At 33.3% G+C, this 144,179-nt stretch overlaps 4 protein-coding genes across 4 annotated transcripts; 2 read left to right on the top strand and 2 right to left on the bottom strand.

The window, feature by feature from the left end:
- The first annotated feature begins 27,077 nt into the window (after positions 1 to 27,077).
- LOC123670191 (chromatin-remodeling complex ATPase chain Iswi) lies at positions 27,078 to 34,855 on the top strand. Its single transcript, XM_045603699.1, has 17 exons — positions 27,078 to 27,327; positions 27,412 to 27,635; positions 27,818 to 28,075; positions 28,233 to 28,356; positions 28,567 to 28,854; positions 28,937 to 29,150; positions 29,310 to 29,581; positions 30,385 to 30,612; positions 30,886 to 31,131; positions 31,248 to 31,353; positions 31,499 to 31,638; positions 31,988 to 32,094; positions 32,336 to 32,469; positions 32,793 to 32,908; positions 33,213 to 33,433; positions 34,013 to 34,153; positions 34,395 to 34,855. Exons 1-17 carry the CDS (start codon positions 27,277 to 27,279, stop codon positions 34,594 to 34,596), a joined length of 3,072 nt encoding a protein of 1,023 aa, XP_045459655.1. The 5' UTR covers positions 27,078 to 27,276; the 3' UTR covers positions 34,597 to 34,855.
- LOC123670189 (CCR4-NOT transcription complex subunit 7-like) lies at positions 34,847 to 39,605 on the bottom strand. The gene is made up of 8 exons (XM_045603698.1): positions 39,580 to 39,605; positions 39,293 to 39,403; positions 39,086 to 39,195; positions 38,723 to 38,836; positions 38,525 to 38,643; positions 36,558 to 36,715; positions 36,342 to 36,482; positions 34,847 to 35,295 (listed from the first exon to the last, which is right to left on the bottom strand). Exons 1-8 carry the CDS (start codon positions 39,595 to 39,597, stop codon positions 35,179 to 35,181), a joined length of 888 nt encoding a protein of 295 aa, XP_045459654.1. The 5' UTR covers positions 39,598 to 39,605; the 3' UTR covers positions 34,847 to 35,178.
- Positions 39,606 to 47,701: 8,096 nt separating this feature from the next.
- On the bottom strand, positions 47,702 to 52,494 carry LOC123670386 (CCR4-NOT transcription complex subunit 7-like). The gene is made up of 7 exons (XM_045603882.1): positions 52,468 to 52,494; positions 51,679 to 51,788; positions 51,417 to 51,530; positions 50,438 to 50,556; positions 49,698 to 49,855; positions 48,721 to 48,861; positions 47,702 to 48,429 (listed from the first exon to the last, which is right to left on the bottom strand). The coding sequence occupies exons 1-7, from the start codon at positions 52,492 to 52,494 to the stop codon at positions 48,313 to 48,315; spliced, it is 786 nt and encodes a 261-aa protein (XP_045459838.1). The 3' UTR covers positions 47,702 to 48,312.
- A 3,773-nt stretch (positions 52,495 to 56,267) lies between these two features.
- LOC123670384 (serine/threonine-protein phosphatase rdgC) lies at positions 56,268 to 137,801 on the top strand. The gene is made up of 15 exons (XM_045603881.1): positions 56,268 to 56,521; positions 89,624 to 89,995; positions 92,485 to 92,612; positions 104,252 to 104,342; positions 106,146 to 106,291; positions 107,560 to 107,724; positions 117,626 to 117,792; positions 118,191 to 118,227; positions 120,061 to 120,210; positions 123,054 to 123,131; positions 132,630 to 132,815; positions 133,120 to 133,375; positions 135,237 to 135,385; positions 137,276 to 137,378; positions 137,584 to 137,801. Exons 2-15 carry the CDS (start codon positions 89,770 to 89,772, stop codon positions 137,799 to 137,801), a joined length of 2,100 nt encoding a protein of 699 aa, XP_045459837.1. The 5' UTR covers positions 56,268 to 56,521; positions 89,624 to 89,769.
- Positions 137,802 to 144,179: the final 6,378 nt, after the last annotated feature.

The following is a 144,179-nucleotide window of genomic DNA, read 5'->3' as shown; positions in this document are numbered from 1 at the left end:
CAAATGACAGCGGCCCACTCTTTGAACTCCCATGGAATCGTTCTTATTATTCAATCGGATGCGTTATATATTGCCGAACAAGTTATTTCGAACTACCCTGCATGAATATATATTATTAAAACTATTTGTGTTATTTTGTGCTTTTGTTATTTTATTATGGTATTGCGGATGGATTTAATTTATTTACTAGTATGTACAATAATAATTTTTCGTGATGGATTAATGATGAATATCTTTATTTGTGTAATAACAACTAGTGTATTTTACTTTTGTAATTTTCTTGAGACATGCAATTTGTTATTTTGTCACTTTATTTTGTTGTTGTTTGGGGCAGTGTAGATGGCTAATGACAGTAATTTAACTATCTATTATCAAAATGTGAGAGGACTGAGAAGTAAAACAGATGTTTTTTTGCGTAATATAAGATTAAACAATTATGATATTGTTGCATTGACGGAAACTTGGCTCTTGGATGGGATATCGGATAGTGAACTTTTTGACGAACGGTATGTTGTGTGGCGCCGTGACAGAAATTACTCAAGAACTCATCAAACACGGGGTGGTGGGGTACTACTAGCGGCGCGGCGGGATTTATTAGTTACTTTTAAGCCGCAATGGCAATCTAGTGCTGAGGATTTATGGTTTACAATTCACATTACCAAAAGTTTTAGGGTTCAGTCGAAACGGAATAATACGTTTAATTTAAATATGTGTGCTATTTATTTGTGTGAAGAAAAATTGGGTAATAATTTTGCTACGCAATTATCTGCTTTTTCCGATAAACTCATCTCGATCATTGACGGTAATCCTTCAGACAAATATATAGTACTAGGGGATTTCAATATGAGTATTATTGACTGGGGTACAATTGGACGCGGGCCTGTAGTCACACAACTTTCCAGTCAAAGCGCTATTGATTTTGTTAATACTATACAATATTGTGGTCTAGATCAGTTCAATTTTATTAACAATAACTATAATCGAATATTAGACCTAGTATTTTCCAACGATTTACTGGTAGTACAAGCGTGTCTTGATCCTCTAGTGCCTGAAGATCCTCATCATAAAGCCTTGGAAATTACTGCGACTTTTGCTGATGTCATTCCGCTCACACCCTCTAGACAGTCTATTTATTTGTATCGGCGTGCTAATTATGACACAATACGTTCATGCTTGATGGAAACTGATTGGTTTGAGGTTCTCGGCCGAGGTTCTGTTGATGACGCGGTTACTGCCTTCTACGATATAATTTATGGATTAAGGGATAAATTTGTGCCTATTAAACTTGCCACCAAAATGAAATACCCTCCATGGTATACCACCCCATTAATAAAAATTCTCAAAGAAAAATCGAAATTTCATCGTAAGTTTAAAACCTATGGCAACAAATCTGATGAACAAACTTATAAACTACTTCGTGATCGAGCGAAAAAAGTGGAAGTGGAGTCTTATCGTAATTATCTATCTCATATTGAGAACTCCATTGCATCTAATCCTAAAGCATTTTGGACTTTCAATAAAAGCATGCGGACCAGTTCTTCTATACCCTCTAATATGTCCTATCAAGGTAGGTCCTGTTGTGATGGTCAAGGAATCAGCAATCTTTTTTCTGATTATTTTAGCTCAACCTTTTTAACTCGTAATTCCTGTTCTAATCTTTCCATCGAGGATGACATTATCGATTATACTCTTGACACTCCTAGTGATATAGCCTCTTTAGACGTCAATGAACTTGAAATTCTCAAATTCCTCAAAGGCCTTGATCTCAATAAAACTGCAGGACCTGATGATCTGCCTGCAATTTTTATAGTTAACTGTGCTAATGAACTTTGTGTTCCTGTTTCCATCCTTTTTAGAAGATCTCTTCGTGAAGGTGTTATGCCATCTAAATGGAAGCTCGCCTATGTAACCCCGATACACAAGAAAGGTCCTAAAAACTGCATTGAAAACTATAGACCGATCTCTAAGCTTTGTCACTTAGCAAAAGTATTGGAGCGCATAGTTCATAACCAGGTTTCTAGCAGTTTAAAATCTTATTTTACACCTCATCAACATGGGTTTCTAAGGAATAGATCGACAGCGACTAATCTAGCTGTTTTTACTGATTTTATTTCACATCAGATGGACCAGGGTAATCAAGTTGATGTCATTTACACTGACTACGCAAAAGCCTTTGACCGCCTAGATCATAAAATGCTTTTGATGAAGCTCCAGAAAATTGGTATCAGGGGTGATCTGTTTCGATGGTTCACTTCATACATTCAAAATAGATCCCAAGCGGTAGTGTTAAAGGGTTACATGTCTTCTTGGATCAGAATCCCCTCGGGAGTACCTCAGGGATCTTTGTTGGGCCCACTGTTATTCACGATATTTATCAACGATATTGAACAATGCTTTTCTCATTCTCACGCCCTGCTTTTCGCAGATGATATGAAAATTTTTCGAGTAGTTAATAATGAGAATGATGCTAAAAAACTTCAAGATGATTTGTTGAGTTTAGATAGTTACTGTTTTATTAATAAACTTCACCTTAATGTATCTAAATGCTTTTTCATTAGCTTTACTCGTAAAATCCAGCCTTTTAGATCTAATTATTTTATTGGTAATCAAAAGCTAACTTTGAATTATAATACAAGTGATTTAGGCGTAGTCATTGATAGTAAACTGGTTTTCGACAAACATATAACCAATATTGTAAACAAAGCATCTAGAGCTCTGGGCTTTGTAATTCGTATGTCTAAGTCCTTCAAGAGAATGAAAACAGTAAAAGTTATTTATTGTGCTTATGTCCGGAGTCATCTTGAGTACGCAAGTGTCATTTGGAATCCTAGATATGACATATATATTAATTCAATTGAACAAATTCAGAAAAGGTTTACGCGATTTTTAAATTTCAAATTCCGCATTCCCAATATGACATATAACGAGCGTTGTTCGAAATTTCACCTGTTGCCTCTCTTCTTAAGACGCAGTGTTTTAGATATTACTTTCCTTCTCAAAATAGTAAGAGCTGTAATCGACTGCCCTGATCTGCTGCATAGAGTGTTGTTCAGGATACCGTCACGTGCATCTCGTAACAATACTTATAAGCCGTTTATTATTCCATCCTCAGGTACAAACTACCGACAGAATAGTGTACTTATTAGAGCTTGTCGGGCATGTAATAATATTAATGTTGATATCGACTTATTCCATGGGAGTATCAGTACCATAAAAATGGCGATTGTTAAATCTATGATGGAATCTGTGCACACTGGTAACTAACTATTCTTATTTAGCATTATATAGATTTTTTTAGTTTCTATATGTGATAGCTTGTTATTAGCTTTTTTTTTTTATTCATATTCTGTATGAGGTATAGTTATAATAAGCTGTAAGCTATCCAAATAAAATAAAATAAAAAATTAAAAAAATAGGGGTGGAGTAGCCTTAACATTTGGGGGATGAAAAATTGATGTTGTTCGACTCTCACGTGCAAGAAACAGCTGACACTGAGGTCTACGCTCCACGCCCGCAGCACACAGCGTTTTCTCTCGAGCTTTGTTTTTGTCACAAACGATGAAACGACCGAACCCTAACACAACAACATTTCACCATCGCGATGTAGAATACCGTAAAACCTTACAAGATTGCCCAGCTTATCTGAGTTTGCCCAGCAAGGTACTTTTCACTAATATTTAAAAAACCGGCAACATTTTTTGTTGCTGTGCTTAATTTTTGAACTATGGAAGAAAATTGAATATGTCTCCTGCAATACTAAGTAACTGATTTTTCCTTACGTCACTTCAGTTGGCTATTAAACTGTGTTGAAGTTAGTGGTATATTTTGCAGCCCAAAATTCGTGTGAAAAACTTTCTTTAAAACTCGATTTGTAATAATCCCAGGTGGGCAAGTTTTTGACCATTGTTAGTTTGTGATATATATACAGGAAAGATCGAATACCCGATACGAAATCTCTCTTAAATTCAAAAATATGATGGTGCGCAATGTCAAATTAGTTTTTCTAAAGTAGTTGTTACAACTTTGCCCACCAAAATATTATCGTTAAGGTTGTCACCTCAATGTTAAAATTGGATTCGAGATGAGTAGATACTTATTTTTTTGACATTAATTTCGAAATTACATACCTAAATAGTGATTTTATAATCCTTTGTTTTCATTAATTTTGTAATTCAATTTTGTAATCAACATATGAGCTAAAAATGAAAATTTCGTTGAAAAAGTACATTGAATGTATTTGCAACATAATTAGGGTGATTTTGGATAAGGGTATTTGTTAATTTTGCTGAATTTATTTATTTTTAAATTTATCTCAGGTTGCATAGTACTAAGCCTAAAAACACAAGAAAAAAAAAGAATATTAGGATAGAAATACCGAAATTATTCAGAGGAAATGTTAGATTTAGCGGTTCTTCTTCTTCTTCTTGTATAATGGCTTCCGTGAGGATTTGCCAATGTCAGAGTGAGTCTATGATTTTATGTTTAGGGTAAATGCTCTGCTAAGAATAATGGTGTCATGAGAGTACAAGTGTTAAATATTTATACGGTATTAAAGTGGCAGATTTTCACTGTTGAATTACCTAAAACAAACACAAACACAAATTGTTAATTTATTAGATAGACATCACATTACAATTTAATGTTGTTAGTTGATATATACGAACATAAAATATCAATAAAAGGGGTATGTACATACGATAAAATAGATTTGAAATTACAAGGACGGGGAATAGATGGAGGAAGTAGGTCATAGAGAGAAGAATAATTCTTTGGGCAACAGAAAAAGATATGCTCTGGGGTACCTTCGTCGATCCCACATTCACAAAGGGAGTTGTCCCTGATCCTGATCTTTGCAAGAAATACAGGAGTACATGAGTGTCCAAGTCTAAGGCGACATATTGTTGAACAGACAAATTTGCAAGCTTGACGGTATTGGAAAAACCAAGGTCTAGGAGGGATGGAGTCTTGAATTTCAGCATAATATCTGCCACAGGATCTGCTTGACTGAGACCAAAGGTTATTCCATTTAGTCATCATGTGGGACTTTGCAAATGGGATGAGATCCTGGCAATGTACTCTAAATTGACTAAGGATACCAGATATTGTAGCTTCTTTAGCAAAAGCATCTGCACTTTCATTACCTACAATCCCACTATGTCCAGGAATCCATGCAAGCACAACCCGAATGTTCTGTGAGTGGCATTTAAAAAGTAACTGTCTTATTTTCAGGATGTAAGAAAATTTGTTTTTTGACCGAAATGGGTTTGACACAATAGCTTGAAGAACACTTCTGGAGTCTGACAGTATAATAGACTTATCTAAATGATGTGATTCTATAAAAGAAAGTGCTTCTAAAATAGCTATTGACTCCCCTGTAAAAACTGAAGACATGGCAGGTAATTTAAAGTTTAAAATCACATTTACTTTAGGGATCCAGACGGATACACCAACGCAGCTATGAACAGAAAATTTTGATGCATCCGTAAAAATAAGTATCCAGTCCTTAAACTGTTCGTTTATTATTTGATTAAATTGAATGTTAGCAATAGGTGAGCCTTTTTCAATAGAAAAGTTAAGGATGATGTCAGGTGGGAATATAAGAGATTCAAAAGGAGTATCAAAAAGGGGATTAAGTCGGCATTGATAGATAGGGCAAGGGAGACTAGTCAGTTTTTGGTAACTAATTAAGAGGCATGGGGGATCTTTGTGCAACCAATAATTAGAGGAAGAGAAGAGTCGGGAAAGAGTATGGAGTTTACTAATAAGTGGGTGATAGTGAGATTGAAAGACTTTAAAAAAGAATCTATCAGATAGGTATTGTCTACGAAGATGAAGAGGAGGGTCAACACATTCAACTTGGAGAGCATTAACTGGGGAGGATCGCATGGCGCCTATAATGATTCGTAGTGATTTGGACTGGATCTTGTCTAATGACTTTAAAGATAATTTATTACAGGGTTCTAAGAGAAAAGATCCATAGTCTAAATGACTACGGACGAGGGAATTATAAAGTAGCTTCTGGGAATAAGGATGGGAGCCCCACCATACTCCTGAAAGGGACGATTTAGCGGTTGACATGGTAGAAAATAACAGGATGTCAAATCGGGAGGCAGAAAAGAGGTTCGGGATCCCTCGATGAACGGTATTAAATAAAGTTAAGAAAATTCACTTAAAATCACTTGGAGAACAAACCAATCTCACTGACGAAGAGAAAGAAAATTGACAAACGTGTTGTTAGCTCCAGCAGATTATGGCAGCCCCATGACTAAAATGGATGAAAAAATGTTAGAATATTTGGATACTTATCAGTTTAACCGATCAAATAAAGTTAAGAAAATTCACTTAAAATCACTTGGAGAACAAACCACACTCACTGACGAAGAGAAAGAAAATTGACAAACGTGTTGTTAGCTCCAGCAGATTATGGCAGCCCCATGACTAAAATGGATGAAAAAATGTTAGAATATTTGGATACTGATCAGTTAAACTGATCAGTTCAACTTACCGTGAATGGCCACCTTTAGATTTTCTGTAAGTATTACTAATATTACTATACTCTGTGAGTTAGATATAAGTGTATAATCTATGGTACTCACTGTCAATTATTGACAAATCTGAAAGTAACCTTAAAAGTTTTTTAATTTCTTTGAACACATTTGAACATGATATGCTATTGTAAATAAAACTAAAAGAAAATATCAAAAATGATTGCTAAAACTTATCGTTACTTACTTTTTTCAAAATGTTATAATTGCTTAATACAAACAACTCCTTCCCTTACTCATAAAGTTTTCAGTAAAAAATTTCATAACACCAAAACCATATATGTAAAAATGTATATGGAGAATGAAAATAAATATGCATATAACGTTATGCAAAACCATGGATATCAAATTGCATTTAGTGTTAATGGAAAACATTCACAGTCCTTGACGAAGGATCACTTTTCAAATATTATGGAAAGGAATTGGTCAAAAGAAAGTCCACATGACATATTTAAAATGTTTTCAAGTTTAAGTGAATACTGCGGTCAAAATAATATTTGCATATCTGGCGAACAGTTTGATAGTTATATAGATGCTTTAACAGACAGTATACAATTTGCTACAGATGAAGAACTAAAATCAATATTTTATGCTCTTGCAAAATGGCCTGAAACTGAATCGATAAGAATAAGAAATTACATAGAGGTATGGGCTTCTCTGGATGATGAATGTTTAAAAAGAATCAACAATTGGTCATATGATGAAATGTTAGCATTTATTTCTTTATTTTACATGTTGAATGTGACAAGAGTAAGTGATTTTACACGAAAATGCCTCTTAAAGTTAACAGCAAAGGCTAAAAAGCTAACAAAGTCTCAAGTAGTTCAAACTTTATTTTTTATAGGGGTTGTAAGAAAATCGCCACCTGACATTCACAATCTAGAAGTTTATGTAGAAGATAACTTTTTACAGTTCACTGTTGATGAATTGGCAATAATTGCTATGGGTCTTTTCAAAAGTAAAACTCCAATAAGAAGTACAACATTACTATCGAGAATTATTGATAACATTATAAATAATTCTTCGCAAATACATGAAGTTTCACTTGCATCTCTATTAAAGATCATAAGATACTCCATGAAAAAGAGTGAGTTTAGTAAAATATATGAACTACTTGATAGTTTGCATCATCAGATTTCTAGACTTTCAATAATGTGTAATGTTCAAATGGCATTAGTGGGAACTTCAACTTTGACGTTACATGAGGAATGTCTCACAAAAATAGCTAATACTACTCTCAAATCAATATCTACAACCAGATTAAAAGACCTTGAAAGACTTGTTTTGACCTATGGAACTTTAAATTTTTTACCAAAAACAGAAATTTGTTTTTTTTCAAAAATATTAGAGGAGTTAAGGAAACCAGAAAGAGCAGATGAAATAAAAGAACATGGCAGATCATTCTCCTGTTGCGTTGCTTACCTTAGCCTACTAGATATACATCCATTTGATTTAATGAACAAAATTCTAAGTCCAGATTTCTTGTTATATACATACGGTAAACATTGTTATCAATATGGAAGAGAGATTTTGACTATTCATAATAAAGCTAAAATTTTTGCAAATGGAGAAGTTGTTAATTTCCTGAAAGATAATCAAGTAGTCATTTTATCAAAAAAATACACAGATTATGTACCTGATGAAAACTATAAAAAACAGTATAATGTATCAGAAAGGATGTTTTTAGATGTTATAAAATTTGTACGTGAAATACGAGGTGGTAAACAGTTTGCAACTGGTCATCACATACTAAGTCACTACCAAAGAGGAGGTACTTTTTAGAAAGAATTAAAGATCTTGAAGTTTTTCGTTGCTAAGTTATGCTTTATCTTTTTTATGTTTTTTTTTTTCAGATATAATTATGTGCAATGACAATCAAGGAAATCCCTTACCAGTTGATAAAGCTTTTACCAATACAAACTTTGCTTTTGTTACTAAGCCCCCTAATGATAATATTTGGGTGGTATTAATTATTGCTGGTAGGAACACTATAGTTCAGAAATTAAATACACCAACTGGTCATTTAAATGCAAAAGTTAAGGAATTGAATGTATTAGGATATCATGCAGCTATTGTAAGTCATTCAATATATTGATTCTATTTTTGTTATCTATAAGGAATATTGAGGTCGAGATATTTTTATATCCATTAACATATACAAGATAAATGCAAGCGAGAGGTATTCAATTAAACCGAGTGCACTATATACCATTTTTAAGCTTTAAGCATATAAATCAGGCAAAGAAGCAGTTGTTCAAGTAGAAAATTGATTTTCAATTTGATTTTATCTGTTTATCATGTTTTTTATTTAGTTAGTTCATAGACATAGACCTCCCCAAGTTCGCGACAGACATCCCAGTTTTCCGCAATCCTCATCCAGCTACACTGGCAATCTTACGTAGATTGTCGCTGCAGCGAGCCGGAGGTCGTACCATACTGCGTTTACCAAGACACGGTCTCCACTCCAGGGCACGTCTGCTTCATCGGCCATCGGTCCTGTGACACAGGTGACCAGCCCACTGACACTTCAACTTGTTAATTCTGTGGGCTGTCGGTTACTTTCGTTGTCTCATGGATAGTCTCATTGTTGATCCTATCTTTGAGAGAAATCCCAAGTATAACCCGTTCCATTTCACGTTGAGCGACTTTAAACTTGTGGACCAGTCCCTTCGTCAATGTCCACGTCTCGGCTTCGTATGTTAAAACAGGCAGGACACAAAGCTCGAAGACTTTTGTCATCAAGCACTGTGGAATCATGGAATGAACAACGAAGCCTGCCGCCCAGCCCAACTGAATCCTTCAATCGGCCTCAATTCGTTTAGGCCACCCAGTATATGGCCTAGCTCATGCAACGTCTCCGCAAAGATGGCGATATCGTCAGCAGAACGAAGGTTCGGCATGTATTATTTATTTATTCTTAATGTACACCGAGATACAGACACATATAGAGAATACAAGATACAATACAAGATGTTCAAAGGTGATCTTATCGTTAAAGAGCAATTTCTCCCAGACAACCTTTGGGCACAGGACACGATACAGTAACAGCTGTTAGAAGTGCACATATTAAGGAGGAAAAAAATCAATTCTTACTAAATAATGTTTAACAAATTGTTTACATATTTAATAATAAAAATACGAGGCATTATTAGACATACGTAGATATAAACTACGATATGATAGATGTACTCGCCGTTGACTTTGATGCCTCGTCGTCGTCCCCCCCCCCCGCATTCCAACAACTTAAAGACATCCTCCAGCGCTCAGGTAAACAGTTTCGTCGACATTACATCGCCCTGTCTTACCTTGCGACAAAGGCAAACTCGGGACTCGTTCACTGCTCCCGGATATGGACGGTCATCGTCGCCGTGTCATCACATCTCAGTACTTCGAAATATCGGCAGTCGATATGACATCTTTGCAGAGAATCGAGAACAGCCCAGGTCTCGACAGAGTCAAAGGCTTTCTTGTAACAACTTTTTTTTTTTCTTTCTTTTTCGGCTTTCTTGTAGTCCACAAATGTCATACACATACTCTTCAGTCTTTTGTATAATCTGCCGAAAATATGGATGTGGTCTACTGTTCTATAGCCGTTTCGAAACCTAGCCTGCTCCGGTGGTTGGAATTCGTCGAGTTAGTGGCGAGATCTCAGAAGTAAGATTGGTGTGTCATTCTGCAAGAAAGACTTATCGCCTCACTATAGAACAGTACCACCACGCTGCTGGACCACGCCTCCGGTGTGGAATCCCGTGCTTGACGACGTTAAAGAGTCTCGCCAAGACTTTTAGGACAGGTCGCCCTGCGGCCTTAAGGAGCTCAGTCGTAACTCCGTCATCCCTCGGGACCCACCCGTTTTTAAGCTGCTCTAGCGCCGCACTAATCTCGTTGAATTCAGTACTTGGGATGTTTTCCGAAAAATGGCGCAACAATGGTGCCCGTGGATCTTCGATGTCCCAAGTCTGCTGCGTGTTAGAAAATTGCTTGCTGGGTTAGAGAGTCACCCACAATTCCTAACACGAGACAACAAGAGAGAGAGTAAAAAAAATCCTACAGAAACTTAATCTTCTTTTTCAACAACTCACAAAATCAACTTACACTTCAGCAAAGCTTAAACCTATAAGAACTACAATGACTCACCCACAACAAATCGCACACAGATCCCAAGACGGCGAGAGAATCCAACCCAAAAAGAGAAAAGAGCAAAGAGCAAAAGGGCCCGCAAACACTCGCCCTGAGGCTTATATACAGCCAACCCAGCGCGTCGCGACACTACTACCCCCTAAGGACAACCGCGACATAATACAATACGAGGGTATTCCAAAATTAAATCAGTCGCCTAGAAAAAGTAAATAGCAACGCTAATGCATAACTGTGCTATTATACATCAGCAGGAACGAAACTACGTGCTAATAAAAATATATGCTACAATACCCCCCCCGACAGAGAAGAATTTTGCATCTCTGGCAAAATTCTAAAAAAAACTAATGTAAGGAGAGAATCTGGTAAGCTCAGGAAGGGATTATAAAATTTAACTCCATACTAAGATAAAATAAAATTTTTTGATAGATTAATCATAAGAGATAATCGAATTACAAAAACACCACATATAATTTTGAATTCACTGCAACACTGTCTTACGACCCAATCATACGTCACTAACATACAACATCCTGAAATTCAACTATCAACGTGCATTAACCGACCTAGACAATTAACGCCCTGACACTCAGAGTGACGGTCTATAAATGAGCACCACTCAGCAGCTACTTAAAATTTTTAATTTAACAATTTTTTTTTCTTTTTAATCCATATTTAATACCGTATTCCCGATGTAGGCTTTAGAATGTGCATAACACAATTAGAATCGAATATATATTCAATAGAATAAAATAATATGTGGAATCGCCACCCGTTCCAGAATTAAGTTGTAACACAACAACAACAACTTATGGCGTAGGCTTTAAACAAAATAATATGAGTGGGTAGATACGTTAGAGATGCACCCAACACACACAAATTAAGTTATTGCTCAGTGGAATAACTCAACAAAAATAAACACCAAAAGTACATTAGAGATGTACCCAACTCACAACTATCATAAGTCATGTACTTGTATAAGCACAAAATAAAAAAATGAGATCATCACCCGTCTCAAAAATGGAATACGTAATATAGATTTAAAACAAAAAGAAAACAAATATCAATTACCCTTACTACCAGAACTTCCTGTTAACTTCAAATCTTTAATATGCCAAACTCCAAGATCTTTACCATTCATATCCTGTAATACGTATACAAGAGGAGATCTTTTACCAACAATTCGACATTTGATAAATTTAGGCGCTAATTTCTTAGAAAAGTATTTATCTTTATCACTCAAGAAGTAAGTTCTCTTATAAACAAGATCACCAACATTAAATTCCGCAGTCCTACGACGCAAATTATAACTTGAAGTATTTTTTAAATGAGCGGCATACAACCGAAATTGAACTTTATCGAAAATACTCGCCAACTGACCTAAGTTCTCCGCATAACAGTCACGAGGAGTAAAAATCATATTTTCTATACTATCAGAGTCCAAATAATGCGAACCACACGACACTAACTCCCTACCGAAAACTAAAAAAGACGGAGTGAAACCCGTAGTTTCATTCACCGCGCTGTTAATTGCAAATTGAATTTGAGGTAAGTACCTATCCCACGATCTATGATCCTCATCGACAAAGGATGCAATACATGTTAAAATAGTACGATTATATCTCTCAACCGGATTAACCTGTGGAGTATAACGTGGAGTAAAATGAACATTAGGAACATTATAACTTTTAAAAAATTTGATACACTCATTACTAATGAATTGCGTACCATTATCCAATATTACCGACTGTGGAATACCATGAACTAAGAAAACATTATCCTCAATTAACTTAATTATTACTTTGGAAGTTGCGCGCTTCATAGGGAAAATTAAACAAAATTTTGAAAAACAACAAGTTACAACCAATATATAATTATTTTGTTTTCTACTAATAGGCAATGGACCCATAATGTCAATTGAAATAACCTGCCAAGGACGGACACAATTCTTAGGACGACCCATGACACCTAATGTCAAATGATTTTGAGCTTTATATTCTAGACACTTAGAACAATTATTGACATAATTTAAAACATCTTTATACATTTTCGGCCAAAAGTACTTTAAATTTAATCTTTTAAGAGTTTTAAACATACCCAAATGACCAGCAGTGGGAACATCATGATTAATTGATATTATTTCCGAACGATGTTCCATAGGAATCACCTCCTTCCAATCAAACTCCGATGTTAAATCATTTTTATTTTTAGACAATCTAAATAATTTATCATTTTTAATACAATAATTTTGAAACGATGCTGGCTTATTAGCGCAGCCATTAAAAATATTAAGAAACCATTTATCATTACCTTTATAATTTGAAATTGAAAATATACTACTCACGGGAACCGAACGACTCAACGCGTCAGGAATGACATTATCACAACCCTTACGATGTTTAATCTCAAAGTTAAACTCTGATAACCTAGTACTCCACCGAGCCAAACGACCCGACGGGTTTGACAATGATAAAAACCACTTAAGAGCACTATGATCCGTGTAAACTGTAAATTTTTTACCATTATCGAGATAACAACGCCAATGTTCGACCGCTGCCAAAACCGCCAATGTTTCCCGTTCCGTAATACCATAATTTTGTTCCGGCTTGGTAAATGACCTACTCATATATGCGACAGGATGTTCTTTCCCTTCAAAGGTCTGAGAGAGCATCGCACCAATCCCATAACTACTCGCATCCGTGTGAACTTCAAAAGGTTCGTTATAATTAGGACACCTGAGAACAGGAGCAGAGACCAAACACTCCTTAAGCTTCCTAAAAGAACAATCCGCCTCCTCCGTCCATTTAAATGGAGGTGCACCCTTACGAGTAGAAGTTAATTTATTTAACGGTGCCGCCAAGGTACTGAAATTCTTAATGAAACGACGATACCACGACGCTGTCCCTAAAAAACGTTTTAAGCCCTTAACATTGGTTGGAGTGGGAAAATTAACTATTGCAGAAACCTTATCCGGGTCCGTACGCAACCCGTGTTTATCGATTACATACCCCAAATATTTCAACTGACTCCTAAAAAAACGACATTTATCAAAATTAATAGTAAGATTACATTCTTTTAAAATTTCCAATATTTGTAATAAAATAGAAACATGTTCATTGAAATCCGCGGTTGCAATTATTAAATCATCAACATAACAACAAACTTTAACCCCGAAACGGTTTCCAAACAACTTATCTACTAATCTCTGTTGAGTGGCAGGTGCGTTAGTTAAACCGAACGCCATACGTTTAAACCTGAATGTACCACGTGACGGAATATAAAAAGCAGTTTTATCCCTATCAGATTCCTGAATCTGAGTTTGAAAGAAGGCACTACAAAAATCGATTGTTGACAAATAATGAGCATCCCTAAGATTATCTAAAATTTCTGATATATAAGGTAAACTATATGCATCCTTTTTGGTTACCGCATTCAGTTTCCGACTATCCAAACATAACCGATAGCTACCCGTATCCTTTCCCTTAGGAACCAAAAGTACCGGAGAACTCCACTCACTCTGACAGGGTTCGATGACATCCAACTCAAGCATCTTATCAACCTCCTCCGAAAGAATACGTTGTTTCTCAGGAGACATCCGATAATATCGTTGCTTAATGGGAACAGCATCCCCCGTATCAATTCTATGAGCAACCACGGTAGTCAAGCCTAAACCTTTACGCTCAAAAGAAACAGAATGAAACTGATTAATAATGCTATCAACAATTGAACGCTGATCGCTATTTAAATGTTCATAACCCGTAATGACGTCATCCGAATTATTACACAAAATAGATTCTTGTTTAAAACTAACTGAATTAATATATTTCGGACAAATTTTGAATATTTTCCAAAAGTCAATGCCTAAAATGATATCTGAATTAATTTCCGGAAAAACAAAAAATTTTATAAAATGAAGTTGATCTTCGAACGCAACCGGTAAACACAAGTAACCAAGAGAAAACAACTTGTTCCCGTTAGCCACAACCGCAGAAATAATGTTATCTTTAAAAAGAATATAACCTCGTTGTAAGAAATCCTTATAAAAATTACCCCCCAAAATTGATATAGACGCACCAGTGTCTAAGAGACCCGACAACTTAATGTCATCTATATGTATAACGGCATAAGGCCTATTTTCAATACCATTATCATTACACAGAACCGAGTTTAATTTATACGATAAAAAATAAATTGAAATTGTTTTAAGCCAAGAATCCCAATCAGATTTTGAAAAATTAACATTATTACTAGTTTTAACTCGGTTCCAACTTACTCGTTTTTTGAATCTTTAACCCCATTATTATATTTCGATTTACATTTAACACAATCGGGACGCTTAACATTAGGCTCTCCGCAACCAAAACAAAACACAACATTCCGATCCTTAAAACAATCGGCATAAGAGTGAGAAAACGATTTACAACGTTGACAATAAACAGTACGGTTCGCCGCGCGATCACCGATGGAATTAATGCTCGGCTGAATTTTACTATTGCTATTATTACTAGGCACAGAATGTTTACGCTGAGTCGGCAATGATGTATGAGAATTATTGTAAGACGAGTTAGTAGGAGACGAAAATTGACGAGAGAATTTATGCGCTGAAGGAACAAAACGATCAGAATTAAAACGATTATTTTTATACCCCTGATTATTAAAATTATTCGAATAATTAAATTTTTTAAATGAACTTTTAAAAACGTTTTTAACGCCAGTATTATAAGCTAAATCAGGTGCAACTAAATCATCCGAGACATTCTGTGGTTCGTGAAAATCTAAAAGTCTACTTTGAACATTCTCATAATTACGACACACATTCCTAAGCTGATCAATTGACGTTATATCTGATGACGCTAACATCCCTGCGTAACAAGGTCTAACGTTGTGTAATAAAATTTCTAATTTAAATTTTTCCTCAGGAGGAGTAGTCAATCTGTTAAACATTTCATCCATAACAGCCAAATAAATTACAATAGACTCATTCACCCCCTGAGTTCTATTTTGAATTTCCCTTAATAATTTGTAATCAAAATCTGGTTTATCGAAGTCCCTACGCAAATATTCTAAAACTACTTTCCACTCTGAAACCCCAGCACACACACTCCTATACCATTTTAAAGCATCGCCAACAAACAGCTGTACCGCAAAAGATAAAACTTTGTCATCCGCAATGCGATGAATAGTACAATGTTCCGTAACCCGGCGTATAAAAGAGCGAACACAAGATTTACCGTCGAATTTAATTTTACTTAAATCTCCTAAACTGTTATGATCACAATGAACCGTTACATTCAAGGGATTACTAGATGATAACGAAGAAACTGTAAGAAATGGAGGTGTATTAGACGATTTTAATTTATTAACTACCCCACAATAATTATTAAATTGATCAATACACAAATCGTAAATGTCCCTATTCTTCTTAACCTCATCCTCATCCAATCTGCCAATCCTATGATACAAATGAGCCAACAAATTCTCTGCCCTCAATAAACTATTAAAATTCGGATTAGAATTAATAATTGATTTCACTTTTATCAAGGTGTCACTAATACCGCCCAAATCGGTTATAATATCCAACGGACTGACCAAAATCTCCTCTGACGGTAACAATTCCGACAATTGTAATATTTGTTTACGTAAAGCTAAAACCGTGGCAGCTGGCTCCTCATTCCGAACAACCACCTCATATTCTAACTCAGCCTTAGGCAGGGATACGAATTTTATTAAGTGAGTCATCGTAGCACAATAATAAAATTTAAACGAAACAAAAAGTACAAATAAAAGTTCGATTTAAATTAATGTTAAAAAGTAACAAAGAAAGTACAAAGTAAGCAAAAATATTCGTTAATAGAGGGTAGTCAAAAAAAATTTAGTTACGGCAAAAATTATTGAGCAAGAAATAATTAATACAAAAAGTAGGTAACTGAAATTTTTTATCAAGGAACGATTAACAATGCAAAAACCGTGACTACGTTCGTACAAATCTTTTAAATTCAAATAAAAACTTTTAAATATTAACTTTAAATTTTAAACATACCAATATAAATACACAACCTAAACGAAACAGTAATCAAATTTAATTAATAAAAATGAAAAGTAATAATTTAACACAATTCACAAAACACAAAACACACAAAGACACAAGGACAAGACCCTTTATATACCCAGAGAAAACCACTTGCCAGGAATAAGAAAAAAAAAAAAAAATTTGAGTGCCAATGCGATACCCTACAAAATAAAATAATTAAAATAATTCACCGACAAACAAATAATTTTAAATATTAGAGAATTTACGCTGGGCGCCAGTGCTGCGTGTTAGAAAATTGCTTGCTGGGTTAGAGAGTCACCCACAATTCCTAACACGAGACAACAAGAGAGAGAGTAAAAAAAATCCTACAGAAACTTAATCTTCTTTTTCAACAACTCACAAAATCAACTTACACTTCAGCAAAGCTTAAACCTATAAGAACTACAATGACTCACCCACAACAAATCGCACACAGATCCCAAGACGGCGAGAGAATCCAACCCAAAAAGAGAAAAGAGCAAAGAGCAAAAGGGCCCGCAAACACTCGCCCTGAGGCTTATATACAGCCAACCCAGCGCGTCGCGACACTACTACCCCCTAAGGACAACCGCGACATAATACAATACGAGGGTATTCCAAAATTAAATCAGTCGCCTAGAAAAAGTAAATAGCAACGCTAATGCATAACTGTGCTATTATACATCAGCAGGAACGAAACTACGTGCTAATAAAAATATATGCTACAAGTCTCAGGCTTCTGTGTGCTCGACGAATACAGTTGTCCATACAATTTCTCGACCTCTTCTCGGATTTGAGAGAGAGAGATCAAACGGTTCTGTCATCCTCTGATTTGAGTTTTGCAAGAAGGCTTTTCCCCAATGGTTTTTGAAAATCTTTGACACCCTATATCGCTCTATAAGAGTTGTAATATCACTCGTATTAGAGTGGCGGAGGTCACTGCGTACAAGTTTCTGTATCCTCTTAGAAAGATCCTTCTGTTCTGGTGAAACTGCTTGAGTAGCGAGCAACTCGCACTTACGCTGAATCAGATCCAAGGCTTCGGGAAAAAGTTTCAACTGCTTCGTTCATTTTGTCAGCGGGAAATTTCTGCGACCCACTGTACACACCGGGTCGTTGCTAGTGAGAGTGGACTAGAAAGCCGACGCCACCTTGAGAAAACTCAAGAAAAAGCTCTCTTCAGACTTCAGACAACCCTGATATGCTCCACTTAATATGACTCAATTTTACTTCAAGTTCGGTGAGGTGATGGTCCAGCCTTAGAGTGCGTCCATTATACGTAGCCAGGTGTAGTGTAGAGTGGCAGCCTTTTTTTAAAAACCATCCACGTGTGAGCAGACCTCCGCCTAAGTGGGGCAAAATGGGGTCGCGTTAGCAAGCACCACCTCGCCCCGGCGGCCAGCTCGAATGAAAACATCCGGGCCCCGGCACCCAGAGAGGGGCGGCACCCACAAGAAAACCCCTCCCGACGACGCGTGGGGTCTCAAGCCAGCCGAATGTCCCCCGACCCTCCAGCCGGCCACCCCGCGTAAGGGACGCTCAACCGGACTAGTCTACCGTCTGCAGAATGGGGACACATGTCCAGGAGCGTCCCCCCTCCAAGCCAGGCAGGCCTGACCTCCAACGCCCGGTTGTACGGCGTTGAGGGTCAGGCCCGCCCGGCCTTCAACGCCGGGTCGAACCGAGCAACCGAGCAAAGCTCCAGGGAGCCCAGTGCGACCCGGCAACTACCCCACGGGTCCGCCGGACTGCATCGATAACCGAGCTAAAAGCTCCAGGGAGCCAGCACAGCCCAGCCCTCACGCAACTTGTCTGCCGGATTGCACCAGCAACTGAGCAAGCTCCAGGGAGCCAGTACAACCCGGCCAGCACACCACGCCTTAGCGCTACCGGGCGGGCGAGCCAAACCAGAGTGGCAGTCTATCGTAACTCAATGATTCCTAGATTTAATAAAAAATTTAATTCCTTGATTGTTTTCTATTTACTGGTATAATTTATTGCCTCTGGCTTGTATCCTATATTATAACATATATTCATTTTGCAACTTATTTCAGTTTCAGTTTTTATTACTAAATTTTGTTCCTTCTAATTTTTTCTACTTATGAACATAGATCAAGTAAAAAAAGGTAGATAATGCGCGGCCTTTGTTGTTACTGAAGCCACAAAACTCGGCTCCTTCAAGTAAACACACGCGCTCACGCACACATATGCATCAAACTACGCTCATTTTCGTTAGTATCTCACGGGGCGTCGTACAGTAACTTTGCCTTCAAAATGCCGTTCTTATGTAATTAAATGGTGCAAAAACAATACCAAAGTGAATAAAAAGTCTGAAGAAATATCGTTTCACACGTAAGTACATACAAAACTTTATATTTCTTGTTATTCCAAAATAATATTGAGGTTATTCGAAACTTATAATTTCAATGTCCCGAAATGACGTACCGAGGGAGTGTTACCAGTAATTTTTATTTCCATTAGCCCAAAATGCGGGTAAGTAAATTGTAGGCAATCATAGAAAAATAATAAAGTAGAAAGTGGACAACATTATTGTTTTTTTTTTTATTGTGTGATTTTTATGTTTTTCCTAAATTGAAGTCAAGTTAAATATGAATTTTTAACTCGTTTGTTTCTGTTTAAATTTGTGAATTAACTACTCATATTTTACTACTAAATATCATGGTTTTAGGTTTCCAACGAATATTTTAATAGGAGATAGATAGAATAGGTAGCTGCTGTGCGACTGAGCTGAAATGAACTACAACGACAGCCATCCTCATCTAGTGTGGTTTGTTCAAACCATTTTGATAAAGCTGACATGTACGGTACAAAACGTGGACTTCGCAGAGTACCATCACGTATATACTACTACTTACTACTAGGTATTTACTGTTGAATTTTTTGTTCTAGGACCTACCGGATGAGTCTAAAATTAGTCGTTAACCAAGATTCAATTTTTGATACACCTAGAAAACATAAACTAAGAGAAAAGTGAAAAAAATGGGAACTTTATTTAAAAAAAAATGTAAAAAAATTAAATCATTACAGCAAAGAGTTAGACGTCTTTAAAACAGGAACTTGCCCTTCAGAGGAATCATCAATTACTTAAAAACGCAATTTTCATTGACACAGATTTATATAATTCATTAAATCAAAACATGGCTGCAATAGATTTATTTAACAATTTGAAGCAAAAAACGAGTAAATATATTTAAAACTATAAACAGATTTTTATTTTCGCATACCCATTTTACCTATATTAAATTAATTGTGTTTAATCCCATTTAATAAAAATTTCAGGGACTTTTTTTAAAAAGTGTCAACACTTCACTTACTCACACATATTTAAAAAAGTGGCTTCACTTTTTTGTTCTACGTGCGTTATCTATTCTTTTTACTTGATCTATGCTTATGAAATACTTTTTTGCTTGAAACATTGTGAGCATACTAATCGAAATATTTTATTTATTTACTATATTACAATGTCTAATTCAGATTGTATGTTTTAGGTGAGCTGGCATATTTATAACAAACTAGAAAAAAATTACCAAAAAATTGAGTATTTAAATAATTTAATTAATGAGACCATTAATAATAAATTCTGAACAGAAATAAATAGGTATATATTAAATTAAATGTGTACACCTCCGAAAAAAATGTTTGATTTATAACCTTTGCGTAAAAAATTCTACAAAATTAATAATATATAAATTACATTAATAATTTTAGTTCGACACGTGAGAATTGTGTTTGCGAGCAAACGAAAAAAAAACGGACTTCAACTGTATCGAAAAGTAATACAACTAACGTACGTAGTATTAAAAAAATACGATAGACGTATTAAGTATGTTAACGTACGTAGGTAGACGAAACAATAGACAAGTAAATATGCAAAAGATAATTATGCAATGCATCATTAGAGACAACTTAAAAAGTACTTGTCTGATCGAAATCAAATTTAAATGGAACTACATGACAAGCAGCAGCATAAGATTAAAAAAGAATCGTCAAAAGCGGTACACCCTGTAAAAAGTAATGAGATTACAACGTAGGTCGACGAAAAAATAGTCAAATGAATACGCATTATTTTAAATTTGCCGCGTTTTTTCAACACTTCGCAATGTTATTATAGGATGGGCCATTTAAAGTGGAAGCAATTGTTTGTTAAAAAAAAATAAAAAAGTATATATATATTTTTTGTTGTTCATTTGTAAAATAATTTTATTTTGATCGAAGGAGATTTGTTATAATGACTTTATAAAAATGATATCGCGCAAATGGCCACCTCTGGCCTTGGCAACCAAATGTGTCCTTTTTTCGGCGTTTTCAATCACGTTAGCCAGTGTTTCGGCGGATATGGCAGCAATTTCTTGACGAATATTGTTCTTGAGGGCAGCTAGAGTCCTTGGCTGGTTAGCGTATACCTTGGATTTCAAATAATCCCCCAAAAAAATTCTGGTGGTGTCAAGCAGGTGATCTCGGTAGCCAGACAAAATCGCCTTTTTTCGATATCAGTGGCCCAGCCGGCCTAGCATGCATACAACGAGATATCTCTTGACGAGAGAGATAATGTCTACATCGAGTATTTTCTCGATTACCCTAACATGCGCACTACGAGAGACAAAATTCTCTTCCGAAGACTTCGCCTTGTCGAGTAGAGAAACATTATCAACCATAATCACAACTGAATATCATTCTTATTTCTTATGTCGTAAAGTTGAATTTACAAGGTTATTGACCAATCGTGTGCTGTGTGGCTACGGGTGCTGTGTGGCTACGGCACTAAAGAATTTAGCCACCCCCTCTCTTCCCGTGGGTGTCGTAAAAGGCGACTAAGGGATAACAAGGTTCCACAACCACCTTGGAACTTAAGAAGCCGACCGATGGCGGGATAACCATCCAACTGCTGGCTTTGAAATACATAGGCCGAAGACGGGCAGCAGCGTCTTCGGTGCGACAAAGCCAGTACTGCGGTCACCAACCCGCCTGCCCAGCGTGGTGACTATGGGCAAAACACATGAGTTCACGTTATTTTTGGCGTAAACTTGTGGAGGCCTATGTCCAGCAGTGGACTGTATAGGCTGTAATGATGACCAATCGTGCCAAACCGGGATGAGCCAACGTTTGTATAATTTCAAACGAGTGACACATGTTTTATTTAACAATGTTCTCGGCCTTTTGGCTAAGATAAAAAGTGTATATCTAATTTAAAAATCTAATATGGAAAATAAAACGGCGTAAGTAAATGAATTTAATTATATATGTAAAACAATATGCTCGTGTTGTGCTTTATATCTTGTCGCACATTAGATAATTGTAATTCTATCACGCATTGTTTTTTTTTTTTAAATTTTTAAAATTTTTTGAATTTTTTTTTTTGATTATTGATTTTACTTTTATTCTATTTAATTTTATTTTTACTTATTGATTTTTTTTTATATAATTTTGTTTTGTTTTTTATTCTGAATGTTGTCTTGTCTTGTTGTACTAACCCAATATGGACTTATACTTTGGTCTGAAATAAAGTATTATTATTATTATTTAGAATAAGAAGCAACAGGGCGCAAATACGTTTTTTGTGTCATTATATGGCACACTTCACTCGACTTTTCGCATTTCCCGCTCTTCGTATACCGAAATTATATAATTATGATAGGGAAACGCCATGGTATACAAAAAATAGGCACCCGGTTTTATTTATTTTTTATTTATCGTCTTTCTCGTCGATAATATTGAAAACGAGAAGTTTCTCTTCCTAAAACGACAAAATTCGACAAAATTACGATGTCATGTTAGCTTCCGTAGAGATAAATATCACAGATCACTAAAATTTAATGATTATCTCTTCTATTGACGTAACGAGAAGAGTATCGCGTGCACGCATGTTAGCTACTGTAGACATAGAGAGATAATACGAGAAAAGGGGTAGACAAAATTTTGTCGTGGCGCGCATGCTAGGCCTGTACCAGTATATAAGTGTATAATCTATGTCAGTGGCCCAAAGAAAAATGGTCGCAATAAATTGATTGTTACTCGAGCTGTGTGGCATGTGGCGCCGTCCTGTTGGAAACAATAATCGTCCATGTCATTTTCACGAATAATTGGCATCAGAAAATCCGTTATCATGGCCCAATAATGCTCACCATTGACGGTGCCGTATGTTGTTAGTCTCTTCAATACTGGCTAGTACGGCTTCGATATTTTCATCGGAACGTCTTGTTCTTTGTCTGGATAGGTGTCAGGCATTATTCCCTTCATACATGCTCTTTGGTTTAGGGTACTCTTGACCAGGCCTTTTTTCAAGACGTTACTTATTTGGTCTCGGAACGTCCGCCTTTTTTTAGCGTGGTGAAAATCCTCATGGACACCCTTCGGCGCGGGGGCCCCGGAGGGGATTCAGATTCTTACGGATTAAAAACCGCCACGTGTATCCGCCTAGGCACCTATGTGGCGGGGTCGCAGGTACTCTGTAGCATGCTTCTGCAAACCCCACCGGCGGTGCAAAGCACCTCGGAAGGCGCGCTCGAATACGAAGCGCGCCCTCCCCGACTTGGGACCGTGTAATGTGGACGACGAAACCCCCGACCCATCGCCCGATGGCCCCCGCGGGCTGGAGTAAAACCCCCGCCTGCCCTCCGTACCCTACGCCACCGCGCCCCAAGGGCGTCACCTCCTCGCGCGGCCCTGGCGCCCCAGGCCTAGCCCGGGGCGGACAGTGCCAAGCGGAGTCGACAAAGGCCAGGGTGACCACGGCCCCCACACACAGGCTGACCGTGGCCTCGGCGCGAGAGCGCGCTTTCGCAAGCCTTAGGGCGTACCCATTACGTTATCCATCCCGTCCTCCGCGTGTGGGAAGGAAGAACCGATCCCCCACGACACCGCGCCGTCACAGCACCACACACTCCGCCGCACCTCCGTACCAACACACCTGCGGGTAAAGCTTTAGATTAGGTAAAACCGAATTTCGGGACTGTGGGGGGATGGGGGGGGGAGAGGGTGGGGAACGCTACCCCTGGTACCACTGTCACACCTCGGAACCCCATGGTTATGGAGATATCCATGGTTAAAGTTTTGAGGTTAGAAGAAGAATTTCGAAAGTTAGAGGGAACGCTTGGCTCCGGCGCTGCGGGAAGTGCAGCCCTTATTTTTCGAATTTCTAAACCTATATTCTAGCACGCAATGTTACTAATTTTATTAGAATATTATGTCTGACGCGTTATTTTGTTTAAAAATGTCGATTTGTCAGTCGTTAAGCGTCAGTTCGTATCGTTTGTTGATCTTGCAATCGAGATCGTTTTTACGTAAATTTGTTCGAAAATAAAATGTGAAAGTTGGTGAATGGAGCATATGAGTGCACTTCCCGCTGCACCGGAGTTAAGGTGGAGTCAGACACGGAGCTCTAAGGTATTGTAATATCTCTGAATCACGTAAAGTTAACCCCAAAACTTCAAACACGATATCTTCGAAACCACGGGGTTTACGCGAAACGCACACTACGGGGGGCTAAAAAACCCACCCTCCCCACCACCCTTTACCCTCCCACCCCCATTTCACCCCATAAATTGGAGGCCACTTAACTAACGTGACCAATTCTTCTTCTAACCTCAAAACTTTAACCATCGATATCTCCATAACCATGGGGTTCTGAGGTGTGATAGTGGTACCAGGGGTAGTGTTCCCCACCCTCCCCTCCCCCATCCCCCCACGGTCCCGAAATTCGGTTTTACCTAATCTAGATCTTAGCCCACCTGCGTTCACAGGTCCACTCTGATGACCAGAGCGGTACCCGGAGCGCATCGCCTGGTTTTGGTCCGCGGGGGTCCGAAGATCCCTACCGCCTGCAGTCGTTAAACCGCAGGCGGCGTTCCCCTATCCGCCAAACGGAGGACGTGCCCAAGTATAAGTCCAGCAACTCCTCCCCTTGGGGCCTAGGCCCCAGACCTAAGTCTGAGGTCCAGGCCACAAGAGCCTGGGTCGGAACGTCCGCCTTAGTCTATACCCTTTCCAACTTTTCCATTCAAACTCGTCTTATACACTTTTTTCGTCAATCGTTCTTCACTCATTCTCTCGACATGGACAAACTATCTGAGCATACCTTTCTCAATTTTTGTCACTACATCTTCTTTCAGACCACAACGTTTCCTTATCTCACTATTTCTTATCTTGTCACTCAGTTTAATTCCTATCATACTTCTTAATGCTCTCATCTCAACTGCATTTATTCTGTTTCATGTTTCATTTTCATGTTTCTTCTGCCATACCCAACTTTTACTTCCATTCATGAGTGTCGGAACCAACACCCCCTCGTGCACAGCCAAATGAGCCTTGTTAGACACGTTTCGACTGCTTATAAAGGAGTGCAAAACTCCATTCACCCTGTTTCCTGCATTCACTCTTGTTTCAATATCACTCTTACACTTTCCATCTCTTGTAAACTTGGAACCCAGATACACAAACTCATTCACCTGTTCAATTTGTTAATCTCCAATCACGATATTGCAGGCTGTCACTGCCTCATCTCTTTCAAACACCATCACTTTCGTCTTTTTTACATTCATCTTCATCCCCTTTCTTACAAAAGGTCCACTCATAGCAGTTACCATCTCCTGCAACTCCTCGGCCGAAGACGCAAGTAATACTTGATCATAAGCATAGAGAAAACATTTGACGAGTAACTCATTCATTCTCAACCCACTTTCATTCTCTTTTAAATTTGTCAAACAATTGTCCATGAACAGATTAAACAGCCACGGTGACGCTACACATCTCTGTCTAACACTGTTTTCGATATTAAACCATTCAGTGTATGTCCCGTTTATCCTCACACAAGCACTAGAATCCCTATATCCTTTAGTCACGGGATACTCATCCCAATTACCTGTCCAGTAGTTATGGTATAGTATACGGGTATGTGACCCTGGCTTCCCTAGCTATTACTGTCCTGTCCCTTACCCTCTTGGCGGTAATATCCTACATTTCCTATTCCCCACGCTTACTTACCAATCTTCCTTTTCACACCACCTATCCTTCCCTTTGCCTATTCCTACCCTCTCCGCCAATCCAACGTCTGCCGCGCGGATGAATGCGTGGCTAGCGGCAAGCCTAGCGTGCCACTCGGCCCTGGGACCGGGCGACCCAGAATTAGGCCAGCCTTACCCTGGCATGCGGGGCTCTGCTGGGGTGGACAAACCTTTCCTTCGGTATTTCGTAGGAATGCAATGGAAAAAAAATTAACTAACCAAAATGGCGGCGATGTGGTTCGCCATCCATCACGTCCCGTTTCTCGCGGGGGTGAAAAGTGGCCCATGGAGAGCCGCTTCGACTGCGATACATCGAACAAATATATCGATATTTTTAAAATATCGTAAGTAATTATTTGTATTTAAATAGTCTATAATATTAAATAGGGATCAGGTTAATTATGAGTAAAAACACTTTAGAGAGAAGAAACAAATCAACTTTATTTATAAATCACACGAAAAAGAATCCAATGAAAGATTTATAAATCCCAATACTTTTTGTATAAACCTTGCAAAAACAAAATTTTATTTACTCTTTTGGCTTGCAATCTTCTTCTATGCTGTGTAAGAACCTGTGCGGCTTTTGGGAAAAGTCGTTCAGGTGGAACTGAGCTAGCCACCATAGTTAAATATTTAATTAGCACATTGTATAACGTTGGGAACTGTGTTTTATAGTCTGCCCACACTTCTAATGGGTTTTCGTTAAATCTACTGACTGCAGCCCTCAAATAAAGTGATAACTCATCTGAAAGACTTTCATTAGTTTTATTTATTTTCCAATTCCGCTGGACCAGTTTATGGTGATTACTCCAGAGATCCGATGATAAACTAATTTTGTCTGAATTATCAGAGTCAGATTCCACACTAGATTCATCTTGCCGATTTTTTAAATCATCTCTTTAATGTTACTGGCGGCATTTGCGCTCGCCAAAGGACCTTCAAAATGAAGTTTTTTAAATCTTGGGTCTAATATTGTAGCAATAGCTAATGGCACCTGTTCAATGGAGTCCATTCGTTTCTTATTTTCGATAAGAATGCGTTTTTGTACCTCCTTGATTAATCAATATTCCTATTATTATGCCTTAAATATTAATTTTTACGACAATATGGATGGAATGTGACACGATATTTGGTATATCGGATGAAATATATCGATATTACATTCGATACTAGATGATTTGATAATATCGGATTGAAGCGATATATCGCGTACATGTATCGATATTTTTGAAATATCGATTTATATCGCCCACTACTAGGCCATAGTCATAGATAATACGCCACAATACGCCATAGTAGCCTAGTACAGACTACAGACTGTTTTTAATGTCATCTGTGCCTATGCCTAAGAACAAGAAGTTGCTTTTCGCGCCCGGCTCAGTATCGAGTTTATGCTTCTACATAATAAGTAATATACTAATTTTTTCACTTATACATGCTGGCGTAAATGTAACAACAATAAGGGTTGTTTCAGAATCCAGTTTCATTTATCGCGTTTAGTTGACTATAATTTCTTGATCGTACAATGTCACAACCAGACGAACCGATGGATGCTGCAGATGTGGGTGATAATTCTGTAAGGAACATGGCAAATCGATGAGGAGATTTTAAACAGCTAAATAATTACAATTCATGTTCTCTGCATTTATTTGATTCACAGAATGCTTCTTCGAGCGACACGCCGTCTTCCAGAGGGAAGGAAGGTGATTTCGAAAGTAAAATCGAAACTGATCGTGCAAAGAGATTTGATTTTTTGTTGAAACAAACTGAAATTTTTTCTCACTTTATGAGTAATACTCCGAAATCAGGCAGCAGTCCTCCTAAACCTAAAGCTGGAAGACCCAAAAAGATCAAGGAACCTGAGTCTGTTGGAGGCCCTGGAGAGTAAGTCGTAGGATACGAATATTCTTATGTATAAAATAAATAAATTTTAATGACGAGCTTTATTACTTTTAAGGAAGTGTATCATTATGTTTAATATAAAGTTATAAACACTTCAACATTTCATAGTGGTATTTGTTTTCTTTATTATTAAAGTAATTTTAAATATAATCTTTTTTGCCTAGTCATCGTCATCGAAAGACAGAACAAGAAGAAGATGAAGAATTACTCGCAGAAACTAATACAAAAACAAAGACTATATTTCGTTTTGAATCGTCCCCACCATATATTAAAAATGGTGAAATGAGAGATTACCAAGTACGTGGGTTAAATTGGATGATATCATTATATGAAAATGGAATTAATGGAATTTTGGCAGACGAAATGGGTCTGGGAAAGACATTGCAAACAATATCTCTCTTGGGATACATGAAAAATTTCAAGTAAGTCATAATTAAGTTAATACTTTCACTTGACAATTTTCTGTTTTAAGACTGATTTTGGGAAGACTGATTGATTTATTTAATATGTATTTACCACAATTTTGCTAAGACAATCAAGGCAAAAAAACTAATGTAAATTAATTGAATGACATTCCAGAAATGTTCCTGGACCCCATATAGTCATTGTGCCGAAGTCTACATTAACAAATTGGATGAATGAGTTCAAGAAATGGTGTCCTTCAATCAGAGCAGTTTGTCTTATTGGTGATCAGGAAACTAGGGTAAGTCTGATAAAGCACTGTTCGTAGTCTGAAAAAATGTATGATTTGTAAGAAAAAAATTTATTGGGAGCTCATTACAGCATCTATAAATCAATATTAATAAATGCAATAGCTTTATAATTGACAACTGCAAATGTCACAAAAGAAATGATCACGAATTTTTCCATCTGCTGTATCCATCTATCTAGTAAAAGTTGTACATATTTACAGAATATATTCATTAGAGAGACCCTCATGCCAGGCAATTGGGATGTGTGCATCACATCCTACGAAATGATCATAAGAGAAAAATCTGTATTTAAAAAGTTCAATTGGAGATATATGGTCATAGATGAAGCTCACCGTATCAAAAACGAAAAGTCCAAGCTCTCGGAACTGCTACGTGAATTCAAGAGTACGAACAGACTTCTGTTAACAGGAACACCATTACAAAATAATCTTCATGAATTATGGGCCTTGTTAAATTTTCTTTTACCCGATGTTTTCAACAGTTCTGATGTAAGTTAAATAACATAACAATGAGATTTAGTAATACCATTTTTGTGAGATTATACAAAATTAATTTATGATTTATCTTTAGGATTTTGATGCCTGGTTCAACACTAATGCAGCACTTGGTGACAATCAGTTAGTATCACGTCTGCATGCAGTTTTAAGACCATTTTTACTGAGGAGACTTAAGTCTGAAGTGGAGAAAAAACTTAAACCTAAGAAAGAACTCAAAGTTTATGTAGGTTTGAGTAAGATGCAAAGAGAATGGTATACTAAGGTCTTAATGAAGGATATTGACGTAGGTGAGTTTAAATCCTGATGGATGTTTTGTTTCTGAAATAGTCTGGAAAAAACTAGAAACAAGTACGAAAAAATTTGACAACACTGTTGTTCTATGTAATACTACAAACAATTTTATTTATTAGTTATAAAACATTTTCTAATGTTTTGGAATTTTACAGTGAATGGAGCTGGTAAAGTAGAGAAGATGCGATTGCAAAACATTCTCATGCAGTTACGCAAGTGCTGTAACCATCCCTATCTGTTTGATGGGGCTGAGCCAGGCCCACCCTACACTACAGATGAACATTTGGTGTATAACTGTGGCAAATTAGCTATTTTGGACAAGCTATTGCCAAAGTTGCAACAGCAGGACTCAAGAGTTCTTATTTTCTCACAAATGACTAGAATGTTGGACATTCTAGAAGATTATTGTCTTTGGAGACAATATAAAGTAAGTTCCTGTATATTAAAACCTGACTACTCTAAGATATGGTCCTGACTTCTTATCAATAAACATTCTTGGGGCGTGTATCACGTGACACTATATGTAAGATTCAGTCTGTAACATCCCACTGCTGTCAGAGCTTAATCCACCATGCTGCTCTACTGTTCGTTGCTGGATATATTCCTAACTATGAGTAACAATTGCTATCAATTATATATTAGAACAGCCGGCGCCAGCAGCTTAACATGCTTTCTGAGGCACAGTGAAGAGATCCACAAGGACAGACAGCCAAACTGGAAGGCTGGAATTTTTGTACAAATATAAATATACATTTTGAGTGGGAATCGAACCCGCAAATCATTTCATCATCATCATCATTTCAGCTATAACAGTCCACTGCTAGACATAGGCCTCCACAAGTTCACGCCAAAAATGGTATGAACTCATGTGTGTTGCCCATAGTCACCATGCTGGGCAGGCGGGTTGGTGACCGCCGGGCTGGCTTTGTCACACCGAAGACGCTGCTGCCCATCTATTTCATTGCCAGTTGTTGTATGGTTATCCCGCCATCAGTCGGCGTTTTAAGTTGCAAGGTAGTAGTGGAACTGTGTTATCCCTTAGTCGCCTTTTACGATACTCACGGGAAGAGAGGGGGTGGCTATATTTTTCATTGCCGTAACCACACAGCAACCTGCAAATACAGGTTTTTTTTTCTTTTTTTTTATGTCAATGTGTTTAAAGGTGTAAATAGTACACTACTACACCAAAGCAGCTATATTAAATATTTTTTTAATATATTATTTTTTTAGTATTGTCGTTTAGATGGTCAGACACCTCATGAGGACAGAAATAGACAGATTGAAGAATACAATGCAGAAGGAAGTGAAAAGTTTGTATTCATGTTGTCCACAAGAGCTGGAGGTCTCGGTATTAACTTGACTTCTGCTGATGTTGTCATCATTTATGACTCCGACTGGAATCCTCAAATGGACTTGCAAGCTATGGATAGAGCTCATCGTATCGGACAAAAGAAACAAGTAAGTGATTTTTTTTAAAGTGTATGTGTATTTTAGGTTTCAGTATTTACAAAAGCTTTTAATCCATTATCTTTCTATGCATCAGACACATGGTTACACCTTTTGAAAATAAAGTGAACAAAATTACAAGAAAAATATTTTCTGAGCAACTTTTCTTAAACATAACTTAGTGACAAGAAACCATGCATATCTAAAACATTTTGTCTTTTTTATTTAATGTGATAAATTATTTTAAAAGCACAATGTAATTTGAATATTTATTATTTTATTCAGGTAAGAGTATTTCGCCTTATTACTGAGAATACTGTTGAGGAAAAAATTGTTGAACGAGCTGAAGTGAAATTGCGTTTAGACAAATTGGTTATTCAGTCTGGTCGTTTAGTGGACACTAAAAATCAACTTAATAAGGATGAAATGCTTAACATGATTAGACATGGAGCAAATCACGTATTTTCTTCTAAAGACTCGGAAATTACAGATGAAGATATCGATTCAATCTTGGCTAAAGGTGAATCAAAGGTAAGATAATTTGACTAAATTATAATTTTATTATTACATTGATTTGACATAAAGTGTACCCAAAAGAATACAATGAGTACCAAAAATATAAATACCAGTTATAAAAAAAATTTCAGACTGAAGAACTGAAACAAAAGCTGGAGAGCCTCGGAGAATCATCACTGAGAGCATTTTCAATGGATACACCTGGTGCTACAACAGACTCTGTGTACCAGTTTGAAGGTTTGAGTCCACTAAATTAAGTGGGAAAAAAAACTTTCTTGAATTTTGTCTTGAACCTTTTTCTCAATCAGTAAATTATGAAGTAAGAGGAGTACTAGTATAAATATATATTATATACTAAAGTTAACATTTTTCATCTAAACAGGTGAGGACTACAGAGAAAAACAAAAGATAATACCTATTGGTAGTTGGATAGAACCTCCTAAAAGGGAACGTAAAGCTAATTACGCAGTGGACGCGTACTTCAGAGAGGCACTGCGCGTCTCTGAACCAAAGGCGCCTAAGGTACAGGTAAATAAGTGTAAAGAGCTAAATATGGAGTCCTGCGACAAGGTGGTGGTTTTTGTATCAGTATTAGCATTGTATACTATGTATCTCATTGATTAGCTCTTTATGCTCAGACATAAAAATAAGGGCATACTATATATTGTTTATTTGCGTAACTCATATATAATATTTGTATCTTAAGCTTTTATATAATCCGATTTATTATATCAGTGTAAGTTTTATTTATTTTAATAGTAGTTTTTTAGCAATATTCATTTGCAGCATAGTGTATTTGCTTGTTAAATGTCGTTTTAACAATTTGATATAATTTTTCTATTATGCTATTATTTTTTTAAACCTCAAACAGGCACCAAGACCTCCAAAGCAGCCGATTGTTCAAGATTTTCAATTCTTCCCACCTCGACTCTTTGAGTTATTGGATCAAGAAATATACCACTATCGAAAAACACTTGGGTATTTATTTATTTGTAGAAGTATTGTTAAATAATACCACAATTTTTCCATATGAAATTATTAACATTAACCATCTTTTCTAAACTTTATTTGTTTTATTGTAATATCAGAAATTGTTTTTAGTTAAATTTTGGTTCTAAAAATAATAAGTAAATAAATAAATAATGTTTTTTTTTTCTATTAAAACAAATCATCAAAAACGCTAACTAAAATAAATTTAAAAAAATATTTGTAAAATCAGATATAAGGTTCCACGAAATCCTGAACTGGGTCCAGATGCAGCGAAGATACAAAGGGAAGAGCAACGTAAGATAGACGATGCTGAGGCTTTAACTGAAGAAGAAGTTCAAGAAAAAGAACAACTTTTGACTCAAGGTGAAAATATTTTTTTGTGATTTCACCTACATAATTATCAATTTGTTAGATTTTAGGTTCTTGAGAGTTTTAAATCATCTTAAACCTAAAATTTTCAACAAAGTAACCACTAAAAAAGTATCAAATATACTCGATATATATGCCTTGGCTTTTGTGCAGAAGTAAACATATTAATGTATGAACATATTTTAATCATTATTATCAGTTGCTCCAGTGTTAATGGGTTGTTTTACAGTAAGATCATGATAATTAGAGTAGGTGTAAAGTAGTTCTAGAACCTTTGTTTATTAAAGTAAAAAATAAATAACATATTTGATTTACAGGATTCACAAATTGGACGAAACGTGACTTTAACCAATTCATTAAAGCTAATGAGAAGTACGGCAGAGATGACATTGAAAACATCGCAAAAGACGTTGAGGGCAAAACACCAGAGGAGGTCAGTGGATACATATTTAAATCTATACTCTACAAATTATACAAAGACGCGCCTTTTTTTCTGTTTGTGATTAACATTATGAAACGTTTACACTAAAAAATGTAAATTATTGTCTAGTTATCACAAAAAAAAAAACGTAACACGCGCAAAAATAAATTTATGCGCGATTTTACCTCACTGACGGGACTGGTTGCTGCTACAACCCGCGGCTGTCGCTATTGCTAAGAATGTTAAACTACTTGTGTGAAGCTAGGACCAGTAGCTAGTTAATATAAATATATGTAATATGATATTGTTTTTAAAGGTTATGGAGTATTCAGCTGTATTTTGGGAACGATGTCATGAACTTCAAGATATAGACAGAATTATGGGTCAAATTGAAAGAGGAGAAGCGAAGATACAGAGAAGAGCCTCCATCAAGAAAGCATTGGACGCTAAAATGGCGCGTTATAGAGCACCATTCCACCAACTAAGAATCTCTTATGGAACTAATAAAGGAAAAAATTATGTAGAAGAAGAAGATAGGTAATTTCTAACGTGTTGAAAATAATAAAATTCTCACTAATTATAAACTATTTCTTTAGGGCGTTTGAGCAAGTGTAGGGCTGATCTGATACTTTGTAACATATATTTTTGGGAATACTCAGCCAAAGGAGCCCTTTACACACAAGAAACTAACCCTAACGTCTGTATGTTATTTGGGAAAGTTTGACAGTATATAGCCGACATAGCCCACAGAATTGGCACGTTGAAGTGGCAGTGGGCTGGCCATCTGTGTCGCAGGACCGATGGTCGTTGGAGTAGACGGATCCTGGAGTGGAGACCGCGTCTTGGCAAACGCGGTGTGGGACGTCCTCCGGCCCGTTGGACCGACGATCTACGTAAGATTGCCGGTGTAGGCTGGACGAGGATTGCGGAAAACCGGGATGTTTGGCGCGAACTTGGGGAGGCCTATGTCCAGCAGTGGGTTGCAATAGGCTGAGCTGACTGACTGACTGACATATACAATACAAGTAAAACAGTTGTTTTGCTCTATGATTAAATGTTATAGCATGTTGCTATACCAATGTTTTTTAATGAGTAATAATATTATTTTAATTACAGATTTTTAGTGTGTATGTTGCATAAATTGGGCTTTGACAAAGAAAACGTATATGAAGAATTAAGAGCTGCTGTACACGCGGCACCACAATTTCGATTTGATTGGTTTTTGAAGTCTCGTACGGCTGTTGAACTGCAGCGCAGGTAAAAGCCAATTCAAGATACTATTTAGTATGTATATTTTTGTAAGAAAGAATAACAAATATATCTTCTATTTTTGGCTTAGTTTAGTGGAGTCAAAATTACACTAGTCCAGTTATCTTTTTTTTAGTCAAATGTATAAATTGTTAAATGTCATGCTTCACATATTTATTAATCTATGTATAGCGATAGTTGTTTAAACTTTTACAACCCCATTCAACAAGTCAAATTTTATTTATTTCAGATGCAATACACTTATTACTTTAATCGAGAGAGAGAATCAAGAACTAGAAGAAAAAGAAAGGGCTGAAAAGAAGAAGAAAAGTGGAAATGTTAATCAAAACACTCCTGGTGGCAATAGTACAGGAAAAGGAGCCAATTCTGGAAAACGTAAAACCGATAATACTCCGGATACCGCGCAAAAGAATAAGAAAAAGAAAAAATGAGATCCGGCTACACCCAAAACCACAAGGGTCACTAGGTCGGTTGCAGCCCGAAAATAGAACTAATCTTTAACATCCCCATACCAGATGTCCACTTCTTTAATAAGGTCTCTCTAAGTCTTTGAAAAATAATATTTACCTTGAGTATAAATCTTAAATTAATCGAACTAGTTAACATTCCCTTTTTATGGTGTAATTTAATACTATGATGAATGTGTTGTTTGATCGTGGGTTAGTAAATAAAATAAACGAATGAATAAAACATTATTTTATTTATTGCACAGTATTATACATCTATAGACGTACGCCACGCAATGTTGAAAATTTAGATTAAATCAATCAATTATTCGAACTATTTCTATTTTGTTGTGAAGAAAATTGCTTAATAGAATATTATTAAAGAAATAATGTTTAATTTATTGCAGCATACAGATAACTTAATTTAATGTCATAAACGTACTATCCTGCCTTCTCAGGTACTAAACAAATCACAGTATTTGTGTTCAATAATATTAATATATAAATAATACTTAGTAAATTGAACACTCGGTGGCGCCGTTTCATTTTATGAAACTTAATATATAATTATGGAGAATTGCCATTTTCAATACATTCTTGCATATTGTTGGCATTAGGGGAGCAGGGTGCACCTAACCCATATAGGTGCCCACTGGTGCTCTCAATGTTGCCATCAAAGAAAATCTGCAAAACAAGAAATGTATTAATATGATGAAGCGGTAATGAAAGTATAAAGCTTACAGTCTCAGTTTTGAAGTCCACTCCGATCAGACATTTTTATTAATTTTTGTTTCTGGTTCTCTAGTCTTCTGATGGGAAAATACTATCGACCCAACTGCTGTGGAAGCATTGTGACACATTAAGCTCCAACCTCCAATAGCAAATAATAAATACGAATTCCTCCAACCTTTTACTTATTAGAAATGATTGTCTAGCAGCGATCATTCCAGGTACTTCAGTCAGTAAGTTGGGTAGGGCACAGCAGGGCACGACTGGGGAAGTACCTCGAACTTACAGAAGATCACAGCTAAATAATATTGCTTTCAAGTAGTATAGCATTCTTGTGATGATTAACGTTATCAGACCTTCTTGGGGGTGATTGCGGGCAGAATCGGCACGTGTTGAAGGCGTCTATAGACTACCGTAATCGCTTACCATCAGGTGAGCTGTACGCTTGTTTGCCGACCTGGTTGTTTAAAGAAAAATAAAAACGTGTGTGCCATTCATATATGGCAGAAATGAAACTTCTGAAAAGTCTTAGGAAGGTAGGCCGTTGCGATTTATTCTATTGACGATGATTAAGGTTTCGTAAAAAAAGTTAGTAAGCGCCATGCAAATCGCGTCGCTTACGCGTTTTGAGCAGTAATATATTTTATTTCACTTTCTCCTAGACATTTATGTGTTTGTTTCTTTATTGTGGCCCATTTTTTTTTGTTCAAACAATTCAAACATTCCACTGTGAAAATCATTTTTATTCATCTTTATATTTATACAATTACGACAAAAATGCCTCTCAATCATCAAAACAAGGATAGTATATCCTCATAGTATATTGTCCTCATTTTTTATATGTCATTCTGTACAAATCACAAAGAGCAATAATATGCAAAAGTCAATTTCAATGGTGATTGATAACACATAGGTGTCAAGACAACTTGCTGTATACTATAGTAGTAGTGGGTTCAATCCTCACACGTGACTTTTTTTTCATATTAAATAATAAAACTTACTTCCTTGATTTTGAAGAATGCCATACCCGTCAAGTGAGAATCAGAACCAGCTTGATGTTGTGGTCCAACTCTCCTAAGTTCCAATTGATCAGCTACCTCTTGTAATCCACCTTTGAGATTTTTGCATAATTTCATAAGATACTGCAGACATAAAGTGTAATTAAAAACTATTTTAATCTTAAAGAAATAGACCAATTTAATAAAAAAAAAACTTACTTTTACATCATATACTGTAGGAAAATATAGTCTTAAACTATCAAAAAAATCATTCTCCTCTTGTGGTAAATTCTGATCAGTGAGAAGTTTGAGTAAATATCCAAAGTCATAACCCGAATGAAAACTTAACCAGTTAATATTGTCCATTAAAACAATACCTAAAATAATAATCTGTTATATATTAAAAGTTAGCAAAAAGTAAAACAACTATAGTCTGTTTTTTAACAAACGAGTACCAACAATTTTGACTGTGTTGTTTTTGGTCCATGTAATCAACATAGAATCCGTTTCACACAAACGCTGCAGTTACATGCACACTCAGTTAACTCAGCGACTACTTGCGTGTAGCACACGTTTTAGGGAGTGGAGGAACCAGACAGATATTGTTTGTGAGTCATGGCGGACATGTTTCCTGTAGTTAAGCGTACTAAGCACCTTTTGCAATCTACAGAAAAACAAATTATATACAATTTGTTCAAATCATTTAAAAGATTCTGATTTTGCAGATCACATAATGAAATTGCCCAGACAATATCAAGTTCCATAGGAATTCATGTAACATTTTCTCACAAAGTAAACATTTGTACTTAATTAAAAATTATATTGTACATTATATTCTTATGTAGATAATTTAATGAGATAAACATTATTAAATTACAAATTATACTTTGAAATGTGGTACATAAAATTTATTTTCAAAATGAAATTTAGAAACATTAGATAAAATCCTAAACATCATAAAGGAAGATTCTAATTTCCTATAGATAATTATATCAAGATCGTACATTATACAAAGCACTAAAAAATTTGGGTTTTCCTTATAATAAAAGAGGTAACAATAGTATTTTAGTAAAAAGGCGGAATACAGATTTATTACTATATATTATTTAATTGAGAGGGTAACGCCAGTCATACAAAATCAAGTCTGTGTTGACAATACAGTGACTACATTGAGATATTTTTTAAAATAAATCTGCACATATCCTATACAATACATGTTAACATATATGTTATGGCAGTACTAATGGATTTTATTCGAGCAGTTTATTATTCATATGTCTGCAGAAAGTTCAGAAGGAAGTGATGACAATAGTTTTTAAGATTACAAGAATTATATAATAATTATTTTATTTATAAGTTTTTGTGCATAATATATTTATACTATATCCAATACTGTTTTATTGTCATTTATCTTATATAAAAATAATTTAATTTTGTCTATAGTAAATTTTAGAAGTATTTAATATGAACGGGCCTTTACAATTTCAAAATAAGAAGAAAGGCATTATGCCTAACAATGACCCATCTCATCCTGTCATACATCCTGACATACTCAGTACTTGTTTGTTAAAATCAGACTAAAGAAAGATAATAATCAATTTCTTTAGCAAGAGAAACAAATTTTGGCTGTGTTAATCCTAATTTATATGTTTCATTATGGGAAGAATAAACATTTTATTTACAAATAGGATTTAAAAGAACAAACCACTATTACAAAATAATAACAAAAAAAAAATGATCTATTTACAACTCACTCACTAATTCAAGATACTAAAAAAAAAAAAAAAAAACTATTAAATGACTTGTAAACCAGAAAGAAAAGTGGTTGGTTTTCTGAAATAAAAAACAGACAATAGTTTCTGTTGAAAAAAATAAGAATTTCAATGTCAAAAAGTTTTAAGGATACAAAATAAATTTAAGGTATGAGCAAATAAACATAATGTCAGATAAACCCAAGTTTTCAATAAAAAATATTTCATACTTATTAGTTGTTTTAGAATTCTAAATTTTTTTAGTGGCATATCCCAACTGATTTGTCTTATTTACATTACAAAGCTCCACTACTTAATATGTACGATTTTATTGATATGATATTCAAAAATATTTAGAACTCCACTACTTAATTTGCAATATATGATTTTAATCAGCAAGATAATGATTATTTTTTACGGTTAAGATTAATTTACCTGAAGACATTAAGAGCTCTGCAAACTCAATTGGTTCTATTCCATGTTCTTCATGCTCTCTAAATTGAAGTCCAGAGTTTTGTAGTAAATCTATTGAATCTTGAGCATACATATCTTCTCTGTCAATGAGAGATCTTATAAAAATATACAAATATGAAACCAGAGTTAGATTTACAATATTGTTTAAATAATACTTACTGTAAATTGAATTTAAAATTGAACTGCCAAGTTGTGCAACCCGGAGGGGTTTTTCCATTTTCATCCATAAAAGTAAGACCTAATTGTATTATCCTTAGCAGATCTACGTTACACCTAAAATAGTTAACAAAATGATGATATAGTAGGTAATATGCTCAATTTATTGTATACCTTCACTGAAGACATACTTTCCATTACTAAATATATATTTTTGTATAAAAACATCTTAAGACATGCAAATGTCTTATAAACAAAGATAAAAATAAATGATTAAAGGCAGCAATAACAATTATTGCATTTTCTAATTTAAGATATTAAAGTATTTTTTGTATTTGAAGTTTTAATGGACATCAAATATTGCACCTTAGCAGTTGATATTGATAATCAGCAGTGGTTCTAAATTCTCCTATAGGTCTTGCTACTACTCCAGGAAACTCAGTGTCCATTGCTACCCATTGGTATTTTTGGACAATCTGAAATTTATACAAATAAATAGATGTACTTTTGGAATTTAAACATTTTAGGTATAAAATTTGTTGACTACGGTTAGTTTATGACATTACTGCTTACCTGTCTAATCATATGAAATTCTTCATGTAGGTTGTGATTCCACACATTTTTGATGACATTATCATCCTTATTACATTTTATAGTAATTAAATCAAAATTAACACCCGGCATCTGTAAATTCATATCTATATATAATTAATAAAAAAAGTATTAATATAGAATATTTCTAGCTTTGTGCTGAGTAATTTAGTATTTTCTCTTTACTCTTGACCCCTTTAATAGTATTAACTGCAATACAAGTAAAAATTAAATACAAATTAATTTTTAGAAATTCTTATTTTTCCCACCTGCCTTAATCTTGTCATTATTTCTAGTATATCGGTCCTTCGGTCTTCTACCAATGTTACCAGAAATTTTTGACAAAGTGCCGTAAAATTATCGTACTTTCGGAACAATTATCGTACACTCAAAAAAATATATTTAAAATTCAAGTTTTTAAGTTTAAATTACATTGAACAAAAAAAGGTCGTCCACCCCAAAAAACATCTGAACCACTGTTTTCAAATTTCAGTCGACCAAAAAAAAGGTCGTCGTTGCTTCAAATTATCGTAAAATTTCAATAAATTTTAAATTTCAGGTAGTCAAAAAATGTCATTGCTCAAAATTCATAATTTATGGAGAAATCGTTGCTTTTCAGTATTTCGGTAGGACAGACAAAATTATCATACAAATTGCGTACGATCCTAGGGTACGGATCGTACATCGTACGTGGGCTTAAATTATCATACATGTACGATAATTATCGTACGTTTGGGATCACTGTCTTCTACACAAGTACACAGTAGGTACTTACAAGAAGTAGTGGGGGTACATCGACTTAATGGTTGTGCTTTTCATTTTCTTCATTTCATTTTTCATTTTCATTTTTTTTTTGGAACCTTGAAAGGAAAAACGAAAAAAATCTGATAATTTGTTATTGTAAAATAAAAATTATGTGGCGTCATGGGACATCAGGTAGGAACGAAGTTCCTTAGGATAGTATAGAAACAACACAATTTGAAAAAAAAATGAATTTTATACATATTTTCTAGTTCTTGATTTTATATATATATATATAAAAGTATTTAGGAAATTTAGTATTTTAAAAAGTATCAAATACCGTAAAATAAAATAAATCAAACAAAATTATAATAATAATAATTCAAACTATTAAGTGAAATAAAAAAACATATGTCTTTATTTATTTTTGTCGACAGTATAAAATTACATAAATAATTTAAAAAAAAGTTTACTAGTAATATTTTAGTTTTACAAACGTCATATAATACAGTCGTGTTACTGATATTACGTCACTTCCGTTATATATTTTTCTTACGGTTTTAGTATCACATTTTTTTCAGTTCGGTCGACCAGCCAAATGTCAAGCCTGCCGTAAGGAACTTCGTTCCAAAAATTTAGAATTAATTCCTGAGCGTTACCTCGTAAATTATGTATATAAATAGTATTTAGATTTCAAAAGGATCGGTGCAGTAGTTTTGTAGATATAAGGGGCACTGATTTTGAAAACGTAAGTTGTGGTAATGTATGTTCATAAAACTTTGATTAAAAAGGGAACATTAAAACGCGAAATGAATAGAATACGCTACGCGATGTAACTCGTACGGTCTTAACAAATTCAACATTAATTGTTCGTTCATACTGTTCTGCTCTGTAGCTCTTTTTATTTTGGAGATAACGAACGCCGTACGAATAACATCATCTCGGACAGTCGGACAGCAATCGGATAGTCGGACAGTGTTATACTCGGACTCATAGACGTATAATACAAACTCGTCGTATCTTACTAAGTAACGTAACCTTTTAGTACATCGTACATTTTTTTTTTTTGGTATCGCAGGGTAATCCATTTACGGGTGATATCCAGGACGCCCGGGTAGACAGTCCTAGACCATATGTCGGCTTCAGCACTTGAGGGTACTATACCGACCAAACCCCTGCAGGAGCCTTCAGCCGCTTTCATTGGAGGGATATTGTATATTGGGGGTCCCGGATCTGCAGGCAACAGGATCCCTCCAGCGACCGGCTGGCCTCAGCGAAAAGGCCAGACTTCTCCTACATAGGGACTGTCCGGCTCACCTCTGAATAATCCCAACGACGCCATGTCTAGCAGGACCGGGTTCCCATCCCGACCCGACACGAGCACAGGGAGGCGCATTAAGTAACACCTCCTACGCACCCCCGTTCGTCGCCTGCGGACGGAGGCCTCGTCGGTAGCCTTCTCTCTCATCCGCTCGTCGTTCTCCTTCTGGGACATTAATACTGTCTCGCAGAAGGTGACCATCGCCGTCCAGGACTCGTCGTCGCCGAGCATCGCGGTGATGACGCTAAGCAGTGACAAGTCTCCTCCTAGGACTGTCGTCAGATCGCGTCGCAGCATCGCCCATCTTGGGCACATCTCGAGGGTGTGCTGGGCAAAGTCCACTGCCGCGCCACAAGCGTGACATCCAGTTATCGGCTCCTTTTGGGCCATCCGACACAAGTATTCACCAAAGCAGCCGTAAGAACCGGTAAGAAAACCGGAACCCGGTAAGAAGCGGAAGCCGTTACGCGTATGTCATACGGCTGCTCCACCAGGTCCTCCCCCCACCTCCACATTAATGCTTCTTGCCCCATCCGGCGCACCCGTAGGATCCCGTCCAACGTGGGGGTAGCCCTCCTACCCGAGACGTATGAGTAGGTCTCGTCAAGAACTTCCGCCAAGAGCTCCCACGGGGGTTGCCGGCTAAGTGGCCGGCTAATGCACGATGCATTTGCTACCCAAGACTAATGAGCATAGAGTAAATATTAAAAGGAAAGTATGAGTTACGAAATCGTTACTGTACCGTACGTATCTTTCAATTTTATTGTTTACTAGCTCTGCCCGCGACTTCGTTCACATGGAATTTAAGAGGAAATTGCTAAAAGAGCTGGATTTGATCTGAAGTTGACAGAAATTGATTTTGTTACGCGAGTTGCCTCCACCAGTAAAGTATTAGCAAGTTATTAGCGTATTAGCAATAAACCTATGCCTATAGTTGTCCGTTTGCGATCTCGCTATAGATAGGATGACTTATTAACCTGTTTGAGAAAATTTAAAATGATTTGCCAGGACCTCGGCTTTACAAAAAATTATTTTGGGTTAAAGTTAGCTTACGGACGATAGTTTAACGTGACAACGTCATAAGAAAACATCTGGGACGCATAGACCCATAGACCAAGTAATGTAATATAGGGTACATAGACCAATCGAGTGGAAGAGAGATTGATGCGGCGCAAACGTACAATGAGCGTAACGGGACAATGAGTCGTCCTTTTTCTTGCATGCAGCTGGCGTTCATCGATTAATTAGACGTTGTCACGTAAAAAAAATAAAATTCGGGACACGTACAAGCTAGCCAGAATGGCGGCTGCGCGTATTAGCAATTTATTGTCAATATTTATCTGTGACATGGGCTAGGACGACAAATATATATTCATCAATCATTGATAAACAATTAAACACACTAAATGGAAGCCATTAATCTGAATGAATGAATGATAAACACTAAAAATGTCTCCTATAATGGCGAAATCGTCTGTACTATCAATGTACTATCTTGGCATTAGTGAAAGCCATTAATATTAAATTCTTTCTATCTTCAATCTGTAAAAATTTAAGACAAACAAATTTATACAGGTTACTATAATTAAATGTAAAAAGTATTGGATAGTGAGCAAGGAAAAGTAGGTGGTATTTGTACGATTTTTTATTTTTGTGTTACCCACACATTAGGAAATTCTAAACACTTTTTAATATCATATAAAAAATCGACCGTTCCAGCGGGGTTCGAACCTGCATCTCCGACTGACCGTGTCGGTGATCTAGCCAGGAACGATGTATCCGCTAGATCGAAACTTTTGATATGATGATTTTATATTTGGTCTAAGCGACCGTGGCGCCGTCTATAGTGACAACAAAGAAGAATGCCCATTTTTCACCTGACTATGTATAGAAATAAAATAAATCTTAAAATTCAGTTTATTTAATTGTTTATTAATTACGCTTATCACAATGTTAAAAGAAACGTAGGAAAAAAATATTTTGTAATATTTCTATAAACTTATTCTATGTCAAGGGTAGTAACATGTTTTGAACGCATCCGAACTACATTTTTCTTACGACGTTTCATTTTACACACTAATACTTGACTATTTAACTCTGTTTCTGTGTTTTAAACATTATTTTACGCTTTATTTATTTCATTTCATAAATATTTTATTTCTTCGTTGGGCTTTAAATATTTCAGATTAATAAAAACGTACATAATAATAAAAATAATAATAATCGTGCAGTATGTAATAATTGAGTTCGCACGACTGAAACGGATTTTTTTGACCAGGCATCGGCATTCGTGATTCGATACTGCGCAGTCTTTCGTTGTTGCGTTTGCGTCTCGTTTGTGTACTGTGCGATTTTGTGTGTTTTACACCTTTTTCGACCTTATTTACCGCCCCTGGACCTCGATATCTTCATCAGGACTGAAAGGTCCAAACTAGACTTTTTCACCCTTCTTAATGAAGTTCCACGCATACAAGGAATTCACAAAGGTATTTTGGGATTAGCTGCATTGTTAATGAAACTGAGGACTGGTGAATCAGATATTCGGTTATCTACATTATTAGATGTACCACGTACCACATTAGAGCGACTAATGAACAAATGCAGGGAAATCTTGGTTCAAGATTTTGTACCTATAAACCTGGGTATTGATCACATATCAAGAGAAAGGCTAATGGATCATAACCTTACAATACCAAATGGTATATACAATGAAAACTATACTAATGCTATAATGATTTGCGATGGGACATACATAAATATAAATAAAAGTTCTAATTACTCTTTCCAAAAAGATACGTATTCTTTGCACAAATATAAAATCTATTAAAACCATTTTTAATTGTGGCATGTGATGGTTACATATTAGATTGTTTCGGTCCATACAAGGCTACCACATCTGATGCTGACATAATGATTTCCCTTTTTGACAATGAAAACTCTCCTCTTAGATTATATGTTCAAGAAAATGATGTGTTTATATTGGATAAGGGTTTCAGAGATTGTATAAGAATGCTAGAAAGTTGTAATTATCGACCATATATGCCTCTCTCATATGATTCTCTATTAGAAGGCAAACACCAATTAACAACACAACAGGCCAACCGGACTCGTTGTGTAACATTATGCCGCTGGGTAGTTGAGGCAGTAAATGGACATTTAAAAAGAGATTTTAAGCTCCTGAGGCAAGACTATTTTAATAAATCTGTGCCAAATATGATGCAGAACTTTCAGATAGCTGCCAGTCTCCATAACCGATTTGGTGTTCGTTTTCGTGATAGAGATGATTCTAATGAAATAGTCGCAATAATTAGAGAGAGAATTAATTTTGAAAATAATTTAGCACTCTTGATTGAGGAATTAAATATGAATAGAAGGTTTGCTGTTTTTCAGAGTATAACAGCTGACCGAGATAATTTATTTATGTTTCCTAGATTAAGTTACAATGATTTAGTACTATTTGCTCTAGGTACTTACCAGATAAGGCAAGCCAGATCGTATTATGGGGAACATATTCGATTTCATGGATCATATATAATAGAAATATGTAGAGACACACAAGACTTTTCTCAGTATAATCTGAGAGGAAGTGGTGATATAACATTGATAAGAGGAAAAATTAAGTCCAGACACATTTCAAAAAAACAATATTATGTCTACATTTTAATAGAAAATAATGTGTCTGGCAGAGCTGGTATAGTCGAATACTATTGTAATTGTTTGGTTGGTCGACGAACCATTGGATGTTGCGCTCATGTTATGACATTAGTGTGGTACCTTGGATGGGCTAGATATGAAGAAAATATCTCTGCACCAGCAGAATTTCTGGATGATGTATATATAAGAGATTTTTATGAAAATGATGATACCTAATAAACTTTAACATTTATATAGTGTTTTATTTGTTTTTCTGGTTTTGTTAATCAGGTACATACCTACGTACAGTACGTACCGTACGTAGGCCATTAAAATATGTTGGGTAGAAGTGATCACTTTTGACAACACAAGAATCAATTTAGACTTTTTAGAGGTCTGTATAGAAATTATCTGAGCATCCTTTTTTTCTTAATAAAAATGTAGTTATGTGTACTGGAGAAACAGCAGTTAATGCTTGATATTCAATTTATAAACGTCGCATTGGCGCAACGATCACAGCCATGGATTGTGCCTGTTGCGCTGGCGGTTGCGGGTTCGATCCCCGCACATGTCAAACATTTGTATTGGACATACAGGTGTTTGCCGTAGTCTGGGTGTTCGTGCAGTCCTTGTTGGTCTCCCTGCCGTGCCTCGTGCCGCCGTCGGTCCCGGTTGTTATCATGTATACCTAATAGCGATCGTTACTCATAGTATCCGCCAACCCACATTGCAGCAGCGTAGTGGCGGGGGAAAGAGGCCTATGCCCAGTAGTAGGATATTACAGGCTGAAGCGACTCAATTTATAGTGACTATCATTGAGTCTAAGCAGTGACGTAAGGGCAGCTGGTTACAAGGAATTCACAAAGTAAAAAAGACGTTTTAGATCATACCTAGGTAAGTATTCCTATTTTATTTGTTCCTATTTTAAAAATAGGAATTTAATAACCAATTCGTATTTTAGCGTTAATAATTCAAGCATATTTTTTTTATTATCTACATAGGTATTCGGTAACGGCAAATCCTAACCTAAAAAGTAACAATAATGGGTATTTTTTGGACTTCGTAGCGTTTAAATCGTAAAAATGACTATATGACATTATTTCCTAAACTTACAGGTAGTCTTTCTCCTATACCATAAAATTATACATAAAATTTCAGTGTCAGGTTTTTAAGTGTATGGAAAGTGGGCATTGTTCTTTAACGTTTATATAATAGATAGGTCACCAACCCGCCTGCCCAGCGTGGTGACTATGGGCAAAACACATGAGTTCACGCCAAAAATGGCGTGAACTTGTTGAGGCCTTCGTCCAGCAGTGGAGTGTGATAGGCTGAAATGATGATGATGATGATGATGATGATGATAGATAGATAGATAGATAGGTAAGCTGGTAAGCGCTGCGCATGCACACAGACAGTGACGCGAAGCCAAAAAATTGTGGATATTTATAATAAAAAAATATTAATCGATAGATTTTCAATAGCTCAATTCAACTATGTTGTCCTTTAAAATTGCTCACCTTAAATCATTCAATTAAAAATCAATAAAGGCGTTGAAAAAAAAGTTAAATTTGTTTAAACTATTTATATTTATTTAACAATTAAGGAAAGTGGAGCTGTTCCAAACAGTACTTGAGCAATTATAAATGCAACATGAGCAGTTATTTAACACTTTGAGCAATTTAAAATATTGTATACATACATCAAAAGATATAGGAGTTTGAAAGTATCGATGAATTATTTTTTTTCAACGACTTTATTGATTTTTAATTAAATAATTTAAGGTGAGCAATTTTAAGGACAAGGTACTTGAATACAAGGTAGCTATTGAAAATATATCGATTAGTATTTTTTTAATTACAAATATCATTATTTTGCAGGCTGAGGTGGGGTAGGTGTTAAGTCTACTTTATAATAATAAGTTTTCTATCAAATCAAATGTTGCGTTTAGCAATGTCCTGTTTTCCTGTTTGTTATTGTAGCTCAGCATTATTTAATGAATGCTAAAACTTCTATGAGAAGTGCTATTCTGCTGTATTCTTAACAATTATTAAGTTAATAAGTAAAAAGTAAAGTTAATAGTAAAAGTTATTATAAACTATTGCTATGACATCTATCTTGATTCCAGACAGATCTACCTGGATCCCATAGATAAAACTTGTATGAAAATGTATGAAAATTTTAGAATCCCTGTTTCAAACCCACAATAGTTTACAATAACTTCACACACAATCATGGTTTTTTATTTGGAACTTTCAGCAGAACCAATATCAAACATCGTGTACTGTAACACTTAAAAATATCAATACAGGAGCCCTTCGAAATTTTATGAAACATCGTACATAAAATGCAGTTGGAGACATGCACAAAAAGAGAATGATGTGACTTCTTGATATCCTTCAATTTCATGCCTAGAACTGCATATTGTGCATTGCTGCATATATACAAGAAAATTTATAATTCAAATTTAAATATACCAACCAGCCTTTGATAGTTCATTATTAGCTGTGTTAAGGGGAGGATATAGTCTACCGCTATAGAGGCTTTTCCCTGTATATAAAAATTATTTGCATCATGTTCTTATTTAGAGCTCTAACTATCTACATATCTACTTATTTTATTACAAGTGATTTCATTCTAATTTTACGCCTTCCCTTTGTAATTACTAATTAGTAAAAAGACGAATATAAATTCTTTCGTGTGAGCAAATTTAAGATTTATTTTATTTTATTTTTCTAACTGTTACATAACTATGTCCGAGAAGGTACTGATTAAAAAGATCCTATTTTTTTTAAAAAGTATCTATTATGAGAGTAAAATATGTATACCTTAATTAAATATACTAATTACATTTCTGTCCAATGGTACAAAATAAAAGACATCAAACTATTGTATCACAAATAAAATGTAAAATAAATTGATTTTCTTAATAGCAATATAAATTACACAATTTTATTACAATCATTTAAGCTATAAAAATGTTTGTTACAGTATTCTATACATAATCAATATAATAACTGCATTGTAAAAGAAAAGGATCTATTTGACTTTTAAGTTAAAGTAATGATAATTTATTATTTTCAAAATATGTTAGTAAATGTCATACAAAAAAAAAATTAAGATTAATAAAATGATAAGCATAAAATCATTGATAAAGTTCTAATAATTATGTGCGGATATGAAGTACAGTGCCTGTCTCTATTAAACGTCAAACTGTCCATTATTTGCTCCCCAACATTGTCCTTTACTCAGAGAGATGAAATATTTGTGGTTTTTGCGTAAGATTATTCACACAAATAGACTTTTCGGATCAGGAGGAATTTCCATTCTCACCATTGTCTTGAAAGTTATTTGTATTCACTGAAAAGGGGGCACCTAAGCCATACAGATGACCACTTGAACTCTCAATATTACCATCGAAAAATACCTGAAAATAATTATTCACTTTATAATAGTATATATATATATAGCACTTCACACTCAACGGCGCCAACTAGGATTTACTCCCGTGTCGGGTGTCAAAATACGCAAACAACAATGCTCAGACCATGGCAAACATTGTATAGCCGATACAAATGTATGGCATGTGCTAAGACCAAACCCGCAACTGCCATCGCAAAAGCCACAACCCAGTACTGTGACCGTTTTCTTAATCACATTATTAATAAAATTATTACCGAAATTTTGTCATTTCTTAGATATTACAACAAAAAAATACCTCTTTGATTTTAAAAAATGCCATCCCAGTGAGATGTGAATCTGAACCTGCTTGATGTTGAGGTCCGACTCTTCGTAATTCTAGCTGATCAGCTACTTCTTGGAGACCGCCTTTCAGGTTTTTACAAAGCTTCATTAAATACTGCAACAGTTTTTAAAATTTGTTATTGTATTTTTATGGTTAAATTCTCTGGAGAAAAACAATTTTTTAATTTATTATTTTCTAATGTTACACGAGTTTAACTCATTATAATGAAACAACTTTTTCGGATTTTGTCGCGGTTTATTTTTTCTAGATGACCAATGTTTCCTCCCGTGACCAAGGTTGCTGTAATGTATCTGAAAAGTAAAGTATTCGATAAAATTCGAAAAAGTTGTTTCATTATAAATTTTTCATTATTAAATGCCTTTCGGTATTTCAACTAATCAAAGAATAATTCATTAATCTTAACATCGTCTGTTCGCAATGAACTCGAAAAGTAATGAACGTATTTCATCATATTCATTACTAGTGGACATAATGATTTCCAAGAAAGGTTAAGGTATATAATTTAGTTTTGGCGAAATTGATTGTAATGACAATCATTGTTTAAGAAGTCAGAGTAAATTAAGCAAGCGGGAGCTTTCATCTATTACACTGCCTAATCAATGAATGAAATGAATGAATTATTCATCTTTCATAGGTTTACGTCTTGCCACTGTGCCTCGGAGAGCACGTTAAGCTGTCAGTCCTGGTTGTGATCATTAATACCTGATAGCGATTGTTACTGATAGTAGGGAACATATCCGCCAAGCTCCAACTCTCCTCCTATATAGAGAAAGAGGCTTATGCCAGCAGTGGGGTGTTACAGGCTGACTGCATAAGGTTTACAATAGTAGGTCCACAATGGCATATGTCTATCTTTTAAAGATATCTGATTAAAGACTAAGTATAAAATGGGAGTTAATTAACATATATTGTGAAATTACGGTTCTTACCTTTACGTCGTAAACCGTTGGAAAATATAACCTTAGGCTTTCAAAAAAGTCATTTTCATCCTGTGGTAAATTTTGATCTGTCAATAATTTAAGGAGGTATCCAAAGTCGTAACCTGAGTGGAAACTTAGCCATTTTATGTTATCCATAAGTACTAATCCTAAAGACATAACAAAGATCCTATTTAAGTATTGCAAATCTTATTTTAAATACTAATACGTCAATTATTAAAACACTTTACAGGGTTGTGCCCTTTGGCATGGCAAAATATAGAAATTTCAATTAATAAATAGTTCATAAATTCACACGCCGCGTTAGCGCAACGTTTCGCTGGTGGTTGCGGGTTCGAACCCAGCACATGACAAACATTTGTATTGGCCATACAGATGTTGCCGTGTTCTGGATGTTTGTTCAGTTATAGTGGGTCTTCCCACTGTGCCTCGGAGAGCACGTTAAGCCGTCGGTCCCGGTTGTTATCACGTACACCTGATAGCGATCGTTACTCATAGTAGGGAATATATTCGCCAACCCACATTGGAGCAGCGTGGTGGATTAAGCTCTGATCCTTCTCCTACATGGGGAAGAGGCCTATGCCCAACAACTGGGATATTACAGGCTGAAGCGTACATAATATCACAGACATGTCATATTTAATACTTTCCGGTGAGATGTTAAAATAATGATTATTTTAAATAGAAAAATGAATTGCCAATGTGCACAACTCAAGTAATAAAATTCTTACCTGATGACATTAGGAGTTCAGCAAATTCCAAAGGTTCAATACCATCTTCTTCATGCTTTCTAAATTGTAATCCAGAATTTTGTAATAAATCAATAGAGTCTTGTGCGTACATGTCCTCTCTAAAAGATAAAACAAATATGTTACTGCTGTATATAAAAGTAGTTTTATTTATTAGCTGTTTACATACAAAAAATATTTTGTTTCAAATTTTAAAGTATATTATGTATGAGATGCATTTGCGAGTTGTCAGGAGATAATATATGCTATGCAAACTTCTTTTTGAAATCAATGATATAAAAACAATATTTGGCTAAAGAGTGGAATTGAATAACCACTTCGTCAAAACCAAATCCTGTCTCTGGACTTTTATAATTCACTTTTAGCACTTGTCATTGGCTGGCTCATTAGGCTGACGGAGCCCAAGTACCTATATATAAAACACAGTCATCTGTTTCTAAGTTAAGCAACCTAATGTCTATATTTCAGCTGGCACACAGAATACAAATACATTTTTCATTTGTTGTAAATGTTCATATAGATAATACATACCCAAAAAATTTAACCTTAAAATTTAACCATAAAAATTTACCCAATGTAATTACAGAGTACTGTGTGCAGTAAAGAATATAACCCCTCGCTTTCTGTGGGTGTCATGGCGACTAAGGGATAACACAGTTGTACTACTACGGTAAGGTAACCTTAGAACTTAAAAAGCCGACTGATGGAGGATAAGCATTTTGGCTATAGGCTTTGAAATACACAGGCCGAAGAGAGGCAGCAGTATCTTCGGTGCGAAAAGCCAACCCGACTGCCCAGTGTGGTGGTGACTATGGGCAACACACATGAGTTCACGCCATATATGACGTGAACTAGTGGAGGCATATGTTCAGCAGTGGACTGCAGTAGGCTGAAGTGATGAATTAAAGTGGTAAACTTAATTTCAAATACAAAAATATAGCAATGTGTAATCATTACTTACTGTAAATTAAATTTGAAATTAAATTGCCATGTGGTGTATCCTGGTGGGGTTTTTCCATTTTCATCCATAAATGTGAGACCCAATTGTATTATTCTCAACAAATCCACGTTACATCTGTTAATAACAATTACTTTTATGGTCCAAACTTAACTTATTTAGCATTTGAGATAGTTGCAAAATATAGAACAATATTAGAATACAAAGTACTTATTTGTTTAGTCATTTTGCAACACAAACAACTTAAATTTAGATTATATTGCACCTGAGTAATTGATACTGATAGTCAGCAGTCGATCTGAATTCTCCAATTGGTCGAGCCACTACACCAGGAAACTCTGTGTCCATTGCAACCCAATGGTACTTTTGCACAACCTGCTCACATAATGGATTAAATAGTTTGTTTCAGTTTATTAAATACAGTAATAATGTTAAGTAATTAAAAAATAATTTTGTGGTCTTTCAACATAACTCATTTTATAATATGGTATACCTGTCTGATTATTTGGAATTCTTCATGCAAATTGTGATTCCAGACATCTTTAATTCCGCAATCACCGTTTCCTGGAAGTGACGAAAGAGAACCGAAACTCGCTGCAGGCATCTACAATTATGTTAACTGATGATATAAAAGTTACAAAGTGTTTATTTCATAAAATGTAAAATTCAACTACATATCTGACCTTTTATCAATTTCGTCCTCAAAATTGAATGAATTTCTTTAGAATGCAAAATATTACTTCTTGTTTTTGGTTATTACAGTAACATAAATTACACCACTTCAGCAAAAACGCTTTATTGATAGTCAACGTTTGTAAATAAATAGAGCTTGTAAACAATACACTGAATTTTCTGAAATGATTTAGTGCTTGTATTTAGAAAGATAGTTAAGTGTAAATAAGCAATAAGAACTGCGTTATGGCAAATTTAAAATACGTAAGCCAAAAACTAAAAAAATCATTGCAACGATAAACATTCAGCTCAGTGATGGCATGCCATGATGACAAATGAAATGATAGAAGAGCATAGACGGCTTTGATCTATAGTTTTATACCAATGACAATTCTAAGTCAAGTGACATTTTGTAGTATGGTAGTTTGGTAGTATTTACATCCGTTAACTACGTGCTGTAGCTGTGTGTACGATTATGCTGACGATTTACAAAAGTGGCAGATTTTGGCAGATTTAAAACATTTCGGGAAAATGCACATGACTTAGTTAAAATTTTCAATGACATCTTTTTTAAAAATAATTACATTTGGTTTAATAAATAACTGAATCAAAATTTATTTCACCGAACTGGCAGCATCTATATCATGGCCTAATAATACGGGGATTTCCCTCTTATTCTGTTTTTAAACAAGTACGTCATATGATTATAAACTGTGATTAAAATAGGAGTATATTCATATGATAAGAATATGAACACTATTCTCCTTTATTGATTTAATTTTATTTTATGTCTTTCTCGTTTGATGAGTAATGTGTGCGGTTCTGTGTAACGAATCCTAAATTATGAAGAGAAAATACGAGCGTGCTTATCGAGCTGAGTGGAACAAGAGTTCTTGCTTTTTTCCTGAAATAACAATCAAAAAGTGGATGACGAACTTCGACAAATTAAATTTGACATAAGTGTAAGTAAGATATTTGTTAGAATCAGGTGGAAGTAGCACCATAAGCACAATTTTGAGTGTAGATAAATTTTTGGCAACGACTGGAAAAAATGCTGGACGCGAATGGGGCTACAAAATATCCAAATATTTAAAATTTCGCGAAAGCTTTATTGCCTATGTCAAATGCTTCGTGCGAGAGAATATTCTCGTAGGTAAAAGTGAACAAAACCAAAATAAGGAATATGTTCTTAAACAAACATGTTTCAGCTATAATTATCACAAAAGAGGGGATAAAGGAACACGAAGATTGTGTGTCTCCATTAAACCAAGTAAAAATATGTTTAAAAAAAACATGTCGTTTACATCTATGCATACGGAGAATGAAGATGAAAATTTGGAGGCCAATGTTTAATACACACTAAAAGTAGTATGTAGTAGATGTAATACCGCTTATTGAAATTGTAGTTTTTTTTTTGTGCTGATTAAAGAAATTACGTTTTATTCGTTGTTTTTTTTTTTTAGTTTTCATGATGGAATATTTTTTGCATTTTTGGCGTCAAGTGTGGCAGATTCTGGCAGATTTTTTAGAAGAAGAAGAAGAAGAAGAAGAAGAAGAAGAAGAAGAAGAAGAAGAAGAAGGAGAAGGAGAAGGAGAAGGAGAAGGAGAAGGAGAAGGAGAAGGAGAAGGAGAAGGAGAAGGAGAAGGAGAAGGAGAAGGAGAAGGAGAAGGAGAAGGAGAAGGAGAAGGAGAAGGAGAAGGAGAAGGAGAAGGAGAAGGAGAAGGAGAAGGAGAAGGAGAAGGAGAAGGAGAAGGAGAAGGAGAAGGAGAAGGAGAAGGAGAAGGAGAAGGAGAAGGAGAAGGAGAAGGAGAAGGAGAAGGAGAAGGAGAAGGAGAAGGAGAAGGAGAAGGAGAAGGAGAAGGAGAAGGAGAAGGAGAAGGAGAAGGAGAAGGAGAAGGAGAAGGAGAAGGAGAAGGAGAAGGAGAAGGAGAAGGAGAAGGAGAAGGAGAAGGAGAAGGAGAAGGAGAAGAAGAAGAAGAAGAAGAAGAAGAAGAAGAAGAAGAAGAAGAAGAAGGCTTCTTGCTATCGGGGCGGCCCACTTAATGCTGGTTGTGGAGGAGTTAGGTTGAGATTTTCAGCAATAATGCTGGTGACACGCGCTGAAGTATCCTCACCCTTGCCCTCAGTCACATGGAACAGTAACACTTTACGTCGGGTCCTCATGTCAATCACTCTGCTCAAAAGTTCAATTTGTTGCTTAAGTGACGTGAGAGCCAATAGAATAAAACTTTTGAAGGATTTAAAATCAGCGGCTAACGAACTAGTGGTCGCCGAAGAAGAACTTTTGTGCAAATCTTGCTGGAACTCGTTCATCTTGGTGGTAAAGAATTCCGTCATTGACATCAGGGTGTCTTTCAGCGAATCCATATTTTAAGAAGTAGGAAGTTGCAGGTGGAACTATGAGCGGTTATAAAACTGATGAAACTGGCTTAAATTTAAAAAGGATTTATTGGCTGGTAGGTGCTGTACTTTAAATTTTCAAACTAATCATTTATTGCACTATAATAAACAGAACTAATAAATTTTAAAGGAATATAATTTCTAGCAGACTTTTTTACGTGTAAGTTGTTTGGCACCTACCCGCCGAAAAAAAGTAAGTAAGTTGTATCTACTACAGAACACTGTGGTTTCCGCGATATATTATATTTCAAATTTTCTTCGTTGGATGCTATCCCACAGTATATACCCATAGTTATCGTAGTTTTTGAGCAGAATACATAACTTTTATAATAAAAACGAATTTCCTTACTTGTGTTAATTTCCGAAAGAGGATAAATTAAAAAAAAAATCTTGAACAAGTATTTCTTTAACTCATATATATAATTATTTTATTAGGGAACGATTATCGAAAAACCCTTGTAATACATATACCGTATAAAATAAATATCTTCCCTAAATTCCAAACTTCTGCTATTAGTGGATTAGGTAAGCTGGGCTTAAAATATCTTTTGGGAGATTTTCATTTAATATAAACTAATTACATTATTATAAACTGATTACTGGAACAATTTTAAGCCCAAATCGGCACTCTAAAATATCTGTATATAAATTTTAAGTTTATACTACGAGCTAGAATACCGGATATAGGAAAATCAGCACAATTCTTCTTTTTGAGAGGGGATGAAATTGAAAATGATTACTTAAACCCAGTTTATTAACAGCGTAGTCACATTTCATTCACTCTTTATTAAATATTTTAAATTTATTTCAGAAATATTTCAAAGTATTTTCTTTGTCTTCAGAAAATACTGACATCATAACGCTCAGTATTAGGTCCAAATAACATGAAACCCGGAACGTACTGAAACCTTTAAACGTACGGCTTATCATGCAAACATGCTTTATCTTATAGGCTTATTAAAAACGCTGGAACTTGCAAACGTTGTTGCGAGTACAGCTGATTGAGAAATGTATATAAAAAGTAAAAACTATCTCTGTGACAAAAAATATAAAGTTTTTTTTTTAAATTCCTGCCCTCTAATCGTGTTAAGTATACTAAACAAGACCATTTGTATGCATGTAATTCACGAATGCCTGAAGGAGAACTTCATTATTTTAAACAAAATTGGTAGTTTTACATGTTAACGTCATAAAGAAACATTGATGAAAAATTGCATACTTTTATGAATTGAATTGAATTATTATCACTGAATCATTTCGAACTGCTAGCTCTGAAGTCACGCGAGAAGAGAAATAAAAGTTTCACAATCCAGCTCTTGGGCCGATCGTGTCTCTCTATCGCTTGTTCGGCGCTCTCGCTTGCGCGCTCAGGCTCAGGCGGAACATGACATTTTTTCGGGCATGCAGCCGGTGTTTATCGATTTATAGAAGTTATCACGTCAAAAATGAGTGTGCTTTAGACCACGCGATTAAAGTAAAACTTACGTAACTCTCTCTCTTTCTGTCTTCACTAACTTATATCCCCTCTCAACTTCCATTCGCCTTGCCCGATCACACATTTCGTAACGCTCTGGTCATGCATTCCCAACTTACTGCCTCAATTGTGCTTAAAGAAGTTTTACACCAAAAATTAAATTGTGTTGTAATAATTCCAATTATTGACAAGGGTGAAATCGCAGGTAGCAGGTAGTTTAGTAGATAGTGACTAACAAAAACCACAAAATTGTTTTGTATCTAGTAAGGATGTGTTAAATGTCGGCTGTCATACGAGCTTCAGTGCAGTTGTAGTAATTGCGGGAGCTTTTGCGTAGGTGGGTGCCAGGCGTCGTTAGTCGTCCGCGGACTGTCTCGGAGTTCGGTTAGCAGGCGTTTATAAAATTTATTGCCGATTTTTCTGAGAGTTAAGTTCGTAACCTTTGAATTTTACGCATTTTTGTATGTAACTAAAAATAATTGTGCTTGATATTTGTGTTTGTTGATCGCAAATTAGACTATTATTACTATACTCTGAATTAAGTTAACCAAACGAACACCTGTAAGTATTTTTTTAATTAAAATGTATTTGATAAGAAAAGTAATTAATAAGTATGTGCTAATTTGCTCCAAAAAGGTGATCTTCATAGCTATCTAAGCAATAATGCTTAGATAGCTTTGATATTTTTAAATAAAGAAATCATCAGCTAGTATAAAATTATAAATATCAATGCATTAAAATATCTGTTATTTATTACTTACCAATAATAACACCTATTTCAGATTTTATATTTATCTTTTTCTATTAAATGAAAAACTGTTGAGTACATGGTGTAAATGATCTAAACGAATCACAAAAAAATGCATTCATTATTTTTATTTATTTGCATTCATTTTATGAAAACATTTTTAAAAATACATTCTTGTTAATAGTAATAACGAAATAGTGCTTTAATATTTTCTTAAGATATATCTGTTTGTTAAATTGGATTATATGCCAATTGCAATATTCACTGTCGTCGTAATAAACTCGTTAGGGTTTAACAGTGACTATCGTAAAAAAATATTTCGTATGTTTTAATATAAATTTAATGGCAGAGTAGACAGAATTTGGATGTTCTTTTATGTTTTTTAAGACAATTTTTATATTTACGTAATATTGCACTTAACGTTTACCACATTGTGATAATGATTAAATCTTTTCACTTATTTCTTGAAAAATCGATTCCCACTCATAACGCTGAACAACAAATATTATTTACAAGTACCAGCCTATTCCAGGCTAGCCGTTTCCAGGTTTAGTTATAGCTCTTGATCTTGGACATGTAGTTACTGGCATGACGTTTTATTTAGGAAAGAGTTCAGGTCAGGTAATTATTGTTCTGTATCTGTAAAATCAATAACCTATTTATCTGGATAAGAATAGATTGTACACAACTACAATCAACACAATAACATATTACAAATAAAAAAAAAAACAGTGTACAAAGGCGGTCTTATCGCTAGAGTAGCGATCTCTTCCAGACATCCTTTGGGCATATAGGACACAGAGAAGTGACAGTTAGTGTCACCTAGAACAATATCAACTATCGAGTACAAATACACATACATATACAGCACAATACATACATACATAACATACATACAAACATATATATATATATATATATATACACACATATATATACACGTACATATATACACATATATAAACATACGCATAAAAATACTATACCTACATATAAACGAAATACATATAATATGGATAAAAGCATAGACAAGTGAAGCAATACCTCCTACATTATGTTATGCAGAGATAAAAAAATAATTGTGACGTACCAAGTGACAAATAGTGCGCCTTGAGGTATTTTTTAAAGCAAGGTAGGGATTGGGCTTGTTTTATAGGAAGAGGTAGAGCGTTCCAAAGTTGAACAGCTTTAACTGAAAAAGAATCGGAGTAAAAAGAAGTAGTGTGAGCTGGAGTTTCGAGCATCAAAGTAGACTCAGATCTAAGAGTGCGTTCGTGTGTATTACAAAGATACTTAAAACGCTCCTTACGGTACAGAGGTGTATCAGAATGAAAAAGTATACAATATAGTAGCGAGAGTATGTGAGTATTCCTGCGAAAGCGAATCGGAAGCCACTTGAGACAATTGCGAAATTCGGAAACGTGGTCATATTTGCGAAGACCAAATATGAACCGTATGCAAAGATTTTGAAGGCGCTCAAGCTTATTTAATTGCTCCTCTTTAAGATCAAGATAGCAAGTGTCAGCATAGTCAAGAATTGGTAGAAGGAGTGACTGTGCTAACGTAATTTTGGTAGGCAAAGGGAGGAAATATTGCAGTTGTCGCAGTGATCCCATAGCTGCAAATAGTTTACGGCTCATCTCACTCAGCTGAGGTGCCCAAGAAAGATGTTTATCGAAGATAATTCCGAGGTTTTTGACTTTGTCGCTGTAACTGATAACGGCGTTGTTATAAACGACTGGTGGTATAAGTGACCAATCTATTCGACACACAAGTTTAGGACTACCGATAATAATTACTTGACATTTTGAGGGATCAATGTTTAATCCGTAGGAGTTACTCCATTTATATATGTTTTTCAGGTCATTATTTAAATTGTTTATTGATGTAGGTAAATCTGTCACCTTAGCGTGAGAACAAATTAATAATTATATTATATAATAAATAGAATAATTAGTCACTTTTGCAAAACTTTAGAAAAAAGTAATAAAGATATAAACATTAATTACAACTAACCGATGTTTTTAATGTATCTTTAAATTTTAAGTACCTGGGTTAAGCTTAGCTCGGTATTTTTAGTAAATCGTGTTTTTTGGAAATCATATCTAAATACGAATTACATATTGATAAAATATGAATAATATTTTTGATTTTACCGACATAATACTAAAAAATATGAACTGGTTATTTAAATAAAAAAATCATGAGTGCAATTAGAAAAAAAGGAAAAAATAATCGATCTGGAGTCATGGGGATTAGAACCGTGGTCTTCTCGGTCAATCCCGACCGACCGATTTTCCACCTGAGCTATTACAACTTTATTGACAATTGCGAAATTTACCTTCGGATTCTAACGATGTTTGTTCAATTTTTTCATTGCCTAAAAACAGGGATAAAACGACATTTTCTAAAAACCAATCCTAGCTATATCGATTTATCGCCCTCGAAATCTACTGCATACTAAATTTCATGAAAATTGGAGCCGTTTCCGAGATTTAGATAGAAGAAGAATTGCATGTTTAATAGTATTAGATGTATCTCCAAGTTCTAGCGAAATTTAGGTACAGAGGGATGATAGCAGTTGTCGCAAGACTGACAAGCATGGAAGTAAATATATTCTGAAGCCGAGATCATATCAAGAGTTATTAGGGGAGGATTTTTTTCAATAAAATTTTCATAATTGTACGTTGAGATTGAGCTGAACTAAAAAGACAAACTATCTTCTTCTTGTAGGAGAAGGGTTAGATCTAGATTCACCGCAGATTGTCTAATAATTTTTATACAATGAGTACCTATTGCTATTAGATATCTATGATAACGTCTAGGATCGACAGTTATACGTAGTCTTCAAGATACGAAAATCTTCGTGTCCCAAAATATGTAGATCCCGAGAAGAAATCGAACTCTTGATCGACGGAGCTATTTTATTTTATTTTAAAATTTCGAAAACTTACAGCTAAATTACAAATATATAAAAAAAAAACAATGATTAAATTACGGCCAATTACAAGTTTTCACAAATAGTAATAATGGATATATGGAATACAATTGATTTAGTATAAGATAAAACCGAAAGCAATTATTATGTAAACAACTATATACAAAGGTCAAGAACACGCCACTTTTTAAATAAATAGACTATATTTGATATGCGAAAAAATCGATACACATCACTCTTTTTAGTCCTGTCACATTCCTGTTAAAGATATCAATATCGACCCTCCGGCACATCGCATTGAACAAACGACAAGCTCTGATCATAAATGAATTCTGACTATAGATACTACGGGTGGCAGGAGTGTAAAGAAGATTATGTTTTCGTAACTGAGCTGATGGTACGCGCAGTCCAATTTTGTTCACCAGTTCGGCTGCATCCGTCGACCCATTTGCAATTTTAAATAAAAAGGAAATATGTACGCTGTTGCAAAGGGAGTAAGTGAAACTTTCGGTATCGGCTGAAATAATTCGGCAAATATGTTTTCGAACGATATTGTATATCCTCTTATGTGTGTTCTATTTAGATGTAAACGCACTCTGAACTTAAGTATTTCAGTGATTTTAAATAGGTATATAAAAATTTCAGCTTATACGAATACTTTAGATAAATCTTATGATTCTTCAAAAGAATTCTCACCAAAAACTACTACACACACCAAAAGTGTCTTTAATTCAAGTTCATATCGATTCCAAAACTGGCAAATTTGAAGATTGCAATTGGAAGATTTATTTAAAAATTATGACCATTACAGTGAAGTATAAAAATTGTTAGTTTTAAGATCGGTCTTAAATGATACAACTACTTTAGTTTCTAATACATATTATAACTGTTTGCAACTTTTATGAATTTGGGGAATTGTAATCAAGTCACGTGCGGGTAACTTGATTACTATATAGGTATAGGTATAGACACTGTGAACATGTATAGCACATGTTTAGCGTTTAAATATGAGTTTTAGTAATAAGTTTTATAAGAATTCTTAAGGGCATAACATAATCTAATAAGGAGTGAATGACGTCTTCTGCGACATAGTACTGGCAGAACAGCAGTCGGGGAAATCTTTTAATGGTATAAATTATATTCATATTTATAATATATTATGGTAATACAAGCGAGTGTTCGAAACTGATACCTTATAGATCTTATTACTAATGTATCATAAGTTGTATAGTGTTCATATATTCGATTTGGACTGTTTATTAGCAATAAATATATGTATATATTAAATTTCTTGATGAGTTCAAATTAAAGGCTTAATCAAGACCTTAGTAGTGTTATTTATTACATACAACGACGCGTTGCGTCAACCCCACCTCAGGTAACAAACTAAGGGAGACTGGGTGCGATTGAAACAATTTTACTTATATCGTCTATAATTTTGGTTTTTATAGCTCAATTGATCTAGGTTATCTTTGATAAAAGAGCATGTATCTTTTTACTATTAGTTAATGAAATTACCCTTCTAGGTTTGCTACTTTTAATATTATTATGAAATTATAAAACTAAATCCGATTTGTTTCAACCGTCCCCATACCGGGGTTGATTGAAACAGTGATTGGAGTCAAATGAAACATTCAATTAGTACAGAATATAATATTAAGACATGTTTTATTCATTGGTTATTTAAACTCTAAGAATAATTTAGGATCTCATTGCCAATAATAATCATTCTTCTATATTTAAAATGCTATTTTTAATTTTGTTGTAACTTGTGCTGCAGTAAGGACAGTTCAGTTCATTCATCTCCATTTCCGACCTTTCGGCTCGTTCTCGTTCCTAGTCTAAGATTTTGAGAAATTTTATTATCTTTCTTTTTTCTTCTTAGGTAGACCAAATATTAATCGCGCCAAGGACAGGCTCGATATGCAGAATTCTAAATCTACAAAGCTTTCGCTTTTATACCTCAAAACCAAAAAAAAACCTATTTGTGTGCATTTATATTCCTTATCTGAACGTCAGACGCATCTAAAAAAAATTAAGAACAAACAATAGTTTTACCATGTTTCCCCGCTGGTTAGTGAAATTATGCTCCGAAATTCATATTCTCATAAGAATATTTGTATTTAAAAGATGATTCATCCTCTAGAAGTAATTCGTACATTATTTTTGCCATCGAGAAAATTAAAACATAAATATGTTGTTTCAACCGTCCCAAAATAAATGTTTCAACCGTCCCCATGACCTATTTTAGCCAAAATTAATAATTGAGACAGAAATCACATCTAAAAACTAGTTACGAAAAAAGAACAATAATAATTAGAAATTTATAAAAAAAAATACTTTTCATAATAAAATAACATAATACAGCTTTCTGAAATCAGATAAAGTGCGCGGAGGTCACGTATATTTAGTTGTTGATCTTAAGATCTGTCGTCTGCTTCGTTCTTCTCTAGGACCTGTTACAATCCCACCAACGGTTTGGGAGTAATTATTTCAACCATCCCCTGTTTCAACCGTACCCAGTCTATCCTATTTTTTTTTTGTTTAATATTCATTTATAGATACTGGTGAAATTATTGAACAAGTAATATTTGAAATTGATTTCGATAGTCTAACCATTTAAAATAAATGGATGTTTTTGTACGAGTATTTAGTTAAAACATTTTGATGCATGTCCTATAAATGAGTTGGCGCCCGTCCGCCCTGGGCATGTATCTAATATAACTATGTAGCAATATCCACGTGCCTAACTATTGTCCTACACTTCAATGATCAATGCGATGATGCAACCATTAAAAACTCATTTGTATTACTGTAACTGGATATTTTGTTGACAGTAGCAATTAGGAGCAATCAATTATTAAAATTATTAATTACTCGATGCGGATAATTCGGTATTATTTTGTGTTTTCTATAAGGATGATTTTTGTTTTGTTTTGTTACAGTATTCGTTTGGAAATACCTTCCAAATGAACTACTACTTTATTATTTAACTTTCAATATATTGTTTTCTAATGTTTACGCGAATTTTACTCATTTAAATGAAACAAACTCTTTCGGATTTTATCGCGGTTTATTAACTTTTTTGATTTCCGACGTTTCGGATACTTTACAGCAACCATGGTTTCAATATATTATTATTGCAATTTTTACTAACCTAAAACTTTTATTTGTTACTTCGTTTTATTATTTGTATTGTATTGAACGCTTATCTTGAAATACATCTTTGTACGACTAATGCGAGTGCGAATTGGAGAACTGTCCGTTAAAATGATCATGGATCATACCCCTGATCTTCTAATTACAAAATGATCATATAATGTTACTGAAACGATTACTTATCAAGAAGATCACAGCAATTGCCAATGGAGTTCATATTCGTGGATAGGATCCCTTTTCATACCAAATATTTTTTTAAGCTTTTATCTGACAGGTAAAAAGATGATTAAAGTAAAATTTACGAAACGTAACTCTCTGTCTTACTATCTTCACTAACTTATATCTCTCTCTCAACTTTCGTTTACGTTGCCGAATCACACCTTTCGTAACGCTCTCGTCACGTATTCGCCAACTTAATCCCCAAGTCAAACCTGCGTAAAGAAGTTTTAGCCCAAAAACGAGTGTACTTTAGATCACGCGACTGAAGTAAAAAATCTTTAGCAATAGGCTTGCACAATAGGCTTGCACAATAGGCCTATACTGTGCCTTAGATATACAAAAGTAACTGGCTATGAGAAAAAGAGAGAAAGAAAATGTGTCCTCGCACCTCTCTCTTGCTCCGGTCGCTTCGACCGATCATACTCTTCGTAACGCTCTCGTCAGGCATTCACAAGCGTACTCCCCAAGTCAAGCATGCGTAAAGAAGTTTTACTATAGTTTTTCTTTTTACGTAAGACAGTAATAGTAATCGTGTTAGTAGTGTTCTATAGGAGTCTTTAAAAGTCCTACAGCTGGCATAAAAAGTAATTTTTCAATTTAATAATGGATTATAACGCAATTACGCTGTACCATTTTTAATTCGTGGCTTTGGCAGAATAATCTAGCGTAGATTGCGTATGATGCTCTCTTATTGTCTCTCTCTGGTTTGACCTGAGTTTCAAGAAAAGTAAGCGGCTTCATATCCATGGGTTTGTTCTATGGGTAACGTCAACTTGCAGTTGGATCTTTGGGGTATTATGTATGTTTTTAGTATAAATCACTTTATATTTTTAGAAATAAAAGTGAGAATTTTAAACTTAAAATAGTTGGAGTTTAGCAACTTAATTAAATAGTTGAAAATCTGTAGTTTATCATTTATGAGCATTCTTTTTCTCAAAGAAAATCTAGAATTCATTTTTAGTAATAAGATTTACAGTATAAATGTGCTTCAATGGATATAAATAAGTACATAGCTAATAGATACATCTGCCATTTTTATGAGTCAAATATTTAATAATTGAATGATCGGAAATACTAAATTTTCGCTCAGAGCAAACTCAACATGTGCTAATTATACGTGATGCAAAAATATCTGAGTGTCAGAGTGAATCGTATTTATATAGGTACGCAAATTTCAGAAGCATCTCGTTTGATTTATGTATTTGAGGCATGTGTGACGCACGCCTTAGTTTTATTTTCTAGTGTTCTACTGTACTTGTGAACCGTTGAAGTATCGAAAAATTCCGTTTGTACGACTTTATATATGATATGACATAAATGTTTGTGGTATTTTACAAATTTTAGCGTAGATAAATTTTATATCTTGAGAAAAATACTTAAGATTGTAATTGACTAGCGCTTTGGCACAGTTGGTAGTGTTGTATATTGCTTTCTGCTCCGCGGGTTGAGGGTTCAATTACCGCCTGAGTCTGGATGTAATATTTGTATTGTATATATATATACCTATATATATATATATATATATATATATATATATATATATATATATATATATATATTATCCATGTATATTTATAAAACATAAATATTTAGCTATATCAGCCGGCTGTTACCCATAACACAAGCATTAACTTGCTTACCTTAAGAACAGACGACTGTGTGTGAATGTTATAAAATAAAAAAATATAAAAAAAATGCATGTTTGGTATAATCAAAGTTTCCAAATAATAGATTATATTTTTACAATAATGAGGCATAATAACTGTCAACACAGTGTATGTTTTTTTTTGTACATGGATTGGCTTATTTGCGCTTTAGATTACTTGATTCTGTCTTGTATGAAGGGACAATATCACGATGATGGAGATACCTATGTCAAAACGGGATATGGAACTATCAAAGCGCTAGATCGAGTTGTTCATTTTAAGAATGTTGGAGTGAGAGAACGACATCACTTTAAAAGTTTGAGTATAACTTTAACCATAACTTAAATTATATAAAAGAAAATAAAATTAACTTATAAGGTCTTATTAACTGTTGTTTCTTATATTTACAAAGTTATTCGCTAAAAAATAAATTATGATCTAATACACATTTATAATTTTATAATGTACGTAGTTTTTATCACTCGTTGAAAAGTGAAAATAATTGGGTAGATGCCAACAGCATACTAGATGCCGTAGTTCTGCCTCATACGTATTCAAGTTCTTAATTACTGGGTGCCTCGCCAACTGAATACCGCCGGAAAACGTAATCATTGTGTTTATATAAGACGGGAGTCGATTGCATTAACCATATATCTTATTTCTAAAATTCAGAATCCAGACGAATATTGTCGTGTTTCGGGGACTGTTTATTTTGGATGTTAAAGCCATGAAAACGTTGACTCAGTGAGATTACGTTTTAAATTTAGGCGGGTGCGAGTTGCCAAATCATTTGGGGAAAATATCGGCCTGCGCGCCGCGATTGTTTGAACGAATTGTTCAATTGTTTTGCGTTATTCGCGTCTGATCGTCAGTGATTAATTTTCTTTATAGCGAGTATAATTAATATTTAGTGTTTTTTCCTTGTGTATCTTTTTTCACAACAATGACAGTTTGAAATGTTAGCTATGCTTAATATGTAATATATGTATGTAATTAGGAATACAGTGTCTTTTTTTATATTAACAAATATATATAATATTATGAAACAATCGAAATTCAAAATTCCATAAATTTTAGAGTGATCTATTTTTTAGACATCCCCGACGCATCCCCGAGAAATTTGAATGTGTGACCAAAAGGGTTCTCCTTGGGGTGCCATGTTGGGCGCGATATGGTAAAGTCACGCTAAGCCTAATCTGGCTTGTGTTGGGAAATTTAGTGTAAGACCAGTTGGGTTCTTTTTGGGCTGGCCCGTTGGACTCTGCTCATCAATGTCACGCAAAGCTCTGTTTGGCTCCATCTAGAGACCAAGGGATATCTATCACCACAACGGGGAGTAAATTCTAGTTGGTAATAATAGTGAATACCCTGTATGTACACACACTTGCTTTATCTATATATTGGTTAAATGAATAGGGGTTGTCCTATAATCACGCGAGGGGGAGAGGGCTTCAGAAACACATCACGCAATATTACAAGGAAGTGCTGTATTGAAATACACATATATTATTTATTTTTCATTGAACGGTTGGGATTTTTCAATTTAAATTCAACTCAGAGCCTAATTTTTAAATACCGGTTCTAATTTTTTTTAATATTGGGATTCCCCATAGCGGTTTTACTCAGTGCCCAGGTAGAATATACCGACCTAACGTTATTTCGCTTATGGAAGGGTTTTATAGTCTAGATTCTAAATGGGCTCTGGTACTGTTTTTCTACTGATGAAAGCCCTTTTATTTGGGTACGAGTGCTAGATGTATACACTCGGCGATCTCGAAATCCGTATCCAGTAATTTCTAATTGGACATTTAAGGACAAAGGAAATCTATATAGCCCACCTACGTTGATTACAAAGCGGTGATTCATTAACAAGAAATCCAAATTAGTAAATAATTCAAAATTAACAAAATTAGTATGATAAATGGATTTCTATTTACAACACTTTAGGCACTATAAAATATAGCACGTTAAATGTTCATATTTTTTATAAATTGCACGTGCACATTATTTTTGGAACGAAGTTCCTTAAGGCAGGCTTGACAATTGGCTAGTCGAGCGAACTGAAAAAAATGTGATACTAAAACCGTGAGAAAAATATATAACGGAAGTCACACGACTGTATAATATGACGTTTGTAAAACTAAAATATTACTAGTAAACTTTTTTTTAAATTATTTATCTAATTTTATACCGTCGACAAAAATAAATAAAGAAATGTGTTTTTTTTTTATTTCACTTAATAGTTTGAATTATTATTATTATTTTGTTTGATTTATTTTATTTTACGGTATTTGTTATTTTCTAAAATACTAAATTTCCGAAATACTTTTATGTACTTAAATAAAAACCAATCAACAAAATTAAAAAAAATCAAGAACTAGAAAATATGTATAAAATTCAATTTTTTTTTTTCAAATTGTGTTGCTTCTATACTATCCGAAGGAACTTCGTTCCTACCTGGTGTCCCATGACACCACATAATTTTTTTTTTAAATTTATTGTGACATCACAATCTGATATCTGAAAATCAAAGCAATATGAAGGAAAATATGTCTCAAAAAACTCATCTATTGCTACGTGACTGCAGTATTTCAGAGATATATTTTAAAATCATCTTTGGTATTGTGGCATGTAAAGAATAAAAACATTGGATATTATAATATTTTCATTTTTGGTTTGTCAATTCATTAGAACAACTTGTTTTAATGATTGTGTTTATATTCTGTCAAATGTAAATTTCGTCAAGCTAACACACACAAATTTATCCTTTAATTCGTATTGTCCTGGTCGACGAACAAAGATTGTGAATCGTGACCTACCTTCAGATGTAAATTATCTTAGAAGATATGATTTGCTTTAAGATAGTTTTAAACTAACAAGTGCAAAGTGCAAAAAAATTGGCATAATAATAAAACTTTGTAGGTCATAATATGTTAATGTTACATACTATTTGGCAACTAATCAGTCCTTTCATTGAACAGCACTATTCAACTCCACGTCGCTGAATCATTATAGTAATCTGGTCTTACATGTTGTCATGTCTGACAAACAATGTATTAGATTATTTAAAATGATGACACGCATAATAGGTAAGAAGATACATTATCATACTGTTTTTATTATACGTATTGTAATTACTTTTAAGTAATAAAAGATAATTGTCTAGTAAAATAAAAATAAAATGAAATATTTTAAGCTACGAGCTAGAACAGTTTATTATTTTTATTCCGGAATGTACTACGTTTCACTTTTGAAGAAGGACGAAAGCCAAAATGACACAGACGAAATCGCGCTTACAACCTGAGTTCAAATAAATAAGAAACTTGGAGTTTTCGTGTAAATGATTCCAGATAAGGCTATGGTTTTAAGGGTAAATACACACAACTTCATGTTTGCGAACGAAGTTGGCGACAGGTCTGTACACAAATATCTTGCTGTATGCACGCTGGGTATCATAATGTCTTGTTGGATGGCATTATTTCGATATTTGACGTATTTTGGATATTGTTGAATCGTTCGTTTGATCTTCGTGACAAAGCCGGTCCTGCGGTCACCAACCCGCCTGCCCAGCGTGGTGACTATGGGCAAAACACATGAGTTCACTCCATTTTTGGCGCGAACTTATGGAGGCCAATGTCCAGCAGTAGACTGTAATAGGCTGAAATGATGATGATAAATCACTATCTAGATTATCATTTTACTTATTTTAATATCTGAACCTATGTAATCGTGTTACACAGGTATGGCAGTCCTATTGTAACTTTAACAACAAATTAACACTATATAAGAAAAAAAGTTGACCAACTAAAACCTCAACAAATAATTTGTAAGAAATATAAATCAAAAACAATTCTAGCAGATTAGAAGGGTTTTATAATAATTAAAGGGTTTGATAGAATAATTTTCACTGTCCCAACAGCGAACGTACGAATGCGTTTGTATTTTAAGTTATTAAGCAATAGTTAATAATAACAGGTCTCAAGGGTAACAATCTTCACAAACATTGCACATTACTGTTTTTATCATACTTCCATTACGATGATCTCACAGCGAGACGAGAAAGCGTCTATTAACGTAAATTATAATAATAGAAACCTAAAGGGCCGTCACAGACGCAAAATATAATTGCTGTCTTTAATTATACAGACACTCTGTTACTGTTACCCTAAAAAAATCATACATAATTTTATAACTTCTTAAACGCAAGCCAATCAAGCTTTTTAGTGCTATCCAAATATAATCAGCTTTTGGTTCTAAAAGACAGACATTATTCTTAATGTCTCTTTTATGAAAGCATGCCTCGTACATCAAATTGGCAGTGTTATGCTTGTTCGTTAATATAATATTTTATAAGCAGAGATTTATTTTTTATTATCCTAGATATAACGTATCCATTTACTATAATGTAGTAAATTATTTATAAGAGCATTTGTATATTATTCAATTTAGTTATATTTTAATATATTTATGGTACCGTATGAACCTTAAAGAATGCTAAAACCAACAATGAAATCTTATTAAAAGAGACTGGTGTTTTTTTTTCAAAAAGGTTAAGAACTACAAATATTTCTGTCTAAATTTACATGTTTTTAAAACCGTAATAAACAAAAATGTGTATGAAATTTTTACACTAATATTTTTTAATAATGGGCCTATTCTTATACTCGTGATTCTAGAAATATAAAAAAAAAATAACTACTTTAATTGTAATAGTGTGCCCCTTGCTTATTAAATAATAATATTATATAATATAATAATATTATATAATAATATTGAATATTAAATAATAATATTCATAAATTTCAAGTATTAATTATTTCAGTGATTTTTAGCTGATATTGTATATCGAGACAAAGTGGAATGAGCTCGTAAATTATGTTGAAACATTCTCCTAGTTGATTGTCTGCAATTATAACTTTACTAGCTGTGCCCGCGGCTTCGCCCGCGTGTTTTCCCGGCAAACTTCCAGTGAAACTATCATCAAAATCGGCTTAGCCGTCCCGTAAACCTTCCTCTTGAAGCCCTCTCTCTATTGGTGAAACTGCATGAAAATCCGTTCAGTAGATTTTGAAGGAATCGATCTCATATACTTTTGGGGACTTTGTTTTATAATACACTAACTGTCGCCCGCGACGGTTCGTTGAATTCGTCAGAATTGTGGTATGAAATAATGTAGTATAAAATCGTATTGTAGTGTAAATATGTTTAAAATATACTGCATGCAATTTAGTTTTTAATATGGTTCTACGTAACTATATGCCACGGAATAGCATAACTCACGCTCCTCCGTGACTCCGTGATGACAGGGGTAAATAAAAAGTATTCTAGTAACGTAAAGGTTAGATATTGTATAAAATATAATTTTTTGCACTACTTATAAGTGATCAAAATAATTGTTAACACATAGGGTTGCAACGCGGTTATTTTGCTTTAAACCGACCCTGCTGTATATGTTTCATACAAACTATCAACCCCAATTAAACCCCCTTAGCGGTATATACTAAATATAACCTCCTTGCCAAATTTCATTTTTGTCCATCCTGGATGCTAGGATCATCCAGCGGTTATTGAGTTCTCGTGATGAGTGACCTTTCTCTTTTTATAGATATATATAGATTACGGTGCTTTTCACCATCTATAAAGCTTACATTTTAAATTTCAAGTCTCTTACTTCAAAAACATAGCACTTTCATACAAATTTCCAACCCCCGTTTTATCTCCTTAGGGGTAGAGTTTCGTAAAATTAGTTCTTAGCGGATGTCTACGTCCTATAAGGAATCTACCTGCCAAATTTCAAGTTTGTGGGTGTTATAGTTTCGGAGATTTCGTGATGAGTGAGTGACCTTTCGCTTTTATATATATTAAGATAGATATATGATTAATGGACGGTTGTAATATTAAATAAACTCCTTACACTTTACGGCCACAAGTAGAATAAAATTGCGTTAGGGACTAAGGTTTAGTAGCTCGTCGTTTCTTATTTATTTTATTTATTAGTATAGGTAACAAAAAACACACACTAATAGAGTTTTAAAAACAAAAAATTATATTACATTATTATTACAGGCATTATTGTGTAATGTTGTGTTACCAGCGTGTAACATTATATGCTGGTAACACAACATTACACAATCTCATACGAGTAAATTACGGCGAACAACATTAAGATGTAGAAAAAATTGTTTTCAAAAATACAACCGTTAATGTAATATTCAAATTTTCGGACCACTGCGTAAACCAGCAATAAAGTCGTTACATTATTATTTTTTGTATCCCTTTGGGGACTTCATTCATTTGATATAATTTATAATTATATCTGTCAATTCTTATAGAATCAGAATAACGTTTAGAGTATAATTATAACCAAATTTACTATATATTTTTGACCTAAAATAATGATTGAAAGTATTGAATATTATATTTTAATTTGTATTTATTACTGTGTATTAATAACAATATTTTGCTACGTAAATATTTGCTATTAAAGTACTCTTTTATATATTTGAGTCATTAAGCGAGGTACAATTGTTAATGACGGTTAAAAGTTTCATCATAAGCTTTTAAGCACACATTCAGATAAGTATGACAGGTTATTATAAAATAAGTTTTAAGTATTGTTTGCGTATTGTAGTCTCGTACGTACTAACGCGGGTTTATTAACAACATAATTTATGTAAAATGTATTTTATACTGTTATTTCATACAAACGTACACAACATCAAGTAAATCGACAGTAAGTAAACATAATCTTAATAGCATAGAATAATACAAACCTTTTCAATTAAAACAATAAAACAACTAGACAATGGAAGTAGCTTTATTTGAATTGGCCCCGAGAATAACTAATAAACGAAAATTATTATGTCCGCAATAAGGTAATCTATTTTTAAAAATGTATATATAGGTACTTAGAGAGTTAGATACATAGAGTTATATTACATAAAATAGTAATTTATTTAATATTAATTATTGAGGAAAATTGTTATGATTAATTACATTTTATAACAGTTTTATATTTAAAATACTCGTAAAGTTCAGCGGTAAACTCCGAAAAGGTGTGGATGTGAACATAAATTACAAAACTTTTCTTGAAGACAAGCAGAACAAGTTACAGGCCAGGTTTGGTCTTTATTGCTTGTAAAAGAAAGCATTAAAACTAAAAACATGTAATATAAAAACATCAAATCTTACTTTAATTTTATTTATGAATGAATACTTAAAAAAACTGTATTAATACTACAAGCTTAACAGCATGTATTCGAATTTTAGTGAATAATTAATTAGACTTATTTTATAAACTATTGAAAATTTGAATATTGTGATCTAGGAAATGAATGATTGAAATAAGCTTAACTTCTAGTAAATAGAAAATGGATAGCGAATTTGATAGCATATTTTTTTTGATCTTGAAACCGATTTCTATGAATATAGTATAAGTTATGCATAGCGGGAACATATCCGTCTACTCGCAGTGATTGAGCTCCAATCCTTTTTCTATATGGAGAAAGAGGCCTGCCCAATAGTGGGATGTTACAGGCCGAATTGTGATCGATGTACTTACATACTAGGGCGGTCCGATAAACACCCTCACCGTCCGATGGTGCCACTATCGCAAGAAATATATACTATTATGTAGAATATCCTTATACTTGGCTATCTTGAAAAATTTAGCCAGTTCGGACTTGTAAAATTTTTTAGGCCTTTGAAGGCTAAGTACTTATCGGGTCACCTTCGTTAAAATAGTTTACCATGTATAAAGCGAAAATAATCCTTTGTGCTTGAAAAATATTTTTAAATTTTAGAACGAAGTCGTTTTATATATATATATATATATCTACTGCAGGTTAAACCACAGTACACAGGTAAAATATACAGTTTTTTACTACAATGCGTAAATGTGTTACTCTATTTATATTATTTTAATCTCTCTATTATTTTAATGGATTGACATGACTGGTCACCCTCGACAAGGCCGATGTATGTCAACAAAGTTTAATCACTTCCATTCTTCTTCACAAGCTGTATATTTTTTAATGGTAATATAAAAACTTTTGTATAAAAATGTATTTAATAAACGCTTTACACTCAACGGATCCCCCAGTAGGATTTTCTCCTGTGTTGGGGGTCCGGAAATACAATACACAAACACAACGCCCAGATCACGACTAACATCCATATGGTCGATACAAATATCTGTCGTGAGCGGGAATCGAACCCGCGACCGCCAGCGCAACAGCTAGTGCTATTACCGTTGCGCTAACGCATCGTCAAATAATAGAAAGACAATTTATAGAAAACAAGATATTGTACGTCATGTTTATACGATCAATCAATAAAAATTTCTTTATTCAAATAAATTTCTAAGTACTTTTGTAATCTCATTTTACAAACTGTAGAATATTTTTTAATTAATTAATAATTATTATTATAATAAATAAATAATAATATTTTTAATTATAATTAATAAATAATAATAATAATTAATTAATTATAGATATTGGCAAGGAATAGGCAATCAAAAAACTAATCTTCAAAGTAATATCCAATCACTAAAAATCAGTCATATGTCTTACTTGTAAAACAGCCCACATATCTTTATCATTTATGTGTATAATCTAAAAGGAATAATATGCCTTGGCTTTTTTAAATACCAACCTTTAAATTTATTTGTAGGCAACTGTAAAATAGCTTGCGCTATTTTGTTATGTATGCGTGTACCTCTGCTTATCAAGAAAACTATTACATTACGAAAACATTTGCAAGTATAAAACATAAATTAATTTGTGTCTTTGCAATTTTAAATAAAATTTATTTCTCCATTGAACTCTAAAACTAAGTTTGTAAATGGTTTTATAAAACATAATTTTGAAATAAAACTTATTTACGCACGCTTGACTTGGGGAGAAAGCTGGGTAATGCGTGACGAGAACGTTACGAAAATTGTGATCGGGTGAGGCGAACGGAAATTAAGAGGTAGATATAAGTTAGTGAAGATAGAAAGAGAAAGAGTTACGTTTCGTAAGTTTTATTTCAGTCATGTAGTCTAAAGCACACTCGTTTTTTGATATTTTTAATATAATATATTTTCATGTAGGTAACTAAAACGCTACATAACAATGAAAAAACATTAATTTTTATGTTTTTATACAATATCTTGAACGCATATTTATATAGTAAAACTAAGAAGTAATCCTACATAATTACGCATTGCAGTCTTGATAATCCAAACAACGAGGCAAGGGTCGATAAAGAGTTGACTTTACATAAATGTAGGTTTTTTTTTTATATTCAAAAGGTAATGATACCAATTATATACATCATTATTAATGATTTAGACGTCGTGGTGTATTGTGGTTACAATACAAAAAGTTACATTGTAGTAATATTGAGTTTTTTGTGCTATGGAAAAAATAAAAATAGAATACATCAAAAGTGAATATGACAATTACTATTATCTATTTTTGTTTTTTTATGAATATTTGTAAATTCTGAAAATAATTTTGGTTTTTAATGTACTTTAAGCTGTAAAATTGTTAACCCTAATTAATTTATTTATTGTCAAGATGAATACAGCAACGTCTTTTTGTCTCTTATTATTTATACAGTCTACCTATGACGCCAAAAAATACCACTTCTTGGGATTGAAAAATAAAAAAAAGCGGACTTTTTCTAAAAAGTGACACAATAATTTCTATGTACGAAAACAGTCGCCTACAGAAAATTACTGTCGTAAATTTATATAAATTATTTTATAATATCATATAATATGTAAATATTTACTGCATTTATGATTGTAACTATAAAGTTCATTGAGCAAAATGTAAATCTTAGAGGCGTCTGCACTGTTGCATTCGAGCAAATCATATTTGTCAAAGTAAATACAGCTATCAAAGCTATTATTAGCTTATTCGAAGAGTAAATATTTGCATCTTTAAACGTTTCAATGTATTTGATAATATTTTTATTTCAATAAAATAAGTATTTTCTTTCTCCAGATATAGTGCAGGATCTAAAAACCTTCATAGATTTCATAGGACTTATCAATTAGTCAGTCATAATACTTGAGTCTTTTTGATATTCAAAATATCAAAGGTATAAAATAATGCATATCAGTCGCGAAGTCTATCTTATTAACTAAATTTAGTTTGAAGTAATTAAAATATATCGGTTACTAAAATCTAAATTTCAATTCTATTCGTATAGAAAAAAGATACTTATTGTACTTTGATCACATACATTAATAACAATCCTGCATAAATGACATAAAGTTAAGTTTTAGCAAACTTCAAAGGTGTGTGTTGTATAGTAAATCTTTGCGTCAGTCCTCAAAATCAGTTCTATGAAATAGAACGAATTCTTTAGAATGTTACGATTCAAATTTACGATTTATACTTTTCTTACGTAAATATGACCGATATTTATAGGGTTTACGAAATTATCACTGACCTAAACTAAATATAGCTACTACTCTCATTTAGATTGAATATATTTGAATTGTTATATTCTTTTAAAATTAGATTCACTGTGTATTTTACCTATGAGTTGACACTTCTGATGTATGTAAGAGATTTGAGGATTGTTAATGGATTACTGCATCTCTAAATTATACGTCAATATAAGTTTGATTAGATTTCTTATATTACTTTAAAATAATTTTGATTCAGAATTTTTAACACCAGTTAAATTATTATATTTGTACTAACACTAGCCCACAGCTATTTGCTACCTTTGGTCAAATTTGAAGTTCATAGAACAGAAGTTGAAGGAATTTTGTAGGAAGTGGTGAACCTTAGACCTCTTTTATGCGGCTCTAGTCGCGAAATCCATTATTAGAGGACGTTTACTAACTATTATTTATCTCTTTGTCAAATTTTAAGCTTCCAGCGCGCTATATTGAAGGACTTTCTTATAAACTTGTGAAAGCCCTTAGACCTCTTTAATCCAGCTTTATTAGAAATCCGTTCTTTTCGGACGTCTACTAATTACTATTTCTATTAATTTATTATTTCTCTGCCTAATTTCTAGATTATAGCATAAAAAATTAAGGAATTTCATACAAATGAGCCCTAAGACCATCTTGTTTCGGTCCTGTCACAAAATTCGTTTTGAGTGGTCGTCTAAAAACTATTTACTATAGGTATCTTCTGGGTAAATTTCAAGCTTGTAGTGAAAAAAAATAATTAAGGACTATCATATAAACTTACTTGAGCCCTTAGATCAGCATAATCTGGTCCTCTCACAAAATCTTTTACTAGCCGAGCTTACCAGCTGTGACATTTTTCAAGTTAATCGTATAAAAAATTAAGGACTTATTACTTACTTACTGAAATTTATATATTTTTTACATTAAATGGATAATTAAAATAGATATTCCGTATGTTTTAACCGACTTCGAAAAAAGGAGGAGATTACTCAATTCGACCGTATATAATATATATATTTTTTTAATGTATGTTCGGGGATAACTCCGTCGTTTATGAACTGATTTTAATAATTCTTTTTTTGAAGGAAACCAGGATCTGACGATGGGATCCCAGAGAAATCGAGGGAAATTCTCGAAAATCCGCATAGCTTTTTACTGGGTGTACCGATTTTAATGATTTTTAATCAATTTGAAAGCCGATGTTTATCATGTGGTCACATTTAAATTTCACCGAGATCTGATTACAACTTTTGGAGTAATCTTTGAAAATGCGTATTTACTTGACTATTTTTGCGTCTACTTACATTGTATTACTTGTCGATATAAGTGAAGTCGGTTTTTTTTTCGTTTGCCTGTAAACACAATTATTAAATGTAATAATATGCAGTTCTCAAAGTAAAAAAAAGTGACATTTTTTTCACTCCTCATCCATTACTTTAATTCTTAACTCAAATAAATAGCTAAGAAGACACTACGTAATGGAGTCTTGAAATTAATCTTGTGATGGAGATGAAGGACATTTGGGAGACTTAGCTTTAAAATAATAAGTTTGTTACTGAAAATAGTAAAAGTAAATCAAACTCAACTCAAGTAATTCAATCATTCAGTCATAATTAATGACGAAAAAAGGAACACAAACTTGTGATTTGCGCTGGAATTTTAAACGTAAATATTTATGTTTTAATTTACTGCGAACAATACAGTGTTGCAAGCAATGATTACCTATAAAAAGTAGTAAAATGGTCGTTGATTATTGTTAACCTACCATATATTTTAATATTAATTTGTATCTTCAGTTGGTAATGAATAATTTTCAAGTGTCGTCAAAGATGGATAAATAAATTGATACAGGATAGTAATTTTATTAAAATATTAAAATCAAAATCTTCAGCTTCATAAGTGGTTTTCCAAGTTTTTTTTCCTTGTACACTAAAAATTGAAGTATTTGTTTGCTGCTTGATTGTTATTGAAACAGGGTTATTCTATCATTCTTATTTGAAAAATAAATGTTTGATATCCTATTGACAAAAAATACTGAAGTAAGTTTATGGTGTGTAATAAGAAGCAAACAATGACTCAATTATTTATTATAATAAGTATTATTGTTATAACACTTACACTACACTTCAGCCTATCGCAGTCAACTGTTGGACATAGGCCTCCACACGCGCCAAAAATGGCATGAACTCATGTGTGTTGCCCATAGTCACCACGCTGGGCAGGCGTGTTGGTGACCGCAGTCACCACCGACGACGTTGCTGTCCGTCTTCAGCGTCTGTATTTCAAAGCCAGCAGTTGGATGGTTATCCCGCCATCGGTCGGCTTTTTAAGTTCCAAGGTGGTAGTGGAACTGTGCTACCCTTTATTCATCTCTTACGACACCCTCGGGAAGAGAGGAGGTGGCTGTATTATTTATTGCCGTAAACACCGTCTCTCACCTTCGTTTCGCTGACGATATCGTTATCTTTGCGGAGACGTACAGATACGGTATCGATCAATGGCACTCATCTCGAGCTTGTTCAGGATTATGTTTACCTAGGCCATACAATTCATGTGGGCCCAAACAACATCGAGAAGGAAGTAGATGGGAGAATTCTGGGCAGTATTTGGCAGGTTCGCGGAGTCTACACTGCGGGAATCCCGCAATGCTTGAAGACAAAAGCCGTCGAGCAATGCGTCCTGTTTTGACATACGGTACCGAAACCTTGACACTGACGAAGGGAATAGTCCACAGGTTCAAAGTTGCTCAACGTGCATTGGAATGGAGCTTTGCTTGGGGCCTCTCTCAAAGATAGGTTCAGAAATACGACTGTCCGTGAGAAAATAAAAGTAACCAACATAGCCTGTGGAATAAGCAAGTTGAAGTTACAGTGGACTGGTCACTCGTGTCGCGGGATCGATGGCAGAAGTGACCTGAAATGGAGACCGCGTGTTGGCAAATGCAGCGTGGGACGCTCACCGACCCGCTGGACCGATGATCTAAGTAAGATCACCGTTAGGGCTAGATGAGGACTGCGGAGAACCGGGATGCTTGGCGCGAAATTGGAGAGGTCTACGTCCAGCAGTGGACTGTGATAGGCTGATGTGTTGAATAATATCGAGAATTTTCATTTATTAATTACGTCAAAGTTTAGTAATATAAAATAGGTAAGCATTTAACATAGTTGGTTGTTTCATATAGGTACAACTAAACTGCTGTGTAATTTATTTCTCTTCACAATTTAATCTTGTTGCCTTGTTATTTAGTAAATGGCGTCATTGCTTGACTCGGCGACAAGTCTGGTTATTTATGTGCTTGGGGTTAAGTGTGAAAATGGCTGAAAGCGAAATTTCGGCCTCAATCTAATAACACTCAGGGCTTCCTAATAAGTATTTAATCAGTTAAGCTAACAGCGATTATTTATTTCTAAGATAAGTTAGTAAATTGAATTTTTTTGATATCTAAGATTTTATTTTTTGTGTTACCCACATTAGGAATTCTAAACATTTTTGAATATCATATCAAAAATTGACCGCTCCAGCGGGGTTCGAACCCGCGTCTCCGACGTACCGTGTCGGCGCTCTAGCCAATTAAGCTATGGAACGATACACCCGCTCGAGCGAAATTTTCGATATGATAGTTTTAACTTACGGTTTAAGCGAACCGTGGCGCCGTCTATAGTGAGCTCTTTACAGAAACCCGTAACTATTCAAAGTTTCATATTACAATGAAAATCTTTGACAAGAGACGACACCGTGCTATTTTTAATATCTAAGATTTTATTTTTTGTGTTACCCACATTAGGAATTCTAAACATTTTTGAATATCATATCAAAAATTGACCGCTCCAGCGGGGTTCGAACCCGCGTCTCCGACGTACCGTGTCGGCGCTCTAGCCAATTAAGCTATGGAACGATACACCCGCTCGAGCGAAATTTTCGATATGATAGTTTTAACTTACGGTTTAAGCGAACCGTGGCGCCGTCTATAGTGAGCTCTTTACAGAAACCCGTAACTATTCAAAGTTTCATATTACAATGAAAATCTTTGACAAGAGACGACACCGTGCTATTTTTAATATCTAAGATTTTATTTTTTGTGTTACCCACATTAGGAATTCTAAACATTTTTGAATATCATATCAAAAATTGACCGCTCCAGCGGGGTTCGAACCCGCGTCTCCGACGTACCGTGTCGGCGCTCTAGCCAATTAAGCTATGGAACGATACACCCGCTCGAGCGAAATTTTCGATATGATAGTTTTAACTTACGGTTTAAGCGAACCGTGGCGCCGTCTATAGTGAGCTCTTTACAGAAACCCGTAACTATTCAAAGTTTCATATTACAATGAAAATCTTTGACAAGAGACGACACCGTGCTATTTTTAATATCTAAGATTTTATTTTTTGTGTTACCCACATTAGGAATTCTAAACATTTTTGAATATCATATCAAAAATTGACCGCTCCAGCGGGGTTCGAACCCGCGTCTCCGACGTACCGTGTCGGCGCTCTAGCCAATTAAGCTATGGAACGATACACCCGCTCGAGCGAAATTTTCGATATGATAGTTTTAACTTACGGTTTAAGCGAACCGTGGCGCCGTCTATAGTGAGCTCTTTACAGAAACCCGTAACTATTCAAAGTTTCATATTACAATGAAAATCTTTGACAAGAGACGACACCGTGCTATTTTTAATATCTAAGATTTTATTTTTTGTGTTACCCACATTAGGAATTCTAAACATTTTTGAATATCATATCAAAAATTGACCGCTCCAGCGGGGTTCGAACCCGCGTCTCCGACGTACCGTGTCGGCGCTCTAGCCAATTAAGCTATGGAACGATACACCCGCTCGAGCGAAATTTTCGATATGATAGTTTTAACTTACGGTTTAAGCGAACCGTGGCGCCGTCTATAGTGAGCTCTTTACAGAAACCCGTAACTATTCAAAGTTTCATATTACAATGAAAATCTTTGACAAGAGACGACACCGTGCTATTTTTAATATCTAAGATTTTATTTTTTGTGTTACCCACATTAGGAATTCTAAACATTTTTGAATATCATATCAAAAATTGACCGCTCCAGCGGGGTTCGAACCCGCGTCTCCGACGTACCGTGTCGGCGCTCTAGCCAATTAAGCTATGGAACGATACACCCGCTCGAGCGAAATTTTCGATATGATAGTTTTAACTTACGGTTTAAGCGAACCGTGGCGCCGTCTATAGTGAGCTCTTTACAGAAACCCGTAACTATTCAAAGTTTCATATTACAATGAAAATCTTTGACAAGAGACGACACCGTGCTATTTTTAATATCTAAGATTTTATTTTTTGTGTTACCCACATTAGGAATTCTAAACATTTTTGAATATCATATCAAAAATTGACCGCTCCAGCGGGGTTCGAACCCGCGTCTCCGACGTACCGTGTCGGCGCTCTAGCCAATTAAGCTATGGAACGATACACCCGCTCGAGCGAAATTTTCGATATGATAGTTTTAACTTACGGTTTAAGCGAACCGTGGCGCCGTCTATAGTGAGCTCTTTACAGAAACCCGTAACTATTCAAAGTTTCATATTACAATGAAAATCTTTGACAAGAGACGACACCGTGCTATTTTTAATATCTAAGATTTTATTTTTTGTGTTACCCACATTAGGAATTCTAAACATTTTTGAATATCATATCAAAAATTGACCGCTCCAGCGGGGTTCGAACCCGCGTCTCCGACGTACCGTGTCGGCGCTCTAGCCAATTAAGAATTAATTGAATTTTTTTGTTTTTATATGAAGTAAGATAAGGCGTTTTGAAATTATAAAATGTTTGTAGCTTTTATTTATACTTAATTCTATAGCAACAAATGTAATATTAAATAGTTGATTATGTATGTTATGTAATAGCCGGACTTATGGCTAACTTTAGACATTTCTTCCAGAACCGAATAATGATATTATCTTATCTATACAAATAAATAAAATTGGAGTGTTTGTTTGTAATATTAAGAAACACTGGGATGTTCAGTTTGAACGTCGTCGTATCGTTACGAAGACCTTAGCAGTTACCTTAGACCATTAGGAAGACCTTAGGGCCATTAGGAATAATTTAAAACAGCAAATAATACAATTTTGGAACGAAGTTCCTTACGGCAGGCTTGACATTTTGTAACGTTGTGCTGGAACGTTACTCTAATAAATAAGATCTTGTAGTAAAAGTTAAGTTTTTTTCACTTTATTTTTATCATGCTTCTACTTGTGGCGCCATCTATCGGCATGTTTCAACACTTCGTGACTATTGGTGTTTCATATCGGCGTTTTTCTCTAACGGACTTGATAGATGCCGCTGATGTTTTTTTGGTAATTATTGATCTTTCTTTAATAAAATCAATTTAATTGTAATTAGAAATTCTAAATTTAATATTCCTGTCTACTCCTTAAATTATAAAATAATTTAATATCTAAATTTAAACTTAATAATTTATAAAAATACAGACTATGCTTAACGCATAGACTTTTGCTTGTCAATATTCCCTTGCTCGCGTGTCTTTGCTTCTCTTTTTCCTTGCACTTCGTTGCCGCCGAACCTCGAGACCTAACCTCGACCCTAACTCGGCTTAAATCCCGCTGGGGTAAGTTCTCATGATATCTATTATAATTACATATTGCTGGTGTTCTTAACTTAACGAGAAAATTGTAATTATTTATTATTTTGCTAATTATGACACTGGTTTCTGAATTGTTCTTTTCCTGACTCGGAACTTTCTTCGTTCCAGGATTTTTACTTTAAGATTTATATCTTTAATTATACTTTGCTACAAATCGAGTCACTGCCCTCGATTAATAACGGGCTGACTGATTACCGGCATTTACACCGGTGGAGATCTCCGCCGGTCATCGGACGAAGACGGAACTGAAGACCATCATCGCCGGGAATTAGTCAGGCCAGTGTCCTTCCATATTACTTCTAAGGTACGTTGTCGCGGCGTGGGCCAGCTAAGGAAATAAAGGCTGAAAATCAGGTGCCTAACGCGCCTGATTCCGAACCTACCCCCTGTTTTCTGACCGCGTGCTATTAAAATTCATAACTTTAAAAACTAGTTTATTATTCTATTTCTACAACTACTCAATCTACAAACCGCGGCAATTTGGCTGGGCGACCGAACTGAGAAAAATGTGAGACTAAAACCGTAAGAAAAATATATAACGGAAGTGACGTAATATCAGTCACACGACTGTATAATATGACGTTTGTAAAACTAAAATATTACTAGTAAACTTTTTTTTTTTAAATATTTATGTAATTTTATACTGTCGACGAAAATAAATAAAGACACATGTTTTTTTCATTTCACTTAATAGTTTGAATTATTATTATTATTGTTATTATTTTGTTTGATTTATTTTATTTTACGGTATTTGTTATTTTCTAAAATACTAAATTTCCTAAATACTTTTATGTACTTAATAAAAACCAATCAACAAAATTAAAAAAAAAAAAAATCAAGAACTAGAAAATATGTATAAAATTCAATATTTTTTTTCAAATTGTGTTGCTTCTATACTATCCGAAGGAACTTCGTTCCTACCTGGTGTCCCATGACACCACATAATTTTTGTTTGTTTTTATATATTGTCACTTTTGTGCATACTATTTATCATTTTTAATTGCTGTAATTCATCATTAAATTAAACTCGGGCAGTAGTCGTTACTCTGTTCCCCCTGTACGATTAGAAATAATGATTTAACATTTCAGTAAAGTTAGATTTTAACCTCGTAATTAAACAGATTAAGCTAAAAATTTGTGTAAAGCTTCATTCTACAATTAGATTATCAATGCCTCAAGAGCCTCATAATAAGATGTTCAAGGTGAAAGGTCACGATAATAATTTTTTTGAAAATATATATAGTTTTTTGCTTCTAATGATATTTTCATACATTAATAAAGTCGTAGAATGTAAAATTATTTATAAATGTTGTTTTGAATCTAATATAAAAAATTCTCGTGTCGCGGTGTTTGTAGTTAAACTCCTCCGAAACGGTTTGACCGATTGTCGTGAAATTTTGTGTGCATATCGGATAGGTCTGATAATCGAACAACATCTATTTTTCATATCTCTAAGTTATAAGGGGGGGGGGGGGGGTGTTAAGAGGGTTAATAAAATATAAAGTTTTGTGTGCATACCAGGTAGGTCTGAGAATCGGCCAACATCTATTTTTCATTCCCCTGAGTTTAAAGGTGGGGGGGGGGGGGGGAGGTTGAGAAGGTTAATAAAATATATGGTAAAACAACGTTTGCGGGGTCAGCTAGTAAGTTTGTACCTTTAAGGGTTTTTGAAATAGATCTCAAAACCTGTGGAGTGTATCGATCATCTTTGCTGCGTATAATTTAGAAAAAATATAGTTTTGCAGAACCTAACTCTTCGATCAACGAACACTAGATTATTAATAGATCTATCGTGTTTACTAACAAATTCAAGCTAGTTTAGCAATGATTTAGAATCCCAGAGATGAAGTTGCTTGTGCAATGCAAACTTATAGCATGCAAGCATTTTATGTAAACTTTCAGCATGTTCCGTTTCATTTCGAGAATAAGTTTCAAGTAATATGTAATAAAAAGTGTAATATTTTTGCCATTTGTTTTTTAATGATGTATATAAATATTTTATAGTATTATTGTTACATTTAATTGTCATTAGTATGACATCATTAAAAGATTAAAAAATTCGTAATATATTCATTGTAAATAATATTTTCTCTTTTATGCAGTCCGTGTTTTTGTAAATACTATTCGTTACATTTATTCCTAATTGCACGATTCATATTAATATTTATCTTATCTTTGGCTATTCCACATTAAACTTTAGGTGTATTTAAAATGTTAAAGCAGTTCTCTCTTTTATGCTTTTGAAGTAAATACAAAATTAAATTTACTTTTAAATCTGTTCCATATATTTTTTTAGATATTTCACCTGTGCAAAGCTATACAACTAATATATTAATTCAATAATTTCTAAGCTACTAAAAACTGCAGGTCATCAATATTGATAATAAGTAGAAAAAAGGTGATTTAATATTTGTTCTATCAAAAATAGTTATATCTAACAAACAATATTAATTTATCTACTTTTAATAAATTTACCATTAAATATCCTTGGAATACGGTTGCAATAACTGAGTTTCCCAATAAATACGCACTTCGAAGATCATAAAAAAACCGACAGACGCGAATAAATATAGAGTGATGATCTTATGCCTATTCTATTTACATTTCAGACGTAACTGTAAATTATTCCGCTAGCTCGGTTGTCAGTGTATAGTTCGCCAGACTAAACCACTATTGTTTGCACTAATTTGATAGATGAACATCAAAACCGTATAACGTGGTTGAATGTTATTTTCGGAGTTATATCGTTGTACTGTTTTAAGTATACACATTACTACAATGAATATACGAGTAGAATCCATGTAAATAATCTATTGTGTCCTCGATGCAATATAATAATTCACATTCTACACCATGTCTATTTTAAACTAATTAAAATAAACTACTGAAGTAGGACATAGCAGTATATATTCCGCTCAAAATCAGGAGCAGCATGTCTTGGGGAGTACGTAAACCTTACATAAGATTACAACTAAAAAACACTGTTAAGTATTGTTGTGTTCCTATGGTGACTAAGGTGGCCAGAACTCTTTGGGACGGTTGGGGGTAGGTAGGCAACACGCTTACGAGGCTTCTATTGTTTCAGGCTTAGTAGAGTAGTAGGCTATGGTTACCGCTTACCTTCATGTGGACCGTACGCTTGTTCGCTGACCTAGTTGAATAAAAAAATAATTAATAACTAATCAATACATATAAAATGTTTAATACATGCCATCTGTTTCTAAACTAGGGAATTTTAAATAAATAACTTTTTTTTAAATTTTTAATTTGACTACAGACTAACAATGAAAAGAGTATAATAGGCGTATGTGTGTGTGTCAAATATGGTATGCTTATATGGTAGTGTGTGTAATATTCATTTTATTGATTTATTATATTTTTATACACAACTTTTACAAAAATATTACCAATCTGTAATCCTTTTCTATATACCTAGACCATAAGTGTACGAAATTTCATACTCCTCTGTCTGCGCACTTTTCGTAAAAAGGGGTAAAAAGTATTTGCTTCACGTATTAATATATAGATATATAATATGTATATTTTAGATAACACGCCTAGGCTCGAGGCGAGATTTGAACCCACAATCTTGAAGCAGAATGCGGGGTCTACTTCTAACTGTTGAAAAATCCCAGTCAAAACGTCGTTGTTATTAGATTGAGATGCAAGTAGAAAGTATACAATTATTCTGAATTTAATTATAATTTTAATTAATATATCAAAGTAATAATTCAACAATTTATCTTGAAATAAGTAAATAGTTATAAGATAAACATCAAGGAAAGGTATTTGTATTACTTAAATTGATTAATTTCAGTAATGAATAGATTAATACAACCATGCTTAGGTAGGAGTGTTAATTAATGTTTCAACTTAGTAAAGTTTGCTTATTGGCAATTTAAGCAAAATAATCCCATTCAGTTATCGAGACTGAATTTTATCAGGGCACAGAATATCTCATCACATAAAGGGAATTAAATTTGTACCACAAAGTATACAGTACTTAGCGAACCCTAAATGTATTTTATGGGTACCTACGTACGAACGTAAACGGATTACGCGTATAAGATACCGATGCGAGTAACGTAAAACCTGCCTATCTTACATTTTTACGAGAAGCAATTCCACTTTACGAATAACGGTACGTGTTATTTACACGTCACTGGATACTTGTAACCTTTACAAGAAATAATTGTCACTTAATAACGCACGTTCGCCATTTTGAACGTAACAGTTTCGATTTGTTCTGCTGTTAATGATGTTTCTGTAATAAGATGCAACCATACGAGAATTATTTATTACGTTTTTTTTTTAATTAGAATAACTAGGCGATTACAACAATTGGTTGTATTAATATTGCACTTTTCATTTAATAAAAAAATGAGTTTTTTAAATTTCTTGAAATGTTTTTTTAAGTAACAACACTTTTCTACAAATTATAATTATTCTGTTGTTTGGTCAATTAATTTTGATTAATGCGACGCTACCACCGTTTCGGAATGTAGATTTACTCTATGACTATGACTGTTACTTATAGCAGCTGACTCGGCGTACTTAGTACCACTATTTTTTTTAATCATAATTTTTTTTAAATTATGAATAGCGAACACAACAAAAAAGAATAATGTAAATTGTTCTGTGTGTGTCTTACATTCATTTCGCCGTTTCTTTTTTCCATACAGATTTATTACGATGGACTCATAATATTAATTATAGAATGCCAATCACATCTCTATAAATAATTTTATGGTCAACATTATAATAAATTAATTAGTTAGCAATTATTAAACGACGAGAAAGTCAATTTCATGCTATCGTGATTAACAGAGATTAAATTTAATACGAGAAGTAAATATTATGACTTTCCTCAATATAACACATTCAGTAATATCAATGTATAAAAACATTTACCCAAAATAAATATTCTTTCTTTGAAAAATCGTTTTACATGTAAATCCGAACTATTGGTATTCCAATTGAATTCATATCATGAGATAGGTTCGAGTTTGTATCCAGTCAGTGATCACATAGGAGTGGTTCGTTATCAACATATATTCAACATATAAGTCGACTGACTTTAGCATAACTTTTATTTACGTTATCTTTACATGTTTATATCAAACAGATACTATAATGTATGTATTACGATATTTCGTACCTATGTTTTTACAAGTTAACAATTTTTTAAGGATTAGATACTATTCTGAGAGATACTTATCTGACTTTATGGAGGACCTATTTTGTTACGAAATAACAAAAAAAAAAAAAAAAATACGGAAAACAATTTATTAATAAGTCTCACAAATGTATGTTATGACAAACGATTGATTAGAGGAATACATTTCTTTTTATATAACTAGGTCATCAAACAAGCGTACGGTTCACCCGATGGTAAGCGCTTACCGTAGCCTATAGACGCCTGCATTACCAGAAGTTGTCCACCACAGAAACACATCACTGCTTAAAAGTATAATTATTTAGCTGTGATCTTTTGTCAAGTCGAGGTACTTCCCCAGACGGGCTTCTCTAGATTTTGAGCCCAAAATATCCTGCTGCGCCCTACTTTAATTAAGCTAACCATTATAATAGTAAAAGCTGTGTATTTTTTGACTAGCCCGTTGGCGCAGTTTGTAGTGACTTGTACACACACACTTTTTAACTTATGTTTTTTTTAATCTGCCTTATCCGAACGATTTTATTTGCCATTCACTGGCAGATCTTATAAAAAGTAGTTTTGAATAAATCATTTAAAAAAAATTGTTAAACAAACTTGGGTATTAACATTAGAGATTGAGAGTTTTTAATTTTACTATCAACACATCTTTGTAATTCCATAAAGTTTACACGTTTATAAGTAAAATACATGCGTACAGGAAATTGCAAAAGATTGTTTTGGATTCCAGACTATTATTATAAAAAGATTTAATGTGCCCAGAATTAATTAAAAAATTTAAAAGTAGATAATTGAGTGCATTCAAGTGAAATAATTTATTGAGCAAGAGGAATCAGAGATTAAAAGGATCAAAGCGAAAGTGTCTGAAAAGGTCGTCAACCCGGCGTGCTTAATGTGTACCCGCTTATATAAAATTAGTTTTAATCTATCGTGCAAAAACGCTTAATTTAGAAAATGCTTCTTATTTAAAAGGTCCTTTTTATTATTTAAGTCATTAGCGTTCCCATTTCCAAAAACAAAATGTTTTTTTAATTATAGATACAGAATAAAATCTACCCTTTTCATTCACAACCAGATAAAAGAGAAGTACCAAGGATCATTCACAGATTTCAAATCCAGACTGGCATATATACGTTTTCAAATGATGATGTCTGTATAATTTATCACGTGTGACGTAGATACTCTGTTGTGAATGGAAAAAGAGTGAGAATATTGTAAATCGCAAAAGTGATTGCACATAATTATATTTCCGACAACTTGCGGAGATGTATAATTGTAAACTGTGATTCAATCTTTAATCTTCATAGAGAAAAGGCTTCCTTTTTTGTGAGATTTAAACCGAATTTACAGAGCAGTATTGTTAGTTAATACTCCAAATCCGAAAGGTTTATTGTTTTGGACACGACAAACCTTAAAAGTAATCGATATTTCAGTAATTACTTTATAAAAGTGACGTAGGCTGTAAAACTGTGCGCTAAAACTTTAAATATTAAACTATAGTTGATAATTTCAACACGGTTAAAATGTAGAATAATTTTTTTCTAAATAAGTCATTCGTATTTTCGAAATGTATTCAGAAATGTAAATTGCTACTAGTAATGTTTTGTGATAGTCCGGAATCAACAAATTCAGGCCGGGTCAGCAATCTACCTTTGTAATCCTCGGTGAATGAGAGTAATTTAAGGCCGCCCCTCAATGACACTTCGTGATATACCTGGAATATTACTGATACGCATCCCTTCGTTTATGCTAATAACAAAGAACATGGCCTTATTTCGTATGAAACATTTATCCTTTGCATGTCAACTGAAACTCTATTTTATACACTGTGTGCCGCTTTGTAATTAAAAATTAAATGTTAGAAATATTGTACAGTATTATAGAAATATGTTGAATTATAGTAATGAAATTGTTCTTTGTCACACACCTTTTAAAATATTTTTTAATTGCTGTACAGGAATTGAAAAATTTGTTGAATGTTTTTCGTTTCTGGTTTATTTTGTAGGATGGCTGTTTTTTTTATTTTTTGTTTTAAAATAGGTGTACAAAAACTATATTATAATATCATTTTAATAAAAAGTCGTATCCGCTAGGTCGATGTTGATCGTCCAGGTCGATTGCGTCGGAGATAAGGCTCTAATCCCACACTTCTGTCTCGATGTAGGTGAAACATAGAGAAAGGGTTCAGTGCTTAGCAGTGGGATGTTACAGGCTGATATAATAATATAAACTGATTTCTAAAATTGAAAATTTTGCCTAACTTTCATATTTATTTATTATTTAAATTAAATTAAATTAAATGCAACCTGACCTAGTTTATAGAATAAAAACCTTAAAAAGACCTGTCGCTTAAAAAACTCGCTAAGCAAAAAAATTAACACACAACGCTCTAGGGAAATGACGAATATCGAGTTCACAACTGCTATTGAAGTGACACTGTTGCCATAGATACATTTATTATATACTAGTTGACCTGGCGAACTTCGTACCGCCTTATTTATTTTCTTAAATGTAATAATTACACATATCAAAATAAAATAAAGCCTATCTTTCAATTTGGATCAAACTGCGGTGTGCAAATTTGATTAAAATTGGTTATGTAGCTTTGGATCCATCGCGGACAAACAACGTGACGCGTAATTTATATATATTAAGATTTATATTAGAGTATTCTCGGAATTGGTATAGTTTTTTTTTGTTTTTTTTTTCAGGTACGCGTCAGTCTAAAGACTGGACATGTTTATTTGTTTTTTAATCGTACAAATAATTTGTCACGATTCCTAAAACACGCCAAAAAACACCAAGATGTGTCCGGAAACGAAGAGATAAAAGATATAAAAAGGATAAGAGTTCTACAATGTTTTCATTGGCTGAGGGATGTGGATGTGTGAGCTTTCGTGGAGGACGACGCACGCGCTCCATGGGAGATGACTCTTCCTCGTGCCGGAGTTCTGAAATAGAGCAAGAAGTACCAAAGAAAATAAGTAAAAGATTGCTTAACGGCGAATGCACGATGAAGGCTTTTGCACCGTTTTTAAAGTTTTGGAAAAGAGACGACGTCAGCATGACCAAGGCCGAAAGAAGTAAGTACTTGTGAAATATCTTATATTCATTCTAAACTTAGGCAAATGTTAAAGTAAAGTAAAATAAATAAACTGCATATGCATTTGAAGTAGTTCTATTGTTACGAGAATAAATTAAAATTGAAATTCTTTGAATTTAAGTATAAGTAGGCGCTCTTGAGTAAACAAATGCAAAACAGTTATGAGTGTTACAGTTAGTTGTTATTACAGTTATTTAACTCTATCACACGTCAATATAAAAATGATTGAAATAATACTTTAATAAAATATTTAAAAAATCATCAAAGAGTAGCATAACGAAAGTACTATAATGACATAATTAAATAACGTTAAATTAAACTGATAAGACAATAAACAAAGCAAAAGCAAATTTGTGATGCGGTTTTGTACTGCCTATTTACTGAGTTTGAGTTTGAATCTGTGTTAACAATGTGGATTAGATTTACCATAATCCCACGAGTATAAATAAACATTACTTGAATTCACAATACGGGTCTTCGTACATTACGCATGATAATACAACGAGAAACTTAGTTCTGCATTTAATTATAAACTAATTTAATGTTCCGTCTCAGTTTGCTTTTTTTTTTAAATATTTTTTAAATGACTTTAAAAAAATAATTGTGAAAGTTTTAAAATCGTCTATTATATAACAAAATAATTTGTGATTCCGAATCTAAAAAAGATGAACTGTCTGAAAATGCTAAAACAGTATTTATATATTTTTTTAAAAATAACGTCACTTCCTTAAAAAAAATATAATTTCAAAAACACTGAAATAGTATTTACTTTTCCAATACAAGGTATTTTCATACAAAGTTTTTACAGTGAAAGATGAATAACAAACTAAGAAGAAAGCCTTAAAATCTTAAAAGGTTTTTTTTATTATTAGACTTTTTGTAAAAAAGCTCTACTTGCCAAATCGCAAGTTCAGTAGGTTATACTCGGCGATATTGAATCATGAAGACGGGAAATATATTTTTTATTCTGTGAGAAGATTTTTTAAAAATCTAAAACAGTTTTCGTTTCCGATAGGTATATGTCTAGCTTTCTGTCCGTAACGTGAATATAATCATAATTGTTATTTTTTCCTTTTGTATAAAATATAATATATATATATATGCTGTGTGGCTACGGCACTAAAGAATTTAGCCACCCCCTTTCTTCCCGTGGGTGTCGTAAGAGGCGACTAAGGGATCACAAGGTTCCACAACCACCTTGGAACTTAAGAAGCCGACCGATGGCGGGATAACCATCCAACTGCTGGCTTTGAAATACACAGGCCGAAGACGGGCAGCAGCGTCTTCGGTGCGACAAAGCCAGTACTGCGGTCACCAACCCGCCTGCCCAGCGTGGTGACTATGGGCAAAACACATGAGTTCACGTTATTTTTGGCGTAAACTTGTGGAGGCCTATGTCCAGCAGTGGACTGTATAGGCTGTAATGATGATGATGATAAAATATAAGATATGTAATGAAATTTTTGATACTAAAAACAACAAATAAATTAGGTAGGTCACACTATAATTTTTTTGTTCATTTTTTTTCTGTTTATGCAGTGCTTATTACATATTGTATAATTTCATTTTGAAGAATGAATTCTATCATATCTGGAAAGTATTTCTGTATGTTTTTAGGAGAAATTAAAACTGTTTTCTTTTAAAACATAAATCTGGTTGCGAACATTTCTAGGAAATGTTTAAATAAAAAAAAAGCTTAATATGTTATAGAATTTGTAAGAAACGTATAAATTGTGTCTTGAGTGAATGATAATTTAATTAAAATGCAGTTATGTATGCTGTTATGCTGTTGCGTAGGACGCACACGTTCACGTGTTGTAAACATATGTCAACGGTCATCGCTGTACCATAAATTTTATTTAATTTTGCACCAGTATCTAAATTTTTTTTGGATTACATAATTTACTTGAGTTTTAAATTATTATATTGTATAACCAAGCATTAATATATCTCGCTTAATAACGTGTGATATATAATAAAGCTTATGTTTAATGATCAAAATAACAGGTGTTATGAAACCGTAATATAACCGCCTAAGCTACGTTACAATCATAAATTTTAGTATTTGATCCCGTTCATGGGTTGTAGCCTGTTTTAGCTTAACAAAATAAAAAGGGTAACTCAGTTTTCTGATATTATTATAACCATATTATGATGAAATCCTCACTTTTAAACAGATCTGTAACACAGTTCATTTTTAAATAAAATAATTGTTAATAAAACTGATTTCGATAAATATATAATCAATAAATAATGAAATTAGAATATCATCAAAGTCAAAGTCAGTTAAATACGTACTTGCTCTAATTTGAATGGATTTATAGGACAAACACCAGCTTCCTAATAGAAAAAGAATCACCAAACTCGGCACACATAGTAAAAAGTTATGAGGTAATACACATAAAAAACAGTTGAATTGAATACCTCATCCTTTTCCACCAAAAAGATTCCATCCATTTTATTTTGCAGCCATGAAAGCTGCCATACTGATACAGCAATGGTATCGGCGCTACTTGGCCCGGATGGAGGTGCGCAGACGTTACACTTGGACGATTTTCCAAAGCATCGAATACGCCGGCGAACAGGATCAAGTTAAAGTAAGTCATTGATAGTTGTGTAACATATAATAAAAAATATGTGTTATAATTAAAAGTATTAAAATAGTAGTAAAGGTATTGAAATATGTATTATGTATGCCCTTTACTCAACAACGATCCATGGATTTTTTTCTAAGGAAACCGCTTATGAGTGATACAAAATTCATCATTAGTTTTACTAGGCGTTAGAGATAGTATTAAAGCTGTGATAAATTCAGTTAATTATATTGTAACCTTTTTCTTAACTTCTTCTTAAAAGTAAATTCTAATTATATGCCTTATTTATATCGTTCTATTTTTTATTTGTACGAAAACTTGATATGCTGTGTTCTACAGATTATTTCAATAAATAAAATAAGTAAAATTATGTATAATTGGTTCATTTAAAATAACCGACGTGACAGGTGAACGAGGATTCGTTATCTTCACTTACTTCATTCAATCACTAGTCTTGTCGAATAAATAATATATTTACTCCATTAAAAGCTATCTCTTGTAGTGAGAATGGGCTTAAACTTAATGAGATCATGGTCTATACTGATATCTCACTTATCGGTGATATCATCAACAAAACCAGATGACATAATAGGAGCTTTAAGCTCAGTTGGTATAGGTTTAAATGCTTTTAAGCATTTATGGTAATATTTAAGCAGCTAAAGAGAAACATGAACGGTCATCGTCGAACGGTCATCATTTCAGTACCTCGATATATCGCCAGTCGATTCTACGTTCTATTTTAATTTTAGTTCTACATGTTACATGTTACGCTCGTGCACTTAAGTGTTCTGGGCACACCTTCAGACAACCTATATTGCATCCTATACAATATGTTGTTTGTCATGAAAAGTGTATATTAAAAGTGTAATTGATGGCACATTTAACATTAAATTCTTACTTAATTATCGTTTTTTAGTATAAATGCAATGTAATAAATAGTCTAAGCTATTGTGTGGTGATAACAATTCACTTCATTTAAAAATAATTTGTACTACCATAATGACGCAGGGATTAAGTAAATATGGTATACAAGTTACATTTGAAATCCAAACAAAAGACTTTTTTACTTAATAAACAAATGGCTTAAATATACAAATGGTTTTGCATACAAATATGTAAAGAAAGCATCTACTTTTAATTTATTTTTTCATTAATTTACTGGTATACTGGTTGGTTAATTATTTAGGAAAGAGAACTACTTTTAGATATATTAACAACCGGCGTTTTTTGAAAATCAAATTTATAACTTTTACCTTTCTTTTAAAAAAAAAAAAATTAACAACCCGTGCTGTTTTAACCAATACTTCGTAACATAAAACAAAAAATAATGCAATATGAAGCTAGTAAAGATATTTTTTAAATAGGACATTTCAATCAAGAGGCATCCAATGTACATGCGAGTTGTTAATTGAGGTTGTATCGAATAGTAAGTATACATACCGTGTTGGTGTCAACGACACCGAATATTGAAGCGCAATAAAACGATTATTAAAATATAATCGATTCTTAGTTCCTAGTACAATGAACATCGCAAAAATAACTTAATATTAATGTTTATTTCTTAACTTTTGATGTGTAGTTCTAACACTATTCTAGAAACTTAAGCTGTACATTGTTTTTGTTGCATTGAAAAGATCTGTAAGTCAACACACTAAAACATAAACATATATACCTACATATACACATACAGCGGTATACATACAGTACATTATATACCTATTAGCAGCAGTAGTAAACTCTACATTGTATGCATAAAATTAAAATCAAAAATAACTTTATCCAAACAGGCTTCAAAATATCTCCGATTTATTTTAGAAATTAAATTATTTATTACTATTAAAAGTGAATGTAATGATTTTTTTAAACCGATATTGTACCGAAATTATGAAAATAAAATATTAATATTAAAATATCTTCCGCCTTCTTGACTAAAGTTTTCTTTAAGTAATTTTTTTTTAAACGAACGATTAGTGTTTATATGTACGTTATTTGCATTGTCACGTTCATTGCGACACCAGAATTTGTCGCAGATTGTCGCTTCATAGTACAATACCCCCTCTCTTCTAGTGGGTGATGTAAGAGGCGACTAAGGGATAACACAATTCGACTACCACCTTGGAACTTAAAAAGCCGACCGATGGCGGGATAATGATTAAACTGCTTTGGCTTCGAAATACACAGGCCGAAGACGGGCAGCAGCGTCTTCGATGCCACAAAGCCAGCCCTGCGGTCACCAACCCACCTGCCCAGCGTGGTGACAATGGGCAATACACATGAGTTCACGCCATTTTTGGCGCGAACTTGTGGAGGCCTATGTCCAACAGTGGACTGCGATAGGCTGTAGTGATGATAACGATGAGTGATGAGTGATGACTCACAATAATAATAAAATTTATTCGGACAACTCGGTATGTCTCATATGCGCAATTAATTATGTTAAAATTTGTTTTTTTTTTTCATATTATTATTACAGGAAAATCATAATACGGTTAGTCATTGAATGCATAATGATTATAATAATTGAGGATTAATATTTAATACGTTGCTGTAAAAATTAATCTTAGCAATTAGGGTAAATTATTATATTTGTTACAACGTTACAAAGTAGGTAATACAAATAAGTTTATTTCGTTCATTTACGCCGAGTTGCACGAAAATAAATTAAAATTTATGTAGTGATCAAACTAATTTATTTGCAAGAATTGTATGAAATTCTTGTGATTAAATTAGTTTAATCTCTACTTAAATTTTAATTTTGTTTCGTGCAACTCGGCGTTAGTCTCGTAAAAGCGCGCAGGTGTTTGAAATCACGACTATCGTAGGGCTGATATTACATAGTTTACGAATGTAGTCTAAACCTTCTTTGACCATGGACATATTTTTGGATTGAGTTGTTTTTTTACAGGACTAATGAAACTAGAAATGAATTTTAATGCGGTAATTGTTAACTATTTATATTACCACACACCTTTTTAAGTCCCCTCGTGGATGTGAATGATGGTAACCCTAACGACTACTAGACACGTTACGAGTACTAGACACGTTATATAAATTCAATGAGCCGATAAATCAGTAACAGGTACGACAGTCGTATTAAATTTGCGGGATTTTTTTGATTTTGTTTATTTTTAAATAAGTCGACTTAAGATTTTAAATGTTGCGATTTCTTGATTCTCTGTTTTTTTTTTAATCCTTAACGACTGATCACACGAGGTGTTATTTTATATGTGTTTATTCTTTTTCTTGGATTAGTTTGAATTTTATTTGTATAAGAAAAATTTATTATAGTTTAAGAAAAATGAAAATTAGTTAGAGTTTAATGTTTCCTCAATATTTAACTTATAACTTAAAAATTAGTTATATATCGTTTTTATTCCGAAATAAAATGTACCATGTCTCTTATTCTTTCATATCACAAGGGTAGGAAACAAGCGTACGGACAGCAAGTTGGTAGTGTTTTCGACCCTGACCTTTGCTAGTATCTCTGGTTACCTTAAATCATAGAAACGACAACAATACTTGAGAGCTTATTTGGCTTATATTCCAGAGTATTGCTCTATAAATAATCATTCGGCCCTTCTGGTACGATTAAGAGACAAACATCCGTCTGTCGAAACTTTAGCAATTATAACAGTTGTAAAATCGAACTTGTTCCATTAAAAGTCATAAACTAAAAGAAGAAGAAGTTTGAAAAGGATATGTAAATTTATTATGATTCAATCTACGTTTAAATGATTTTCTTTACGGCAAGAAAACGGCTTTAGAAAATAAAAAGTCTTCAGGAAAATTGTATTACTTAAGAAATGTAAATTTCTTAACCTTAGTTCAACTCTTCATTTAAAATAATTGTTTTGAAAAGCTGTTTTCAAACAGTTATAATTACTTAAAATAATTTATTTTGTGTCAAAATCTTTTTCAAATTGTATTGAACTACAAATAAAAAATGTATTCTTAATATATTATATTTATTACTTACTTCGTTTTTCGAAATTTGTCTTCTAAAGAGGTGGAATAGACGGTGAGCATTTATAAAAGGCTGTATGATTTATAATTTGAAATAATTTTTAAATCACACTAATTCTAGCTACTACTAACAGCTAATACAATCAGGTTAATCTATCAAAGGCTTAAAAGAGTTACTACCTCTATATGTATAGGTAGGTACAAGTACAAACACTTTCTTGTTATTTATTTAATGTGGTACGGAATAATACTCTTTAGCTGTTTAGTATTAATTTTAATATTTTGTTTGTATTTATTTAGTGGCATGTATAGAAACGTTTATACGTAAACGTTTTAACGTATTATGTAGGCGAATACCTTGGCCTAAAAAAAACTTTAATTCGGAACTTACAATTTTATCATTACTCGCCTAAATCAGACCCAAATTATTACTTAAATTTCGATGTTTTGATAAAAAGGTCTGAAGTTAAATTGACTTATTAACTAAAATAAACAACTTAAAGTTTTAAATTGATTACGTCTACAAATATCTAATACCTGTTTGGGTGTATTCTAAGCAGAATGATATGAGTAGATAGTAAACATCATATATAAAGAAGTTAGCTTAAATATACTTATTTAATATTTTTTAGACTTTATAAATATCAGCGAGTAAAAACGTAAGCGTCCGAATTTTGTTTTAGACTACAATAAAATATTATTGATATATATAGACAGACAAAAAGGTTTTATAAGAAAACGAAAACGCAAAAAAGTGACTATATATTATATACAGGTAATATATTTTTGTCGCCATTTCGTATGGAAATATAAATCCAACATCTGTTTACAGAATTTATATTAAAAATATGAACAATTTTCATTAACTTTTCAAGATGTTGCCTAAGATATTTACATTGTGTACATATAATTTTTGAAATTCCATTTAATATTAAAAACATAACTTTTGAGAAAAGTCGTCGACGGGAGAGAAATATTAATTTGTCAAAAAGTCAATGTACTGTGTGGCTACGGTACTAAAGAATATAGCCACCCCCTCTCTTCCCGTGGGTGTCGTAAGAGGCGACTAAGGGATAACACAGTTCCGCTACCACCTTGGAACTTAAAAAGCCGACCGATGGCGGGATAACCATCCAACTGCTGGCTTTAAAATACACAGGCCGAAGACGGGCAGCAGCGTCTTCGATGCGAGAAAGTCAGCCCTGCGGTCACCAACCCGCCTGCCCAGCGTGGTGACTATGGGCAAAACACATAAGTTCACGTTATTTTTGACGTAAACTTGTGGAGGCCTATGTCCAGCAGTGGACTGTATAGGCTGTAATGATGATGATGATGAAAAGGTCAATAGAAGTTCCCGGTAAAGGGCGAACATATTGTTTGTTTCGTCGTGATTAATATTAATGAGCAAATATCTTTGCTGTTATTCTTTCGTAGTAGGTACACTTATTGTCTTATTTGGCTTAGCTATAGAATAAAGATAAGCAATAAGCATTGGTTATATTTATTTTAACTTATATAAGTGAGAATTAAATTTAGTGTCAACTGCGATGTGTTCAGTGAGTAAATTTCCGTCAGCAAAGTTACGTTCAAATCTGATTTACAATAAATATGAATTTTTCTGTTTACCTTTTCCTCGATTGTCGAGAAAATTGTATAAAAGAACGAAGAAAAGACAAGTGATATATTAGAATAAAATATTACAATATGTTTTATGATAACACACGCTTAATCTAAAAATACTCATTTTACAGAGTTGCGGTGAGATGTCCTGAAATCTAAAATAATGAAAATCATGTCTGTCAAGCGCAAATGAAACATGAAAATCGTTACTATAATTTTGACTAGAAAGCAGAAAATATTCGACATGTTTCAGAGATCATTATAAAGATTGTTAAAGTCGTGTATACACTAGTAACAGTATCACTTCTTTAAAGTTTATATCTAGGTACTTGTAATGATACGGTATGTATGTATGTATGTATGTATGTATGATATTCAGGTACAATGTTATTGATATATGATTTTGTTTTAAAATACTCTAGGATAAACAGAAGTCATCATAGAGGACTTTTTCTTATGTGGTCAAAAAGACATTAAGTAAATTTAATTTGAAGTACATATATGACTATACCATATGTACTAATACCGTTTGTACCCCAGTATGCTTCTAAACTATTTTAGAAAATTCTAAAATCGTACCGAAATTAACAATAAGGGTTATATAAAGTTATTATTAGACAAGACACATCGAGTCAGTGAATTTACGCATGAGCGGGTTAGTCGATGATTATTGAGCAGTCAAGCGGCTGCACGAATAAGCATATTTTAAATTAATTATAATAAATTTAACAGGCTGAGTTATATGTACCTAATGGATGTCGTTCATTACTTGGTTTTATTAATTGTTATTGTATTTATTATATAGGCGGTATTTTTAACCGACTTCGAAAAAAGGAGGTGGTTACTCAATTCGACCGTATATATATATATATATATATATTTTAAATATATGTTGGGGGTTAACTCCGTCGTTTATGAACCGATTTTGATAATTCTTTTTTTGTTAGAAAGGAGATATCCCTAGTTTGGTACAGTGATGAAGGAAACCAGCATCTGATGATGGGATCCCAGAGAAATTGAGGGGAACTCGAAACTTCGCATAACTTTTTACTGGGTGTACCGATTTTGATGATTTTTAATTTAATCGAAAGCCGATATTTATCATGTGGTCACACTTAAATTTCATCGAAACCTGATTACAACTTTTGGAGTAATCTTTGATAACGCGTATTTACTTGACTAATTTTTCCGCCTACATACGTTTTATTACTTGTCGATATAATTGAAGTCGGTTTTTCTTCGTTTGCTTGCAAACACAATTGTGTTCTAATAAAATGTATTTATGTCTGTAAAAGAACACTTATATATGTTTCGTTTTATTGTATTTTTACATTCAGAAAATCATTAAAGATAGGTAATAAGGAAAATGAGATCGCATGCTTTTATTGCTTCCCTTGGATTGTTCGCACGTTTGAGGCTCATAAAACCTTCAGCACTTATCTTTCCACTATAAATAAGCTTTTATTTTTGTTTACTTTGTTATTCAACGGACGATTTTAGTTTTATTGTATTAGGTTTTTATGTATATTTACAAACTAAATTTATGAAACGATTTTATTCAAGTTTAGCATATATATAATATGTTATGCTAGTTGACGCGTATGTAAGGTAAGGAAGAAAGAAAGGAAATTTGTTAACCGTAACGCGTTAACTTTGAACTGTAGCGAATATCAAAAATTAATACACTATATTGTAGGACACGTTTACATTAAATTAATTATACAAATAAAATAGAATTGTGTTTGCTCGCAAACAAAAAATAACCGACTTCAATTACATCGACGAGTAATACAACGTAGATCGACGAAAAAATAGTCAAGTAACTACGCGTTATCAAAGATTACTCAAAAAGTAGTTATCAGATCTCGATAAAATTTATATGTGACTACATGATAAACATCAGCTTTCGATTAAATTAAAAATTATCAAAATCGGTACACCCAGTAAAAAGTTATTACGGATTTTCGAGAGTTTCCTCGATTTCTCTAGGATCCCATCATCAGATCCTGGTTTCCTTATCATGGTACCAAACTAGGTATATTCTCTTTCCAACAAAAAAAGAATTATCAAAATCGGTACACTCAGTAAAAAGTTATTAGGGATTTTCGAGAGTTTACCTCGATTTCTCTAAGATTCCATCATCATATCCTGGTTTCCTTATCATGGTACCAAACTAGGGATATTCCCTTTTCAACAAAAAAAGAATTATCAAAATCGGTACATCCAGTAGAAAGTTATGCGGTATAATACAACGTAGGTCGACGAAAAAAGCGTTAAGTAAAAACGCATTATTAGATATAACTCAAAAAGTAGTTGTTAGATCTCAAATAAATTTGAATGGGACCAATTGACACACACTACCTTTCGATTAAAAGAAAATTTGTCGAAATCGTTCTACCCAGTCAAAAGTTCTGAAGTAACATACATAAAAAAAAAATACAGTTGAATTGAGAACCTCCTCCTTTTTTGGAAGTCGGTTAAAAAATACAATAATTGTTTTTACTTGGAAACTACAAAAAACCGACTTCAATTACTTCGACAAGTAATAAAATGTTGGTAGAGAAAAAATAGTCAAGGTAAATACGCGTTAAAAAATATTACTCAAAAAGCAGTCATCAGATTTCGATCAAATTTAAATAAGTCTACAAGACAAGCATCAGCTTTTGATTAAAATGAGAATCATCAAAATCGATATGCCAATTAAAAAGTTATGTTGTGTAGAACGTCGGTCGATGAAAAAAGATATAGCTCGAAGAGTACTGATTAGATCTTTATTAAATTATATTTTTACTGGGTAGACCAATTTCGACAAATTTTTTTTAATCGAAAGGTGGTGTGTGTCATTTGTTCCCACTTAAATTAATTTGAGATCTAACAACTACTTTTCGAGTAATATCTTATAATGCGTTTTTACTTGACTATTTTTTCGTTGACCTACGTTGTATTATACCGCATAACATTTTACTGGGTGTACCGATTTTGATGATTTTGAATTTAATCGAAAGCTGATGTTTATCATATGGTCACATTTAAATTTTATCGAGATTTGATAACAAATTTGTGAGTAATCTTTGATAACGCGTATTTACTTGACTATTTTTTCATCTACCTACGTTGTATTACTAGTAAGGTATATCAATCGCTCATTCAACGAAAAAAAAAAAATATTTTTCGTGATATCTTTACGGGTCATCTCATTACAGCCCGCCCCCTCCTAGTGATATTTCGTGATTTTTTTCTTGTATTTATATCACTACATAGTATAAAAACGTCGCTTCTTGCTGTCTGTATGCTTACATCTTTAAAACTACACAACGAATTTTGATGCGATTTCTTTAGTAGATAGAGTGATTCCAGGGGAAGAAATCGGGAATGAAGTAAATTGTTTTACTATTAATTTTTGCGGTCTGTAGTATGAACTTGATCACATTGTGATACATCAAACGGAAAGCTGTTTTTGTTCAAGTTACAATGCTATAATATATACAAAATACGATTGTTTTCTGAGGTAGGGTATAGCAGGAAATTTCTTCTCAAAATATGGAGCGGCCCGACTGGGGTAGAACCTCGACCTTACAGAAGATCATAGCTAAATAATGCTGTTTTCAAGCAATGTTGTGTTCCTGTTGGTGAATAAGGTCACCAGAGATCCTGGGGGGAATTGAGGATAGGGTCAACAGCGCGTTAGTGATGCTTTTGGTGTGGCAGGCGTCTATAAGCTACGGTAATCGCTTACCACCAGGTAGCCGTACGCTTGTTTGTCGACCTAGTGACATAAAAAAGGTTTAAAAATATTGCATGAACAATTCCACTAATGTAGTATATCAACTTAATGTACATTATAAGCTGCGGTGATGTTGCAATTTGAGTAAAAAAAAATGGTTATTACAATCTTGTTGTTCAAAGAAGGCCAATATTATAAATTTTAACTGAGGTAGGGCACAGCAGGAATTTCCTGCTCAAAATATGGAGCAGCCCGACTGGGGTAGTACCTCGACCTTACAGAAGATCACAGCAAAATAATACTGTTTTCAAGCAGTATTGTGTTCCTGTTGGTGAGTAAGGTGACCAGAGCTCCTGTGGGGATTGGGGATTGGGTCAGCAACGCGCTTGCGATGCTTCTGGTATTGCAGGTGTCTATAAGCTACGGTAATCGCTTACCATCAGGTGAGCCGTACGCTTGTTTGCCGACATAGTGACATAAAAAAAAAAAAAAATTATATATTTTATTTTCGCAACCAAAATTACTTTTTTTTTTATGCAAAAATCTGGATTATCTTCAGTTACAGTGAATTTATTTTCGTCTAAAAATCTTTCTAGTGTTCGTGTAAATACGCTTCGCAGATTGAATCATACCTTTTTTTCTCCTCAATATTTTGATGGTATAGTTAGAAAACATTGTTTCATTAGTTACAATGTTCTTCATATCGTACATTCGCGTCGATATTATATATTATATTTATTGGAACGAAGTTCCTTACGGTAGGCTTGACATTCGGCTGGGCGACCGAACTGAAAAAAATGTGATACTAAAACCGTAAGAAAAATATATAACGGAAGTGATGTAATATCAGTCATACGACTGTATAATATGACGTTTGTAAAACTAAAATATTGCTAGTAAACTTTTTTAAATTATTTATGTAATTTTATACTGTCGACAAAGCTAATAAATAAAGACATATGTTTTTTTATTTCTATTATTATTATTATTATTATTATTTTCTTTGATTTATTTTATTTAACGGTATTTGTTCTTTTCTAAAATACTAAATTTCCTAAATACTTTTATGTACTTAATTGAAAACCAATCGGCAAAATAAAAAGAAAAATCAAGAACTACAAAATATATATAAAATTCAACATATTTTTTTTGTGTTGCTTCTATCCTACCCAAAGGAACTTCGTTACTACCTGGTGTCCCATGACACCACATAATTTTATTTTATATTTATTTTATTTTATATTTATTTTATATTTTATATTTAGTATGAGCTTTGAAATATTACTGTCTTGGCTATAATCCAAAAACATTAGAAATAATGAAGTGCTAAGTTTTGGGTGAGCTCTCGGAAAAAGTTGTCAATAAATATAAAGCACGTTACATACAAAAGATATATAAATAACTACCTGTGCCCGCGGCTTCGCCCGCGTTGAAATTAGTGTGTCACAAAGTTTTCCCGGCAAACTTCCAGTGAAACTCTCATCAAAATCGGTTTAGCCGTTACGTAAATTATTCGAATATGATTTTCGCAAGTTATGTACATTATGAAATATATATTGATCAAACCGTTCAAAAATTTTCTGAATATGATGAAGTTTTAAGGCTATCTTCAGATAAAATTTATTATTTTGGAACAATATTATCATATACGCTTTAGATTGTAATATCCCACTGCTGGGAATAGTCCTCTTTTCCCATATAGGTGAAGGGTCAGAGCTTAATACACTATGCTGCTCCATGTGGTTGGCGGATATATTCCCCACTGTGAATAACGATCGCTATCAGGACGGTGTACATGATTAAAATCGGGACCGACGGCTAAACGTACTCTCTGAGGCACGATGAGGAGACCAACAAGGACTGAATAAACACCCAGACCACGGCAAACATCTGTATGGCCAATATAAATGTTTGTCATGTGCTGGGTTCGAACCCGGAACTGCCAGCGAAACAGCTACAAACCAGTGCTGTGACCGTTGCGCCAACGCGTGGTTTTATTATCATATAATGTTACCTGCATTATCATTCTTGTTATCGTTTCTAAATCTTATTAATAAATCATTTAATTTGTTAGATATTATCTATAATAATTAATTATCATTGAGATACATATTATATTGAAATAAAATAGTTAATATTTATAAGTAAACTTTATCCTTCTGTGAAAGTATACCCTTAGTGTATCTTTAGTGTTGTAATAAAATGGTCAATTTAATTTCTTAAAAAAGCTATTCGAATGTTCCGACATTTTGAAACTTGGGTTGGGTAAAGGCAAGCTAGTTAAACTTGTTTAGAGTTGTGAAGTAGCACACGCTAAAGTAATGTTATTTTTCAGTTGTACAACTTCTTTAACGCGCTGTTGAGCCACATGAGAGAAACGAGTGGAAGGCCATCCTCTGAGAGGACATCTCGAACGGCATCTGTCAGTAAGTAGTACAAAGATATATACAAAGATAGGTAATCATCATATTTATTAATATGCTAAGTTGTTTGCCTCCCTTTTTAGAAAAAAAAACCTCCACATATCACACAACTAAAAAAAATATTATTGCTTTTGCTTTTGTAAATGTCAAATGACAAACAGACAAAAATTGTAATAATTTTTACTATAACAACAGTACCATACAAAAAGCCAGTATAAAAATTAAAATTTTATTAGTTTTAATTTATTAATTATACTAAAAAGTGAAATTATCACTGATTTGAAATGTAGATTCTGCAGAAAAGCATCGGCAAGAAAATCCCCAGTTACTCTTTGAAAAAAAACCATGTTATGCTATATAAATCTTGCATGAAATACAATACGCGACACTAAATCCACACACATTTATCATTAATAAATATTTTATTTACATTTATTATACATGCGAATACCATAACCCAGAAAGGAGACGTTTACTTTGCGCCGTCGGAACCTTGAAGTTATAATTTTGTTATTCCATCTCGTTTTCTTACTGCGATTTTTCTCTCATCTTTATTTATATCAAAACAATCGATATTCACAACATTAACGATATTTGTGTACATGCATACAAAACAATACAATAAATAATACACAAATTATTCATTCATCTTGTTTAATAAAGTTTTAACGGGATAGATTAGTAAAAGCAAGTAGACTACTACTGAAGTAATCGTTATCACAACGTTCGACTTGTACACATACCTTGTTTTCTATTATCTATACTTAATAATTTTACATCATTTACAGGTAGGTAATCAGAGTGAAGAGTTGATTTTATTACAGTTTAATTATATGAATCTATAGATTTTTTGTCAAAGCTAAAAAATATAACTCGTATTAAACTGAGCCAGACAGTTGCATATTACGAAACTTTTAGGTACAATGTTTTTGCTAATTAAAAATACAATTCAATGTCAATTTATTCAACAGGTACAGAAAAAGACTGTAAAATTTTATGTTACATCTCGTCGTGTTTGTTTTGCTCTTCAAAGCGCCGACCAAAGTATTATTTCATATGTTGCAAGCTATCTGATATAGGGAACTGAAATAGTCTCTGACCTAAAAATAAAACTTCTTGTCAACAGTAAATCAAATGGACCTGGTTTAATAAAATTTAACAGCTATAACAACTGCGTTAAAATATGTTATAGCGTGATGATTTCTAAAATATGTTTGTTAAAATGAGGTTTATCTATTTTCGCGCTACAAAAAAAGTAAAAATACTAAAAAATATACAATCACTGTAATTTTTTAGCTTAAATAAATGATTTTGCCAAAACCTTATTTTCTATAAAGCATTATTGTATTATGGTGTATTATCACAGCGCTTGATATGATGTGAAAGATCTGAAAAAAATATTTTATTTTTAAAATAACACTTTGTATCTTTCACGATAAAAAATGTGCCGGCGAATACATGCGTAATTGCTCTAGGGAGTCTTTTTAGGGTTTCTTGCCTTATTGCAATACAGCATTAAATCAAAGAATCACTGATATTGTATCTACCTATATACATACACTACATATTTTTATAATTTTTTTACTAAAGTGTAGGATATTTTATTAGACTTTTATTATAAAAAGCCTTTGACTAAAACTTTTAAGAAATAAGTAATAATAATAACTTTTTTTATTAATTATGATTAGTAAGTTTAACAGGTAAAAATCAAAATATATCTATATTACAATAATAAATATTTCTAGAGTTCCCTTTAAAATAAGTGACATGGCAAGGATCTAATGCCGTTTTATATATTGTGTTTAGTGGAGCAGGTTTTTTCTGAAGAGTCTGACGAAGGTGGAGGAGTGGACGAGACAGCTCCACCGAAACATTCACGAGCTCCGGATTTGGAGTTCCCTTTACAGAGAAAAGATATAGACCTGCTTATTGAGGCATTCAGAAAGAAAAAAGTAAGTAGTTTTTATTAAAACAATATTTAAAAAAAATGTTCTGTTTTATTCTAAATATTTTATCGTGTAGTAATTTTTTTTATTTGAATTCAGTTATTTCATATCATGAAAATCGATGTCGTTAAAACCTAATTACTGTGTCAAACAATCGTGTGTTATAATATCGTGTTTTATTCTGGAAACAGAATAAATGACATTATCAGTCACGCACAGGAAGATCTAAATCTTTTAAATGATTGGTTTTATCATAATTTATTAACTATAAATGCTTCCAAAACGTGTTATATAATATTTAAACAAAAAAAAAATCATAACACAATCCACTAACAGTTCATAATATTTCAATTTAATAAAAAACCCGTGAAAAGTACCTTGGTCTAATATTAGATAACCATTTAATTTTTAATAACCATATAGAGCATATTTAAAAAAATGTCCTCTTTGATCATATGCCTAAAAAATATCGCTCAGTGCATCCCTCAAACATTACGTCATTCTATATACAACTCGTTGGTTAAGTCGTATTTGTTATATTTGATTGAAGTATGGGGTAATTCCTCCAAAACAAAATTACAAGAGCTTCAAAGAAAAGAAAATAAAATAATTAAAATACGATTTTGATATCCATATTACACACCTGCAACTAAAATTTATAAAGAAACTCAAATCATGAACCTACGATAACTTTATATATATAATTCCTGTAAAAAAAAATATCAGTAAATCTATGCATTCAAATTTGTCCTTCATAAAACGTATCACGAAGCGCAGCAATCGACGACCCAGCTTATTGGTTCTGTCTAAGACTAGGACGAAATTTGCCAAAAGGGATATTACATTCGAAGGAGTACAATTTTATAACAATTTACCATGTCTAATAAAAGATGTAAGCTCCATTAACGAATTTAAATCTCGGCTTTAGCAATATATTCTCAATAATACTTTACCACTTAAAATATTCGTTAACTGAGCACTCATATAAATATATGACGACGATATGTATGTTTTACTTTTATTGTAGTATGTTGTTCTCATGTAATTGACATTGTCTTTTTGAGAATAAAGTTCTTTAACTTTAATATAAATAGCATAATAAAATTTACGATTGACTTCGTCATAAACTAGTTCATGTGCCACTAATGTAAATAAGTATTCTAGAATAATTTGGCATATGCTATGTAATTCTACTTATTGTCTCGCGAAATTAACTCTCTTACTTCGAACACAGAGCACTTAGTCGTTAGTATTAATATTTGTTACCTTTTCAGCATAGATTACATCCAAAACAAGTGGCACAGATATTAAAGGAGGCCTCACAAATGTTAAAAAGGTTACCCAACATAAATGTGGCAACCACGTCAATATCCAGTCAGATCACTATCTGCGGAGACCTGCATGGCAAGTTAGACGATCTACTAGTTATATTCCATAAGGTAAGTTGATTTTATTAATCGATTAAAATATTCAATACTGGTTATTATTGAGTAGCAGTTACGTTTTGTGGAAAATAGCTTTTACTTTATGATTCATTTATTATGAGAACATTTGTATTCTAACTAATGCATTAACATTAATCAAATCGGATTCGAACTGGATTTCAAATATATGTATACAATGGCCTCAATATGCATAACAAACAGCCTTTCGCGTATGGATTCTGAGAGAACTACTGAAAATGTATTATCTATAGTTTTCTTTTTCGTTTTCAACCGACTTCCAAAAAGGAGGAGGTTATTAATTCGACTGTATTTTTTTGTGTGTCTTCATTTCGATGTTTTTTTTTCGAAAAGTGTTGCTAGTTTTATCGTTACATTTAAATTTCATCGAGGTATGACTGGTCCTTTTTGAGTTATCTCTAATAACACATATTTACTTGAAAATTTTATCGTTTGCTCCAACGTTGTATAACTTGTCGATGTAACTGAAGTCGTTCTTTTCGTTTGCGAATAAACACAATTATTTTACCGCCTATATATAAAAGCACGTAGTTTATTATGTAGAAAACTTAACGGTTATGCTATTTATTTCTAATTCGCAAACAAAAACCCTATAAATATTTATAATAGATGAACTATTCCTAAATTTATATCTAATTTGAACTATTTCCATTTAAATCAAACATTTTGATTTGTATCATATTTCCGAATAGAAATTGATATGTTATTTTATTTTACTTATTTTGCAATTTTATTGATATAGAGAAATGTTATAAAACCGCTCGTTAAAAAATGGAAAACAGACCCTTGCTCTATGTAGGTTTCCGTGATTGGCACAGATTCAAAATGCAAGTGCAGCATGACAATGAGAAGGAAATGGCGTCATGGTGTCGCGTAGCGAAACTGTTTTCGATAAGATGTTACGATCCAGAAAAGAGAGCAAAGTCGTTAACCTATTAACCTTATCGTTTAATTAATTAGTGGTTTTAAATAGTGCCTGGATGTCAAAAAAAAATCTTGAAGGCATTGCCGACACTTTATTTGAATTTTTAATTAAAGGCGACATTTTTAACAAAATATAGACGTCAGGTAGCATTTAATAAAGCGCTGTCGAACTTCTTAACGAAATGCTTGACGAATGGGGCGAACAACGGTTTTGTTGAATTTATGGAAATAATATCTAAGATTTTATTTTTTTGTGTTACCCACATTAGGAATTCTAAACATTTTTTGAATATCATATCAAAAATTGACCGCTCCAGCGGGGTTCGAACCCGCGCCTCCGACATACCGTGTCGGCGCTCTAGCCAATTAAGCTATGGAACGATGCACCCGCTCGAGCGAAATTTTCGATATGATAATTTTTAATTTCGGTTTAAGCGAACCGTGGCGCCGTCTATAGTGAGCTCTTTACAGAAACCCGTAACTATTCAAAGTTTCATATTACAATGAAAATCTTTGACAGGAGACGACACCGTGCTATTTTTAATATCTAAGATTTTATTTTTTTTGTGTTACCCACATTAGGAATTCTAAACATTTTTTGAATATCATATCAAAAATTGACCGCTCCAGCGGGGTTCGAACCCGCGCCTCCGACATACCGTGTCGGCGCTCTAGCCAATTAAGCTATGGAACGATGCACCCGCTCGAGCGAAATTTTCGATATGATAATTTTTAATTTCGGTTTAAGCGAACCGTGGCGCCGTCTATAGTGAGCTCTTTACAGAAACCCGTAACTATTCAAAGTTTCATATTACAATGAAAATCTTTGACAGGAGACGACACCGTGCTATTTTTAATATCTAAGATTTTATTTTTTTTGTGTTACCCACATTAGGAATTCTAAACATTTTTTGAATATCATATCAAAAATTGACCGCTCCAGCGGGGTTCGAACCCGCGCCTCCGACATACCGTGTCGGCGCTCTAGCCAATTAAGCTATGGAACGATGCACCCGCTCGAGCGAAATTTTCGATATGATAATTTTTAATTTCGGTTTAAGCGAACCGTGGCGCCGTCTATAGTGAGCTCTTTACAGAAACCCGTAACTATTCAAAGTTTCATATTACAATGAAAATCTTTGACAGGAGACGACACCGTGCTATTTTTAATATCTAAGATTTTATTTTTTTTTTTTTGTGTTACCCACATTAGGAATTCTAAACATTTTTTGAATATCATATCAAAAATTGACCGCTCCAGCGGGGTTCGAACCCGCGCCTCCGACATACCGTGTCGGCGCTCTAGCCAATTAAGCTATGGAACGATGCACCCGCTCGAGCGAAATTTTCGATATGATAATTTTTAATTTCGGTTTAAGCGAACCGTGGCGCCGTCTATAGTGAGCTCTTTACAGAAACCCGTAACTATTCAAAGTTTCATATTACAATGAAAATCTTTGACAGGAGACGACACCGTGCTATTTTTAATATCTAAGATTTTTTTTTTTTTTTTTTTTGTGTTACCCACATTAGGAATTCTAAACATTTTTTGAATATCATATCAAAAATTGACCGCTCCAGCGGGGTTCGAACCCGCGCCTCCGACATACCGTGTCGGCGCTCTAGCCAATTAAGCTATGGAACGATGCACCCGCTCGAGCGAAATTTTCGATATGATAATTTTTAATTTCGGTTTAGGCGAACCGTGGCGCCGTCTATAGTGAGCTCTTTACAGAAACCCGTAACTATTCAAAGTTTCATATTACAATGAAAATCTTTGACAGGAGACGACACCGTGCTATTTTTAATATCTAAGATTTTATTTTTTTTTGTGTTACCCACATTAGGAATTCTAAACATTTTCGCTTAAACCGAAATTAAAAATTATCATATCGAAAATTTCGCTCGAGCGGGTGCATCGTTCCATAGCTTAATTGGCTAGAGCGCCGACACGGTATGTCGGAGGCGCGGGTTCGAACCCCGCTGGAGCGGTCAATTTTTGATATGATATTCAAAAAATGTTTAGAATTCCTAATGTGGGTAACACAAAAAAAATAAAATCTTAGATATTAAAAATAGCACGGTGTCGTCTCCTGTCAAAGATTTTCATTGTAATATGAAACTTTGAATAGTTACGGGTTTCTGTAAAGAGCTCACTATAGACGGCGCCACGGTTCGCTTAAACCGAAATTAAAAATTATCATATCAAAAATTTCGCTCGAGCGGGTGCATCGTTCCATAGCTTAATTGGCTAGAGCGCCGACACGGTATGTCGGAGGCGCGGGTTCGAACCCCGCTGGAGCGGTCAATTTTTGATATGATATTCAAAAAATGTTTAGAATTCCTAATGTGGGTAACACAAAAAAAATAAAATCTTAGATATTAAAAATAGCACGGTGTCGTCTCCTGTCAAAGATTTTCATTGTAATATGAAACTTTGAATAGTTACGGGTTTCTGTAAAGAGCTCACTATAGACGGCGCCACGGTTCGCTTAAACCGAAATTAAAAATTATCATATCGAAAATTTCGCTCGAGCGGGTGCATCGTTCCATAGCTTAATTGGCTAGAGCGCCGACACGGTATGTCGGAGGCGCGGGTTCGAACCCCGCTGGAGCGGTCAATTTTTGATATGATTTTCAAAAAATGTTTATGGAAATAATCAAAAAACAAAATAAAAAACAACTTTATTCAAATAGTCCTCAAGAGCACTTTAGAATCGTTATTTTACAATTTAAAATTTTAAAGTGATTATTATTTTTGTAAGGGTAAAGCTGAAGACTGTACTGTGTGGCTACGGTACTAAAGAATTTAGCCACCCCCTCTCTTCCCGTGGGTGTCGTAAGAGGCGACTAAGGGATATCACAGTTTCGCTACCACCTTGGAACTTAAAAAGCCGACCGGCGGCGGCGGGATAACCATCCAACTGCTGGCTTTGAAATGCACAGGCCGAAGACGGGCAGCAGCGTCTTCGGTGTGACAAAGCCAGTATTGCGGTCATCAACCCGCCTGCCCAGCGTGGTGACTATGGGCAAAACACATAAGTTCACGTTATTTTTGGCGTAAACTTGTGGAGGCCTATGTCCAGCAGTGGACTGTATAGGCTGTAATGATGAAAGCTGAAGAATCGGCAAGAAACTTCGCTGTTACTCTTTTGAAAATAATAGATGAACTGTGTTTTAGTACAAAAATAGTATTATCTTGCATGAAATAAAGCGCCACACATCTTTATCAATCTATAGATTTGAAGTGAGAAATAAGTGTTTCGTTGAACGTTTTCAGTTGTGTTCTACACAATGGAATTCTGGTGAATATACATAATATTGTTATAAATATATTGCGACGCAATTATTAATAGGTTTACTTTTTGAAAAACATACCGTAGAGAGAGACTCGAGTTCCAAGATCGTAAATGCCGCGAAGTTAATTAAATAACTTTAAAATCTTGGTTTCAACCTCCTGTGACTTTAATACTAGATTGTGGATATCTCATGGTTATTTTTCGAAACTTTGATGCTACACTGGTCCCAAGGAAATTGCTTTTACAGATACTATTCCTAAAAACCTAAGCTAGTTTTTGTCTTATTTTCCGATAAGTCACGAATTCGTTTCATTTCATTTTATTTATTTATTTATTGAATAAGAACCACCAACAAAATTACACGTTTAAAAAAATTACCAAGGTATTAAATATACATATAATTAATTCCCCTTAAAGGTATTCAGGATTGAAATAAAAAAAATATATACAAAATAAAGAACTAAATAACTATTATTATTATAAATTAATATTAGTCTTAGATAATTTAGGAATCAAATGACTTTAATAGTTTTTTCTTAAATATAGCTAGGTTATCTGCAAAGATGTCTAATGAAGTGTTTTTTATTCTCGTTGAACTTAGACAAAAGCAACTAAATTTATGCTGTTGCAGTAGTATTGGATTTTAGTATAGATTTCAAACCCGTAATTCAAAGTTTAGACATTTTATCGTTAACGAGCTTCCATACCTGATTGGTTGGTTGGCAAAGTTTTCGTTTGATGGTACAACTTAGGACGGTGGATTGACATTTTTCTTAATTTAGTCAAAACAAGCTCTTAATAATGTATTTTTTCTTTGTCACGTGTTCTGAGTTTTCAAGAGTTCTCCAAGAGTATTAAGGGAACTTATACAACTTCCTAACGCAATTGATGCTATAATTAATTATCTCGTGGTCGCTAATAATGGCACTACAGTGATTTCAGAAGAAGTCATCATACAAATCTTCTTTTTGGAATTTTTCTGTCTATTTCTCATGTTTCACAATAATTGTTATTTTATTATTTTCAGACCTCTTCTTTAATTTATTGGCCAATAAATAACAAATACATAACATTTTGCAATTTAAGTACCATAAAAACCGCTAAAAAAAAATCATTTGTATAGGTAGAAGTAGTGGTCTAAAATATCTTTGTAAGATGATAAAACGGTTAGTTTAAATACCTATTACGAGCTTCTAATTTATTGATTTTATACATTGAGTAAATCGTTTACTAAAAACAAATAGCTAAAGTTAAAATGTATACATGTAACTCAATGTTATTAACAGAAATACATTTAGATTTATATTTAGATTTATCAGCGTTCCTAAGACATTATTTAATAGAACAAAAATAAGCTTAATCTGAAAGTTTAATTTGAACCAATCATAATTATAATGACACACTATTACTGCTCTAATAGTCTCGACAGACCAATCTACTCCAGCAAGGCGTGACAGCCACTTAATTAGAAAAATAATAGACCGCTTAAACCAGGTCGTAAAAGTGTCAGGTCAGTTTCTCATATAGACATTTTCTCCCAATAAAGGTATTTTGACGTCAAGGAGGCGATAAGTTGTGCTGTGTTAACAATTAGGGAGCGGCGCACACGTCATCCAATTTGTGCCAACTGCCAACTTATGCCACCGCTTGATTGATAAACCGCCTGTTACGCCGGATGACCTCGTTTGTGTTTATATTGTTTTTCTATTGCCCTATCCGTTTTTATTAATGAATATTGACCAAAGGTTTATTACAAACGTAACTGGGTGCTTATTTTTAATCATTATGTACCTTGTATACCTATGGTCTTTGTTACACGTACAATTGTAATGTTATATATTTAAATTATTTATTAAAACATGTTGTACACACATAGGTGTAATATTTTGAAGCTATCTATTATCTATTGGCTGTGTAGAGCTTGGGTGACATATTGGTGACATACATTGTGTGGTATACATATAAATTGTGCTATTAAAAATTGTATTCGGTATGGCTTGGCTCTTGAGGTATACGATTTTAGACAAACGATTTTTATTGCTTTGTTAAGCATTTATCAGCTTTAGTCCATTCATGAATTTTGGTTCCTTCGAACCGGCCATTGGGTATGTCTTCGATATTCGAGCGTTAAATAACATTATTTATCGTTAAGTAATTTAATAACATTATTTGATACCTACAGTATGTTATCGTATTATAAAGGTACAGAAGACCTAACTTTTCTGAAGGTGCCGTTCAAAGATTTCCCTGGTGTAAAATAGCCCATTAGTCATTTAGTCTTAACGGTTAGAGACAGTCATACCCCTCGGAATTAGCAGGATAAAATAAATTTTATTGAAGTCGTAATAACAAAATAAGCCTTCCATAATGATCTCACATACAATAGTGCATAGGTTGTAATTCCTGTTTCGAAAGTAAGAAAAAACAAACAGCGTAAAAGCATAAACGCCCAACTTTCTAAAACTACTTTGCACTTCAAAATCGTAAAAATGACCTTATATAGTTTTTTTTTTTTTAATTTTTAAATAATCGAAATATTTTGAGATTTCAAGTATTGTTTGTTAGAGTGTCTTAGTGCACTTCGAATATAACGAAACACTGTTTTGGGAGGCTTTAGACATGGGCATTCCATTTTGGAATACTAAGTTTAAATATATATATATATATATATATATATATATATATATATATATATATATATATATATATATATGTATAATATTTCTTATTATTATTATTTATATATATAATATTTCTTATTATTTATTTCCCTTTTCTTTCTTGAACTTCTAAAATACCTTAAAGCCACGATTCACATAGAGATTACAAGTTAGTTTATTTATAGTCAAGAAATTGTAAAGTTAGATAAATATTCATATTGTTTCACGTACTAGCTTCGAAGACGTTTATTATGCTTAAACCTACGTAAATGCAAATAAATCTCATTACAATAAGTATGAACAAAATGAGCGCATGAATATTGTTTACTAAGTAAAATACCTAAATAGACGAATAAATAACATAGAATTATCATTAGAGTATCATATCACTTTTATATATATATTTTTATATTTATACAAAGGGGTAGAATACAATTACAAAAATAAATACATATTTGTGCACGTCAACAAGCAATTCAATGTTTGAGTTTAAAAGTAAATATTTTTTTTTAATTTCAATTGTTCTACGATAGTATGATAAAAAGTGAAAATTAAAATAGTACCCTAACTCAATTATACTCCGCTACAGAAATATAACGTTGAATAGAAATCGATACGAGCACACAATTCCTATCCAACACGTAGATACTATTGAAAGGGAAATAAATTTCAGGCAATCAGGAAGGCATTTGTCGAAATCCTCGAAAGGATAATACGGATCAGGGATGAGGATAATGATTGCGTAACTTTGTATCGATTCGAGAACGCGTTGCGTAAGTGGCCTTCGTCACGGTCACCGCTGCATGTGTAAGGATTCATGAACTGATGTTGATTCCGTGCGCATTTACTTGTTTTGTCACAACATTTATATGTATATACTTACTTTATATACTCATAAGTATAAAAATTCGACAAGCTCGTTGGCTTAGTTTGCTATGTAAACTCATGGTCCACGGGTTAGAGACAGAGAGTTATATATAATATGTTATTTGCTTAAATATGCATTATGTGTATGTACAATTTTTACACAAAAAAAAAATGGATTAATATCAGTTAGCAGCAAAACACAAGCATTAGGATTAATATCAGTTAGCAGCAAAATACAAGCATTAGTCTTACGTTAGAAACAGACGACTGTGTATGTATGCACATATTTATTTAAGTTTATAAAATAATACCTTGGAAATTGAAGAGATATTATCAACAGAGTAAAGCATTCCTTTATTTCTGATCAAAATGCGTAAATCTGAAAACTGACTATCACCTCCTCCTCCCCAACTCCCCCACTTAAGAAAGCTGTTTATAACAATATTTTTCTTTTGATTGCAGAGCTACTCGTACTTGCCAAATTTCTTGCGACTAACTTAAAAAAATTAGATTTGGCGATGATAAATTCCGTCCTAATCGAGTAAATGTTTTGAAACTCAAATTGATTTTCAAAATCCACAAAATTATTTTACTGTAACTTACCATAATATTGTACCTGGACCGACGATCTACGTAAGAATGCTGGTGTAGGCTGGACGAGGATTGCTGAAAATCGGGATTTCTGGCGTGAGCTTGGGGAGGCCAATGTACAGCAGTGGACTCCGATAGGCTGAAGTGATTTACCATAATTTTACCTTGTTTACCTGTTTAAAGATTATATTAACCTTTTATTGTTTACAATCCATCTTTTTTTCAAAAGCATTTCAAATAATAGATAAACTAATATACTACTTTAGTAACTTGACTAGTTCTGCACGTAGCTAAATGTATACCGCAAAGGGAATTACGGCATATTTCATAAGGGCTTGGTTGAAGAAAAAAACTTACAGGTAAATTTTATATTGGGTCCGGAATTTCATAATTCAGATTTGATCCTAAAATGTACAGATATTTAGATTATGTTTTCTTCTATATGTTCGCCAGAGATCAAGTTTCAACACAAATCTAGCACTTGTAAATTCAGAAACACTAACCCAGATTTGAAACCGTGATCCTCTAATATCGAGTTTTATGCATCTTGCCATCATAGTTCTACAATCAGTTTTAACACATTTATGATATAATGAGGCATAAATGACAGTTTATCTTTTTATAATAATATTAATGCGTGAATGCAACTCTCCATTACATCACTAATGCACATTGTTAACTATACTTCTACTTCTCTTGAAAGGTTTAAGTACTTCAACTATTTGCTGTTATGCTATTTGTCCGATTATTTCGGAACATTACGCACAAATGTACTTTAGAATAAAAGACGAATCGCGTCTGTGGTAAACTGATTATTTCCCACCGCGAGTCGCATTTGCCTGACAGGCATCTGACAGGAGATAAGATTAATATATCGACCTTGGTAACATCTCACAAAAGGCCCATTACAGTTTTCAAGGTGACGTCTAACTAGTAAGGTCCTTACACGTATCGGTCACGGTCCTTTAGTACTACCTTTATCAAAACACATTCCAAATAGTTAAAAATATACTTATTTATAATGTTTTATTAAAATAAAACATTATAAATAAGTATATTGTCCCGGTTGGTGCTACAATATTAGGTTCGTTCATTGTCAAAGAAAATTTAAACGTTTTGAGGATTAATGAAGATGGACATTATAAGCACAATCTTTTGTATTTTGAAAAATTATTCGAGTGAACTTTACTTAATGACAACAAAGTTTAAATTATTAAGTTCCTTCCATTAATACCATGCCGTGACTGTTCTTACACGGAACAAAAGTTTTAATTATATCCTACAGTCTTGCATGATTGTCGTCTGTCTGAAGGTTCCCCGTAGTTATTTTTTTAATCTTGTGTCTTTTGTATTTCTATTAAGCTTAAAGACACAAAATATTTTAATAGTAAATGATAACTTTGAAAACAATAAATTTACGCAAATTGCGTATCAAATAAATTTGCATTTTTGAATTATGAAACAAAAACGCTTTCTAAATTGGGACAGGCCTATGTAATTTGTTCGTAGATTTACAATATTAAAATGTCTATTCAGAATGGACTACCTTCTCCTGAAAATCCATACATATTCAATGGCGACTTTGTGGATCGGGGAAAGAAGGGGTTGGAAGTATTTCTCCTGCTACTCGCGTGCATGCTGGCATTTCCGGGAGGAGTGTATTTAAATCGAGGCAACCACGAAGATCTTATTATGAATTCCAGGTACTTACTTACATCTTTGATCTTAAGAATATAATTTGCATTTGACTTGCTAGACTGGAATAAAACTTTCGTGTTTTTCTTAAAAGAAATATCTCTTCAAAATATTAATAGGACAAAACTTTGACGTAAAATCGGTTTGACGCTTCGTGCTTATATTACATACGAATACTTTGCTAGTAAAGTTTTTATTAGTTGTAATTAAAATTTATAGATTTTGATTATACATATGAGTTTATTGATATAACACTGAGCTGGGAAATTTTTATAATAAATTTGTTCAGTATGGGATATAATTAGCTCGCTGAAACGAATGTAGTAATTTTAATGTTTTGACCGCTTTTATCTATTTTTAGATATTAAGTATTTTTTCATACTTAATAATTTGTTGTTCATTTTAGGTACGGTTTCATTAGAGAAGTTCATCAAAAGTACAGGGTAAGTCTGCGTATTTAAGAAGAGCATATTTTTTCATTAATTTTAAGTAAATAGCTATTATAACAGACTTTATCTTTTTATAATTTATTAAAACTTTGGTAAACTCACTCTTGAATCAATATGATAAGAATATAAATTATGAGGGTTTTAACTTTATAGTAGAATTCTTAAGAGCGCACTCTGAGTTAGACGATGAAATATAACAACATTTTTTAACTCTTATATATGCCATTTGTTACATTTTTATTTATTTATTGGAGTAAACACAGGTATTTAAATCATTTCAGCAAACACAGTGTGTAAAATAACACTAAAAGTAGTTCAAACTCTTTTTACCAAAAAATATTTAATAAATTAAAAAAAAAAAATAATTTATTTCCTTAATTTGAACGTAGGAATAAGTATTATATACGTCATCATGAAATTTCATTTGTTATTTTATAGTATTTGTTGAATGCTAAATCTCAACGCCTCAGCCTTGAGATTAAAAATTACTCATAATTTTTAAAGAATTTCGTCACCGGTAATTATGAACGTAGAATTATATATTTTTTTAATTTTATTATTACACAAGCGTAAATTTTATATCTAACTTTGAGACTTTTTATGTCTGTACTAATAGACCTACAAAAATGATAAATTACTATGTTCCCCTAATTTATATTATAGTTAACCAATTAAATTATTTTGTACATATTCATTAAATGTACTATATATGTAAAAGTAAATAGCTCATGTTCAATTTCTAAAAACATCATTAAATTGCGTTATTGATAAAGTGAAAGTAATTCATACATTAATTCAAAAACAGATTGAAAAAATGTTTTTGTAATTTAAATATGTAATGGTAATACATTTCCAAGAACAAAAGTAATATAGGGTGAATTTAAAATAGAAACGTGTTAAGGCGAAATACCTTTACAACGGAAATAAATTTAGGAGCGTCGGAATTAAAGTATTTGTCTTTGGTGTACCGTTTTTGCTGTGGCATTTTTTTATGTAGCGATTTTGTTATCCCGTCTTTTCATTAGATTTTGTAATCTAGGTTTCGGTGCGAGTGAGATAAAACTATAAATGTAATCTAGTGAGAGTGAGACACATATATACTACATATGAAGTGTACAACATTTTTCCGAGATAGTTTTCATTAGTTTAAGTCGCACGTAATTGTGAATAGGGACTAAATCTCTGATAGCTTATTTAACGCATATGTTTGTTTAATGTAATTATTATATTGTTATAATTTTTATAGAATGTAGTTCCTTTAGTAAAAAGACTATGTTTTATCGGTTTTACTTTGCATTTCTATAATAGAAATGAATGCGGCTTACTTGAAAGTCAAGCTATTATTTTTGTTCTTAATCACATACGAGTATATGTAAGGTGGAGTGAATAAAACAGTATAATAAACAATGGTATTAGATAATATTTTTAATGAATGTAAATAATTGCATATTATCTACGAATTGATAAAAAAATGGGTGTGCTTTAGACCAAACGACTGAAGTAAAACTTCTTTAATCTTCCTACAGTAATATACGAAACGTAACTCTTTCTCTTTCTATCTATATTAATTTATATCTCCCTCTCAACTTCCGTTCACCTCATTCGATCACTTTTCGTAACGCTCCCGTCACGCATTCACCAGCTTACTTTCCAAGTCAAGCGTAGGTACGTAAAAAAGTTTTACTTCAAAAATTCAAATGAAATGGTAAAACAGGTTGGCGAATTTGTGAGCATGATAAGGTAACACAATACAGTTAACTCTATCAACATTGTATTTTGGCAGTAAGTAGTTTATTCAAGCAACATAATTGAAGTGTTTGTTTATAGCACAACGCAGAGCGTTTGTTAAAATTGATCGAGAATGTCTACCGCTGGCTCCCTTTGGGTACCATCATCAATAATCGAGTGTTCGTGGTCCATGGCGGTATCTCTGATACCACAGATTTGGACATGGTGCGAAGTCTGGAAAGGGATAAGGTAAGAACTAACAATACTTTAAAAGCATAGGTACAATATAACAGTAAAATAGTCGAAGTTGATCGGGGAGACCTTTCGCTATTTTTAATTAAAATATTATATAAAATTAGCTAACAATAGCTTGTCTATTTTCTGCGACGGTTTCAGATTACATCGACTTAAACGAAGTCTTATAAAAATATTTGTGTTTTTATTTGGTTAAAGCGTCTTAAAATTCGATTGGTAATTGTTTAATTAAATGTTTAATGTTTTTATAAAAAATAAATAAACTGGTCAAGCTAAATAAAACCGTTAAAAAAATACAGAATAATGTATTGAAGCAACAAATTTTAAGAAAAAAGACTAGATTTTTTCCTAATCAAATGGCAATTTGTTACGAAAATATAGCCTGGTAAATATTGTTCTTTTAGCATTTTTTTGCGACAAACGATACAATTTCCACTGCAAGCAACGTTTGTGATTATTTAACTTAACTAAAAAAGTAAAATTTAGAACTGTAATTTATGTAGGTAATTATTTCATCGGAAAGCGTCGTCGCGTCACAGCACCTAGCAACCTGCTGATGTTCTAGAAATCGTAGTTTATTTGATGATATAAAAATATTTCTGAAGGTGTTAAAGTCAAGTTTTTGTTTTTATTAATGTAAATAACTATATATATAATTAAGTTTATAACAAATATTTTTTTACATGCAACATAACATGGAATACACAACATTTAACTAAAAATCTACATATAATAACTAACTGGCTTCAGAATCACAACCTCCAGATCAATTTAAAAAAAAAACTAAACTTTTTTAATTTAGGCTATACCAAAAACCTCTTCCAAAAAGTCCTTTAACTACAAATTTCAAAACATTACTTTGGAATGGGTTAACTCTCATTTCTTGTTAGGTATAAATATACACCGATAGAAAAGTTCTTCTGTAATAGTCTAATAATGACAAAAAAGGCTATTTATTTATAAACCAAAATAAATCGTAAATTTAAATTTGTAACTTTGAATTAGATTAAAAATATAATTATATTGAAATGTAAAATGCAGTGCAGTGTCCTTGCAGAGTTCTTGTTTGATCTTAAATATTGTAATGTTGTGTATAAAAGACCTTTGTATACAAGTAGCAAATAAACAAGTTGAAATGTTTCCTGCTATTCAATATAAGATCCTCTTTTTGAAGAGCCTTTGATTAAATGATGTAATGGATCCATATTAAAGAAGTTTAAATTATTTATATCTGCTTTATTATTAAAATTAAAAAATATAGAAGATGTAAATAATAATATAGCTCTGTCATTGTGTCTAGTTATTACAGAGGTATTTTTAGTCATCCATTTTAAATTAAAATGTTGTATTAAGTTAGTTCGATGTCAACGTTAATGGAATGTTTGATAGTGCAAAGTAAGGTTTCACAAGGGTCGATCAACGATTGATGTACGTATAGCGCTTCTTAAACGTATATAATTACGATGATTGGGAAAACCCACAGAATTTTATGTATTTTGTAATTTATATAAGGCGTTTGATTACATAAATACCGAAACATAGCGTAAATTTTTGTATGGTGATGATCATAATATAATTGCTTCACTTTTCACTAAATTCGATATGAAAAAATGTAACAATAATCACCACTATAACATTAATTTATCACAATTTTACTAATAATGATCTTATGTAAGTGCAGAAAAACTGCCAAATCTCTTACATTTATACAGCATAACGTTTTCATGTTTACACATACATAGGTACACATGACTTAACATCTAATACAAATACGACTTAACGAATTTCTTTTAAACTTAAATAAGAACAATACCTAAGTTATGAAAGTTAAATTATAAAATTACGGAAGTTTACTGATGAAATTTACGGGAATATGCGAATAATAACGAGATTGAAGTCGTTTAGTCAGAAGTGTTAAAAACACTTAAAAATTCCAATTGTTCGAAAATTATAAATGATGCCTGAAACTTTGCGTCTATTTTCCATTTCATTTACGTTTGTTTAACTTCGTTAAAGTTGTAATGGGTTATAAATTGTGGAAAATTGTATTGAACAAGTTAGAAATCTTGTAAATGTAAGCTACACACATACGAAAATATATGTGTATGTTAGTAAGTTTTGAAATATAGTTCTCGGTATACTGGGTTATTGTTACATAGGCCTTAGATCACAGCTAAATAATATTGTTTTTAAGCAGTATTGTGTTCCTGTTGGTGAGTAAGGTGACCAGAGCTCCTGGGGAGGGGGATTGGGTATAGGGTAAGCAACGCGCTTGCGATGCTTCTGGAGTTGCAGGCGTCTATAAGCTACGCTAATCTCTTACCATCAGGTGAGCCGTACGCTTGTTTGCCGATCTAGTGATATAAAAAGAAAATACATGATGTAACTGAGCGGCAGCAAGAATAAATGCAGTTACTGACATTATAAATTGTAATTAAAACGCGCTGCCTCTAGTCAGTTTTAATGACGCTTTGATGTGTCGGCATCGTTGAGCGTCTGTTTTTGATCGTCGTTAGACTTAAGACGCCATTAGCATTTGCTAGTTTAACACATGCATTAAATGAGGTAGGGCAGGTAATATCCTACTCAAAATCATATCATACATCACATCATAATAGCACATAAGCAGTGTTGTGTTATTGTGGTGAGTAAGGCGACCGGAGCTCCTAAGGGGGATTGGAGGTAGGGTCAGCAACATGCTTCTGATGATTCTGGTGTTTTGTATTCGTCTATAGGCTACGGTAATCGCTTACATGTTTGCCGACCTAGTTGTATAAAAAATGCAGTATGCTTAGTTATACTCCTGAACATATTCTATAAATGATTTCCTTTTTCAGTATGTATCTCTCCTCCGACCACCGGTGAATGAAGGCGCCACCCCGGCTGAAGTAATTGATAAGGTGGAGTGGAAGCAGGTGAGTTGGCGTTAATAATTTATCATTCGCTTTGTTTGATCGATAGCTATGATTATTATTGCTTTCAAAGGTAAAAGGAAGGTTCATGAATCGGTGTCAAGATACGGCTTACGAAGTGAATGAAGGATTTTTCAAATATTTTCAACTCCATTATAATGAGACTTGTTTGATGACATTGATTGATTCGTTACGAAATAAATGTTTTGTAAATGAATAGTTAATGTTGTCTGTAATAATTTCACATTTATGATGCGATAAACATTTTTTTACCGAGCAATACAAAATTCAGCATTATAAATAAGAGTTTCTAGCATGTAGGGTTCAATTTTTTTTTCTGTCCTTATGATAGCTTATAAAATACTAGTTGATCCCGTGTCCACTACGCTGAACGACGAACTTTTTCATTTGCGATAAAATTAGATAGTTTTTAGTACTGAATGTTTCTATCTTTATTTTATTTTTCGTAGGCTAGTAGTTATTAGGTGAGAAGGTTAATTGTTTAAGACTTAACTGTGCGTAAGTGTTCTCTGACGTTCTCTAGACGTATCGTCGGCCGAACGAGCGGCCATTTTTATCTTGAGTATTTTATATTTAATGTTATCTCCTAAGCTATACTTACAACTGAATTCACCCCATTTTTGGTGCGAACTTGAGGAGGCCTACATCCAGCAGTGGACTACGATAGGCTGAGGTGATGATGATGATCAAAAAATATTAAAGGGGGATGCGAATACTCTGTCGGGGGTTTCAAAGTACGAAAACAGTCATAGGCGGTCAGATCATGACAATTATTTGAATGGCATGTACAAACATTTATACTATGAGCGGCTCGAACCCGCGAATAAATCAGTTACTGTAACCATTACGACAACGCGCCCTCAATATACCTACAACAAAACTTGTACGCTACCTTTATTTAATAGTGAATAAATTTGAATATAAAGTATAATTCTAGTTATAGAACTTAATCTACAATACGTAAGCTTGTGTGTAGTCTTTTTATTACTCAATCATTTGAATTTCCTTCGGGTTTGGCTCGATGCAATTCCTATATTAGGTATATGTTCTCTACTTAGGCCGTTATCATATTAGCATTTTCAAGCGGGCACCATTCTCCGATACTTAATAAGAATATGTTTATTGATACTGAAAAATATCTTAAAGAAAATTCTCAGTAGTTTGATTGAGAAACTACCTAACATCTAGCTAATCTCAGCTAGCTCTAAGCTATACACTCTCAAGTAGCGTTGAGTTCTTGTTGTAAATAAAAATAATAAAGCTAGACCTTATGGTCAGGGGCAGGACGTCTCGTCTGTACCCACAAATTATTTATATTAGGTATTCGCATGTAATATAGTAAAATCAATTCAAAATTTATATTTCGTTAATGTAAAATGATCGGTAAAAAAGACGTCACAAATAAAATTTACAACAGAATAGGCCTGTATCTAAAAAAAAAAATGTTGTCACCTTATTTATATTTATTATGAATAAAAAACCTTGCGCTGGCGGCACACTCTCTCTCTAACATCTAAACAAAAGGACTAATAACATTGTTTTGCACGAAGCTCTCATTGGGTAATCCTAAGTCTCATCCTAAAGTCCCACAAAATTTTCCTGTGATCTACAGTCAACTTTTATGCCAGTGCTATGTGCTGCTGTGTGCTTTTATATTATATGGGATAGTGTTGAAAGTGTTCAGGGTGATATAAATATTCAGAAATATTCGTAATGATTATAAAATAAAAAATTTACAATAAACACTTCACTAAATTACTATAAAAGATTGACATTTGTAATATTATCTAAGCATTTTTTTGCGATCAACATAAAAAAAATAAATAAAAAAAAAACAATATATAAAACTTTGTAACAAATTACTTTGCGCTAAAATTGTTTTATAACTTATTAACAAATTATAATTCCTTAAAATTTAAAATATAGGTAAAGAACACGGCCTATTTTATCGCTCATGCTGTTCATTCACTTATACTCATTCACCTCTAAACATATTATAACCACATCCCTATTTGCCTTATAAAAAAATGTACTGAAATGTCATATTCAAAAATATTTATGTGTTTGAAATGATAAATTGATATCTCTTTTTAGTGAATTAAATAGAAAACGGATTTTTACAAATGTCTGTAAGCTAATGTGTTGTGAAAGTGAGTGTAAATGCGGAAAAAACGTGAATTACGTATTGACAGGGGTTTACTTTACTAAATAAGACAGTTCAAAAAAAAATAGATTATAGATGACAAAGGACTTGGACTTAGTGACGCTGTATTTCATGCAAGATATTACCACTAATTTTGTACTAAAACACGGTTTATATATATTATTTTTAAACGAGTAACTGCGGAGTTTTTTGACGATTCTTCTAAACAGAATTTACATTCCGAATCAGTGGTAAGACGAGTCCTGAGTGTAGCGAGGGATTTAAGTTCACCCAAGACTAAGACAGCTTTATCACCGAGGAAAATACTCTACTTTTAAGAGATAAGCATTTATTAAAAATAATGTCAATTAAAAGTAAAAGTTAACATTCGAAACATTGGTCCAATTATTGATAGAGTTACATTATCAAGCTCATACGGCCTCGTCGGTTTTCGTAATTTTATTTATTAATCATAACTGCATAATAAATGAGTATTCCTTTTTCAAAAAAATGTATAATGCTTTATATACAAACTCAATGGTGTAAACACAGATGTAGTTCAGTATAAATTTCGGTAAGTATCCAAATTTAAATCACAATCTCCCCCTAGAGCAGTGATTCCCAAAGTGGTCTATATCGACCCCTATTGGTCTATGGCAACCTGCAAGGGGTCTACGTCAGCGAAAAAAAAATTTGGGGGTCCATGAAATGAAAATGGGGGTCCACGATAGTGGACACATACACTTATAGTACCTATTTACTTACATCATACTATCTTGAATGTTGATAATTTATTATTAAAGCATCAGGTTCATCCTTCTCACTAAAAATATTGACTTATTGCTTATGTTATTTTATTTATAGTTTATTTTATGTTTATTTAATGTTACGTATATTTTACATAACAAATACAAAATTTTATTTTGAGTAGTTTTAATTTAAATTTAATTAATAAATGTATAAATTAACACGTGTTTTTATTTTAAGTTTTTAACACTAAACTTCACTACAGTTAGAAATTTACAGCAAATCAATATCAGGTAAGTAGGGGTCTACCCAAAACGGAAAAACATGGCAAGGGGTCTACGACACAAAAAAGTTTGGGGAACACTGCCCTAGAGGATGAATGAAATTCAGTACAATTTTCTTTCCCTGTTTTTAACAGAATAAAAATGACTATTGTTATGTTCACTTTTTGTGGCATAGAATGTCACTTTTTTGAGCAAGTGGTACGAAAAAGTTATTTTTGATTTTCGATTTTTTGAGCGTTGCCAACACACTTGTAATGCTGTAACAAAAATCACTCACGACGTGCATTTAGTATAAAATGTAAATGATTTTATTTAATAATAATTTAAAACAACGTTTACAAATTGTTTATTTAATCCAAGCAGTACTGATGAATAAGTAAGGTCAATTATTCAACAGTCTTAACAAGGGACAAAAAATTCATCCGATTTTATTTTTTGGTTTACTGTCCTTTGAAATCAGCGTACCCGATTCGGAACTAATCTTATTATTTTCGTTATACTATCGAGTAATTTCCTTGATAAACTAACGAAGTGAATACCTAGTTAATTTATATGCAGAGATACTCCGCTGAGTACATAATGTTGTTACACTGTTTGTCATGTCTTCACAAAGTTTAGCTCTCCCCAGAAGGACGCTTGTCTAATATGATAGTGGCCTTGTTATCGCACGTAGTTTTATTACCTAAAAAGACGTACTTTAATTTGTCAATTTTAATATAATTGATTTGTTTCAATTTTTTTTTAACTTTTTTTTTACTAAATTAAATATATATTGTTTAATGCAAAAACTCAGTTATAATTTTTATGTATATAAATAGCTAATTTGTTGGCTATATAATAATTAGCACTGAATTGTGGCTGTTGCGCTGGCGGTTGCGAGTTCGATCCTCGCACATGACAAACATTTCTATTGGCCATGAAGATGTTTGCCGTGGTCTGGGTGTTTGTGTAGTCCTTGTGGGTCTCCCCACCGTGCCTCGGAGAGCACGTTAAGCTGTCGGTCCGGTTTTTATCATATTCACCTGATAGCGATCGATACTCATAGTAGGGATATATACATTCCCATATATTCACCAACTCGCATTGGAGCAGCGTGTTGATTAAGCTCTGATCCTTCTCCTACATGGGGAAAGAGGCCTATGCCCAGCAGTGGGATATTACAGGTGGAAGCGAATAATAAATAGCGACTATTATAGAGGAAATAAAGTCACTATTATATGATAATAATAGAGCAATGCAATATTTTATACAAATAGTTGAATCCAAACTTTGATAACATAGACAACTACTGCTGCGGCAGTAAAAACACATTTAAACGACTGTTTGAAACGTGTTGAGAATTTCAGATGCGTACTTTGTAATCTTGTTTTATCTAAATTTTACTTCCTTTATATTATCATTCGTTCTCTATTCTCGTAATAAAATCTATTTTCATGAAGCATTAATACAATTTTGCTTTGTATCTTCGTCATAACAATTTTATGATATTACTTTTTATAAACATTTTTTAAGTAATTGGTGTCTTTGGTCTAAATTTAAATTAGAAAATAAGCCATACGCTTACTACGACCTAAATTTAAATCAATGGCACGACATTGATGTTATAATAAGTAATTACGTTTTTGATAGAATTCATTTATTCAATGCCTCCGAAAGCACATTAAGCTGTCGATCAAGGTTGTTATCATGTACACCTGATAGCGATCGTTATTCATAGTAGGGAATATATCTGCTAACCCACATTGGAGCAGCGTGGTGGAATAAGCTCTGATCCTTCTCCTACATGGGGAAAGAGGCCTATGCTCAGCAGTGGACTATTACAGGCCGAAGCGAGCGATACGTTTTTAATTATTTCTATATGTGTTTTAAAGCCCTCTCTCTTCCCGTGGGTGTCGTTAGAGGCGACTAAGGGATAACACAGTTCCGCTACCACCTTGGAACTTAAAAAAGCCGACCGGTGGCGGAATAACCATCAAACTGCTGGCTTTGAAATACACAAGGCCGAAAACGGGCAGCAGCGTCTTCGGTGCGACAAAGCCAGCCCTGCGGTCACCAACCCGCCTGCCCAGCGTGGTGACTATGGGCAAAACACATGAGCTCACGTTATTTTTGGCGTAAACTTTTGGAGGCCTATGTCCAGCAGTGGACTGTATAGGCTGTAATGATGATGATGATGATGTGTTTTAAAGCCAATTTTTTATAAAATGCTAAATTTGTCATATTTTTTAAAAATAATTTTTAGTTATATAACTGTAAACTTTCAAACAGACTTATAATCTATACCATATATTCTACTAGATACTATAATAACGAGAGGCTTATTGCCAGTGATACTACAGTTTTCTTAGGGATACATTTGTACTCAAAACTTCAGTACAATTACCATTTGTCATCCTTGAATAAGCTACCTACTTGCCGAATTTCATCATTATGCGATCAGCGGTTTTTGAGGTTTCGTGAATGACTCAACGATTTTATATATATATACTAGCTGACCCCGCAAACGTTGTTTTGTCATATATGTTATTAACCCACTTAATCCTCCCCCCTTATAACTTAGGGGTTTGAAAAATAGATGTTGACCGATTCTCAGACCTACCTGATATGCACACAAATTTCATAAAAATCGCTCCAGCCGTTTTGGAGAAGTATGGTAACTAACATAAGAATAATAATGAACACGAACAATAATGAACACGAGAATTTTATATATAAGATATAGAAGATAGATTATTTATCGAAGTTGAAGTAAACACCATACTAATAAGGGTTTATTTCAAAACTCATGTACAGGGAAGCCTAAAAACTACGTTAATTATTTTATACGCTTAATTGAATTAATCAAAAAATGATCATCACTTGTATTATACGTAGGTATGTTATAAATATCGTATTGTATAACACAATCTGCTGTGATCTATTGGGAGTTTTGCTGATTTACACCTTATATAGAAAGCTAAAAATGTGTTACGAATAAAAATTTCTTTTACGACGTGGATTTTTTTTATGTAGTTCATCTCTTCGGACTTTTAGATACTTCTGTATTCCCGCAGCGCACAGAATTACGAACGTTTATTTCTAAGGGCAAAAGATGTTTGCTTTATTTACACGGAATCAAAGAAATAAATATGTTACGAAACAGACGAATAAGTTAGCAAATATAGACAATATACAAGAATAAAATATCATTCCATTTTCTTTTTTCGTTTTGGCTAGGTTTTTTTTTTCTATATAAGTGTAGTTTTAAATTGTGTGTAATAAAGTCACGTCGACCCCTCATATCGACAAATCCCAGTTTATTAAGTTATCACGTTATTTTCTTCAGTGGTGTCTTTATATAAAAAGCGTCGTTCTTGTTATAATGTAATTTCAGCAGACTGGACCCCCGAGTGCGACCCGATAAACTGTACAGTAACCGCTCATGAACTTTGTGTCCCCTGGGAGGAATTCTCTGTACAAATTGTCGCTCGTTATAGACATTTAGTCCTTTTGGTATCACAGCAAGATATTTTATACATAGAGGGCTTAGATGGTTACGAGTTAAAGAGATGAATATGTAGATTGTAGATGAGTTAAACAAATGAGTTAATAATAAATATATACCAAACTTAATTATGAAATCATTAAAAATAAAATCATTTATTCAAAAACCTTAATAAACTGTGTTCTATTTTGTGATATAATTATAGTATTGGAAAACATTATATGAATAAGTATTTGTAAGTTTTTATAAGTAACATTACATTATACCATTATAATATTTGACAATTTCATTTTAGTAACAATAATATTATGTGTAACGTGCTTTAGTATATTAATTTAATCATACAAATAAATATAATTGGAGTGTCTGTTTGTAACATTAAAATAACCGCTTTTACTAAATGTTTATGGATACATACACGGTACATATACGAAAATAACATTTTTTAAAATTTTGTCTGTCTGTCTGTTTGTTCCGGCTAATCTCTGAAATGGCTGGACCGATTTTGACCGGACTTTCACTGGCAGATAACTGATGTAATAAGGAGTAACTTAGGATACTTTTATTTTAGAAATTTATTTATTTTGTAATTCTATGAACTAAACATTTTTGTTAAATTCTACACAGGCACAGCTAGTTTCCAATAACACAGATTTTAGTTCAAAAAGAAACAACAGAAATAGTTCTCAAGTTAGGAATGTAATGATGTAACTGCATAATATATAATTCGCTAAATTATATGCTACTCTTTTTGTCATGGCATGGTTGGTTAATATAATGAATATATTTTTATGAATGCGCAAATTCCTGCACATTGTTAGACCGAGCATTGTTTTCATCCGACGTATCACGATAATATTGCAATTTTGTTGAACTGAACATGATGAAGCTTACCTTATAATTATTGTGGAAGTAATTAGGACTCTTTAATTTATTTTAGGTTAATTAACGTTATATATACGTGAATATAGATCTATACAAGATGGTAGAATATGTTAAGGAATACTGCTTACTACAAAAGATTTTCATTAACGGTACAAAACTTGATGCTTGTGACGAAATATGACGCTTTAGGAATAATTCTTTTTATACTTTTCGATACAATATTCGGGTCAGATGGTACAATAAAATAAACAATGTTCGAGATAATAAATACCGCGCTATCATTATTATCCATCGTTGTTTTGATCGAGAGCTGCAGCAACTCTTACCTATGCAAAATTATTCCAGTCAAATGTTGCAGCTCTTTACACTAGTCAGAGAACCCTCGCTGCATTAATTAAGCTAGTTATCTATATATTTTGTATCACACCCAGGAGTACATCCTTATAGTTTCATTGTAGTTAATTCGTTTTATACAATAAAAAACTTAAAAACTACTATACTCGCTCGAATTTTTAAAAGAAAAATACCGTCGAATTGCGAACCTCATTCTGTTTTGGACTCGGTTAAAAAGTTGGACAAATCTAGGAAACAATTAAAACGATTTTCATGATGTTTAATAAAATGAAAGGTCATATTGGGTCAACATGACAAATACCTTTTTTCTAGGAATTAAAAGTTTTAATGTTAAAATATATTATGAAGGATTACAAGTGTTTATGTTCGGTGTAATAGTGTCGGTTAACAGGTGAATAGACAGTGCGCAAAGCGTTTGATTCAGCTGAAACTTCGATGGTATTGTTATTTCGCTGATAAACATCACAATGGGCGGTTGTATCGAGCGATGAAACTTTATGAGCGCTTGCCTGCCATCGACATTTTACCTAATGTCGATGGCAGGCAAGCGCGCATGAATTTGCAATTAGTGGTTTGATTGGCACCTTATGTCCAATTTCCTGCTAACCGTCAAAGAATACTTATAACAAATGGACACAACGATAAATAATGAAAATCGATATATTTTTGACTAATTTATTTTTGGAAAAATATACGCCAAATTACTATATTTTTAGTGTTAATAGGTAATTCTATTGTTTTATATATATTTTTTAAATTCAGCCGACACTCACTGTTAGTAATGGCAGGAAATTTAATTTACCAATTTATTTAATTTTTGTGTTTTATAAAGTATTAGATAAATAAAATAGAGCTCGCTTAGGTTTAGCCAGACATTGACAGAATTTTCATGACAGAAATGTTAATGTTTATTTTTAAAAAAGCGTCGCTATTAGGACACTGTTTTTATTTACATTATCCTAGTAAGTTATGTATGACTGTTTAAACAAAAGAACTGTATTTCTATCTCAACAAAAAGAGTCAACTCATACACGTTAAGTGAAATCAATAAATTTAAAGTACCTAATCTGACAAACATAGAGCTAAGCGTGAATAAAACCATTATTACTTTACTAGTTTTACTATCAAGCAGCAGAGAAGAAAGTACAAAATCTAAAATTTTATACGTCTCTTACAATAAAACATTTTTTTTAATGTTCAATTACAATGAATACCAAGTATTTCTTTGCTTAGTATTTAATTACACTTTTATGTTAACTGTTTCAAAGAATTTGTTTCAGTAACGAAGTAGACCATCAACAATCCTTTGTTAAAAACAGATGGGAAAACTTTAAACATAAATATATTGCAGGGTGTGTCAAAGATAAAATATTCGTCCCTATTAAGATAAAACCAAAGAACCTCTACTTAGTAAAATTAATGAACTGAATAGATGTATAGAGTAGGTATTATTACCGAGTCATCTCTTATGAACACTCTACTTTTTATTTTAAAAGTGATATTTCGAAATTGATGAAGATAAATAAATAATAACCTATAATATTATATTAATTTCAAAATAATTATTAGTTTAATTTTTGTAGGTATTTGACATACTTTGGTCGGATCCTCAAAGTATCGGGGGCTGTGTCGCCAATGCCCTGCGTGGTGCTGGGACATACTTTGGCCCTGACGTAACTTCTACTTTCTTGAGTAAGAACAAGCTGAGCTTCATCGTCAGAAGTCACGAATGCAAGCCTGGAGGTTACGAGATACTACATAATGGAAATGTGAGTTTTTGTTTATTAGTGTCTTTCTCCATGTAGGAGAAGGGTAAGAATAAAATAGTACCTATATATTTTTATTAAATAAACTTAGGGATTTTAGGGTCTAATTAGGATTGTTTGGTAACATGGGTTTATTTAGGGTCTTAAACGGGCACGTCAATCCCGTTGTAACTTTTACAATTAATAACTACTATACGGTAAATTTATAATTACATTAATTTTAATTATATGAGTATAATATATATGAATGATCTGTATTTTTGTGCACTTAACATTTCTATATCAATATGCGTTAAAATGTTTGTAGGTGATTACGATATTTTCTGCATCCAACTACTATGAGCTTGGATCCAACAAAGGGGCCTACTTGAAGCTATGCGGAAATTCCCTGGATAGACAGTTTGTGCAGTACACTGCTGCGGTATCTCGTACCCGTCGCCTCACCTTCCGCCAGCGAGTGGGATTGGTGGAATCGTCAGCGATGAGGGAACTGCATAACCACATCATGACTGCAAGAAGGACACTAGAAGCAACTTTTAGAAGTATGGACATCGATCAAAGTGGTATGTACTCGTATATGTTTCAAAAATATAAATAAACTCCTACCTAGCTCGTAAATGCCCTTTGAAATATGATATGGCCTAAAGAAATGTTTTTCATGAGCGGGTATCGAGACCTGCGGCCGGATGTCGAAAAACTGGAAGATTACGATTTAAAAAAAACATACTCGTATTAATAGGCAAAGTCACAAGTTCAAATTATTTTAGTTTCGTGTAAGCTTTTTATGACTTCGTTTTTCTTTCTGGTGATAAAAGTTTACGACTATCAGACACACTTTGAAAAGAAACTTATGAGATCAATTTCGAGTTTGTATGGTTTGGAGGAAATTGCTATAGAGTTACTGGATTTTTTATAGATATGTGCAATCTTCGTTGATGTGTACTTTGATATAGAACTGAGAGCTTCTCGCTAGAATCTCGCATTAGATGACTCTCGTAATCGTGTTTCAGAAAATATGTTTCCAAACATTCTGAATGTGTCCTCTAACTCTGGTGTGAATAGCACTGTTATTTACATGGGTGCTTAGTTATATCTTGCGTTATTAATCTTGTTTGTATTTCAAATGGTTTACTATAGCGCTGCTACTTATGTAGGTGTTGACTACTTAGAAGATTTGTAAAGATAAAAGGTTCATGAAAGGCCAAGTTCTTTGACTTTCAGTAACTTATTAATTCTGAAGTAAATTTGCTATTCGTATTCGTAAAACTTTGAATAAAAAATTGAAAACCATTTGTCACTATTATCTCTGAAATCGGTGTTGCTTGTGAGTAATCATTAATTAGTGGAGCTTTGTTTATCAAATTTATGTTATAAATTAGAAAGAGCATTTATGAAATTTAATGTTTCAAGTGAAATTTCAATTTTCTTCTTTATACAATTAATATTCTAGGGATAACTTTGTACATTACTTTTATGCAATTATCGTGTTAAAAGACATAAAGTTTATAAATTATTCCTATGTATATGTTTCGTTAAACGCTTAAGCTAATTCTCGGGATCTTTTAAGAAATTATTCATAATAGCTCTAATTAGAAGAAAATTAGTTTTTCCGACTATTGTTTGAAAGTTTTATTCTATTTGAATTTGAAAGTACATTTTTAGTAGTTATAAGCAGTTTTTCCAAAATAAAAAAGAAAAATTCAAAGTCTGTACATAATCAATTAATAAAGGGATTTTTGAAAATTAATGAAAAGACAGGTACTAGAAGGAATTTTATGTGATAAATAATAATGTTAAGCTTTATGCGCTCTATCCAACTAAATCAAATTATAAAATAATGGCTAAGTCAATGGGTTAGTAGTAGTAGGTGGATTAAATATTACGCTTCTTGTTAGCCAAAACCTTTTTCAGCTGTATAGCATTTAAAGACAAAAAGTTAAAATCACTTAAGCAATTCAATTTAGGTAGGACACAGCTGGAAATATCGTACTCAAAACCTCCAGTAGCCCGTCTATGGAAGAGCACAGCAAAATAACACTGCATTCACTGTTGTATGCCTGTGGCAAGTAAGGTAGCGAGAGCTCTCGAGGAGGGTCAGTGTTGTGAAGCGTCTGGTGTTGCAGGCGCTTATAGGCCACCGTAACTATTACCATCAGGAGAGCCGCACGCCTGTTTACCATCTAGTCACATAAAAATTAAACGAGTGTGCTATAGACCACACGATTGAAGTAAAACTTACGAAACATAACTCTCTCTCTTTCTATCTTCACTTACTTATATTATCTCCCTCTCGGATTCCGTTCGCCTCGTCCGATGAAATTTTTTTAACGCTCTTGTCACGCATTCACCGGCTTACTCCCCAAGTCAAGCGTGCGTAAAGAAGTTTTACTTCAAAAAATTTGGAATATTAACGTTTGGTTGCAGGCTTCATCTCAATAAGCGATTGGTGTTATGCCATGGAGGAGACGACGCACCTCGGCCTCCCGTGGCGTATGCTCAAGGACAAGCTTGTGCGCGCCGACCCTGAAACGCGCCGCGTGCGCTACATGGACACCTTTGAAGTACCCACCAATGTAAGACTGTTCATTGATTGATCCAGTTTGTAAGATTCTACTGTTATACAAATGGCATGGGCTTCTTTCTTTATATAGGTAAAGAATAGAAACAGTGTTACCAACTTTAAGTATCTAGCTCCCATTTACTATCACTAGCAAAAAAATCTATAAACTTCAAGTCTTTGAAAATCTTTCAAATAGTAAAATAGTAAAAAACTTATTTTTATATTATTTTAACTCTAAAAATATTCAAATCTTGAAGTAAGTAGTCCATTAAATATTTCGTAACTCAAACTACTTATAATTCCCAATTATCACTCCTACAAATTATCTTCAGGTTAAAGTAAGTATATTTTTACGAATGAAGGAAATGAATGTTTAAAATTAAAAATTAATAAATTAAGGATATACTAAACTTGACACCGCGTTGGCGCAACGGTCACAGCTATGGATTGTGCCTGTTGCGCTGGCGGTTGCGGGTTCGATCCCCGCACATGACTAACATTTCTATTGGCCATACAGGTGTTTGCCGTGGTCTGGGTGTTTGTGCAGTCCTTGTGGGTCTCCCCACCGTGCCTCGGAGAGCACGTTAAGCCGTCGGTCCCGGTTTTTATCATGTACACCTGATAGCGATCGTTACTCATAGTAGGGAATATATCCACCAATCCGCATTCGAGCAGCGTGGTGGATTAAGCTCTGATCCTTCTCCTACATGGGGAAAGAGGCCTGAGCCCAGTAGTGGGATATTACAGGCTGAAGCAATACTAAACTTATCACGACTAGTTTTTTATATTAATAAAAATAAATAAAATTAAATAAATAAAACTTTATTGCATACAAAAAAGGATACAGTTTAGAACCATAAGATACAAAACAAATAAGTGTGCAAAAGCTCTTATCGCTTATATAGCGCGATCTCTTCCAGACTACCGTTAATTAGATTCTTTTCGTTTTTCAATTTTTAATTTTTTCGGGTTTTATTTTAAGAATTGATTATCAGTGATTTTGTTTTCACTACCTCCTCCTACCCCCGAAACATGTTTCAAGTTAGTAATAATGGCCGACCCATTGAGCCCAAGTATAATCCACTGTGTTGCTCCACTGCGGGTTGGTAGATAAGTGTAATGCTGCATTAAGAATTTTAGGACAATGCAGATAAAGAATTTTAGGACAATTTTATTATGACATAAATTTCCTCAGGGTTTTTATAATCGATACATATTAATGTTTTACTATAGTGAAGTGTATTTTTATCTTTACCGCAACATTTAATTATTTTTAAAGGTTGTAGGGAAAAAAGAAACATTACATACGTTATACATAAACCTTAAATCTGCTCTTTGTATTGTCGACTCAAATAACTACAAATAAAATATCTCGGTATTCTATTTTATTTGAAGGTTGGATATAAAAATATTATTCTTCAGTTATCCCTTGGGAAACTTTATTTCTTGAGACAAAACTTTCGTTTATACAATATTATATAAAACAGAGTTAAGATAGTTCACTATTCTGACCTTTATTGTTCTTTAACGTGTGATTTTTGTAATGTCCTTAAAAATACTATAGCTATAATATTAACAGTTTTATAATGAAAACTTAAAACTACAAATTAATTTTGCATGTATTTAAACAAATAGGGAAAATAGAAAAATCAAATTTATATTAGATACATTTTCATATTTATGATATACAGGGATCGAACATAAATTTTACACAGAGAGGAGACTCTTTAGGTAGAATAGGTAAATCGCAAAAAGCTGTAAATGCAAAATACAAAAGATAATCTTTTAAATTTCAAAAGTTTTAACTGCCGATTTCATTCAACAACAAAGTTAAAGTCCTCGTTTTAAATTTGAAGCGGATTAAAAGATAAAACTGTCTGTAGCTATATTATTTTTGTTACAGAAAGTTGGTCGTAAGTCCGACACTCAAACCGTCGTTGAAACACTCTACAAAAATAAAAGGAGCTTGGAGGCTATATTTAAAATTCTCGACAAGGATAATTCAGGTAAAAGCTATATCTCTGTAGGGTAAAGGTTATACCGGTACTCGTATATCATATTTCTAATGCTGAAAGAAAGCCTTTTGAATAAAATTATATAAGGGAAAAAAATATTTAACGTGATCGTGTTACTTTTTATATTCTCATCTTTTATTTATGCTAATATTTATCAATAGAACATTGATTGACGCGAATTTCATTAATTTCTCAGGCTATATAACGCTTGAAGAATTTTCGGAAGCTTGTCAATTGCTGGGAAAATATATGCCGAATCCTATGACACAGGAACAGCTGGTAGATATATGTCGCTTGATGGATATCAATAAAGATGGCCTCGTCGACCTCAACGAATTCCTCGAGAGCTTCAGACTCGCAGAGAAAAGTCTGCACGAGGAGGAGCACACATTAGCAGAGCTCCAGGCCACCTGACAGGAGCTAGACCGCTATCCGAGCAGGACAGCGGTCGATAAAGACGAAACCGGAGTCGACATTGAATTATTAAAAATAGACGACGAAGGAACACCGAGACATAGAAATGGACGGGCGCATTTATTGGGCGAATGTTCGAGCTCGCGAGATATAGAGGAAATAGAATTAACGGATTACTCGAGGCCGAAACGAGCCGGCCTCTTGGAGAGCGATATGTAACTAACGCTGCCGGAACTGGGCGTTCAAGATTTTCGATACTCGTCTCAGTGCTTAAGAAGGAGCGTTATTCGATATCGTAGTTACACGCATTATTGCGTTACTTATGCATAGCTTTGTATTCTTGTCTTTTTGTAAGCAGAGAAGCGCCTGCAATTTTTATAGATGAACAGATATAGTTATTTATAGCAATAGTTTTTTCAAGTTGCTAAGGTTTAATATTATTTGCTAAAGTGCTAGAAATCAACTGTTCTTTATTATTACTTTTGACATGTTTTCTACGTTACACAACGATAGATATTAAATAGAGCAGTTTAGATTGAAATTACTCATAGATGGTACTGCGTGATGCCGTACTTTGCACGGCAGTCAACACGGAGTAGTATAATAGTATTTCTATGGTCTGTGGCAGTCAACCATACGTTAATCTTTGTCGTAGTAATTTTTAAGCCTATACTCTACGTGTGTCTAAAAGTAAACTTCCTATTAACTTTTAAATTACGTATTTTCTAATGTATTTTATTGGAGCCTAAACTATTTACTTAAAAAATACTATGCTTTTTAATATATGAACGTATACATAAATGTGGATATATTGTATCCTGAAGAGATTGATATACCCATTTATTGACACAGGTATGTCGGTAGCCTGTGTACAATATTATGCAATGAAAAGAGTACAATTGGTGCCAATTTATGATATAACAACAGATATGTGTGAATTGTATTATGTTTATATTTCACAAAGTACTTCAAATATCTTTGACAAACGAATGGGAGCAAAGACGCTAAAATTTCAGAGTATTTTCCGTACTAATGTATTTTTATAATACAATTCTATTACGTAAGGTAATTAATATTTACATAAATTTATACTTGCTAGGAATAATGATCTAAATATATTATAAAAGTAGTTATCTTCATAGTTCCTTTCATATAAGCTTAAAACATGTAATGTCTTTTTGAAAGTTCTAAATCTTATATAGGATGATATGCAAAGATTAGAAATGATGTTTTTCTTAATAGAGTATCATACTATCGTGTAGTAAATGAATTTTCATGATATATATGTAGTAGTACGAGTTTCATACATATCTCTAAACCAAGCTATTAATCATTCCAATGTATCTTAATAATGAATGCATTGAAATAGTTCGTTTTTAAATTACTAAAAATTTTCGCCTTTCAACGTTTTCGACTATTCAAATTACAATTATAAATAGATTTCGAGTTCAATTATTATAAACGAAGTTCTTATATTTCTACTTAGTAGTTTTGGAAAGGGAAAACTACTCAATTAACTTTATAAATTATATGTGGTATGATGTAAGTTTTGTCCAATAAATTGTGATATCATATATTTAGTAGTTTTATTTTTTAAAATAACCATTTTAGCAATCATTTGTTCCGCAATTACATAGGACATATCCATAAATAATATATCCATAAATAGGACATAAATAATCCTTTAAAGTTATCATCTTGAGTGGTTTTTATATGAAATAATAAAGTTTTGTGACGATTGTTAAGTAGGTAGAGACAATTTCTTTCATTATACTTTACGAGAAAATGCTAAGTGTCAACGTCAGAGTTGCTTAATAGCTTTTTTATCTACATTCAACCTTCTAATTTTCTTTATCTCGTACCTTTTGCTTAAGTGATTATCGATAATGAATTGAGCTCAATAGCAATTTGGAATTCTTTTTGATTCGATCTTAATTAAGTTAAACTGTTAAAAATGTGTATATAAAGATATAGTATTCTTTAAACTTGGCATTTCTGAGCATAAGTCTCTTATGAAAGAGAAATAATAGAGCTACGTCCGTCACACAACTGTACCTCATTTAGCGGTGACACGTACCTAATGGTGTATAAATTATTAAAATATTCTCATTTACATTCATACTTCATTTCAAATATAAATACACTTTATTCTACTTAACTAATTCGGGTAACGCAAACGATTTACTGTTCTCCGTAAGGGGTTATGTTTTCAGCCTGAGTGATTTTCATCGGATATTGAGCAAATTTAAATAGAAGCACGTTGGCAGTCTTATTCGACAAGAAAATTGTTGTTAAAATTGGTTTAGCGATGGTTAACGAAAGAGATATTTTAATATAAGATTTCAGGTTCGATTCCCGCTCGGGATGGATATTTGTTTGTACAAATATCTGTTTTCGGCTTGAATGTCTGTCCTTGTAGGTCTTCCCACCGTGCCTCTGAGAGCACGTTAAACCGTCGGTCCCGGTTGTTGTCGTAAATATTTCATCATATATTTAATTTTATATTGTTCAAATTCTTAGAAGATATAATTATAAAGAAATTCTTAATGAAATTTGCATTTATTTATGTCTCAAAAGTACAAAAAATCCCTTCACTACATGAGTTTTATTTTGAGTATATTTATGCTTAGTGAACATTGAAGAATACGTCTTTTAATAGGTCAGTTAAAGAAAAGATTAATACACCTGAAAAGAATTTATATTTGAAAAAAAAATAACAAATGCGTTAATTCAATGAATTTTTATCTGAATTTTAATTATTTTCGTAATTTATAGTAGCGTAAACGATTCGTCTTCATTAGGCGTCTAAATACTGATATGGGATATATACCCGCATTATTACCCAATATCTATGTATTGTGTGTGATAGAGGCTTTGGTTTCATATTTCGTTTTGTTTCTGTATTGTTTTGACGCAGCCTCAATTTTTTTTACTAATATGACACATAAGTATTTGTCAACCGTAATGATTATATATTCCATTATTAATTGTTTTATACCTAATTAAAGCGCTAATTAAAATGACGCATTAAGCGCTAGTACTTTTTTTGTTATAAAGCTTTATAATAAATAATTTAATATACCTATATAAACGACGCGTTGGCGCAGCGGGTTCGATCTCGCTCACGATAGACATTTGTATTTGCCAAGTAAATGTTTGTCGTGGTATGGGTGTTTGTGCTTATACATTGTGTGTTTCCGGGCCCCGGCACAGGAGAACATCCTACAGGGGGCCGTTGAGTGTGAAGCGTATATTTATTTTATTATTTATTAAAAGCTGACTATTATTGACGTTTATTATAACAGTGTAATTTTACAGTCGAACTTTTAATAACGATTAATGAAATAACTGCTATGGAGGTGACTTTTTTCATATTGTTATAGATATAGGTATATACTTATGACTGTCTACATTCAGTTTGATCTGAAGTTCTAGTTCGGTACCCCGTCTCGATACAAGAAATATTTTAAATATCTGTCAAATGTTTTTTTTTGTTTTATATATTTATATTGTCTGGATCAGTTTTTTATTATTTAATATGTACGATTTTATTTTTGTGTTACCCACACATTAGGAATTCTAAACATTTTTGAATATCATATCAAAAATTGACCGCACCAGCGGGGTTCGAACCCGCGTCTCCGACTGACCGTGTCGGCGCTCTAGCCAATTAAGCTATGGAACTATGTACCCGCTAGAGCGAAATTTTTGATATGATGATTTTTATTTTCGGTTTAAGCGAACCGTGGCGTCGTCTATAGTGAGTTCTTTACAGAGACCCGTAACTATTTAAAGTTTCATATTACAATACCAACCAAGGGTACATCGTTCCATAGCTTAATTGGCTAGAGCGCCGACACGGTCAGTCGGAGACGCGTGTTCGAACCCCGCTGGAGCGGTCAATTTTTGATATGATAATAAAAAATGTTTTTATTATTTATTCTAACAGTTATTATACATATTAACTTTTTTTTGAAACGACTGGGTCTGCAAACAAGCGTACGGCTCATCTGATGGTAAGCGATTGCCGACCTTACCTCTAATCCCAGGAGCTCTAGTCACCTTACTCATCACAGGAACAACATTACTTGAAAGCACTATAACTTATTTTTAAAGTACTATACTTAAAACTTACTTACACGTACGTACTTGAATTTTTTTTAAAGTACTATTTAGCTGTGACCTTCTGTGAGATCGAGGTACTTCCCTAGTCAGGCTGCTTAATATTTGGAGTAGCATATTTCCGGCCTTGCCCTACTTTATAAAATTAATATTTATTTATTTTCAAATTGTTAAACTTTATTTCCTTCCTTTATCAAATAGTTTGTCCAAATAGTCTGACAAAAGTAATAATACATAATTATTTTAATCGATCAAGTGAGACAGGTGCCACACATGCTGTTAACGAACTTAAACATATATGTACTTATTATTCAATCAAGTTTGTTTGGTTAAGCGCGCTACTTACCAGAATGTTGGATAGCCCATTTTTAGGGAACACTATAGTCGTATAATGTACTATAGGTCTATAACATAGTAAATTACCCACATAAAAACACGCTACGACCAATAGGAGTGGAACATCAATGAAAACAATGTAACAACATTGTAGATACGGAGAAAATTTATTCCTTTTGATATCGTAACACATTAGATAATATGAAAAATTCTATGTAAACGGAGTAGCGGGCTACAGTTAGTACAGTGAAAAAGCAGAAAAAGTTAAGATTAAAATAGTAGATTAGAATGGTAATTCGTTTCGAAACTACTAAAATTGATTATAAAGTAATTAAGGTAGTTTTAGAAACTTCTCTTTTGCAAATCACTCAAAATTACATGATTGAGCACTAGTTGCCCAGATATTCAAATTCCTTTGTAGCTTTGAAGCACCATTTTGGATTTAGGTATAATTACAGTTAGAAACTTTGTGTTTAAGATTCTTACTCGATTTTGTAGTGTTTTATCATGACTAATAATAAAGAAAAGCTTATGGAGCAGAAATTTGTCTGTATTTATATTGTAAAATGAAATGATTTGATTTTTTTTATTTTTAATGGATAAACTCAAAAAATATTGAATTTTTTTTAACCATAATAGATGATTGAACAATAATAGCAATAGCATTTTTTTCTACACAAGCTACCTTTTTAATTAACGAAGTTTAAAAATTTTAAATGATTGTTCGTTTTAGGTTCTTAAACCAGCAAAACGTAGTTTTTGCTTAATTGCTCGGCTTACGATTCTTCTACTATACCTACATTTTATACACAAATAACAAAGTATTAAAAGCTTAGACGACGCCAACGGATTCGAATCAGTTCAATCAATATCTACACTTTTAAAAGTAAGCTCACTCGGCCATGTATGTATAATGCTAAACTAATCGACGATCCTTAATTAAAAAGTAATTCAACCCAGATTCACCTTATTTTAAGTATAGATTACTATAAATACCGCATTCGGTTACAGATCTCTACCAATTGTAGGGAAGTACTACAAAATTGCATGTACTCGTATATATCTTTATAGTTTAACTAATATTTTTAAAGGCTTTCATACGATTATATGATTATTTATTACAAACAAGCAAAAAACCGAACCTTTCATAATAAATTAATAAAGCTTAAGTACTGTAGGATATCACAGTATTCTCTAACATTACCTATACGTCGCAAACCCTATATCATTTTAAGCCTTGGTTATAAATTATTTCAAAAGGGCTTCTTTGGCTGAAGGTTGCTTGTAGGCGGATACTTAAAAATTTACTTCGTTCCAACAAAACTTTCATGAAACACAAACGATGATGAGTTATATTTTTAAATTTGGAAGATTCATTTTGAAAGGCACGTAATTGCTTATACACGTCCAACATAATATTTTATGTTTATAATATTTTATATTGTCCGTTCTGTATAATAGTATGTATATTATAACATATTAATGTATTGTTAAAAAATATTGAGGTTTAAAAGTAAGCGCTGCCCGTACTTTTCATTTTGTGAGAATAAAGCACAGACTGTGCTTGGAACTGCTCCTTGTGCTGTCGATTCCATTAATAGCCAAGCAAGAAAAATCTTAACATTTAAAAAATTTACTATCTTACCTATGCATAAAAGGACTATGATGTTAATGACTGTGATCAAGATCAAGGGTACAGAAACCTCCTTATATTTAGCATCGATTTTCTATGACCGTTTGTAGTCGACCTTACTGTGTAGATACAGTTACTACTCTACTGAGTCAGCCACACAGAGCTTTAGTCAATTATTATAATATTCAGTATCAACTAGGTCTTACCATAAATAATGTATAATTTTGGTTGGAGTTAATTGTTTTATGTGTTTTGTTACAACAGTTAATTTAAAATACAATAAACTT

This window comes from Melitaea cinxia, chromosome 4, assembly GCF_905220565.1.
Source record: "Melitaea cinxia chromosome 4, ilMelCinx1.1, whole genome shotgun sequence".
Lineage (NCBI taxonomy): Eukaryota > Metazoa > Arthropoda > Insecta > Lepidoptera > Nymphalidae > Melitaea > Melitaea cinxia.
The sequence above is the reverse complement of the archived record's forward strand: the minus strand, read 5'-3'. Positions and strand labels throughout refer to the sequence as shown.

Excerpts from the sequence above, each read along its gene's own strand:
- LOC123670191 (XM_045603699.1), top strand. The coding sequence starts at position 27,277 with ATGTCACAACCAGACGAACCGATGGATGCTGCAGATGTGGGTGATAAT. Across the intron at positions 27,636-27,817 it reads TCTGTTGGAGGCCCTGGAGA|TCATCGTCATCGAAAGACAG; the intron begins GTAAGTCGTAGG and ends TTTTTTGCCTAG. Across the intron at positions 31,639-31,987 it reads CTGAACCAAAGGCGCCTAAG|GCACCAAGACCTCCAAAGCA; the intron begins GTACAGGTAAAT and ends AACCTCAAACAG.
- LOC123670189 (XM_045603698.1), bottom strand. Across the intron at positions 39,196-39,292 it reads AATTTCATATGATTAGACAG|ATTGTCCAAAAATACCAATG; the intron begins GTAAGCAGTAAT and ends TATAAATTTCAG. Across the intron at positions 38,837-39,085 it reads TATCAATATCAACTGCTAAG|GTGTAACGTAGATCTGCTAA; the intron begins GTGCAATATTTG and ends TAACTATTTTAG.
- LOC123670386 (XM_045603882.1), bottom strand. The coding sequence starts at position 52,494 with ATGTCACTTGACTTAGAATTGTCATTG. Across the intron at positions 49,856-50,437 it reads TGAACTCCTAATGTCATCAG|GATTAGTACTTATGGATAAC; the intron begins GTAAGAATTTTA and ends TTATGTCTTTAG. Across the intron at positions 48,862-49,697 it reads CAACGGTTTACGACGTAAAG|TATTTAATGAAGCTTTGTAA; the intron begins GTAAGAACCGTA and ends AAACTGTTGCAG.
- LOC123670384 (XM_045603881.1), top strand. The coding sequence starts at position 89,770 with ATGTTTTCATTGGCTGAGGGATGTGGATGTGTGAGCTTTCGTGGAGGA. Across the intron at positions 132,816-133,119 it reads AGATACTACATAATGGAAAT|GTGATTACGATATTTTCTGC; the intron begins GTGAGTTTTTGT and ends AAATGTTTGTAG. Across the intron at positions 137,379-137,583 it reads TCTCGACAAGGATAATTCAG|GCTATATAACGCTTGAAGAA; the intron begins GTAAAAGCTATA and ends TTAATTTCTCAG.